The 144,179-nt window shown below is 38.6% G+C and overlaps 15 protein-coding genes across 15 annotated transcripts in view; 2 read left to right on the forward strand and 13 right to left on the reverse strand.

The window, feature by feature from the left end:
- Positions 1 to 9,059: 9,059 nt before the first annotated feature.
- LOC311182516 (olfactory receptor 52E4) lies at positions 9,060 to 10,107 on the reverse strand (the record flags this gene model as incomplete). The annotated part of the gene is made up of 1 exon (XM_084251354.1): positions 9,060 to 10,107. One exon carries the CDS (start codon positions 10,105 to 10,107, stop codon positions 9,169 to 9,171), a length of 939 nt encoding a protein of 312 aa, XP_084107480.1. The 3' UTR covers positions 9,060 to 9,168.
- Positions 10,108 to 20,951: 10,844 nt separating this feature from the next.
- Positions 20,952 to 21,970, forward strand: LOC311182548 (olfactory receptor 52E8; the record flags this gene model as incomplete). The annotated part of the gene is made up of 1 exon (XM_084251418.1): positions 20,952 to 21,970. Exon 1 carries the CDS (start codon positions 21,044 to 21,046, stop codon positions 21,968 to 21,970), a length of 927 nt encoding a protein of 308 aa, XP_084107544.1. The 5' UTR covers positions 20,952 to 21,043.
- Positions 21,971 to 27,772: 5,802 nt separating this feature from the next.
- Positions 27,773 to 28,739, reverse strand: LOC311182150 (olfactory receptor 52N2-like; the record flags this gene model as incomplete). The annotated part of the gene is given in 2 exon segments (XM_084250748.1): positions 27,773 to 27,880; positions 27,882 to 28,739. Coding segments are annotated over 2 exon segments (966 nt in total).
- Positions 28,740 to 37,055: 8,316 nt separating this feature from the next.
- LOC311182240 (olfactory receptor 52N2-like) lies at positions 37,056 to 38,011 on the reverse strand (the record flags this gene model as incomplete). Its single annotated transcript, XM_084250899.1, is given in 2 exon segments — positions 37,056 to 37,297; positions 37,300 to 38,011. Coding segments are annotated over 2 exon segments (954 nt in total).
- A 6,052-nt stretch (positions 38,012 to 44,063) lies between these two features.
- Positions 44,064 to 45,026, reverse strand: LOC311182170 (olfactory receptor 52N2-like; the record flags this gene model as incomplete). The annotated part of the gene is given in 2 exon segments (XM_084250770.1): positions 44,064 to 44,942; positions 44,946 to 45,026. Coding segments are annotated over 2 exon segments (960 nt in total).
- Positions 45,027 to 51,807: 6,781 nt separating this feature from the next.
- On the reverse strand, positions 51,808 to 52,767 carry LOC311178047 (olfactory receptor 56B2-like; the record flags this gene model as incomplete). The annotated part of the gene is made up of 1 exon (XM_084244397.1): positions 51,808 to 52,767. One exon carries the CDS (start codon positions 52,765 to 52,767, stop codon positions 51,808 to 51,810), a length of 960 nt encoding a protein of 319 aa, XP_084100523.1.
- Positions 52,768 to 57,861: 5,094 nt separating this feature from the next.
- Positions 57,862 to 58,995, reverse strand: LOC311182201 (olfactory receptor 52N4-like; the record flags this gene model as incomplete). Its single annotated transcript, XM_084250834.1, has 1 exon — positions 57,862 to 58,995. The coding sequence occupies exon 1, from the start codon at positions 58,819 to 58,821 to the stop codon at positions 57,862 to 57,864; it is 960 nt and encodes a 319-aa protein (XP_084106960.1). The 5' UTR covers positions 58,822 to 58,995.
- A 5,841-nt stretch (positions 58,996 to 64,836) lies between these two features.
- LOC311182208 (olfactory receptor 52N4) lies at positions 64,837 to 65,796 on the reverse strand (the record flags this gene model as incomplete). The annotated part of the gene is made up of 1 exon (XM_084250849.1): positions 64,837 to 65,796. One exon carries the CDS (start codon positions 65,794 to 65,796, stop codon positions 64,837 to 64,839), a length of 960 nt encoding a protein of 319 aa, XP_084106975.1.
- Positions 65,797 to 75,413: 9,617 nt separating this feature from the next.
- Positions 75,414 to 76,403, reverse strand: LOC311182116 (olfactory receptor 52P1; the record flags this gene model as incomplete). Its single annotated transcript, XM_084250716.1, has 1 exon — positions 75,414 to 76,403. The coding sequence occupies one exon, from the start codon at positions 76,401 to 76,403 to the stop codon at positions 75,414 to 75,416; it is 990 nt and encodes a 329-aa protein (XP_084106842.1).
- A 17,268-nt stretch (positions 76,404 to 93,671) lies between these two features.
- On the forward strand, positions 93,672 to 94,607 carry LOC311178133 (olfactory receptor 52P1-like; the record flags this gene model as incomplete). Its single annotated transcript, XM_084244510.1, has 1 exon — positions 93,672 to 94,607. The coding sequence occupies one exon, from the start codon at positions 93,672 to 93,674 to the stop codon at positions 94,605 to 94,607; it is 936 nt and encodes a 311-aa protein (XP_084100636.1).
- A 12,432-nt stretch (positions 94,608 to 107,039) lies between these two features.
- Positions 107,040 to 108,029, reverse strand: LOC311182325 (olfactory receptor 52N4-like; the record flags this gene model as incomplete). Its single annotated transcript, XM_084251038.1, has 1 exon — positions 107,040 to 108,029. The coding sequence occupies one exon, from the start codon at positions 108,027 to 108,029 to the stop codon at positions 107,079 to 107,081; it is 951 nt and encodes a 316-aa protein (XP_084107164.1). The 3' UTR covers positions 107,040 to 107,078.
- Positions 108,030 to 113,091: 5,062 nt separating this feature from the next.
- Positions 113,092 to 114,105, reverse strand: LOC311182095 (olfactory receptor 52D1-like; the record flags this gene model as incomplete). Its single annotated transcript, XM_084250686.1, has 1 exon — positions 113,092 to 114,105. One exon carries the CDS (start codon positions 114,103 to 114,105, stop codon positions 113,092 to 113,094), a length of 1,014 nt encoding a protein of 337 aa, XP_084106812.1.
- An 8,077-nt stretch (positions 114,106 to 122,182) lies between these two features.
- LOC311182099 (olfactory receptor 52H1-like) lies at positions 122,183 to 123,211 on the reverse strand (the record flags this gene model as incomplete). The annotated part of the gene is made up of 1 exon (XM_084250691.1): positions 122,183 to 123,211. The coding sequence occupies exon 1, from the start codon at positions 123,176 to 123,178 to the stop codon at positions 122,183 to 122,185; it is 996 nt and encodes a 331-aa protein (XP_084106817.1). The 5' UTR covers positions 123,179 to 123,211.
- Positions 123,212 to 130,461: 7,250 nt separating this feature from the next.
- LOC311182455 (olfactory receptor 52H1-like) lies at positions 130,462 to 131,403 on the reverse strand (the record flags this gene model as incomplete). Its single annotated transcript, XM_084251250.1, has 1 exon — positions 130,462 to 131,403. The coding sequence occupies one exon, from the start codon at positions 131,401 to 131,403 to the stop codon at positions 130,462 to 130,464; it is 942 nt and encodes a 313-aa protein (XP_084107376.1).
- Positions 131,404 to 141,016: 9,613 nt separating this feature from the next.
- Positions 141,017 to 144,179, reverse strand: part of LOC311178218 (tripartite motif-containing protein 5-like) — a gene marked incomplete at both ends in the record, with an annotated part of 10,460 nt that continues 7,297 nt past the window's right edge. Inside the window, 2 exons of the mRNA XM_084244623.1 lie at positions 141,017 to 141,612; positions 142,189 to 142,289. Of these exons, the coding sequence (XP_084100749.1) occupies positions 141,017 to 141,612; positions 142,189 to 142,289 (697 nt within the window). The remainder of the gene's footprint in view (positions 141,613 to 142,188; positions 142,290 to 144,179) is intronic.

Here is a 144,179-nt window from a genome sequence, read left to right on the forward strand (position 1 = left end):
AAAAATGAACAATAATGTAAGAAAAAAAATGAATAAATAAATTGAAATTTTCTGCAAATAGAATGGTAGTAAGATAACCCTATTCCTTAATTGCCTGGAACAATTCCCATGTATGACCTGTTTCTTTTACTAATTTCCCTACATGGCTGATTAATGATAAGGTCATCCTCCTTATAAGAAATTATACCATTATTGCTCCAATTTTACAGATGAGGTAACAAAGGCAAAGGTAACTAATATCATTTTGTTAAGTCCTCAGTGGTAATATATGACGTCTGCATCTAGAGCTAAGCTTTTAGCCACTACCCTTTCTGCCTCTAGAAACAAAAGCACACACGCAGTCCCAACTGCCTAGAGCAGAAGCCTCAAGTCCCACACAGATGCTTGCCCAGCCCTTCCTCCATGAGAGGGCATCATACGCAAGGGAGAAACCAGGTCTATAGCATCATCTAAAAATTTCCCAAGAGTTTATTAGAGTTATGATTATGATTAGGTGCAAGGAGATATCACCTTGAAGAGGCCTAAAAAAGAATATATATGTTCATAGAAGATATAAAAAAACTTCCTAATGTCTTGGGCAACCTGTTGGGATGAAAACAAGAAATTTTAGGAGTCAGAAATTTTGGTCCAGGAAGTGATATTCCAGGAATGAAGGACAGCAGCAACTGCTACCTTCATCAGACACCACACGTATCCCCCAAACCGAGACTGGCAGTGCAACATAATCAGGCACAAACAAATTTAAGACAATTATGCTATAACTTTTACATGGCCTTCATGCTCAGGTTTATATCAGAACACGGTTTAGTAATTGCCAGGAACACTGCTTGTATTTAATGCTATGAGGAAGCCCAATCTCAGTCAGTTTTTATCAACAGCAGTGACTGATGGACCTTCCTAGAAAATTTTCTTCTCTTTTCTGACGAGAGAGACTATTCCTCAAAGCTAAGAAGTATGCGTAAGTACTTAAAAAGAAGATTTGGAAGTCAAAAGAAGCAAATCTTCCCTTCAATTTTAAATAGTATGTCATCATTTCCATATAATCCACAGCAACATTTCCGATAGAAATATAATGCAAGTGACTATTTACAATAGGTAAGATATGGAAACAACCTAAATGCCCCCAAACAGATGACTGGGTCAAGAAGATGTGGTATGTATACATAATGGAATATTACTCAGCAATCAAAAAAGATAAACTCATGCCATTTGCAGCATCATGGATGGAGCTGGAAGGGATTATGCTCATTGAAATAAGTCAGAAAGAAAAAGAAAAATATTAGATGGTTTCACTTATAGGCGGAATATAAGGGAAACAAATAAGGGATCAGGAAAAAAAGTAATAAAAAACAAAACTAGCAGCAACTGTAAATCAGAGACATTTTGCAGGGAAGGGGAGGGAGGATTAAAATGGGGTGGGAAGAGCATAAGAGACTATGGTGATAGTGCAGGGGTGAATTAGTGGTGGGAATTTTATAGGGACTGTACCTGAGAGGAGAAAGAAAACTATATAAAAATGAACAATGATGTAAAATATATGCGTATGCATGTGTATAAAAATTATAACTTAGTCTATATGTAGGAACTCATTTCATTTCAGGGCCAGCTCAAAATTATATTTCTTAATTTTTTTCCAAGTTCCCTTAGAGATTCCTTAGTAAATTGATTTTTCAAGCTTCATAAAGAGAATATCACATTAAGGGCAGAGATAATCAAAACATCCTGAGCTTCCAACTTAGGTAACAGAGAATCATCTCCCAGAGACTAGGACCTTCCAACACTTTGACTCAGACTCAGACTACATTCACCACTTGTCCTCTCACTACCTTCAACCAATGAAATTATTTAGTTTTTATTTTTAATCAATGTCACTATTTAATAAAAATGAAGAAATGGCCAGATACCTTCAAATGTAGTCATATTACATATTCTCTGAAACACAATATACTTGGAGATTGGCTCTAGGTTTTGTTAACAAAAAGTGGTGAAGAAAGAGAGGTTCAAAAGGGGTGGTGTATGAGTTAGAAATAGCTATAGCTTTAGACATATATCCAGAGGAAATCTATTTATTGTTTGTCAGGTTATACACACTTACCTGTGGCCAGATTAAGTTACAGTTACCTTAAGAAATCTATTTCCATAAATTCATATACTCTGGTTGTTGTGCTTTTTATCTTGGATCAATGAAGCAACAATGAAGACTTGACTCTAGACACAGTGTGGAGCCTTCTGGAGAGCATGGTGGCTTGTGTAATGGGAAAACGACTGCGTTTCAGCCAGAGGAGCAGGAGAGAGCACTGAGCCAAGGCACAGTGAGGAAGGCAGACCAGAAGGGGTACTCCAGGCCACTGGGATACCTGATCCTGTCTCACCTGGTGCTTCTAGGGCAATCTTCTCTAGCGGGGGCTGACTTGCAGATGATAATTGAAATTCTGGTTTCTAGTTGCCATACAATGAAAGTACAAATATAATTTAAGAACCATCACCCTGAAAGTCTTGGTTTTTCTAGATGGGTCGCATAAAGTTTAAATTAACAAAACTTTGCCCCTCTGTGATGGCAGTGACGCAGCAGATGGGGGAAATGGAAAAATCTTAATCTGTAGCATCAGCCCTGACATAAGCCTACCACAGAAATTTCTTCTCCCTGTGTCTGTTGGAATCCTGAAGTCCTACATGTTGCACCATTCTCATCTTTCTGATTTTCCTGACTCCAAACCAGGCCTCCAAGCATGCTCTTTATAACAACTCACTGCACCATCAGCCTGGCCCCTCAGAGACCCCAGAGGTTGTTTTCATGGCCCTAAGCTCCACTCTTTCCTTCCCTCCCTAAAGACCATAAAGCTCAGGCCTCATTGGCAGAGAAATGGATGTCACAGGACGTAGGGAGGAAGGAGGGGGAGAAATAGGAGAGAGAGAAGAAGACTTTCAATATAAGAATAGTGGTGGACAGGGAGAGTCAAGGAAAACCAACGCGACTTGGTGGGAGGAGGGAGTCTAATAAAAAAAAAAATCCATATATATATATTTCTCAATTTAGGACAGAGAGAAACTCATTAAATGTGTATGTAGCAAATTTCTGTTTGAATGATTTTTTTAAATATTATTCTTAAACTAGGATCATATCATTATGGCCACTATACAAAATTGAATCATGAAGCATAACAAGTTATGGACATATTATTTCCCCTTATTATCCAAAGTAAAGAGGCTTAATTGTAAAGAAGGATGGACAGAGGAAATGTCATTATTATTTTTACATTTATCTCAAATGTCTTTATTTTCTCTTTATTTTATTTCTGCAGTGTTGACCATTGCAGTCAAACACAAATTGCTCAGTATTTCTAGGTATTCCCTACATGTGTGTTGTTGTCTGTTTTTAATCATTTGACCCTTTCCACATCAACATTCTTTTGCCAGTAGCATCATTTGCCAAATCACAGCTGTTCTACTAGAATTCAAACAGCACCTCCCTCAGAAGTCTCCTTCCATGATCCTCTCAACAAGAATTATAACACTTGCATGTTGAGCACTTACATGTCTTTCCATGATATTGTCAGAATAAGTGGATAGTATGTTTTATTCATCTTTTAAATTCTGTATGGGGCCTCCTGGTGGTCTAGGGGTTAAGTCTCAGCGCTACCACTGCTATGGCCTGAGTTCGATGCCAGCCAAGTTGCTAACCCACATGGCACAGGAGACCTCTCCTGTCTGGCCTGCTATTCCCCTCAGCAGTGTATTTCAGTGGATCCACCTGCTCTCCCCACTCTGTCTCTGGTGAATCCTCTCACCCTTCCCTCCTGCAACTCTGGGCCTGAACCCAAGTTCTATTACACAAAAATAAATAAAATTTTTTAAATATTAAAAAAAATCTGTATGATTGCTTTTCAGTTCCTGATGCAGAGAAGTTTGAATTAAAAGGATGTTGAACAAGAGGAAGCATGTATAAGTGGTTCTCTTTTCTCTCCCTCCTTTTGAAAGCATTGTGGACAATGATCAAATCACACAGTACTATGTGTTCTTTAGAACCTGACAAAGACCTTATTTTTATCACTCAGTTTCATGAGTCCTTTGGATAATTTCTTTGTATATTTATGAGTTCCTCGTATAGGAACCCCTTGTCAGATGGATGTTGGGCTAGTATCTCCTCTCATTTAGTAGGTTGTCTTTTCATTTTGATACAAGTTGATTTTTAGCTCCTAGAATAACTAAAGAAATCAGTTGTGTTATCCAGCTTCCATACTCCAGTGAGAATGACTTCTTATGTTATCAGTCTCACAACAGTTGTCCCTGGGCTCACCCTTATAAGAATAGTGGGGGACCTGATTTCCCTGAGTCCTCAAGCCCAGAGAGCTTTCTTAATTCTTTATACTCTACCTTGACCAAAAGATTCTCTGAACAAAGGCAGGGAGTCCCTGAAGAATCCCAAGCATTGTTATCTCTTATCAGTTATAGTGTACTCAATTTAGATTTTGTAAGCTACACCTCCATATGAGAGAAGAAACAGCCAGACTAGAAATATATTTATTTCCTAAATGTTTAATGTTTTACAAGATGCACATATTTTCACAATACTTTTTCCTTCTTTGAGTTCACAGTGCCCAATGAATACCGTTTATAACATTTTATTGGCAGGTCTATTGGAGCCCCACGAGCTCTCAGCATGGTTCTTGGGCATTCTCCACTCATAGCCAGAGCCTGCAATTAAATCTAGACCTTATGACTCCTGGATAACTTTCCTGACCCCTGCATTGCTTGGTTTTCACAAAGTCTCACATTATTTAGTCATAAACTTCAGGTCCTTACATGTGAATGAAAGAATCTTCGTGTGGGAGAATATTATTCCAGGCAATTGAAGGTCACAGCATTTTGCCAAACTTTTTGTACTTTTAGAAATTCTGCAGTTATCTGTAGGGTTCAAGTAGGAGTAATTTTTTGTGTGCATGCTTTTCTTGTGCAAAGTAGAGAAACTTTTGGGGGATCATTATAGTTTGCATTAGAGATCTAGTGTGTTGACCTGAAATACCTGATGATAGATGATGTTATGCTGAAATTGGCAGCAAACTTGTTTTCTGTAGCAGTGGAATCTTTGTGTGCCTTGAAATTGAATCTGGGCTGCAGCTAGCCCAGAGCCATGCATACAATCTGACATAATGGAATCCCTGGGGTGCTTGGTTGTGTGTAAAGGAGAGTGGGCCACCATTAGGAATTTTGCTGCCACTGCATGTGTCCTGTGGGCAGGCTCTGGGCATATTGGAAGAGCCACAGTAATTGGGCTTCTTGGATCCAGAGTGTCACATCCAGGGCAGCGCCAGGGGCTTTTTCGCTTGCATGCTCCTTTGAATACAGTGAGTTCTACTAGGGTAGAAAAAAAATAACCATCTGTAAGACATGACTTTATCACAGGTCCCGAACTGTTTGAGTGTTGTGGTATTGTCTCACTGGGGTTAGCATGAGCTCATTTTATATCTATTGTCTAAAAACAGCAGGCTGTAAGGTCCTTTCCAAAGACATGTTATGATCCTGTCGGATGAGTTAAGTACAGCAGTACTTGTTCATGCCAAGAGTTATATTTCTCCAGTCTGATCATATGCAAGTCAGTGTCAATAACTTTCACCACCAATGACACTTAATTAGATTCACAGTTCTTTTATTATTAAGAATTATAAAATTCAGTGCTTCTGCATTTTCAGGTGTACATGTGCTTTTTTGTTCAATGTGTTCACTGCTCCAGCATCCATACTGTCAGATAATCCTTTCCATTTTGCATTCTCATAGAATGGATAATTACTCAACTTGTGTTAGGAAAAATAAAACTATCAAATCTACTTTTCTTTCCCTCTGCAACTACTGAGTTAAGACTTCCAAAATCACTTATCTTCATTTTGTTACCTGATTGAATTGTTACATTATTTTTGCAATAAAAGATTAAACTCTTGCATAAAGATTCTAAAATCTTATAGATTATTGCATGTTCTTATAACTGCTTCCGACGACTTAAGTTTTCCACTTTCTGAATTTAGGATCATCTGCAAAGCTACCACTATTACCACCTCTGCCTTTATAGAAGTTCCTGGTTATTAATATTCTAATTCATTGGACAAGTGTTTATAGGGTGCTTACTGTCTGTCAGGCAGTACCCTGAATGCAGGCATGCAGCTGGGATTGAATCTCGTTTTCCAGCTTCTTAGAACAGCCTATGCTGTTCTCATAGGCTAAAATGATTGTCTATGTAGGTCATTGAGGGTGAAGGGATCAAGTGAAATTAGAACAGCAATGCGCAACAATAGATCTAAGCTGTTAATAAAATGGATATTATCTTTATTACTTATTTGAATAGATTTTTTTTTTTTTGGTGTTGAAGTTGAATAGAAAAATTACAGTTACTTTTGTGTTCATTAGGTTGCTCCTGTACAAGGCACTATTAAATTTGTTCAACCTATGTATTTAGTTTGGCCACTAGGTGTCAGTAATGTTCAGATGACAAGTGGAAATTTCTTGTTTCAACCACTTACTAAGCTCTGGTATGAGTAAGCCAACACTAGTTGCTCAACTATTACAAACTAAATCAGTAACAGTTTGCTTCTTATCGGATCCTTAAATGTGTGCAAACGTCAAATAAACTACGTTTCTGAAACAAATTACGGAAGTTTTTTTAAAAGTTATCAGGCTAATAAACTACCTGTATTTTTTCAATGTTTTATATATATACATATATTATTTATTGCAAATTTCCAAAATTAATATACATCTCTTCTTCCTTTTTTATTGAGGTATAATTGGCATATGACATTATATTAGTTTTGAGTGTGGAGCAAAATAATTAAATTTTTGTATATTTTGTGAAATGATCACAGTAGGTCTGATTAACATCTGTTCCTATACAAAGCAAAAATTGCTTTGTTATGATGAAAACATTTAAGATCTACTCTCAGCAACTTTGAAATATGAAATAGAGTATTATTAGCTACAATTACCATGCTGTACATTGCATTCCTGTGAGTTATTTGTTTTATAACTGGAAGTTTGTACATTTTGACCCCTTCACCCGTTCTCCTACCACCCCATCCCCACCTCTGGAAGCCACCAATCTGCCCTCTGTATCTATAAACTCGGTTTTCATTTGTCTGCTTCTAAAGATTCTGCCTGTAAATGAGATCATGCAGTATTTATCTTTCTCTGCCTGACTTCTTTTATTCAGTATCATGTCCTTAAGGATTATCCTTGTTGCCAGCGGCAGAATTTCATTCTATTTTGTGGAAGAATAATATTCATTGTATTACTAAATATTGTTACAATAGATTGTAAAGGATAAACATTAGTGATTTTTTCTTGGTGGTTTATAATTTTCCCTATAATTCTGGTTACACATTTTCATATCGAATTTTGACTCAAGAGAACAGGTTATCAGATCAGTTGAAGGCAAATTAGGACAAAGAATTGAAGTACCTGGTGGCATTGCAAGACAATAGTATCAAAGCCTTTGAAATAGACACAGCCACATTCTCACAGGTAAAACGGATCCTGTGGAGGAGATGGGATGGTCACTGAAGGTACCACTGCCTAAGGGGTTGGGGGAGAAGTAAGGTAAATAACGTATACTGTCTCCAGTACGCAGTGGGTATAGACAAGAGGCAGAACAAGAGTCTGATCACAGATGAGTGAGAGCCAGTGTTAGCCTCTGACACAGCTCAAACCACGATTCAATAGTTGACTTTTGGAAGACCAGACTTCTGAACTCATCCTATGTCTGACAAGAGCGTGATTCATATTCAATCATCATAGCAACACTTTTTTTTTTGGAAACTCCATCTCCATCTTACATGATTTCATGCAATAGTGACTACACTGTGCATAAAGCTTTATCTGCTTGCCAAGATACTCTTCTGAAACTGGGGCACAGGACAGGAGATCACAGGATAATCCCATAGACATAGGTCACAGAGCTCCTGAGGGCAAATGGCTGACTCCATAAACTGGTGAGGATTGAGAGCCACAGAGTTCTCTGCAGAGGAGAATGGGGGTGTTGGGTCCATGTGTGTTTAGTCCAGACTAAACACCCCACCCAATGGTCACCCCACCCAATGACATTGTGAATCCCCTGCAGTTCCCAAGCACCACAAGTGGGCGTAGAAAATTTTGAGGAAACTACTCCAGAGCAAAAGGGTTCCTGAGAAGGGAGCCTGGGGCAGGGATTCTGCTTAGCCAGCTCTGAGTGTGAATTATTTAGTTTGATTGTGAGTTATTTCAAGGCCAGCATTACTATGCACTTCAATACATGTTGTATGCACTATTGTGCTTATATTGACTTTCCTCAATCCCATATGTAGGTTTAATAAGAAAATTGCTTCATGCCATAGACTCCTTCACATAATTTACATCAGAAAAAACTTTGTCTGCAGCAAAGGAATTTGTCAGCAGACCCCAACTAGAATAAGAATCAGAACACACATACTCATATGTAAAATGATTTTGCTTCATGTTATAAAAGTGTAATGTATCCTTAATGTCCACGCTGTAATAACTCATACTTTTCAAGTCACAAAAACTTAGTTTATTGGAGAAATGTAAAGGGGGAGCAGAAAATGAGGAAGAAGAACAGGAGGATGAGGAGGAGGAATAAGAAAGGAGAAAGAAAAGCAACTGAATGATAGTGAGAACAAGACTGAGTAGGTGTTAAAGTAAAAATGAGTTACTATTCTAGAGAAGGAAGCAAACATTTGGGGAATTCTATAAAGACTATAAATGTAAGGAGCAAAATAGGTTCTAATTCAAATTACCACTAGACAGTGGTTTAACCTTTATTTTCTTTCATTATAAATTGAGGTCATTATATACGTGTTACATCAGGTTCCAAACTTACCTAAAGAGAAGATACAGAAGATATGGGAAAAGTTTTCACCTTTTCCCATCACTCATTCTAGTCCAAAACCATCGCTGTCTCCAGGAAAACTTCCTTTTCCAATTAGTTCTTCCCCTTTCTCCAGTCACAAGGGATGGGTGAGCAGAACGTGCTGCAAAGTCAGCTTTGCTTTACCCATGAGTCTTAAAACACTTCCAATAAAAACGAAAAATCTGGCTACTACTCTATCTAATCGATGCTTTAAAGAGAGCTCATACTATTAAAATTTGGGTAGCATATGGATATATTTTCCCAAATGTTACACAAAACTATTCTTTCTTTACAAATATTTTTACAACCCGCTCGCGGATCTGCTTGGTCCTGACTCCATAGATGACCGGGTTCAGGGCGGGTGGGACAACCACGTACAGATTTGCCAAGAGAATGTGGATGTACCGGGGGATGTTCCGACCAAAGCGATGCGTCATGAAGGAAAAAAACGCTGGCGTGTAAAAGCACAGCATGACACAGACGTGAGAACCGCAGGTATTAAGCGCCTTTAGGCGAGCCTCCTGGGAGGGGAGACGGAAAACAGCTTGAAGGATAAGCACGTAGGAACAGGCGATCAGAATCACATCCACAACAATATTAGAAATCACCATGAGCCCATAGATAATGTTGACCTTGATGGGCGCGCACGCTAACCGTGCAATGCCCATGTGCTCACAGTACGTGTGAGGGATGACATGATGCCCGCAGAAGGGCAGCCTCAGGATGAGAAACACAAATGGAGTCACGAGAATTAAATTTCTTCCAACAACAACAGAAACTAAGATGCTGATAGTTTTATTGGTGAGGATCATGGTGTACTGGAGAGGTTTGCAGATGGCAACAAAACGGTCATAAGCCATGGCCACCAGCAGAACAGTCTCCATGCCGGTGAACATGTGGATAAAGAACATCTGAACAAGGCACCCCCCAAAGCTGATCTCTCGGAGGTTGAACCAGAAGATCCCCAGCATTTTAGGGATGGTGGAGGTGGACAGACCCAGGTCAATCATAGACAACAGGGCCAGGAAGTAGAACATGGGCTGGTGGAGACTGTGTTCGGTCTTGATTACAGAGAGGATGGTGATGTTCCCCACAAGGGCAATCAGGTACACAACACAGAAGGGGAAAGCAATCCATACATGCACATTTTCCAGCCCTGGTATCCCTAGCAGGAGAAAGAAGGGAGGGTGGAACTGGGTGTCATTGGCAGAAGGCATTCTCCTAGCAAAGTGCCACTGAATTTCTGTTAAGGAGGCAATCTCACTTCTTAAAGAATTTTTGCTCATCAATATCCTGGAAAGATGAAAAGACCTCTAATTAGAATGCTGGAGGTAATGACAAAAGTAGTTAACTCACAAATACTGGAGATTCTTTTATTTCTAGAGAATGAGCAACTCTCTCAGCACATTTTACTGCTCTTCAAGATTCATCATAGGCAATATTGTACACAGCTTCATAATTTTCTAACATGATTTCTTTGAAGTAACTTGACAATAGTTCACCAAGTAGTATAAACATGCATAATGTTAGTGTTCCTTTCCATTCCTTTCCTTAGTAGTTTCTTGGTTACTTTTGGGAAGTTACTATACCCAGTGGTTCTCTAATTGGGGTTGGGTATTAAAAAATTTTAAGTCAAGTGAAACTGATTTTTTTTTTACCCTAAAGATATATCTATTTGTGCATACAAGAACCGGGGTACAGGCCAGATGCGTGGGAGGGTGAGAGGATTCACCAGAGACGGAGTGGGGAACAGAACAGGCAGACTGACAAATACACTGCTGAGGGGAGCAGCGGGTGAGACAGGAGAGGTCTGCTGTGCCATGTGGGTAGCTCCCTGGCCGGCAGGGGATCAAACTTGTGCTGCAGAGGCTGCGGACAGCTTCATAGCACTGCGCTCAACCCACTGCGCCACCAAGGGGAGGCATCGATACTGATTTCTTACCATTGTTTATACTTTGACATGATACCAATACAAGGATTTTCCTTATTTACAAAGTTCATTCACATCACCTAAGAAAGCTTAATCAGATGGTCTCTCTTAGAACTTTCCTCATTCTATTTTTACTATGAGACCATTGATATTTTTGATACTTTCTAAGTTTTTTTATATTTTCTTTTGTTATAATTGAAGAATCAGTGCATTACAATTTGATGTAAGTTTCAGGTGCACATCACTGAGAATCAGCATTTGAAAGCCTACATTGAGACACAGCTACAGCCAATCTGCCCTTCACTGTACCATTGTTGCCTTTGTCTCTATTTACTTATCTCTTTCTTCCCTTCTCTTCTACAATCACTGGTTTTATAGTCCAAGTTATTTTTTTTTTTTTAAAGAGGCATGCTTTATTTATTTGTTTGCTGGTTTGTTTGTTTGTTTTGTTTATACATGCACTGGATACAGTCAGAAGTGCGGGAGGGTGAGAGAATTCACCAGAGCCAGAGCGGGGAGCAGAGCAGGCAGAAGGACCGAAGCACACTGCTGAGGGGAGCAGCGGGCGGCAGGAGAGGTCTGCGCGCCATGTGGGACCCTCCTCCTGTGGCCGGGGAGCAGCCGGGGATCGAACCGGCGCCGCAGAGGCCGCGGGCAGCTTCGCAACCCAGCGCTCAACCGCTGCGCCACTGGGGAGGCCCAGTCCAAGTTATTTTTATCTTGTTTAGTTCATACATGTATTTGTTTCTCTATTTGCCACATATGAATAAAATCATACAGTGTTTGTCTCTTTCTTTTTAGCTTACTTCATTAATCTTATGGAAGATTAGTGCTTTCTAATCTTATGGAATGGCCTTGGTTTGCAGTCCTATATATCCAGACTACTATTTATCTTATGTTCCTTTGATCCTATTCCAATTAATTTTCTCTTGCTTACCAGACAAATCATGTTTATTTTCCTTATAACCTGTAACACTGATAATTAACTTGCCAAATCTTTTTCTTAGCATGTTGTATCTCTTGAACAATGTAAAACTCTGCCGTAACTAGCCTGATTTTATTCATGATTTGCATATTATTTAAGAGCATAAATGCTACTACTGTGAGCAAGGAACAGGGGATAATCAATTTAAGATTTCTTTTTTTAATTGTCATAAATTGCTTCTTTTTTTTTAATCTAAGATTTCTAATAGCATTATTAAAGGATATATGGTCCCCAGTTGTTCAGAATCTAACTGTTCAATAGAATCAGAATCAGAGTTTGTATATGTTTCTCTGTGTGTGTGCAGGTGAGAGAGAGAGAGAGAGAGAGAGAGAGATTCTGCATATTACTCATTGACATATCACTGTTCTTACCTACAGATGTTTGTTCCAATATGTGTGCTTTAGTGTGTGTGTGTGAGAGAGAGAGAGAGAGAGAGAAATGGTGTTTGGAGCCACTCCTTAGTAAAATGGAGGAAAAGATCTCATTTACCTTTTCTCCTCTCAGTAGCATCTCACCTCTCCTGTCCAAACATCTTGGTCTCTCTGATATTTCTTCTCCCAGTCCTCAATCACAGCATGACTTCAGTTCTTCAAAATGGTGATCAGAACCCCTTTTAGTCTCTGGGCTCCAAGCCTCTCCAGCTACTTGGAGAAAAACGTTATAGTGAGTGAGGGTGTTTTTAAGTCTAGTCATGTCCCGGAATCCCCAAGCTCGGTCTTCAGAGTCCTCTGGGCATAGATATGGGCTTGTGGATCATTAAGTCCATCTAATTCTTTGTTTCAGAAAACATCACTTCATGCAGAGAAAAAAAATCACTAAACCAGATATAGTTCCTTAGCTCAGGGGAGGGCGTGAGCTGATAAGAACAGAAATACCCTGAAGGGGGAGGAATCTTTATGGGGGATGATATTGATTCTGACTCTTTCAAAAGCTACAGAAGCAATAAGTTAACACCATTAAAGCTTCAAAATGTGACTGCTTAGGAAATAACTTAGCAACTTTTCTGCTTTTTTAAAGATAAGTCTGGGAATCCTGATTACAGTTGCAACTTCAAAAAAATATTTAAATAAACACATTAGACTCTGGAAGCAACTCAGGTTTTTATCTGTAATAATGGTATCAACTTTCTTCCAGCCCAGCAAGACTCCTTCCCCATCTATAACTAATTATAAACAGAATGAGAAAAAATAACCAGATAGAATATTGGATGTAGATTTTTCTTATAGTTTGCCATCCTGGAAGCTGATGCGTAGCACCTACCAGCTGTCATAGGTTAAGGTTTTCCTGAGTATATAGTATACAAACATTTTTTATTTTTGGACTTTGAGGTTCAGACATCTTGAGTTGCGAAGAAGGTAATGTGTATGATCCAAAATAGATCTTGCTAGATAAATATGTCCTCATTTCCCTTGCCCTCTTTTTGATGAATGAGAAACATACTCCTTAGTCCCTGGTCAGTCCCTCAGGGTGTCCATTCTTGTCACTGTACAAACATTCATCTTCCACTCCTCTTTTGCACACTACAACTTCCTATGATAAAGTATAAACATTGCTGTCTAAATCCTTCTATCAATCCCCATTCAAACTTTAATTCTATTTCCTGACTCTCCCAAACATTATGCCATGTTCAGTGATCAAAAGTCCTACTTAAGAAATTGCTGCTGCTCAATTCCACTTTCCTTCCAGTCTCCCTCAATTACCATGTCCTCTCAATGGACACAACACAAACATCCAGATATGATCTTTATGTCGCCTGGATTGTCTTATTGGTGTATAACACTGTTAACACATCCTCCCAACCCTTTTTACTTTGGTTTAGTGTTTCTTATCTTTATCAGTTATTTTTAATTTTATGTTGTGATGAAATACAGTTAACACAAAATGTACTCTTTTAAGCAGTTTTTAGTTTGGTGCTATAAAATAAGTGCACATTGTTTTGCAACCATAACCACCATCCATCTCCAGAAATTTTTCATTTTGTAAAAACTGAAACTGTACCCATTAAACATTAATTTACTTTATGTTTTTTTTTTTTTAAGTCTCTATTTCATATATTCCTGCTGTGATCTTTGTTACTTTCTTCCTCCTGATAATTTTAGGCTTTTTTTTTTTCTTTTTCTAGTTCCTCAAGGTGTAAAGTTAGGTTGTTTGGGGTCTTTCTTTTTCTTCTTTTTCTTTTTTTTTGTGGGAACCTCGCTGGTGGCAGGGAATCAAACTGGTGCTGCAGAGGCTACGGACAGCCTCGCAACCCAGCGCTCAACCGCTGCACCACCAGGGGAGGCCCTCTTTTTCTTCTTGATGTAGGCATTTATTGGTAAATTTCATAGACCTTCCTCTGCTGGTTTCCATTTGTTTTGATATTTTTTCCATTTTCTTTGTCTTTATATATATTTTTTTATTTTGATTTCTTCTTCTACCCATTGGTTGGAGGAGTGGGTAATTTAATTTCCTTATATTTTACAGTTTTTCTCCTGTTATTGTTATTTAGTTTCATACCACTGTGATCAGAAAATATGCTGAATGTGATTTCAATCTTTTAAAATTTGTGGATCTAGTTTTTGATGGCCTATTTATTTATATTATTACATTTGCCTACTTTTTGTAGCAACAGTCTATGCCTTAATTTGGGTAGCTTTATTCTATATTTCTCATTACATCTGGTAATGTAAGTCCTCAGCAATGTTCATCCTTTTTGCTGTTTCAATGGTATCTGTAGATTTCTGTGGCTTTTTGAATTCATATGTAGTAGAATGGAATAGAATTATATGAGGATCAGGTTGATAGCATACACACAGAACTTTCTGAGAATTTGGTGGAGGTTGTTTCAAATCCATTGATAAATCTGATATTTTTATAATATTGACACAGTTCATGAACATGTTAAATCTTTCTACATTTATTTTATTTTTTTTTAAAGATCTTAGTGATGTACTGTACTTTGTGCAGAGTTCTTGTATATTTTTACATTTTATTTTCAAATAACTGAATTTTTATGGTATTGCAAATTTAGTACTTTCAGACTTTTTTGTGATCTTTGCAGTTAGTACTGGTCTTTTATTTATTTATTTGTTTGTTTATTTATTTATTTTTAATTAAGGTAATATTTTTGTTCTGTATTTGTTGCTGGTATGTGAAAATACAATGAACTACTTTGCATATTGATCTTCATATAGAAATTTCTTTGTTCTAATAATTTATGGAAAATTTGAAAAATACATACTGAATTACCTCTACAGTGAAAAATAACAGCATTAACCTACATTTCAAATTTTTATATCTTGCACTTTCAACATTATTTCCTTTTGTCTTTTTTATGGTGTTCAGCGCCAGTGGGAATAGAAGTGATTTGGGGGCTATGGTTTGTCCTAAACTAAAAATATTAATACTAATTAAATGTGGTGACTCCTGCAGTTGTTTTAAGGACTCTGTATCACATCAATCAAGTTCTGTTTACTCCTTTTTTTTAATAGTTTGATATTGAATTTTATCAAATATTTTCTCTAAATATATTGAGATAACTCTGAAATTTTCCTTTATTATCTTATTTGCCAAATTGCTTTCAACGATTGTGAATATTATCTAAACTTGCATTCCTGGAGTAAAACTTTTTTTATAAAATATTATTTAATATTACTAGATTCAACTTGCTAACATTTTTATCAGAATTTTTGTATCTATACTCTTCAAAGTGACTTTCTTGTAATTTTCCTCTCCTTTAATATGCATTTCAAGTTTTGATATAAGTGTTGTACAGTTCTCATGGTTGTATTCTAGAAGCTTTTGTAGGGTTGATTTTAAATTTCTTCCCTTAATTTGTTTGGCAGAATGAGAAAGTGACTGTACATTGTTATGTATTTTTCTTTAGAAAATTTTTAAAATATAGCCAATTTTTTAAAATACCACAGTTACTATATGATTCACCTACTTTTTGTCTTTTTAGTGAGTCTTCTCTAGAAACTTTTTAATTTTATATTGAAATTATGTAAAATTATTGATAATAATCTTTTATCATTATAATACTTGATTTATCTAATTTTCTGTTTCTCCTTTTATAGCATTCTTTTTTTTAATAAATTTTATTTTTATATTCCCCATACAATTGCAACCCCCTTATTTTGACCCCAATCCCTCCCCTCCCCACACCCTACCCCCCATAGAGTGTCTCTGGTTCATAGTTGTTTGTTGATTTTGATTTTCACTTTCTTATAGTTATTCATTTTCCTGGTCCCTTATTTAAGTTTTCTAGATTCCTGCTATGAGTGAGACCATCCGGTATTTTTCTTTTTCTTTCTGGCTTATTTTGCTGAGCATGATCCCTTCCAGTGCCATCCATGCTGCTGCAAATTGCATGTGTTTATCTTTTTTGAATGCTGAGTAATATTCCATGGTATATAGGTACCACATCTTCTTGATCCAGTCATCTATTTTTGGGCAATTTGGGTTGTTTCCAAAGCTTAACTATTGTAAACAGTGCTGCTTTTTATAGCATTCTTATGGCTAAAAGTTTTTCAGTTTGGTGGTCTTTCAGAAGACCTCTTCTTTGTTGAAATTGTCTCTTTTATTTGTGTGCCACTTTGATATTTTCTACTTATTTCTTTGTTATTATTTCCCTTTGAATTTTTATTTTTTTGATTGATTAAAATGGCTAACTTATTTTCAGCATTTATTCTTTCCACATGTATACATTTAAAGATGTATTCTTTCCTTGGTGTAACTACATTTGCATCACACAAATTTTCTTTTTTTTTTTTTTTTTTTTTTAGTTTTATAAGTTTTATTAAAAGTTCTAAATAACATGTCCACCTATAATTCATATTTTATATTAACACTCTGGAGATAAGTAAAGCAAAATTCCAATATTTTTTAATGTCATGAATAGATTTGCATTTTTAAGGGGACAGTATATACTGTTGCTATTAAGTGTAGCTTCTTTTAAAATCATATTTTAAGTATTTGTAAATATATATCCCATGATTAAATTACTGGTATTTAAATTTAGAAATATTCTTTTTTCTGTATTTACTGCTTTAGAATTATAAAAAGAAACATCCCTTTTAAGTAGCATGATGGACCCCTTTTGTGAATTGTCTAAAGATTTACACGTAATACTCTCTACAGCAGAACAGTTTACAAGACCATGGACTACAGGAAAGTGAAGTAACAGCAGAAAATATCTTAACTGTAGCCAAGGATCCAAGATATGCCAGATATCTCAAAATGGTTCAAGTGGTAAGCTAATTTGGTCTGTCTTCTCTGTCTAGCAGCCTCACTTGAAATTCTTTTTTTTTTTTTTTTAAATAAATTTTATTGTTATATTCCCCATACAATTGCAGCCCCCCCATTCTGACCCCAATCCCTCCCCTCCCGCCCCCCTAAAAGTGTCTCTGGTTCATAGTTTTTTGTTGATTTTGATTTTCACTATCTTATAGTTATTCATTTTCCTGGTCCCTTATTTAAGTTTTCTAGATTCCTGCTATGAGTGAGACCATCCGGTATTTTTCTTTTTCTTTTTGGCTTATTTCGCTGAGCATGATCCCTTCCAGCGCCATCCATGTTGCTGCAAATTGCGTGTGTTTATCTTTTTTGAATGCTGAGTAATATTCCATGGTATATATGTACCACATCTTCTTGATCCAGTCATCTATTTTTGGGCATTTGGGTTGTTTCCAAAGCTTAGCTATTGTAAACAATGCTGCTATAAACATAGGGGTGCAGGTGTTCTTTGGAATTGATGTTTCTGTGTCCTTTGGGTAAATACCTAGGAGTGGAATTGCTGGATCATATGGAAGCTCTATGTTTAGTAGGTCCAGAAATCTCCACACAGCTTTCCACAGTGGTTGGACCAGTTTGCACTCCCACCAACAGTGCAGAAGAGTTCCTTTTTCTCCACACCCTCGCCAACATTTGTTGTTCCTAGTTTTTTTAATATGTGCCATTCTCACTGGTGTAAGATGGTATCTCATGGTAGTTTTGATTTGCATTTCCCTGATGACAAGTGATGTTGAACATTTTTTCATATGCCTGTTGGCCATTTGCATTTCCTCTTCAGAGAAGTTTCTTTTTAGCTCTTCTGCCCATTTTTTGACTGGATTATTTTCTTTGTTGTTGTTGAGTCTCATCAGCTCTTTGCAGATTTTTGTGATCAGTCCTTTATCATTAGTGTTGTGTGCAAAAATGTTCTCCCAGTTGGTGGGGTTTCTCTTTGTTTTTGTTATTGTCTCTTTTGCTGTGCAAAAGCTCTTTAATTTGTGCATCACACAAATTTTCAAGGAACAAACACTATCTGAATATTTTATGTGTCATTGGTGAAATAGATGGAGAAATATGACTCTACTGATATAGAGATAAAATGGAAATATAGTCACCTTGCCAAGAAGGGATGAGTGATTAATCTTGTGATATGCAAGATAAATGAAGAAAGTGAACAAAAAAGTTATTTGAAGGAACCATTTATATTGAGCTATAAGAGAAGATGACTCATTAGAAGTCACGTAGAAAAGATCAAAAGCTAAAATATGTACTCCAGTGGGTATAAGCACTCTCTTTTGAATTTCCCTTAATTAATTAGTTCATTTGAGTGGTATAATTAAACCACTACTTCATTTCTTTTTTTAAAAAAGACATTTATTTATGCATACAAGAGCTGGGGTACAGACCAGAGGCGTGGGGGATGAGAGGATTCACCAGAGTGGGGAACAGAACAGGCAGACTGACCAAAGTACACTGCTGAGGGGAGCAGTGGGCGAGACAGGAGAGGTCTGCTGCACCATGTGGGTTGCTCCCCGGCTGGCTGGGGATTGAACTCATGCTTCAGAGGCTGCAGACAGCTTCACTGGTCTTAACCCCTTGTGCCACCAGGGAGTCCCCACTACTTTATTTCAATACAGTTCTAGCACTAGGGATAAACTAATGAAAAAAATTTGTTATAGCATCTGCATTATAGAGCTAATATTTTTACAAGAATAAGAAAAAAATATCATTTTAGGGGAATATAAATACTATGAAGAAAATGACATGGGTTAATAGAAAGGACATAATTGGGAAAAATAATACTTTGGATAGTGTTCAGGGTATACCACTCTGAGGAGATGTTTGAACAGAGACTGAATGTAGAAGGCATTTGAGGGACTTAGAATAATGTGCCCCATTCATTCAAATCCATATCAAGGAATCTTTAAAATAAGAAATGGTATTTTTATAAATAGGGAAAATAATGGGGTGGGGGGAGAAAGAGAGCAAGAGAAGCTTAGAAGGACAGGGAGGAGAAAGAACTGCAGCAGATGGAATGAGCTAAGGACAAAGTCCCAGTTGTGCTTCAGGAATTTTATGTATGAATTATTAAATCACACATTGTGCAAGTGTTAAGAGGAATTAAATGTAATGAAATGTATGGGAATAATGTGAAATGTAAGGGATTAATAAAGTCTTGTCTGTTGTCTCCATATCAAAAGAAAAAGATTGAGGAAAGGTCTCTGGAGTCTATTAAGTCTTCATATTAGTATCCATCCCAGGGGAAGCAGAGTTGGAAGGGAAATACAAATACCTCCTAGTTGGCATAATAAACGATGTGCACCAAGAAGATGCCAACAGGTGTTTCTTCAATATTTAGAGATTGAGGTAAGTCACATAATGGCTAGGTTGTGAAAAGTAGCAAGAGGCACGAGCAGAGAGCTAGGACAAGAGAGTATGGAGATGGAGGAAAAATAAAAATGTGAAAACAGATGGAGAGAGAATGCACACCGACAGCCACAGACTCCTGGGTTGACACTTTTACCCACAAGTACAATACTATACTTGTACAAGATGTCACATGAAAAACTAACTAGGGTCAAGTCTAACGTGGCAGGAGTAGCACTTATCTACCCTGTATCAATTTAACGATTGTTTCTGACCTTATTATACAGATGAGAATGGCAAGTGGGTAAGGACCAACTTTATTTTTTTTAGAATATATCAGGTATAGTAAAAATGATCAATAAATGTTCTTGAGTTAATGAATTTGTGAATAAATGGATTAGGAAGCATGGCCATGAAGCATAGATCTTACGAAAACAAGACCCAGGACTAGAATGATGAAGCATCTGAGAAACAGAATAAGGTTGTGTGGTGGCAGGATGATCATGAAGCTGCAAGATTAGGCGAGAATGAGAAGGTGGACATTAACTCTTATCCTTATGAAGATCAGTTCTAGGAAATGGAGTGTGCTGTTTGGGGTGTGGTGGAGGTTAGTGGCTAATGGTACAGTAAGAAGATGCCACATTGAAGACAAAGCTGCTGCAGGGGTAGATAGAACCCCGCGTATCAAGTTAGAGAGTCAAATGAAAAACCAATAGAGTTATTTCTGAACCCAGTAGAAATTGTAAGATTCATGAATATAGGTTTATATAATAAGCAGTTACATTGAGTGCCGATTAGGTGATTAGGTGCTCTGAGCAATGTTTACATACTTGGAAATGATGTCTCAGATGTAAGATAATGTCAGTTTTCAAGCCTTCTTAAAAAATCCACAAAAATAAGAGGGTAAGTTAATTCTTTTGGATGCACTCATATTTTATGCTCTAAATTTCTCCTATGTGTATTCCCAAGAGTGACCAAAAAACCAAAAGATTAAGAGGATGGGCATTTTTATGTGCTAACAGGTCACCTTGTATGTTCTTTATGAGATATTGCAATATGATTACCACTACATGTTAGCTACCATTTTCATCTTATTATATAATAATCAGTTCTTTGTTGTAGTGAAAAAATTTAGAGGTCCTCCCTGGTGGCACAAGGGGTTAAGACACAACCTATGAAGCTATTGGCAGCATCTGCAGCACAAGTTCGATCCCCAGCCAGGGAGCTACACACATGGCCAGCAGACCTCTCCTGCCTCACCCTCTGATCCCCTCAGCAGTGTGTTTCAGTCAATCTGCCTGTTCTCTTCCCCACTCTGTCTCTGGGGAATCGTCTCACCCCCCACACCTCTGGCCTGTACCCCAGTTCTTGTATGCATAAATAAAAAAAATTTAAAAATCTTAAAAAAAATTAGAATTAGTCTCCTAGCAATTTTGAAGAACATAATATAATAACATGGGCTACAATCACTATTAAACTTCTGTGTTTAAATAAGACCAAGGAAGTTTAAAGCGTTAATGTGCATTTTACCAGGAATCTGAACAAAGAGAAATGGAGCAAGTGTCACTGATGGGAAGGCAGTAGTCACCGCTCCCCACAACAGCTGACTGTGGCAGAAAGAATGTCTTCACCTAACGAAACCCAGTTCCATCCTTCTTCATTCCTCCTCTTGGGTATCCCAGGCCTGGAAGGTATGCATGTCTGGATTGGATTCCCCTTTTTCTTTGTGTATGTTGTTGCACTCCTGGGCAATAGTCTTGTCTTGTTCGTCATCCAGACTGAACGTAGTCTCCACGAGCCCATGTACTACTTCCTGGCCATGTTGGACTCTATTGACTTGGGCTTATCCACAGCCACCATCCCCAAAATGCTGGGCATCTTCTGGTTCAACTTAAGGGATATTTGGTTTGAAAGCTGTCTTTCCCAGATGTTCTTCATCCATTTCTTAACTGCCATGGAGAGCATTGTGTTGGTGGCCATGGCCTTTGACCGTTACATTGCCATTTGTAAACCTCTTCGATACACGGTGATCCTCAGCAGCAAGATGATCAGTGTCATTGCAGGAGTGGCCATTCTGCGGAGCTTGTACATGGTGGTCCCACTGGTGTTTCTACTCCTGAGGCTGCCCTTCTGTGGGCATCATGTCATCCCTCATACCTACTGTGAGCACATGGGCATTGCCCGTCTGGCCTGTGCCAGCATCAGGATGAATATTCTGTTTGGCCTTGGTAACATTTCTCTCTTATTACTAGATGTGCTCCTTATTTTTCTTTCCTATGTCAGGATTCTCTACGCTGTCTTTTGCCTGCCCTCCTGGGAGGCCCGGTTCAAAGCCCTCAACACCTGTGGCTCCCACATTGGTGTGATCTTAGCCTTTTTTACACCAGCCTTTTTCTCTTTCTTGACACACCGTTTTGGACACAATGTTCCTCAGTACATACATATCCTCTTAGCTAATTTATACGTGGTTGTTCCACCAGCCCTCAATCCTGTAATCTATGGAGTCAGGACAAAACAGATTAGGGAGCGAGTTTTGAGGATTTTTTAAAAAAAAGATGGTTAACTGTTGGTAGTTTAGAAAGTCTTCCAGTTCTTATTTTCTTATATGCTCAATAGAAGGGGTGTATAATCTATAAATATTGAATGCATGGAGCAGAGGTGAATATTAACTAATGACATTTCTTTATATATAAAGTTCTGAATTTAAGGGTAATAATTTTATTGATGATGACATTATAATTTGTGAGGATTGATCATTTCTAAAAACTTTATATTTGTTTGTTAATATTTTTAAAATATTTAATATTGGGTTAATATTGGACTACATTTTCGTTTTCTTTAAAAAATCTTCCAGTTCTTATTTTCTCATATGCTCATTAGAAGGGGTGTATAATCTATAAGTATTGAATGCAGGGAGCAGAGGTGAATATTAGCAGTAATGACATTTCTTTCTATATAATCTTTTGAATTTAAAGGTAATTTTATTGATGATGATATCATTTGTAAAGATTGCATCATTTACAAAAACTTTATATTTGTTTTTTAATATTTTAAAAATATTTAATATTAGGTTAATATTGGGTTACATTGTTGTTTTCTTTATAGAAGTGTAGGATGACCCCTTCAGCAATGTTGCCACACTGCGCCCACCACCACAGAACCCATAGTCCAGCCCCATGGGCCCTTGCATTCTCCTGCTCTTTTTTCTCATCCCTCCCCTCCCCCTGCTCCCCTTCTCTGGTTGCCCGCATTGCATTCCGCAGTCAGTTTTCAAGGGTTAGTTCTTGCCAGGAGATTATATTTGTATTGTTTGATCAAGGTAGCTCCATAAAGTCACTATACTCCCAAGTTTTTAGATGAAGGTTTGAGTCTTAGGATGGTTAAATGATTCATCTGAAAATCCAGGTGTTAGTGGGAGGTAGATTATTAGGTCAGGGAGTTTTTGTACCAGTTTCTGAATCACCAGAGTAAATATGAAAGCAACAGAATGAAGTTTGTTTTTAAGAATAATACATAATTTTGGTGACAGGGTTCTTGAACTAATAATAATAACATGAACTCAACCTATACTATCTTAAATAATTTACTTACATTAACACGCCTACTTATTAAGTAAATTCTTTGATGTCATTACTCTTAACAATTGACTTTTGATGTAAGTAAACTGTGAATTAGGCAATTTTTTGTAACCAATTTTATATGTATTTTGGTTCTAGACACCTAGGGAAATTGGAGTAATGATTCTTGAAATTTGTCTTCCTTAATACAAAAAAAATTTCCCAAGTGTATCTTTGGTGTAAATTTGAGGAGAAAAACAATACACATTCTTTACAACCTCGGAATAAGGAAGGATTTTAAAATAACACTCAAGTACAAACGTATTCATGCAAACAATATTGGAAATTTATCAAACACTCACATTAAAATTATGAACTGTTTTCATCAAATATACCATTAACAGAGAGACTAGGTGGACCAAATGACTTGATTATGAATTAAAGAGAGGACTCCTGTAAATTGGTAAGAAAAAGGAACATCACCACATAGAAGGACTGGCTTACATAGGGATTTTGCAAAAGAAGTTTACATGGATTTCTAGTAAATTTCAAAAGGATGTTCTACTTCTAGTTATAAGGGAGATACATTTAAAATCACTAATAGAGAGTTGAGGAAAACTTTTTCCATCCCCTACAAAATTAAATTAAAATTTTAATTACAAAATTTAATTTCATTTCCTCCAAAATTTAATTGCAAAAATTAAAACAATTATGAGTCAGAAGTATACTGATTAACATAAAAAACATTCATAGTGTGTAATGAAATAAAATAAGGGCTATAAGGATTAACAGTTCAAATGTAAACATTAGTCAGATATGGATCTTTTTCACTCTTTGCTTAGTTGGCATTTATCTTTTTCCACTTTGAGGTGGCAATTTCTTTCTCACCTTGCTTAACTTGGGTTCCTGGTGATAGGTTTTCATTGCACCAACCAAGTGATAGACATTCATCTCAGAGTTTAACACACACCAGAAAAAAATCAGGTAAATATTTGTTCTATGACAGAGTGGGGAAGGAGCCCAGTGATGTATGGTAGTGACTGTGCATGCTCTGGTGGTGGGTGCACTATGGTAATAGCCTGGGAAGGGGGGTGGACCCTATAATTCCAAAATACAAACAACAATACAAACCAATGTTACTTTAATATAAAAAAATACTTTCCATAATTTAATGTATACAAATGTTAATTTTTAATAATGTATCCCTGAAACTGATATGATGTTGTAAGCCACTATCACCACTTTTTATACTCTTAAATACAATAGTAGAAACTTTCAATACATTAAAAAGCAATGGAACTGGAGGCAGAAGAAACCTAACATGCCTGGTTTTAAAACCACTAATACTGCTCTCTGGTTTGCTATTTCAATTCTCAAATTAAAATTTTCCATTAAAAAAAAGATTCGTTCTGTGCTCATAATGCTAAAATCCTAAAGTGTAAGGGTTGTGAAGGGCATTCAATAAGCAGTAAACATAATAAAGGTAAAATTTACTGTAAAATAGAAAGAAATACATGCTATAAAAATGAAAGCAGGACCATGAAAATTGAGAGTACTAGAATACATTTTAAAATATGGTGGATAGGGTGGACCTCAGATACAGTCACACTTGCACAAAGAATTGACATCACATCCATAGTAGAAGCAAATCCAGAAGATACAGTATGGACTGTTTGGCTGCTAAAATTTATCTTCAGGCTCTTGGTAATAGTCATCTGTTAGGATTAATTAGAAAAGTAATAAAGTTTGTCATGTAACTGTGAACTTGTGAAATAATGTGTGGTTCCTTTAAGAACTTGATGCTATGCTTGTGTATTTTTATAAGGAGTTTTGTTAAAAAAAATAATTTGAACTAGTGCAGCTCATCATCAGGGAAATCTTCACCATCCCAGTGATAAAGACTATGCTTCAAACTCTTGAGTTTTTAACCTTATAGAAAAGTAGTTCAAGGAGAAATAAAAGTAGTTTAAGGAGTACAAGATCAAAGACTAGGGAACCAGATAACCTAGGTTTAAATCAGCCTCTGTCATTTGCTGACTTTGTAACTTTTATTGAGTAATTAACGTCTCTGTGGTGAAGTATGTGGTTCAGTATACAAACCCAGCAGAAAATAGTATCATACTCACAGTCGTTTTTAAGATCCAGTGAATATACATGAGGAAGTAACTGGAAAGTGGACACTACTCCTGTTTGTTATTATTTTTGTGGTTGTTATTATTTTCTTGAAAACCATTTTCTGTGGGGGAAAAACTACCTTTTGAAAGAAAGCAACTATGGAGGAAGACATAAGGAATCTAGAGTAGATACCGAAGAAGTGAGTGAAAATTAAGAAAATGGGGTTTCTGTGAAAGAAAGAAGAAAAGGGAGGGAAAAGTTGGGGGAGATAGGACTTAAGAGACAGAGATTATGCTGGAGATGTGAGCAGTCTAAGAAAGCGACAGAGGGCCTGTTTTAGGGGCAATGGTAATTGGCACCATATGGCTCAAAAGCAAGAGCCATGCTGAATATTACTGGGGTCACACCAATGCTCCCAGCTCAGGACCTGGCCTCTAGTTGTCTTTCCAGCCACGTCCCTTGTTCTTCCCTTCTCTCTTACCCTCCAATTATCCAAAAACATTTGTAGGCGCAAACTTTCTTCTGTTTGCCTTAATATTTTATGGAATTGTTTCATTTTCACCAAATAATTCCCATTTGCTTTTCTCTTAATAATTCAAAAGTTGGGGCCTCTCTGGTGGCTCAGCGGTTAAAGACAGAGCTATCACGCTATTGGCAGCCACGGCCTGGGTTTGATCCCGGGCCAGGGAGCTACCATGGCTCAGTAGACCTCTACTGACTTGCCTGCTGCTCCCCTTAGCAGTTTATTTTAGTAGATCCACCTGTTCTGCTCCACACTCTGTCTCTGGTGAATCTTCTCAAGCCCCTGACATCTGGCCTATACCCCAGTTCTTATATGCATAAATAATCTTCAAAAAATAAATAAATCTTTAAAAAATTCAAGAGTTATATGCTACCTTTCTGTGAAATCTTTACTTCATACTTTGATAGCTATTGATAATGAATCGGTTATCATGAATTTTGCAATAATATTTTGTAAAATTACTTTGGTATCATTTTGTAACAATGAGTCCCTTGCATTTTATAACCTCTATTTAATTAGAAATTCATTCGTGTTTTTGCATTCATTTATATTTTTGAATGTATCAGAAGGAGTCAGTCACATAGAAGGTGTCTAGAAAAACTTGTTGACTGACATTGCTGGCATGTTTGTAGAACTCAATAAAATCTCATTTTAAACCTACTTTTTATTGTCTGTATGATTAAAAAGATTTCCCCTTAAACTATGATGTTCAGAATTAATCTAAGTTGAAGCTTAGAGGTCATGGCAATGATGTCAACTCCAACTTATTAAGTGGGTGCATATATCAGAACTGATGCTAAGTGCTTTCTTTACATTTAATCAGCCAAATAAATATTTGTGGTCAGTTTTCTTTCCCACCTTTGATGAAAAGGTATGAACGCTGAAGTTTAAAGAGATGAGTCTGCCAAAAACTAGTGGCTAGAAATTTAAAAGGCACAAAAACTTAAAGTCTGGAACTGAATTCAAAGCTCATGTCTCCCCAACTCTGTCTTATTTGTTTTTTTCCTCTCGCCATACTGCTTTATTTTTAAAATTACCTCCTTTTATATCCATTTATGTTTTCTCTTATGTTTCTCTGGCCAAGTTTATATTATAAGTTATCTGAGGACAGAGGCTATCACATTCAACCGTTGTTCATTAAACCCAAAGTATGACCAATAATATGACCTAAATCACTGTCTCAATAATAATGAGTGAATAAATGAGTGAATGAATTATGGAACATGTTAGCGATTTAGTCAATGCTTTTGCCCATTTAATTGATAATTTCACAATTACATTTTTAGTTTCAATTTAAATGGAGAATATAAATTGATGAAATGTATTAAATGAAATGTAGAATCTAATATTTAAAAAAAACCTATGTAGTCAGTAATTTAAATTGGGAGATTTCACAAAACATCTAAATCCAACTTGCCTTAAAAAATATTGGGAAATGGGCCTCCCCTGGTGGCGCAGCTGTTGAGCGCTGGGCTGCAAAGCTGCCCGCAGCCTCTGCAGCGCTGGTTCGATCCCTGACCACTGGGTGAGGGTCTCCATGGCCCGCAGACCTCTCCTGCCGCCCACTGCTCCCCTCAGCAGTGTATTTCAGCCCATCTGCCTGTTCTGTTCCCTGCTCTGGTGAATTCTCTCACCGTCCTGCACTTCTGACTGTACCCAGTGCTTGCATAAATAAATAAATCTTTAAAAAAAAAATTGGAAAATATTGTGACAGTGGGCCCACGGTTATTGTGACATAACCCCATGGTGACAATGTGCTTGATTTGAGTCGAATTTGCCATTTTTAGAGAAGATGTCTTGTGTTCTTGCTTCACATCATCACAATCTCTTCTTACACATCAGGCATCCATGGACAACAGGACCTCATTTTGTTCCTGTTTGCTCTTATTAGACATATGAGTATATAAGCCACTATGTAAAACATAAAATCTATAAGGAATGGGTATGTTACTTCTTTATTCTGCATTCTTTTCCTTGGCAGACTTTTACATGGAGAAAACATTTCATAATATATACACGCAATGGCCTCAGAACATCTACACATTAAAGGGAATCCTGTTTGCAACAACATTTTACTCGTATGTTTTGCAAATTTCTCTGCACTACTTTTAAAAAACTATTTCCTTCTCTCCAAGTGATATCTCCACTTTATGATCTATTTGTCTTGGGTAATGATAATCTTGTCTCCAAGTAAAAATCTGATCACACTTTCCCGAATCTGTTTGGTCTTGACACCATAAACAATTGGGTTCATTGTGGGGGGGTAGTAGCAGATACAGGTTGGCCACAATGATGTGTATGTGGTGGGGGATACTGTGCTCTCCAAATCGATGGGTGAAAAAAGTGAAAAAAGCTGGGATGTAAGTGATGACAATGGCACAGATATGAGATGTGCAGGTGCTGAAGGCTTTGTGACGGGCATCTGCCGATGACAGGCTCACCACAGCTCTCAAGATCATAGTGTAAGACACAGAAATGCAGAAGATGTCAAAGCCCCCAATCAGGAGGGCTGTCAAGAGACCATAGATGGCATTGGCCTTGAAATTGCCACAGGACACCTTGGCCACAGACATGTGGTCGCAGTAGGTGTGAGGAATGAAGTTGCCCCGGCAATAGGGCAGGCGCTTGGTGAGGAAGGTGAAGGGGATGATGAGCATCACACCCCTCAGGAAAGTGGCAAGACCAGCCTTGGTGATGACAGGGCTGGTCAGTATGGTGGAGTAGCGCAGAGGGTAGCAGATGGCCACGTAGCGGTCCAGGGCCATGAGCATGAGCACCCCAGACTCCATGCCTGTCAGAGTGTGGACAAAAAACATCTGGGCCAGGCAGGCATGAAAGTCAATCTCCTTGAGGTTGAACCAGAATATGCACAGCATGTTGGGGACAGTGGTGGTGCACAGGGTGATGTCAGTGAAGGAGAGCAGGGCCAGGAAGTAGTACATGGGCCGGTGCAGGGCCTCCTCATGGATGATGAGGTAGATGAGCCCACAGTTGCCCACAACAGCGATGATGTACATGAAGCAGAATGGCAGGGAGATCCAGACATGTGCGGCCTCCAGCCCAGGGATCCCATTCAAGATGAAGAATGTGGGTGTCAGGCTGGAGCTGTTGGCCCCAGACATGATGGCTGCCAGGCAGGGAGCATTTCACATTCTTTAGAAGTGATGGTTTTCTGAACAAGAGAATAATTCACATTTAAGTAGAGAATGTAATGCAAAAAAAATTGGAATGAGAAACGTTGATTAAGTTCCACTAGAATCACATTGTCTAGCAGCAGTTTCCATCCAGCTCTGGTTCTTATCTAGTATGTGATATTAACAAGATATTTAGCCAGTTTATGCCTCAGTTTTCTTACTATATAATGAAGACAATATTTGTGCCAACCTCAGAAAGTTGTCAGGAATATTCAATAAGGTGATTTACAAAACATACTAAAACTATGCATGGTAACTAATGCATGCCCTGTAAATGTCAGCAGTAATACTACTGTTGTTATTAGTATTGTTATGATTTCCTACCACAATATAAAGCATCCAATGAGATCCAATTTACCTTGATTAATGTAAAATCTAATGACACCTCTCAGTTATCCTGTAATTCAAATATCATCGTGTACTTTGGAATGGGAAAGGTTGTATGAGATTTTGAAAGTTTTATGTTGGGTGACTGAAAAGTGAAATTTAGAAAACAAATGTTAGCTACTCAGACCTCCAAGAGATTAAAACATATTCTTACATTTTAGACAGAAAATCTAAAATTTCAACCTCAAATGCAATGCAGAAATTTCTCATCAAACAAAATCCCTGATGTCTGCTTCCTTCTGCAGGAGCCAGATAGCACTAGAGTCACAAGACTGAAAAGAAAAGAATCAGATATTGGAATCTCATTAAAGGGAGACCATCTGCCTCTGGACATCTGAGTTTTAAACTAAAACTGATCACCCACCATAGAAATCTCAGGCTTTTCAGAATGCACATAATGTAATGAATAGATTCCTACATTTTAAATCATTAAACAGAGATATAAACTCAGTCAGTTATTTTCCTCCTCTTCAGTAAAGTAATTCTCTTTACACTCTTTCTACCGGATGAGTCTCAAAACTGCCCTTAAGCTTCGCTATTGAAAGAACTATTTTTAAACTAAGAATAGCTACAAAAGAAGGAAAACTAGACAATAGAGAGTGTCTGCTCTCTGAAAATATGAACAGTTTTATTGCATGCTCAGGTAAAAGACGTGAACACTTAAGACTTCACAAGTTGGCCATACTAACTGGCTATATGAACTTCAGCAAGTCTCAAACCTTTCTTTGGACAATTTTTATGAGCTTTTAAAATGGTATAATAATGGTACATATTGTATAGGTGCTTGAGTAATCAAGTAAGAATTAATCTTTCAAGTACTTCTTGGCATCTAGTAGGTAATCACATGTTATCTATTATAATGTCCAATAATTGTGAGAATATTTGCTATAACATAGGAAATTTGTGACAGACACCTATTGATTGTTTTCTGCATGCCTAGTATCACTCTAGTTTCTCGGGACGTGTTAGCGAATCAAACAGACAAAATCCTCTCCACTCATGGAGCTAATATTTCAATGGGAATTGATTCCTACATTCAAACTTATAATAATGCCATGCACTGTTATTATATCTATTTTATATGAGGACATTTATGTGCAGTGCAATTCAATAACATGTCTAAGTACACAAAAATTAAAAACTGGTAGAACCAAAATTCTAATCCGAGATTGACTTTGTAGTCATGTGTTTGATCAACCTGTATCTTTTGTCCTAACTCACTCATTCTAATAGTGAGGAATAATTGCACAAACTAGCATTGCTAGTTTAAACAAGTCATGCTGGTAAAGGGGAAGCTTATTTTTAATAGTATATTAAGGGAGCAAAAGAACATACAGTCATAGGTAAGCATAGACACACACACACACATAAACACACACACACACAAAGTCATTCTTCAGCTAAGGACCTCTTTACAGAGAGAAACTACTTGTGGCAGAAAACCCATCTGAGAGATAGACTCCTATTATTTGGTTTATTCACATAGACACAACATGACACAACATGACATCTAATAAGGACTGAAGTCTAATAAGGACATCTAATAAGGACTGAAGTCTGCACTTGAATTGTGAATTCCTTTCATACCTCCTACAATTCAAGTGCAGACTTCAGTTACTTTCCACTTATAACAAAGACCATTCTTAGTGGAAGTAATTAAGCGTACACATATCCATTAATTAAGGCAAAAACTTTCATTTTCCTCCCACTGAACTCTCTATTGTTAGACTTATCTTCAATGAATTACAGGGTAGTTCTGAATTTGTTACACAGTTAGGGGAGTGCTGTTTTCTCTTTTTAGTCTACAAATGGTCATCTATTCTACTTGGAATCAAAAATAAATACTGAGCTTCTAATCAACCACATCTTGTATTTCTTGTACTACAAACTTTGCATTTTAGGAAAGCATTAGTCCTTGGGAATAAGCCAGCCTCACCTCAGTGTTAGCAAAGACTAGATTCCTGGACATGACTGAGACTTTTGAGCGATAAAGATCTCTACAACAACCAGGTTACCCCTATATATAGTATCTCTGTACCCTCTGAGGAGTCTCCATAGTTGAGTATCTAAACCTGATTGGGTGTCCTCAATTGACATCTCAGAGGGCCTTAGTTAAAGATTCTTTGGACTTGAGATTAGTTCTATATTTATCAAGTTTTAAAGATAAAGCAAAACCACAAAACAATAAAAGTACTAAACTTAACTATCTTCCCCTAGGTGTGGATTCTGATCACATTTTAGATAGTCATAAGAATTGTTTTATTTATTTTAATTTATAAAATAATGATTTAATTATAACTATGTAGTCATAAAATTCCAGAAATGTGTTAAAACTTCCATGTTGTTAATCTTACCATCTCACCACCATGGATATATATTCAATCCATGTGTATATGTGTGTTTCATGGAACTATATATGCATAAATATGTTTTATGTAATAAATATTCATATATGTTCAAATATTCATATATGTTCAAATATTCATATATGTTCAAATATACTTATGCTGTGTAGCAAAAGTTAACCTAAAAATACCATGTGATCCAGAAATCACACTTGGGTATTACCAGAGAAATGTGCAGATATTTGTTCCAAAGACATATACAAAAATATCCATAGCAGCATTATTCATAGGAGGCCACCAAAAACATCCTTCAATATCATAATAAATAAATTATTGTATATTCATGAGTTGAAATATTATTTAGGAATGAAAGTAATAACACTAATGCTTCACACAAGGATATGGAGAATTTTAAATCATTGCCTTTTAAAAGGTGAAAACAAATTGCCCCACTCTTTTGAAATTTGGTTTTGCAACATATAAAACTACATTTTATATGTATGAATACCTTTTTTTTTTTTAAAGATTTATTTATTTACTTATACATACACTGGGTGCAGTCAGAAGTGTGGGAGGTGAGAGAATTCACCAAAGCCAGAGCAGGGAGCAGAACAGGCAGAGTGATGAGAAGTACACTGCTGAGGGGAGCAGTGGGAGGCAGGAGAGGTCTGTCTCGCCATGTAGGACCCTCGCCTGGCTGCCAGGGATTGAACCGCTGCTGCAGAGGCTGCGGGTAGCTTCGCAGCCCAGTGCTCAACCGCTGCACCACTGGGGAGGCCCTGTATTACTACCCTTTAATATGTACCTCTACCCTTCCCCTCCCCTCCCCCTACCTCCTCTCCATTCTTGTTTGTCTTTTACCATTCTCATTTCTCTTTTACTTTATTTAACATGTAATGTGCTGCTTCCTTTTGACATATGAACTAAATTTGGTTTTTGATCATTATTGAAGTTTAAATATTTTTGAAATGCCTAATATAACTAATACCTTGATATACTTTTTCTTTGTATGCACTTGTATATATGCATCAATACTAAATTTAGACCTAATTTTCTTTTTAAAAAAAAAAAGATTTTATTTGTTTATTTTTGTGTTGAATTGGGGTAAAGGCCAGAGTTGTGGGGGGAGGGGTGGGTGACAGGATTCACCAGAGACAAAGTGGGGAACAGAACAGGCAGACAGACTGAAATGCACTGCTGAGAGGAGCAGTGGGCGGGTCAGGAGAGGTCTGCTGCACCATGCGGGTAGCTCTCTGGCTGGGCATAGAACTCAGGCAGCTGCAGTGGTAGCACTGAGAGTTAACCCCTAAGCTACCAGGGAAGCTGTAGACATAATTTTCTTTATGACTCTGAATACTGTTTGTTGTCCAGTCATTATGAGCTGCTTTACTAACATCAAAGGAACTTACGTTGAATCTTCACTCTCTGTTCTTAATAATTTTCTCTCAACACTTTTACCTCATCTTTGTGCACTAGATTCTATAATGCTTTCTAAGCTTTGCTGATTACTAATTTATAATAATTATTAATTCAAAAGATAACATATTTACTTTTTAATTCTATATTTACATGTTTAACATGTTTGTACTCTCCTATTTAAACTATGTTTATTCATTTGTCATGTATAATCACATCCTGTTATCCCAGCTTCTCATTTTCTAATTTGGCCATGTCATTCATTTCTGTCCTTAGATTTTCTCCCCTCTTTTTGTAGATTGTAGGGGCAGAATGGCCACTGAGCAGGTTTTCTATGACACTAGAGGACCGGGTAAAGGAGAGTCCTGGAGCCCTAGGTGGCTTTCTCAGGCTTTTATTGAGCTTTACATGCATTGCAGAGCAGGGGTGCCCAGGGGCTAGGAAGCCAGTAGGCCTCCAAGCCCCAGGCAAGTCTTCACTCCCTGCTTCTCTGGCCTTCTTTCTCCCCTTCTCTCTCCTGCCAGTCTTCTGCTTCTGCTTTTCTTGATGACTATCTCAATACTCCTCCCATGGCCCACAGAGGTAAACAACACAGCTTACAACAATGTAACAACTGCAGGTGCCCCATCAGGCAGGGCAATCCTAATAGTGGGAGGGCAGAAAAGCGTGAAAACCATTTACCCTACACAGATTATATAAAAATATGCCCATTTTTCTAGATTCCTGCTATGAGTGAGACCACCCGGTATTTTTCTTTTTCTTTCTGGTTTATTTCGCTGAGCATGATTAAGGGACCAGGAAAAAGAATAACTATAAGAAAGTAAAAATCAAAATCAACAACTATGAACCAGAGACACTCTATGAGGGTGGGGGGCGGGGAGGGGAGGGATTGGGGTCAAAATAAGGGGGTTGCAATTGTATGGGGAATATAAAAATAAAATTTATTAAAAATATATATAAAAAATAAAAATAAAAAAATAAAAAGTGTAAAAAAATAAAATAAATATTTCAAGAAAGGAAAAAAAATGCCCATTTTTAAATACTTTAAATGGTCTTTTTAATCTAACAGTAAAAATTTTATACATCCAAGATGATTTTCTTCATTTTTCTGCATAGTATTTCTTCTTTCTCTTTATCACGATTTTATAGGCTTTGTGTCTTTGTTGTCCAAGGCATTTGGATTTCCCTCTTTATTCGTTTTCAAACAGATTTAGACTTGTCTTTTCTGGAAATTTTTCATCCAAGATGGCATTTAAATATCTTTTCTTTTGCTCTCATCCAACTCATGAAGGGAGAATTGTAGGTGTTCCTACACCAACTGTCAGTTTCTAGCAAAGTTTGACCAGCCTCTCTCCTTGTTTTACCATAACTGCTAGTGTCCAACATACAATTTCTAGGTGACTGCTTCAATTAAGGTGTGTTTTACCCATATTCCCACCTATAATAATCATTAGTAAAGAACTATGGACAATATTTATTAATATAGGTCCTGCATCTTTATCCTTCCCTTTCAATACTTATTCCCAATTCTTTGTGCACATTATATTTGCAATATGCCCCAATATGTTGAAGTGGGTGTGTAGGTTTGTCTGTGGGGAGCAGGGGATTAAGACATGAATAAAATGTCAGGATGTGCACTGAGTACTCTTACTACAACACAAAGAAAATAACTGAATATATATATATATATATATGAAGACTATTGCCAGAAAATGTCTGTTTCTTTTTGAATCTATCTATAGTTACATGTGTTGCATTGATATTTCTTCAAATTATCATAGTAAGACCATTATTTTGTGCCTCTGGGCTGATGGATGTAGTTATGTTGATTGCCATTCAGACTGTGTAATTATGCAAGTTTCTAGGCTGCATGCCTTGCAAGAGCTCTCACACAAACAATGCTTTTCATGCAAATCAAAACTACCATGAGATTCCATCTTATACCAGTGAGAATGGCACATATTAAAAAAACTAGCAACAACAAATGTTGGCGAGGTTGTGGAGAAAAAGGAACTCTCCTGCACTGCTGGTGGGAGTGCAAACTGGTCCAGCCACTATGGAGAGCTGTGTGGAGATTTCTTGACCTACTAAACATAGAGCTTCCATATGATCCAGAAATTCCACTCCTAGGTATTTACCCAAAGGACACAGAAACATCAACTCCAAAGAGCACCTGCACCCCTATGTTTATAGCATCACTGTTTACAATAGCTAAGCTATAGAAACAACCCAAATGCCCAAAAATAGATGACTGGATCAAGATGATGTAGTACATATACACCATGGAATATTACTCAGCATTTAAAAAAGATAAACACATGCAATTTGCAGCAACATGGATGGCGCCGGAAGGGATCATGCTCAGCGAAATAAGCCAGAAAGAAAAAGAAAAATACAAGATGGTCTCACTCATAGCAGGAATCTAGAAAACTTAAATAAGGGACCAGGAAAATGAATAACTATAAGAAAGTGAAAATCAAAATCAACAAAAACTATGAACCAGAACCAGAGACACTTTTTGGGGGGTGGGGGCGGGGAGGGGAGGGATTGGGGTCAAAATAAGGGGGTTGCAATTGTATGGGGAATATAAAAATAAAATTTATAAAAATTAAAAAAAAAACAATGTTTTTCAAACACTGAAGTTATTTGAATCAAGTTTTTGTAGACTGTGAGTTTACATCTGCTGCCATGACTTCCCTTTTATTTTTAAAATCTTGATATATTTTAAGTTTTACTATGGTTTTGTATAATTTCAGAAATGTATTTATTACAGTATTTTCACAATTCTGGAATGTTAGGAGATTTGTGCATTCCTGTTTACAGTCAAACTCCCACCTTAGGTGGAAACCCTTGAAGTGCCAATACAGTATGATCTGATAACACTAACAATATCAATATTTAGGCTGTAATATAACTTCAGAAACTCCATATTATACATCATAGTCTTCAACATTTCTAGCAGGAAATGGCATACTTTTCTAATTACTTTCAACGGTGCATTTAATACTTAAAACTGTGCATTTCACAACTACTAGCAGTGATATGAAGTTGCCCCAAACTAGATTTTCTTAGTGTTGAAGGAGATTTAGGGAATGGAAATCAGTACCTTCAGGTTTGCCAGGGCCCAGCAGTGACCCAGGTGAAGCTTTTTAATTCTCCATATTTTGCTGCATGGGATCAGAGCTTTGTTATGGGAGACAAGGCCAATGTTTGTGAATGATTTGGATGTTATGTAAACTTGTTTTGATCAACTTCTATTTGAATTTTAATTATAGGAGAAGATTTTTGGTTGTGTTGATTGAGCTTGGAAAAAAATTCTACAAAGTCAGTTAAACCCAAATATTTATAGATTATTCTGGTGAATTCATCTGTTTTCTATTACCTTTTCACAATGATTTCTAAAACTTATTTTGTGACTGCTTCAAAAAGTATCCTTAAGAAGTTATCCCTTAAGGAATTATCCTTAAGAAGTTTTCATAGTTCTATTTCCTTATTTCCCCATTTTATTTAGACAATCTCAATACAAATATATGAACATTATTATCCTTAGTAGTGGAAATCCAATATAGCTTAGATAGACATGAGATAATTTTCATAACTGAATCAAACTCTGCAAAATTAGACAGTGAATTGTATAATGGAAATAAATGAAGTCATTAAAACAAATGTTAAAGGACTTGTAAAACAGACTGAGACTTTTTTCCTTGAGATTACCCCCAAGAACAGGTGAACCTTCAATATATTGACATAATCAAGAAGGCTTCTGTTTTTCTTTTGTCTGGTGTGCATCCCATCTGAGATTTGTTCAACCCTTAAAGCACACTAGGATTCTGAGCAATGCAATTATTTCTAAACAACCTAAACAGATTACATTGGTGCAGAATTCCTTTTAAGAGCAAGTCCTTCACATTCAGGGGATGTATTTCATATTCATTTCTATCATTGAGCTTTACAAAAAATGACTCAGCTAATTTTATAGCAGGTTTAAACAAATATTGATTCCTGCAGTAAGACCAGTTGGTTTTAAATTTATACTCAAGACGGTCTGCTAAAACGTCCTTTGTCTTTCTTTATTTATGGACATTAATTCATGAATCTATTTCAGAGTGAAGATATCTTTCTCCTTAGAAAATAGCTTGACCACACCTTCCTGGATCTGCTTGGTCTTTGCTCCATAAACAATGGGGTTCAGGGTAGGAGGCAACATCAGATAGAGGTTGGCAATAATGATATGGATATGGTGAGGAATGTTCTTTTCTCCAAAACGGTGAGTGAAAATGGTGAATAAGGCTGGGACATATGTGATGACAATAGCACAGATGTGGGATGTGCAGGTGCTTTGTGACGGGCATCTGCCAATGACAGGCTCACCACAGCCCTCAAGATCATAGTGTAAGACACAGAAATGCAGAAGATGTCAAAGCCCCCAATCAGGAGGGCTGTCAAGAGACCATAGATGGCATTGGCCTTGAAATTGCCACAGGACACCTTGGCCACAGACATGTGGTCGCAGTAGGTGTGAGGAATGAAGTTGCCCCAGCAATAGGGCAGGCGCTTGGTGAGGAAGGTGAAGGGGATGATGAGCATCACACCCCTCAGGAAAGTGGCAAGACCAGCCTTGGCGATGATGGGGCTGGTCAGGATGGTGGAGTAGCGCAGAGGGTAGCAGATGGCCACGTAGCGGTCCAGGGCCATGAGCATGAGCACCCCAGACTCCATGCCTGTCAGAGTGTGGACAAAAAACATCTGGGCCAGGCAGGCATGAAAGTCAATCTCCTTGAGGTTGAACCAGAATATGCACAGCATGTTGGGGACAGTGGTGGTGCACAGGGTGACGTCAGTGAAGGAGAGCAGGGCCAGGTAGTAGTACATGGGCCGGTGCAGGACCTCCTCATGGATGATGAGGTAGATGAGCCCACAGTTGCCCACGACAGCGATGATGTACATGAAGCAGAATGGCTGGGAGATCCAGACATGTGCGGCCTCCAGCCCAGGGATCCCATTCAAGATGAAGAATGTGGGTGTCAGGCTGGAGCTGTTGGCCCCAGACATGATGGCTGCCAGGCAGGGAGCATTTCACATTCTTCATTAGCAATTGTTTCCTGTACAGAGGAGAGTTAGGGTTTAAGACCCTATAAGAGGGAGTTTTTTGACCCATAAATACCACAATCTTTCCTTTGTTAACCAGGATATTTTGTTTTCCAGCTCCAGTTTTTAGTATATGGTGTGTATAAATTAGAGTACAGCCTTACCCTCCCCACGTCCCACTGTAACTTCCCTCACGCTCCATACCACCCTACAACACCTCTGGCACTCCACATATTCCAATGATAATAATAAAAAAGGCTGTGAACTGGGCTACAGTTGTCTTCTTCCTTTCAAAAAACTTTTTTTCTATTTTCTTCCCTTCTCTCACTTTCTTCCCTGAGTCTTGTCACTAAAATCATGTGGCTATGTTACAGAATCACACGAATCTAACTAGACCTTACTGGTAGTTTCATTTTCCAGCTTTAAAGGCCAATCAAAAATTAGTCCTGCCTTGAAGATTATGAAGAAATCTAATATTCTACATAAAATTTGCCAAGAAATCTCTGTATAACTTGCTTAAGGTGATATAATTGTTTTTGAGAAAACAAAAGTATTTACGCTTCCATGCCGTTATTTTTATAGAAATTAAGTAATATTTTTATTATGGCTTGTTTCACTCAGATATAGCATCCCTTTCCTTTTGACTTTTTTGCCCTTCCTTTTTTCCCTGCTCTCTATTCTCAATGGACTCAGGAAGCCCTGGAAGTTCTAAGTATTATTGATTGTCTATACTGCTTTAATTTAAATATTTCCTTTGTTACCTATGAACAGGTAATTGTTACAAAATATACCATATTTCTGGGTTGTTATTTCTCATGCAAGCAGTAGAAATAATATGATGACGTTTCAGGGATATTTAAAGAAAATTAAACGTTCTAGGTGGTTAAAGTACTTCTTTTAAGCTTTGGAGTCGCTGAGTCTCCTTATGTACCCAAATCAATGTCCAACACTCCCACTATCCAGCAGAAATAAATAAACACTTGCAGTGTGATGGCGTGTATTACATGGCTAGGAAGACATATGGCATGAGATCTTGTCATGTAAACATTCTAAAAATCACTGTGGCAACCACTCCTACTGGCCCAGGTACGTAAATTAACTATGGAATAAACAAAATGCAATGCACTACACATTTCAGAGACACCTGGGCTCTGGTTGCTAAGCTGGCTGTATCTCATGTAAATGATCTCCTTTATAAGGAAGTTCAGAAAAGTCACTGCATGCAGAAACCATTATTTCATACCTCTACATTAGAGAAATTTCAAGATTAAAATATTCAGTGTCCACCATCTTAAATGTGTACAGTGTGATTAAATGAATGGAATATGTGGAAAATGAGACCAAAGCCTGTGAAAATCATGTAGGAAGAAAAGAGTCTTTACCTCTTAAGTGCTTCTTGTTAAATTGCCTTTTGTTAACAGTCCCCATATATCTCCCCATACCAATCTATTCCTGTCTTAGTCAATAATGTTTTCACTTTTCCTCAAATAGGTATTTTTGAAAATTTCCCAAACTCACCTCAAAGTTAGCCACAACCAAATCCCTATGCATAGTTGAGAATCCTTATGAGTTCTTTAAAATCTGGGATGGCACCTCTTACATAGGATTTTTAGTTTCCCTGGAGAACTACTGGCAAGACATCCCAGGTGGACTGATTCCCCAAATTAGATGTCTCAGAGGCCCTCTCTTTGAAGACAATGAACTTTGTAGCTGGTGGTAATATGTCTGTATTTAATTTTGGTAGAAGAAGAAACAACAAACACATTAAGATCTAATACCTTTTCTCCAGTGATGTGGAAAATAGCATCATTTAAAAAACATTTTTGTTATAAAATAAATATATCCTTAATATAGAAAATATGAAAAATTATGGGAACATATACTAAAAGTTGAAAAATTATCTGTAATTCTAGCACAGCAGATAGCTATTCTAAAAATGTTTTTGGTATTTTAATCAGTTTATAATCATTATGCTTAACATTTTGTTTATGGATGAATTTCATACCGTATAAAATGTTCATACATTTGCTTTTCATACCTAATATTATTTTTGAAGATTTTCTCATGTCATTCTTTTTGCCTTGAAGCTGAAACTTTCAGCAGTTAAACCTTCTTCCCACCCACTGATTATATAAAATTTCATTAAGCATTTCATTAATCTCGACTATTTGTTTCTAATTGCTTTCTTTAAAAATAATTATTCTATGGCTATCTTGACTACTCTATTTGCATTACTAATTTTCCTCTCTTCAGATGATAAGAAATAGAATTAAAGTTTGTGGAATCAAAAGGTATGTGCAGGTTTTCTTTTAAAGATTTATTTATTTATGCAAACAAGAACTGGGGTATAGGCCAGAGGTGGTGGGGGGGGGGTGAGAGGATTCACCAGAGAAAGTGGGCAACAGAACAGGCAGACTGACTGAAATACACTGCTGAGGGCAGAAGCGGGAGAGTCAGGAGAGGTCTGCTGCACCATGTGGGTTGCTCCCTGGCCAGCCAGGTATCAAACCGGCACTGCAGAAGCTGTGGACAGCTTCACAGCTTTGCACTCAACCGCCTGTGCCACCAGGGAGGCCCTGTTTATTTTTGCTTATGTTTTCTTTGCTGGTGGAATCTAACATCAAACCTCTTTTCAATCGATTGAAATGGCTTTGACTCCTTATCTCAAATATAAAAATATTCAGTTCAAATTCTTTTCTCTAATTATCCCAAACAATAGTTAAGCCATCCATGTAAAATTCTGTTAATTTTTTCAGTTTTTCTATTAAACTATTTTAAGGGTTTTTTGTTTGTTTGTCTTTAGGAAACATCAGCAAAATTATTTCTCACAGTTCTGAAATCTAGGAAGTCTAAGACCAACACACTGGTAGATTCCGCTCCACTTCCAGTTCATGTTCTGCACCATTTCATTGTGTTCTCACTAGTGGAGGGGGAACGGATCTCTTTGGGGGTCTCTGTTAAAACACACCTGTTACAGGGGTCATGTGCTTTGTGTTCTCCCTATCATTCTATTTCATTTTATGTTTCCATCTTCGGTATCTCTGTACCTTTACCCATATGATCAGTGGAAATGGTTAGGTAGATAATTCTGGAGGTTCAGCTGGAGTAAGATAATTTTCACTATCCATGCCATCACCTTGTCATATCCAGGATAGTTAGAGTTTCCAGATAGTGCAACACTCTTGAAAGCAGCCAACCTGTAAAGAAGGGGCAACAAGGCAGAAGTTGGCTAACTGCACAACTGGCCAGAGATAGTAGTAATGAAGGTGTCAGGGTCATCCTGCCATGGCTTGGTCCAATTATGCTGGACTGGCAGTCCATCGGGTGTCCCTATTCATGGAAGAAAACCATTTAGAAAACATGGGGCAAAGCCCCCTGATCCTACAGCTTCTTCTTTAGTGCCGCTACCCTGGTGGAGCCAGGGATGACCAGGTGAAAACCTCATACCAGTCGATTACTATAGGCCCCATAGAGCTACAGCCTGGAGAGGCTGTGTCTGTTCTTCCCTAGACCCCTCCTCTGCAGCTTCCAGCTCTCAGATACTGTGCTTCTCACAGTGGGCAGTGAGCCCCCCTGGCACCTGCAGAGGGCCATGTTCTTGGGCCCACGCTCAAGTCCCTCCCCATGTGACCTGACTCAATGGAAGCAATAGATTAGATTTTTTTTTTTTTTTAAGGAGAAGCTTTATCTATGGTAATTTTCATTTCAAGGAAATGGCTACTGAGTGACAGAGTTCAGGGAAAGAGTGAAAAAAATTTCATGCATAGTCTTAGCTTTATTTCACCAGTTCATAAAACATAAAACACACCTGTTACAGGGTGTGCTTTGTGTTCTCCCGATCATTCTATTTCATTTTATGTTTCCATCTTCTGTATCTCTGTACCTTTACCCATATGATCAGTGGAAATGGTTAGGTAGATAATTCTGGAGGTTCAGCTGGAGTAAGATAATTTTCACTATCCATGCCATCACCTTGTCATATCCTGATACCCGTTGTTTGAAAGGAACTGTAATAAGATTACATTGATATCTGGGTGTCCGTTCTTGGTACCTAAAGTCTTAGCTCTGGAGCTAAGCAAACTGTTTGAGGCTGATGTAGGGCAGCGGTGTCCATTTTAACAAGCCCACTGAGCTCTACTGTACAGCTTAGTCTCTAAGGGAAGAGATAGAATTTGAAATGAAGTCTTTTCCCCATTTTTTCTGGCTCATTTTATTTCCTTCTTGTTGTTTTCCTTTAATTCCCTCCCTTCTCTCTCTCCCTGCATAAATCCTGAGTAGATTTTCTTTCATTACCACCTTCCTTATAATTATTTTAAATTTTTTGGTGATTTCGGTCTGTTGGCTCTAAGTTCAATTGTGAGTTGGTTTCCAGAGCTTTTTTTTTTTCCCATGAAACCCAATTTTGAGTTTGTAAGGGGAAGATGTCATAAAGTTCATTGGAGATATTACTCAGGTGACTCAAATAAATGTTATTTAATGCAATTTGCTTCTCTGGATTTTTAAGTTTTTGTTCTGGATTGCTTTATTTGTTTTACATTTTAAAAGGACAGGGTTATTAGGAAAGCGAGAAAGAAAATGAGAGGCATCTGCACAGTCACAGGTGGGCAGGAGAGTTTTGTTCTGGTTTTAATTGCTGTTAGTGGTGTTGCCTCCCTACCCTCATACACAACTTCTTCCCAGGGTGTTTTTTTGCATTTGAATTTTAATATTAATGCCCTGCGACTTATCCAGTCTTGCTCTTTCATAAAATGAGGGCAACTAGAGCTACCCTATAGTTTTGAAGTATAAGGTCAATGAGAGGTGAATAGGAGGTGAATTTCAATACCTGACAAAAAGACAATTTAGGAAAAGTAATTTCTTGATCTGTTTGCTAGCGTTTTGGTATGTTTTAAATGGCATTACCTGATGAACAAAATTTACCAAATCCAAAAACATAATTCAAAGAGATAGCAACTTTACTGATTATAAGTTTATAATTTATATTACACACATTGTCATACTATTACTACTTTTATACTCATTTCGCTTCCAAATATGTGAAAACTATTTTGTAAAAATACATGCTGTGATTAGTATATTTCACAATCATTTGACTATATATAGATCAATATTCAAATATAGTCTTCATCGTAGCATATAATAAGAATATACTCTTAATCAGTTTTAAAATATCTCTATCTACTTATCAATTGTATCAATCTCCTGTTCTTATTCTACTACTCCAGTTTCCCCTTGGCTTATGCTCATATTCTGTCTTCCTTTTCATTCAGTCGTGCTATCTTTGATTACTCAAGAGTTTTTTTCCTTGTAATCAAACTCAGACATCCTTGATTGGCAAAGTGTGACTATTTTCTTCATGGTGCCTTTCCATTGCTTATAAAGCCTTTCCTCAAAAAGCTATCAGATAGTATCCACTCTGTCTTTCAAAATTCTGCTGGATGTGAATTCCAAGTAGTACTTCCCAGATTACAATGAACTCCAGCAATCATATTTGCCCCAGTTTCATGTACAGAAATACATTCATAAACATCCAAATAATCACATAGGCAGTGAAATTCCATAGATAAATTAATAGACAAGGATGTTCTAAAGATATACAAGTTTCACATAAATATGGAATAAAAAGGATAACAACCTCAAAATTCAGCAGTGACAGTCTATGGACTATTTTCTGGGCCTTACCCAGTCTTCTGAGGTCTCTCTCTCTATGTGATATTCTCTCTATTCCCGCATTATTTCTACATCAAATTGCATTAGTCATCAAAAATTTACTTGAAGTTAGATATCAACTATTCCACTCTGTGCATCCATCCAACAAGGTATAACAAAGTTAAAGCATTATTTTCTATTTTAATTTTCTTTCAAGTTAGAAGTCTCATTTTATGATAGGTTCACAAATTTTATAGTAGAATATTAAAAGGTATTTTCTCCTACTTGTGGTTATTGAATTTTGCATTTATTCTCTATAAATTTTTTCTTCATAGTTATACACATTGAAGAATTCTGTATTATAAATTTATCTCACACTCAAAATATCTTTCTCTCTATAAAACAATTTGATGACTCCTTCACGGATCTGCTTGGTCTTCACCCCATAGACTATTGGATTCAAGGTAGGAGGCAGCAACAGGTACAGGTTGGCTATAAAAATGTGGATATGGTGAGGTATGGTGTGCCCCCCAAAGCGGTGGGTGAAGAAGTTGAAGAAGGCTGGGACATAGGTGATGACAATAGCACATAAATGGGATGTACAGGTGCTGAAGGCTTTGTGACGTGCATCTGCAGATGACAGATGCACTACAGCACGGATAATCATGATGTAAGACATGGAGATAAAGATCATATCAAATCCCCCAATAAAAATGGCTGCTATCAGGCTGTAGATAGCATTAATCTTGATGTTGCCACAGGATAATTTGGCCACAGCCATATGGTCACAGTAGGTGTGGTGGATGAGGTTGCGCCTGCAATAGGGAAGACGCTTGATCAGGAAAGTGAATGGGATAATGAGTAACACACTGCGAGTGAAGGTGGCAAGCCCAGCCCTGGTGATTACAGTATTGGTGAGGATGGTAGAATAGCGGAGAGGATAGCAAATGGCCACATAGCGATCCAGAGCCATAAGCATGAGCACCCCAGATTCCATGCCCGTCAACATGTGGATGAAAAACATCTGTATAAGGCAGGCATTAAAATCAATCTCTTTAAGACTGAACCAAAAGATACATAACATATTGGGGACAAATGAAGTGCACCCGCTAACATCTGTAAGGGACAGCAAGGCCAGGAAGTAGTACATGGGCCGGTGCAGGGCCTCCTCATGGATGATGAGGTAGATGAGCCCACAATTGGCCACAACAGCGATGATGTACATGAAGCAGAATGGCAGGGAGATCTAGACGTGTGTGGCCTCTAGCCCAGGGATCCCATTAAGGATGAAGTATCTGGGAGTCAGACTGCAGCTGTTGGCTCCATGCATGATGGTGAATTGCAAAGCATGTTACTTTTTGTACCAATAAAGGTATTAGGAGAAAGTTTTAAGATTATTTTCAGCCAGAGACAATAGGTGAGCCAGTATTTTGCACAATATAAATAACAGATTTTGGAGTAAAGAATCTTTTTGTACCCAGAGCATTTTTTATTCCTACTGAATGGTACTGAGCAATTATTAAGCGAAGTAATGCAAACAGAGTAACAAGGCCCCAATCTGGCTTGGTTTTATACCTGGTTCTATATGTACCTGCTCATACCCCCAGGCCAGTCAGTAATGCTTGCCTTTGTTCCTAGGGCAACTTCCAAAGTATGGGCCCTCTTTAAATAACACTGATTCTCCTAACTTTTCACCGATTTTCCCTTCAAAAATTCCTATCAGATTTGTCTCCTGAGTTAATTCAATGACATGATCACCTACTTATCACACACATATAAAATTATATGGTTGAGCAACATCTATTCACAAGTATAAATATGGAAAGTCTAATTTTTCCAAGTCTAAGATTTTCATCTTTCTTCATTATTCTGGGACATGGATCTAGCATGAAAGATTTTTGATTAAAATCGTAAGATTGCATGATGTTTCTTATGAAAACTGTTCTTTATCTTATGTTTTTAAAAGTTCCTCTCTATTTTTTGGTTCAGATTATCAACTTCAGTTGTTCATTTTCCCACAGCATTGTATTGTATCTTACATTGTATTTTCAAACATTATTTCACATATTCTTCTGTTGCATGTTAATCTCTCCGACATAACTGTTTCCAAAGTTCTAATTTTGATTGCTTCTACTTTCTCTCCATTCTTTCAATGGTGTTAAGTATCTACTCAGTGCTAACCTCAAAATAACTTTATAAAAAAATTCTTAATTTAAAATTGCAATCCCTGCACCCCTACCAATCTTAGATAACATTTTCCTTTCCAGCTCTTCCTTACTCTCCAGTATTTAGTACTGTCTGTGGCCCCTCCCTAAAATCCACACACACAGGTATTCCTGTCTATTTTGTTCATGGCAGTATCTTTTATTTAAAATAGTGACTGGCGCTACAAATGAATTTCTAAACCTCCTTTTTTGTTAGTCTCCTTGCTTTCCGCAAATAACAAATTAGTAAGCAATTGAAAATAAAAGTATGCCTGAGGGATGGAAAACATGTTTCAAGATGTCAAGAATCTTAAAGATATACAAGAAATGAAAGGAGATATTTAAAATTGGGATAAGTACATAGAATACATGGAAGTATTTGTTGTTTGTGTTATCTTGCTTACCCTGAGAGCATACATAGAAAGAACAGGAAAAGTTATAGGGAAGATTTGGGGATGAGGAATGTGGTTCATTTATGCAGATAGAAATAATAGAAACCTCTAGTATGATAACATGATTACTATCATGAGATGTATTCAAGCAAAAGAAGAACAGCATGTGTCATGAATGCTGTGTCAGGAAGTTGGGCTATAGTGTCACTGGAATTTCTTCCTATATTTGCACTAATGCATTTTTACTGGAAGAGGTCAGTCTTAGCACTTCCTAAGGAAGATTCCTCCCTCTAGGAACAGCAAAGTTTCCTGTTACTGCACAGAATTGTGTTTCTTTTAGCATTAACATTTCTTTGGTCTTGTATCAGAATCACAAAATTTTTTTCCTTCAATGCCTAAGTTTTCCCCATATCTCCTCCCTCTTCAAAGACTTTGCAAATCTCTGTTTCATAGTCTAAAGAGCAAGATAATTCAGTCCTTATTCAATTACTCTATGCAAACCTCTCTTATTTGTTGAATATTTGCAAATTTTCTGTGCCTCTGGTACCTTTTTCTTCTACATCACTCATACTCACCTTGATGCCATGTGTTTTCAGACCTCCATTCATGACTGATATTGCTCAGAAAAGTTATACCACATTGGTCAGGAAGCATAGATAACAACGCTCAATGGTTTCTCTGGGGATTTTCTAAGCAAAAAGACATTCATTTGGGATTTCACTGATAGATATCGCAGTGGTCTCTGATGGGAAAGGAAGCCAATTCAACTTCATTGAAACTAGATCTATATTGGAATATATTTGAGCCAGAGGGGAAAAACCCCTCAATAATTACCCTTAAATTTTAACAACTTTTCTTTGATGGGACATGTGAATAGTATCCAGTATCCACTGAATTATAAACCTGGAATTATAGCTGAATTCCTAGTGTTTCAATTCTAGCTTCGTAACTTTTGTCACAGCTTTACCTATATGACATATATGGGCCTCCTGCCATGAATAAACAATTTTAGAAACTTCTGTGCCAGAAACTCATTAAAATATATGTCAAGCAAGAAGGCTGGCTTGTATGTTCATTGGAAACATTGTTCTGTTAATGTACTGTTTCTCTAGTCCTCTCCCCTCTACTTCAGTAAAAATACAATATTCTTTCTTATTGTAACTTCATTGCAGATGTTGATCAAATCAAAGGGAACTGAAGAGTTGATAGATTGAAATTCTCACAAGGTGAAGGGGAGAAAGCAGAGAACATAGTGACCACAATTGTTATTATCCCTTGGTTTTGTTGAAGTCTGTGCAGGGGTATTGGAAGGTGAAAACAGTGAGGAGGAATTTGCATGACTTTTAAAAGCCTGTTTTCTCTGAAGGTCATCATTATTAAGTTGGAAAAGAGACTCAGAGGTGATAATGGTTTCTGCTTGTCCCAGGCCCAAAATATCAGAATACACATTCTTTCAAGAGTATATGGATTTGTAAAATGTATCCATTTAAAAATAAAATTCTACTGATTTACCATTATTTACAAAGCTATGTAAATTTGGAGGGGTACATCATGACCTGTACGTGTGGATAAGCCTTACCTCACCCCCATCACAGTCCTAGTGCCATTCACACACAAGTTGATGTCCTCTGCCCTTTTTATCTACCACCTATCCCTCCCTTCATCATAACCACTGTATTTTTTCATAAAGTCAGAGAGTTATTTTTATTGTGTTTTTCAGTTCGTTTACTTTGGTTATTCCACATAAGAGAAAAAATCATTTCATAATTTTTTTAAATTTTTGACTATTTTTCTTTGCAAATCACCTCAAGTTCCATGTTTTGCAAAAGGTAAGATTTTATCTTTTTTTAACATCTGAGTAGTATTCCAATGTGCATGTATACAACAGCTTCTCTTTTCAAACATCCTCAATGGGCATTTAGGCTGTTTCCATATGCTTTATTTTATGGCTATTTTATCTTTCTATTCTTTCTTTTTTATGTGTTACTATTTGTTTTTTCATTTACACACATGATATCTATTAATCTACACCTATATTTATTCATAGCTATATATGTGTGTGTATATAAACAAATACATATACATCATAATTATTATTCACCTATACAAAAGGGGAAAAATTTCTGTCATGGAACAACACAGATGGATCTTGAAGGCATAATGCTAAGTGGAGAGAGACATATCCTGTATGACTCTAAGATTTCATACTAATATTAAAAAAAAAATAGAATTGCGGTTGCCAGGGGCTGAAGAGTAGAGAAAATGGGGAGATAATGGACATAGGATACAAACTTACAGTTATAAAATGAGTAAGTTCGGGGGATATAATATGGTGACTACAGTTAATACTGTATTGTGTACTTTAAAGTTGCTATCAGATTAAACAACAACAAAATGGTAATTGATTATGTGAGGTAAAACATGTGATAACTTAGTGATAGACATTCTGCAAAATATGCATGCATCAAATCATCATATCATGAACTTTAAGCTTTCGTGATGTTGCATGTCAATTTATCTCAATAAATTTGGAAAACCTGGGGCCTTCCTGGTGGTACAAATGGTTAAGCACAGCACTATGAAGCAATCTGCAGCCTCTGTAGCACAAGTTCAATATCCCGCCAGCCAGGGACTACCCACATGGCGCAGCAGACCTCTCCTGTCTTGCCCACTGCTCCCCTCAGCAGTGTATTTCAGTCAATTCACCTGTTCTATTCCCCACTGTCTCTGGCAAATCCTCTCATCCCCCAACACATACCTGGCCTGTACCCCAGTTCTAGTATACATTAATAAATAAATCTTTAAAAAAATAAATTTGGAAAATCCACCATGAAATATAACTTTATCCCTGTGAGAATGGCCCATATCAAAAAGAATGGAAACAAATATTGGGGACTATGTGGAGAAAAAGAAATCTCCTCCACTGTTGGTGGGAAAGCAAGTTAATACTGGTTCTATGGAAAAAGGTGTGCAGACATCTTACAAAAATAAAAATGCAAAACTTCCATATGACCCAACGGTATCTCTGCTTAGTAGTTATCCAAAGAATAAGAAAAATCTAATCTGAAAAGATTCATGCCCCCCTATGTTCACAGTGGCACTAAAAACAACAGAACCAAGCTAAGTGCCCATTGACAACGATTTTATAAAGAAATCGTGCAATATATATTTAATGGAATACTACTTAACTATTAAAAACAATGAAATAGTGTCCTTTGGACAAAATAGGTGGAACTTGAGGTCATTATGTTAAGTGAAATAAGTCAGAAAAATGAAAGACAGATATCAGGTGGTTTCACTTATCTGTGAATATAAATAATAAAAAACATACTGGCAAAAACAAACCTTAGATTTAGTAAAAAATTACTGGCTACCAGAGTGAACAGGGGCTGGGGGCGGGGGCAGGGAAGAGGAGTTGGGGGAAGGAACAGAACAAGGCATTGGCACGGGGGCTTTGGTGGAGAGTGGGTGAAACGTGCATCAATGAAGGAGTAAGAACCAACCTCAAAGTTATATAGACATCTGAACAACTGATAAATTCAATAGAAGGAAAAAGGGAAGTCAATCAGACTTTTTTTTAAATAATAGAGTCCTGCCTGTGTATTTTATTAATTAGAAGAGTAAATAATGAGAATGGAACACTTGAATTCTAACATTAAAATGTAACTTCTGATCTATTTCTTAATATTTGCTGTATCTGTTTTTGAAAGAAAGAATTCTTGGATAATAACATATGAAACAAATTCTGCCATTTTCTATTGATATATAACAAGCACATTTAAACAGGACTATTCAGTACTATTATGATGAAATAAAATTACTTCATATACATTTATAAATATTTTAGCATTTTTCCTAGTCTTAGAAATATGTGTTCTTTTGTTTTAAAGGCTATGACACAATAAAAATCGAGAAAACTTTTTGCACTCGTTTAGCACACTAATATTTTTTGCTGATGTGAAATTCACATGCCATAACATTGTCCATTTAAACCATCTAAAAATATGCCTGAATGACCTTTAGGATACCCACAATGATGTTCAATCATTAGCACTATGTAATTCCAGAAAATATCCATGTTCTCAAAAAGAAAATCTATTACCTATAATCAATCAATCCATATCGACCTGTCCCTACACCCCCAAGAAATAACTAATTTCTTTTCTGAAACAGTGGATTTACTTATTCTGAGCATTCCATACAAATGCAATCATACAACATGTACCTTTTGGGTCTGATATTTTTCATTCAGCAGAACCGTTCTTAAGTGCAGCCATATAACGCACATATCAGTACTTCATCCCTTCCGTGTATGAATGATAATTGCTTGTATGGATATGTCTCAATTAGTTATTCATTCAGCAACTCATTTTAGTATTTTTCCTAGTCTTAGAAATATATGTTCTTTTGTTTTAAAGGATATGCTACAATAAACATCGAGAACAATAAACATCATCTGGGTTCGTTCCCTTTTTTTGGCTGATAATACTATTATGAACATTTGTGTACAAGTCTTTTTTTGTAATATCTTTTTTCAATTATTTGAGGAATATATATGCAGAAGTTGAATTGCTGGTCACATGGCAACTAGTTTAAACATTTCTGGTACTAGCCAAGCAGTACTCCTATAATATTTTAAATGTATAATATATACCAGCAATCGACAAGGAATCCAGTACATGCAAAATAGGGTCTTTTATTGTGGTTTTGATTTTAATTTCTGCAATGATGTTTAGCATTTCTTCATGTGCCTGCTTGCCATTGTACTCTCCTTTAAAGAAATGCTTACTCAAGGTCTTTATTTTAAAAAGACATGACACATTAGAAAGCAAAAGGCAAATGAAGCAAGTCCTGTACTATCAGTAATTACATCAATGTACATGGATTAACTCTCTAATTAAAAAGAAGAGACTGGCAGGCCTCCCTGGAGGCGCAACCTATGAAGCTGTCTGCAGCCACCGCAGCACGAGTCCGATCCCCGGCCAGCCAGAGAGCAACCCACATGGCGCAGCAGACCTCTCCTAACTCTCCTGCTACTCCCCTCAGCAGTGTATTTCAGTCAATCTGCTTATTCTGTCTCTGGTGACTCCTCTCACTCCCCACATCTCTGGCCTGTACCCCAGTTCTTGTATGCATAAATAAATCCTAAAAGAAAAAAAAGAGACTGGCAGATATACACCCTAATAATCTCTGTTCACCATTGTCTGGAAGGTTCAGCAAATGTGAATTAGATAGAAATGATAAGAGTTTTCCATTTGTCCTTCCTCTGATTCCTTGAGACAAGAGGCATCACTGTATTTTCTTTTCGATGATGATCTTTCTTATCAACGATGATTACAAACAGTAATTTCATCACTTTTCTGAAGTTTCCTTTTTTCTTTGGCCACAGATTCTTACACTCTTTGAAAAGCTGCCCCTGTGTCCATGTTCCTTAGTTCTTCTGCCATTTGCAATCATTAAGGAGTATACTGGATAAATATGTGAGGATATTACAAAAGTGAACAGCTTCACTATGTTAGTCGCCCTTGGTGTTTAGCTTCAGAATTTTATACAAACCCTGCCTGAGCTCCTTGTTTTTGAGTGCGTACACCATGGGGTTAAGGGCAGGAGGAATGACATTGTGTAGCACATTGAGGAGAACTGGGACCAGGGGCACTGTCATTGATGTGCTATGAGTGATGGAAATGACAACAAGGACAGTGTAAAAGAAAAAGATTAGGATGAGGTGGGATGTACAGGTACTAAGGGCCTTGGATGCTGCTTCTGTTGACTTCAGCTTCAGCACAGAGTGAAGTATCAAAGCATATGATAAAATAATCAAACCGAGGTCACTTCCCATGATTGTCCAGGCCAGAAGTATCTGGTAGATGCTGTTGATTTTCCTGTCATCACAAGATAGGCTAGTGACTCCAAGATTAGAGCATAGACAGTGCTCAATTTGGTTCTGGAAGCAGTAATGTCTCTGAGCAGCCAACACAGGCACCGGAATGGTAAACAAACTGTTCCTGATTGTCATGAGCGTGGCTGCTTTGACCACGAAAGATACGGTTATTATAGATGGATAGTGTAGTGGTCTACAAATGGCTACATATCTATCTATAGCCATGCAGACAAAGATACCTGACTCCATGCCCACAAAACAATGTATGACATATATCTGAGCAAAGCACTCCGGCAGACTGATGGCCTTAGCATTGAACCATAAAATGGCCAAGATCTTGGGCATGATGGTGGTAGCCAGGCCCATGTCTACCACGGCCAGGATGGCTAGGAAATGGTACATAGGCTGGTGCAGTGCTGCTTCTTGACTGATGATAATCAGGATAAGGATGTTGGCACTGAGAGCTAAGAGGTAGAGAAGAGCCAGGGGCAGGGAGAGCCAGTGCTGCCAGCTGTGAATGCCTGGAAATCCCATCAGAATGAATTCAGAAAACTGGAAATTAGAGCTGTTGGAATCTCTGAGATCCTGGAACATCCTTTAATAAAAAGAAAAATATTCAAGTGTATAATTCTTGACAATCTCTCTGACATAGTTTAAAAATATGTGAACCTGGTCCATGTTTAAAGAGGGAGATTCTTCATTAGTTTCATCTCTCCACTAACATTAATCAGATATTTCTTTTTTTTTTTTTTTTTTAATAGAGGCATGCTTTATTTATTTTGTTTTGCTGGTTTGTTTTTGTTTATACATGCACTGGGTACAGTCAGAAGCGCTGGAGGGTGAGAGAATTCACCAGAACCAGAGCAGGGAGCAGAGCAGGCAGAAGGACCGAAGTACACTGCTGAGGGGAGCAGCGGGCGGCAGGAGAGGTCTGCGCGCCATGTGGGACCCTCCTCCGGTGGCCGGGGAGCAGCCGGGGATCGAACCGGCGCCGCAGAGGTCGCGGGCAGCTTCGCAACCCAGCGCTCAACCGCTGCGCCACCGGGTAGGCCCTAATCAGATATTTCTAAGGAAGCTTGAACTGTGGGGGCACATACTATGTGTTAACTCAGTTCATCCTCACGAAAACTCTATAAGGCAAGTCAAATTCTCTATTTTATTTTGTGCCTTCCCATACTTGCTTCAATTAGCAACTTCTTCAGGAACAATCCAATTCTTGTTAGAGAGGATAAAGAGCCTTACTTGAAATTTTCTTAATATGGTGTAATTGGAAAAGTGACAATCTTTGTTGGTAAAGATGGGCCTTTTTTCAATATAGCATCATGTTATAAAAACCTATTTATATTATCGAATAAAGCATATCTTAACCAATTATTTAATATTTGGGTTTATTTATACATGTATTTGCAGTATATAGGAAGACATCATCCATTTATTAGCTATTAATAGATGTTACTGAGTGAATGAACTCAGTATGAAATTAATGAAAAAGTGAATCAGTTTAATAATAGGTTTCAAGGATTGTTCCATTATATTCCAAATATCATTTTTTGTAAAGCATAAAGGAACCACCAGAAGAAACAAAACTATACCTATTTCATAAATCAAAATAAAACTTAAGTTTCTATAAGAAAAAACATCTTTTATCATAAAATAGAAAAATTTAGCTCACTCCAATTTAGCTTACTACTAATACTAACAATGAAAACCCTGTCGCTAGTCCCACTTTTTATATCTTTAATACCTTAGTTTCTTGATACAAAACAGTGAACTGCATATAATGGGGTCCAGGTATTCTGGATTTTGGTCCAAAAAATCACAAGTCGACTATATGAAACATACACTTATACATACACTTACATAGCGTCCAGTCTCTAAATCCGTCGATATTTGTACTACTGAAGAGATCTTTAATAAAAAGTGTGCCTTATGTATCCCAAGGGAATATTGCACAACATTGCAGACACAGATGTGGGTGTGTAATCAACTTAGTCCCTATGGAGGAGGAAAATGAGTGAGAGCTCATTCTTACCACCTGTAAAGACATATTTAAGAGAATCATTTCATATAAATGTATCTATGTCTGCATCTTTGCATGCAAGCAAGTATATACAGAGACAAGAGTAAGCACCACAATATTTAATAAATATTAGCAGTTAGGACTCATTATGGAAGAGTTTGGTTTCTTTCTGTCAGTTTCTTGAAGAGACAAGTTAAAAGTACTTATAAAGACTCAATGTTTCAATCACTCTCAAAAATATTCATCTATATGTTCCTTTATTTGGTTATTTAGTTTTTCATGTGAGAATGATGAATATACTGACATTGTAGAATTTCAAGTTTATTTTGTATATATATTGAGTTAGGAATATCTGGGACCCCAAATTTTGAGCTAATTATAGTGGTGATAATAACAATAGTAATAGTAAAAAACAAGCACAATTAGTGAGTTTAGTTTTATATTCCTTTATTATATAATAAACATGATGTCTACATATTTTTAGTAATTTAAAAATAAAAATGAGCTTTGAAAATGATAAATTGAACCTTTAAATAAAAAAGGGTTAAACAACTACATATACTTCACATATATTTTCTATGTTTTTGAAAAGTTTGGACAATACCATATTAAAACATAAATTCTGCAATTCTCAACTGACATTATACAATAAGTACATTTAAATCATATGATTAGTGATATCATTTTCAACCACATCAAAAAGAATGAAACACCTAGGAAGAAACTTAAATACACGGCACAAAATAAAACATGAAACTGATCATAAGCATAGCCAGGAATGTTCATAACCAGCAGTGTCAACCCAGTGAAACAGCCAAATTTAGTATATTAACTAAACCTGTTGCTAAAGCAATATTAGACAAAATTCAGGCACAGGCCAAATGGTTCGATGCAAGGCCCACTTAGACTCCATAGTTCTCTGATCTATGCTTTAGTTCTCTGATTTAACTATATCCCTTTAGTTCACAGATCTCTGACAACATGAGAATAAAAAAACAAATTAAGAAAATTAAATCCAAAAATTATTTGGTGTTTTCCAGGGATGGGGATAGGAAGCAAAGGGAAGGCTTTCAGTGGATCTAGAGTGTCAGTTGCAAGATGAAAAGTTCTAAAACTGTTCCACACCAGTGTGAATATAATTAACTATTATACTGCATACTTAAAAAGTTAATATGTGGCCTCCTGGGTGGCGCAGCGGTTGAGCGCTAGGTTGCGAAGCTGCCCAAAGCGTCTGCGGCGCTGGTTCGATCCCCAGCTGCTCCCCAGGAGGGTCCCACATGGCGCGCAGACCTCTCCTGCCGCCCGCTGCTCCCCTCAGCAGTGTACTTCGGTCCTTCTGCCTGCTCTGCTCCCCGCTCTGGCTCTGGTGAATTCTCTCACCCTCCCGCCCTTCTGACTATACCCAGCGCTTGTATAAATAAATAAATAAATCTTTTTTAAAAAGTAGTTAATATGGTAATTTTTATGTTATTCTTTTTTTTAATGCTTAATAGACTTTTCCAATGAAACTACCTTACTGTGAAGAGTGCATTTTTAAGTAAAAATTCCCTTTTAAGACTATTCAGATTATATCTCTCCCTTGAGTAATTTGTGGTAGTTTTTATTTTCTGAGGAATTGGTTCACTGCATCTTAGTTATCAAATGTTTTTGGTTCGAGTTTTCCATAGTATTCTTTTATTATTTTTTCATGTCTTCAGAGTCCAACATGACATTCCATTTCATTCCCAGTATCATTAATTTGTTTTTACTCTTTTTTCCTTGTTGCTATTGCTAGATGTTCTAATAATTTTTTGAAATAACACGCTCTATGCTTTAAGGTTTTCTCTTTAGTTTTCCATTCTCAATTTCATTGATTTCTGCCCTATTCTTTATTTTGTCCTTCTTTTACTAGCTTTGTGTTTATTTTCTCATTTTTCCCAAGATTTCTTAGGTAGGAGTTTAGATTATTGCTTGGAGACTTTCTTTCTTTTCTAATATATGTAGTCAATTCTCTAAAGTACTCTTTCAACAATACTTTAGTGTGTTCCAGAATTTTTCATGTATTTATTTTTATTCAGTCAGTGTATCTTTTATTTCCTTTAAGACTTGCTCTTTGATTCATTTTGATCTATTTATAGTGTTTTTACAGTGTATTTCTTTGCACAGATTCTTCAAGAGTTGTGCTATATCTCATTTTTATATCCATAACTTATTGAGGTCTCCTGAAATCATTAATTTTCCAGTGCGAGTGATGTATGAAAACTGTATCCTCTGATATATCTTTTCACTCTATCTCATTTGCAGTTCTCTTAAATCTTTCAACATACATTGGAGCCATATCAGCAGTTATACTTATGCTCCTTCAATAGTAAAACATGACTTAGAAAATTGAAAGTGAGAAGAAAACTTCCTTGTCTTTATCCACTTCTTATTGCTTACTATTTTTCTTCTTTCTAGATCCCAACTTTTCTTCTTTTTTTTTAAGATTTATTTATTTATTAATACAAGAACTGGGGTACAGGCCAGATTCGTGGGAGGGTGAGAGGACTCACCAGAGACAGAGCGGAGAACAGAACAGGCAGACTGACAAAATACACTGCCGAGGGGAGCAGTGGGCAAGACAGGAGAGGTCTGCCGTGCCATGTGGGATCCTCGCCCGCCAGCCAGGATCAAACCCGCGCTGCAGAGGCTGCAGACAGCTTCACAGCGCTGTGCTCAACCACCTGCACCAGCAGGGGAGGCCCACCAAGTTTTCTTCTTTTATCCATTGACGGTTTATACAATTTCCCTTGACCATGTAAGCAGTTCTCTAAAGGAAACATGGCCAGATGACTAATCTATATGCAAATTACAATCCTGAGACTGAAACCTAATTAGATTAATGACCTTATGGGGTATTCACTAGCTTTTCCACAAAGAAAATGATACTGAGAAATTAGAGAAATTTTGGTAATATAGCCATATTTTGCAGAGAAAAGTAACAATTGTCTTTCAGACTGAAAATTTCAATCACTATTTGGAATAAAAAAACAAACAAGTGAACATGTGACAACAGATAATTTCTTTCTGGTTTGTTCTTTTTTTTATGATTTACTCAGTTTCTGATTATTATTATTTATTCTGGAAACTTGCATTAATGATGAGACTTAGTCCACGGGGATGAGGAGGATAGAAGAAAATTCACAGAGAGATTTGGGGCAGGGGCATGTCCATGATTTGGGGAAACTGAAGACACTGAATGCCCCGTTCAACACCTTCCATTGTGCTGAGCAAAATGAGTCTCCTTGAAAAGGCATCACTACTTGGCTATTATGAATAATGTGCTATGAACTTAGGAGTACATAAATCTTTTCATATTAGTATTTTTTATTCTGTAGGTAGTAAATACCTAACAGTAGTATTGCTGGATCATATGGTATTTCAATTTTTTTTTTTTTTTTGAGGAATCTTCATGACACTTTCTATAGTGGCTCCACCAAATTACATTCCAAGCAAAAATTGGTGGGTGAGCAAGCCATGTACACATAAGGAGCTGTGCAGTGGTCCTCCCAACATTGCATGGTTATGGAGACTAGTGGCAAATCATTAAAACTTTAAAAAAAAAAAAAAAGGCATCCTTAGACTCTTACAAGATAGGCAATAGAAATATTACCTTTTCTTTTCCATTTCTTCCCTGGAAATTATTCTTGTCATGTACTACGTGATTTTATATCCTTAGAACCAGAAAGCATTCTTATGATACAATCACGTATCTGCTTGGTTTTAACTCCATAGACAATAGGATTCATAGTGGGAGGCAAGAGAAGATAAATATTGGCCACGATGATGTGGCAAGATGGAGGGATTGTGTGGCCTCCGAAGCGGTTAAAAAAGAAACAGAACAAAGCGGGGCTATAGGAGAAAACAATGGCACAGATGTGGGCAGTGCAGGTGCTGAAGGCCTTCTGCCGAGCATCTGCTGAGGAGAGGCTGATCACTGCCCGCAGGATCATGGTGTAGGAGACTGTGATACACAGGATGTCAAAGCCCCCAATCAGGAGGACAACCGTTAAGCCATAGATAATGTTGGCCTTGATATTTCCACAAGATAACTTGGCTACAGAGAGCTGGTCACAGTAGGTATGGTGTATTATATTACCTCGGCAGTAGGGCAGTCTTCTGGTGATGAAAATCAAGGGGATGACAAGCAAAACTGCTCTCAGGAAAGTGGCAAGGCTAACCTTGGCAATGACTGGGTTGGTGAGGATAGTGGAATAGCGCAGAGGGTAACAGATGGCCACGTAGCGGTCCAGGGCCATGAGCATGAGCACCCCGGACTCCATGCCTGTGAAGCTGTGGATGAAGAACATCTGGACCAGGCATTCTTCAAAGCTGATTTCCTTGAGATGAAACCAGAAGATGCAAAGAGTTTTAGGTATTGAACAAGAGCACATGACGAGGTCAGTTAGGGAAAGCATGGCCAAGAAGTAGTACATGGACCTGTGCAGGGAGTCCTCATAGAAGATAAGGTAGAGGAGCCCACAGTTCCCTACCATAGCCACCACATACATGGAGCAAAATGGGAAGGAAATCCAAAGATGAATATCTTCCAGTCCTGGGATCCCATTAAGAATGAATGAGTCTGGGGTCACATCTGTTTGGTTCCGCATTCTCACCACTAGGCAGGTAAAATCATTAAAAAGCTTGTAGAGTTTTAGTTGTGTTTCTGTTAGTTTTTGACTCTCCTAGATTTGAAAAAATAGAAAAAAAGTATCTCAGCTAGATTCTCTTTGTGTCTCTTTTTCTCGCTGTCCCTCATATCTGCTAAATATTTCATCTGATTATTGAAGCACCAAAATGTTAAATGCCAGGAAATGTTTACTTAAGCATTGTTTAAGCAAGTATGGATTTTTTAATTCATTAATTTATCAATCTATTCAATAACTACACATTTTGCACCTATTATGTTCCAGATTCTATCACTGATATTTTGCTACATCATTTTAAAGCAAAAAGACATAGATAATTTTTTTGATTTATAACCAATTGTAATTACCCTATGACCTTTCTGACTAATTTTTGTTATAATATCTTGTTTAAAAATAAATTACTGTGCACCTCACCTTTGGGTGGTTTCTTATGGGAAATCTCATTGATAACCACTCCAGTGATACAATCATTAAGTTTAATATGCATTTATTAATGTTCTTCTTCATTAACACATAATATTTGTTTAATATATATACCAGTTACAGTTTAAGCATTTTATAATATTAACTCATTTAATCTCACTACAAGCCCAGGAAGTATTCTTATTAACCTGTACTTTACAATTAAGTAAATGGAGGATATATATAGATGAGGTTTCTTCATATCTGAATTCCAGAGGCACTTCAATTTCCTAACTGTGGGTGGATACAAGAAGGGGACCATTCTGAAGATAGAGTGCCAATCTCTAAAGTCTCATAATAAAATTTGCAAATTTCTAAGCTTATAAAGAATAAGTTATTGATAAAATCAATTTCTTTCACTATTTTAACATCATGGTATGGAAATATTATGTTATTGAATTATCCACATTTAATGAACCATTACTACTTAGGACAGATTGTATTTTAAACTTGTAGTATATAGAAGACACTTCGTATATGTTAGATGTAAATAAGTATTTTTGGATGAATGAATCATGTCTTATTCTTGCCTGTACTGTGGTCTAAATATCATTACTTGGAAAGCACAGAGGAACCATAAGAAGAAATAAATCTATAGTGTCTACTTCATGAATCATCAGAATTATAAATTGAAGAAAACCATCATGAAAAATGTACTACGGATATACAACATAAGAGTTCTGTTTCCATTGACATCAAAAATGCCACCACGGTTCTTTCTATAGGTGTTTAAATGTATTCACTATATTGAAAACAGTATTTTATTGTTCAGATTAATTTCATAGATATTATTAAAAGAGATAAAAATCATAATATGTATATATGTTCCTAAGCCTATATGTATAAAATTATTGAAGTAAATCAACATTTAAAATAATTTTTGATAAATGTTTGGCCATAATACACTAGATTATCATAAGTTATTTAAAATATGGTATTGCTACTCATTTCTCCTTCATACATTTGAACTAAACATGACTTTTTTGTTACATAATACATTTAGATCCTATCTTTATTACATATGTGAGCATGATTAAATATCCATGTTTATAACAATGCAATGTAGTTTTAACCACAAAATAATAAGACATTTTCTTAAAAAAAAATTAAATGACTTCAATGCATCATAATTCAAATTTTCTTGCATGGAAATTGAGGTTGTGAGTAATGACAAGTGGATAGGAAAGGGAACATAGCACATGAATATCATCATTTAAAAGGCACAACTTTGATATACTCTGTTACATGTTTCCATTTTCAAAACCCATATATAGGGCCTCCCCATTGGAGCAGTGGTTGAGCGCTGGGTTGCGAAGCTGCCCAAAGCCTCTGCAGCCCTGGTTCGATCCCTGGCTGCTCCCCGGCCATCGGAGGAGGGTCCCACATGGCGCGCAGACCTCTCCTGCCGCCCGCTGCTCCCCTCAGCAGTGTACTTCGGTCCTTCTGCCTGCTCTGCTCCCCGCTCTGGCTCTGGTGAATTCTCTCACCCTCCCGCACTTCTGACTGTACCCAGTGCTTGTATAAATAAATAAATAAATCTTTAAAAAAAAAAACCAAACTCATATATATATATATATAGTAAGTTTGTTTCTTACCTCCTAGTCTTCAATTTTTAACCCCCATCATCTTTTCACATGACAGAGAGTTTTTCCAGGTAAATGTTATCTAAAATCGATGAAATGCAGTCATCACTAAGTCTCTCTGGAAATAAACCAGAATCATTGGATTCTCATTTTGAGCAACAAGTAGAGGGCAAATAAGGAGGAAGAAGTGTTCTGGCAACAATCAAGAATTACTTTTTCATTATCCCTCTGTTTCTTCTTGTTATGGAGGTGATTGGTATTTTATTTCCACTAATGATCCTCATTTGGTTACAGAAATAGCATACACATTCACAATCATCATGGAAAGTAAATTAGAATTATAATTTGATAATTGAGGGAATAAACATCTTCCAGTCTCCAATCTCCCACATTTCAATGGCCTGAAATCTGTATTTCTAAGAATATAATGTCTTCATTAAGATATCAAAACCTCTCTCCACCTTCCCTCAATTCTTAATAAAAAATCCTGTTGCTAGTCCCAACTTTTATGCCCTGTAATACCTTAGTTTGTGGAGAATAAAGCATTCAGTTGAAATAAATCTGGTTCACTTGATCAGAATTTGGTACTAAAACATCACAATTCTACAGTGTATATATATATATATATATATATATATATACAGTATATATATATATATATATATATATATATATATATGCACAGTCCTCAGCTTCTAAAGCCCTTAACATCTGTACTACTGAACTGGGAATTGAAGAAAAACAAGTGTGTTTCATATCTCAGGGGGATATTTCAGAATGTTACTGGCACAGGAGCTATAGTAGTGATCAAGTTAACTTCAATGGGTGGAAAAACATGGAAGCCTTCCATTCTTACTCCTGCATGAAGATTTTTTTTTTTTTTTTTATAGAGGCATGTTTTTTTCTTTATTTATTTGTTTGCTTGTTTGTTTTGTTTATACATGCACTGGGTACAGTCAGAAGCGTGGGAGGGTGAGAGAATTCACCAGAGCCAGAGCGAGGGGCAGAGCAGGCAGAAGGACCGAAGTACACTGCTGAGGGGAGCAGCGGGCGGCAGGAGAGGTCTGCGCGCCATGTGGGACCCTCCTCCGGTGGCCGGGGAGCAGCCGGGGATCGAACCGGCACCGCAGAGGCCTCGGGCAGCTTCGCAACCCAGCGCTCTACCGCTGCGCCACCGGGGAGGCCTGCATGAAGATATTTAAGTGAGTTATTTTATATGTATGTATCTACATGCTGTGTTTCTGCATGAGCATGTATTTAATGGAGATGAATTAAAATAAACACAAGTTGATTTTAATGAAAATGAGTGATTTTGTATTTATTACATAGTAATTCTTTCTATGTAAAGGCTTTGTGGGACACATGTTAAGTACAGGATGATTCAGTCATTCACACCTCTTTCATTTTTCCTTTCATTCATTTATCTTTTCATGTCCCTAAGTAACATCATTGAGTATCTTGGACTCCCCAAATTATTGTTGGAACTATACAAAGATGATCAGATGACATGGAGCCTGGTTTTCAAGAAGCATACTTTAAACTGAATTAGAAGATGAATATTATGGTATTCTAGAAAATCATTGAAAGTTCATACTTGTCATATATATTAGGTTAGGAATAGTTAGCTATCTAAACCATGCTATGATGATAATGATGATGATGATAGTAGCAGTAATAAAACATAACCAATTTCAATTTTATATTTCTTTAATTAGATAATAAAAATAATACCTACATATTTTGATTAATTTGTAACAATAAACATTTCTAACAATAAAATAAAATTAATATGAAGATAACATGTTTTTGTTATCTATGTATCTGTCATCTATCTAGTAATCAATCTTTTAATATATAGTAGTCATATATGTTCTTGAAAAAAGCCTGGATGAAAACATATATACTATTATTTTTTGGAGCATTTATGTTTCTTTCATTTTACATGAAATGATATGACAAATATACACACTGGAAAACTTTAGCACAATTGTTTAACCGTTATTTTTTTATTGAGACTCATAAAATTAATAATTTTGATAATGGGAGAGTGTACAATTCAGTGAATTTTACTATATTCACAACTTTTGTAATCATTGCTTCTACCTAATTCTGAAATACTTCCATTATATTATCAGGATTCAATAGGAATCACTTTGATTGCCTCATCCCATGCCCGCCACTTGGCAAACATTAACTTGCATTCTCTTGGAATCTTAAATATGTATCTTTTTGTGTCTGACTTTTCTCATTTAGAATGTCTCAAAGTTCATCCATGTTGTTGCAGGTATGGATCCTTGATAGCTTTTTGCTAACTAATAATGATCCATTTGATGGGTATGTTTCATTGTGATGTTTAATATTATGTGTCAACTTGAGTGCCATGGGGTACCCAGATTAAATACTATTTCTGGGTGAGTCTCTGAGGGTATCTTGAAGGTTTAAGCTACTTCATGGTATTGCTGCTTCTGAATTCATTTTTTGGTCTATGGAGACCTGAAACCACCACTAGACCCCTAATGCAACTGTCCTAGATAACAACAAATTTAAGTTGTTAATAATGACTTTTCCAGTAGTCCTTCCTTGTGGTTAACAGCCTCTGCCATTACCCAAAACCTCATCCTTGTGCTTTTCTTAGAAAAGACCCCTGTGTAGCTAGCCAAAACCTCACTCCTTTTGGTTGAAATTGCACCCACGGACCATAGTAGAGGCATGTGCCCCAGTATTGCTTTTCTCTCTGCCTACAGCATCTTGACTTCCCCAAGTGGCCCCTCAAAATGTGCTGTGTACTTCCTTCAGGACTGGTGAGCCCTAATTTCCTGTTTTACTTTCCTTGTCATTTTTTGTTAAACAGTGACTCACCATCTAGCACCACAGGGTTTTTCTTACAAATGGTAGTTTAACTACATTATAACGAAATATTTTCAGAGGTTAGCTTTTGAATTGGTGGACTCAATTATATAGAATTTCCTCTCCACTGTGTATTATCCAATACATCAAGGATCTGAGTCCTTGATCTCAGACTTGCATTTGCATCAGTGGCTGCCACTGGTTTTCAAGCTTCACACTTGATTGAAGCACAACACTGATTTCCCTGTTTCTTTAGCTTATCAGCAGATTGTGGGACTTTTCATCCTCTATAATCATATGACACTCATTTGGTTTATCCACTTGGTAGTTAACAGTCATTTAAAGTTTTCCACTTTTTGGCTATTAACGCTACCCTGAACATCTGTACACAAATTTTGCTGGAAAAGTCACCTTTAATGTTTTTTATATAGTCCTAGGGTTGGAATTGTTGGGTCATAGGGTGGTTCTGTTTTAACTTTTTGCCACACTGTCTTCCATGATGTATGTACCCATTTATACTTCTACCTGCAATGTGCAATGATACCAATGTATTCAGCTCATTATAAACACTTGTCATTCTCTGCTATTTAATGTATATTTAGTCATTACAGTGGGTGTGAACTGATCTCTCATTGTGATTTTGATTTGAATTCTTTAATGGCTAATGATGTCAAATATAGTTTCTTGAGCTTGTTGTGAGTAAAAATATGTGTACATATATATTCCAGGAGTGAGCAACAATGGACTTTCAATCTGAAATTATAATTACTACTTGGAAACAGGATGAACTCCATTTCTTTTTTTCATGAAAATAAGCAAATACATTTATTTATCCTACTAAGTTATTTAGGCTGGTACGTTTGTTTTAGGCTAATCCTTCACAGCAGTTAAAAGGAAAAATTTCATAGAAAAATTGGCAGTAATGCCAATGATATTGAAATTCTCAAAACATGTACCTAGAAGTAGACCATTCAACAAACTCCAATTTCTGAGGCCAGAATAGTAGTGCCAGAATGATTGGCTTCTGTTTAACAGCTACCTAGAAGCATCATTCCTCATCTCTTCTCTCCTGGAAAATCTCTACTCATATGCTATGGGATTTGGAATCCTTAGAACCTGAAAGGATCCTGATGACACAGTCTCGTATCTGCTTGGTTTTCACTCCATAGACAATAGGATTCATAGTGGGAGGCAAGAGAAGATAAATATTGGCCACGATGATGTGGCAAGATGGAGGGATTGTGTGGCCTCCGAAGCGATGGGAGAAAAAGGAAAAGAAAGCAGGGCTATAGGAGAAAACGATGGCACAGATGTGGGCAGTGCAGGTGCTGAAGGCCTTCTGCCGAGCATCTGCTGAGGAGAGGCTGACCACTGCCCGCAGGATCATGGTATAGGAGACCGTGATACACAGGATGTCAAAGCCCCCAATCAGGAGAGCAACCATTAGACCATAAATCGCATTGACCTTGATATTTCCACAAGATAACTTGGCTACAGACATGTGGTCACAGTAGGTGTGAGGTATCATATTACCTCTGCAGTAGGGCAGACGTTTGGTGAGGAAAGTGAAGGGGATGACGAGCAACACTCCTCTCAGGAAAGTGGCAAGGCCAACCTTGACAATGACTGGGTTGGTGAGGATAGTGGAGTAGCGCAGAGGGTAACAGATGGCCACGTAGCGGTCCAGGGCCATGAGCATGAGCACCCCGGACTCCATGCCTGTGAAGCTGTGGATGAAGAACATCTGGACCAGGCATTCTTCAAAGCTGATTTCCTTGAGATGAAACCAGAAGATGCAAAGACCTTTAGGTATTGAACTAGAGCACATAACGAGGTCAGTTAGGGAAAGCATGGCCAAGAAGTAGTACATTGGCTTGTGCAAGGAATCCTCATAACGAATGAGGCAGAGGAGTCCACAGTTCCCTACCATAGCCACCACATACATGGAGCAAAATGGGAAGGAAATCCACACCTGTATGTCTTCCAATCCTGGTACTCCATTCAGAATAAATGAAGTTGGAGTAACGTCTGTTTTGTTCAGCATTCTGATCATCAGTTAGGCTGAAATTTTATGTGGATTTTCCTAGAATTAAAAAAAAAAAAGAGAAAATATGGTGCTATCTGCCACTAATCACCATATTTAATGCATTTTAGTGATGAAGCAATCACATTTTCAGAGAGTTGGGGAGTAACATATTTGTTCATTTGTTGTTTATCTATTCATTGATTCATTTAACAAATTCTAATTCGGCAATCTAAGTCCTTATCACAGATGCCGACTGCACATTACATTTTAAAAAGGCAAGTTCCTATCGTCATGTATTTATCATCAAATATAATTGTGTAGACTTCTAAAGGGACTTTTATCAGGATACCTTAACTGACAGTAATTTTATGCATCTGAGACAACATTAAGCCTTCTAATTTATGTTAAAGAAACACTGTAGACTATGGAGAAAAAAATTTTTAATAAATATTTCTGGATTAGTGAGATCTATATAACGTAAAAAGAAACACATCTTATTCCCTAAATCATAACATACAAAAGGCCAATTTTAGAATATTGTTACAGCTAATTATGAAATGCAAGTATGCGTTCCCTTTGATATTTTGAGGAGATCAAGATTATTTAAAAACGGGAAACACACCCATTAAAAAATGACAGATTGAATCATTTAAATCAATTAAATTAAATGTATGAATGAAAAGATATAAAACATAAGAAAATATAAGCTGCAGACTGGAAGATACAATGTATATCTCCAACAAAAATGTATATCAAAAGTGGATAAAATGCTACAATATTAAAAAGAAAAAGGGGGGCCTCCCTGGTGGTGCAGGGTGTTAAGATGCAACCTTATGAAGCTATCCGCAGCCAGGGAGCTACCCACATGGCGCAGCAGACCTCTCCTGACTCGCCCGGTGCTCCCCTCAGCAGTGTATTTCAGTCAGTCTGCCTGTTCTGTCCCCCACTCTGTCTCTGGTGACCCCTCACACACACACCCCACACCTCTGGCCTGTACCCTGTTTCTTCTATGCATAAATAAATAAATCTTAAAAAAAAAAAAAGAAAAGGGAATAGAAAGGGATGGATTATTTAAACCTATATTATACAAAAGAGGAATAAAGTTCCAATAAATGCATAGTCACAGACTTTCATAGTCATCAAGAAAATAAACACAAGGGCCTCCCCGGTGGCGCAGCGGTTGAGCGCTGGGTTGCAAAGCTGCCCGCAGCCTCTGCAGCGCCGGTTTGATCCCCGGCTGCTCCCCGGCCACCGGAGGAGGGTCCCACATGGCGCGCAGACCTCTCCTGCCGCCCGCTGCTCCCCTCAGCAGTGTACTTCTGTCCTTCTGCCTGCTCTGCTCCCCGCTCTGGCTCTGGTGAATCCTCTCACTCTCCCACGCTTCTGACTGTACCCAGTGCTTGTATAAATAAATAAATAAATAAATCTTTAAAAAAAAAGAAAAAAAACACAAGAGGAAAAATAAAAGAAAATAAACACAAATTAAATCTTCACAACATAGCACTACACACCAAATTAACAGCTAAAATTTAAAAAATGGCAAGTATTGATGATGATATGGAACAATTGTAATTTTCATTTGCTGCTGGTAAGACCATAGAGTTGAACGATTCTTGGCATAACTTGTAATGATCAACATGTATAACTGTCAGTTTCATGGGTAAAAAAAATAATAACATTACAAAACACAACACAACAAAATAAAAACAGAAAATTATAAGCCAGAGACATCCTGCAGGGGAGGAGGAGGGAGAGGGATAAGAAGGAGGGAGGGAGGAGCATAGGGGACTGAGGTGATGGTGCACAGGTGTATTGGTGTAGGAAATTCTACAGGGACCACATATGGGGGGGAAGCAAACATTTAAAAATGAACAATGATGTAAAATATATATAAATAAATCAAAATATATTTTTAAAAAAAGTTTAGAGCAATATGATCTATAGTATTTTAGTAATTTAATACTAGAAATTACTTAAATGTCCATCCATTCATGTCAGTTGAGTAAATTTTTATTCCTTCCCACAAGTAAATTCCACATAACAATGAGCATAAACAATTTACAACTACATCCATTTTATGGATAAATCTCACAAACTTAATTTTTTAAACTATATGCAAAATAGTAGTTAACTCTTGATGCTGTTTATATACAAAACATGAACCAAATTAATTAAACATTTAGGAGAGTGTTTTTCCTAAGTAAGAGACTGAAAATTGGAAGGAAGCCTGAGATAAAGAGGTCTTGTGAGATATTGGGGCTATTCACTTTCTTAATCAAGTTCTGAAGATTATGGCCTTCTTAGTTTTCTTAGTAGGGACCACCCATATTTAGTGATTCTGTTTTTTTTGTTTTTCAAATCTTTCTTTGTCTTTTTAGATATTTTGTGGAATCAAGTGGATGCATTTGTTTTCCTCATATCCGTCTCAGTCTTGCTTGATTCAGATTTTATTAATTAACAACAAGTAGATTTTTTTAATGCAGAATTATCAGAAAGTAAATTTTATAGCTTCATCATTCCAAGTTATTATCAATAGATGCCCATTAATGTTTTATATAGTCTTCAAAAAAAATTGATATCACAGACTTAATTTAAAGATTTACAGGAATAAATCATGTAGCAAAGAATAAAAAGAACAAGTTTTCTCTGAGCTACTTTGTATGGACTTCTAAGGAAGTCACACAAGAGTAACTCTAAAGGAAGTTAAGTGATCATGAATAAATCTGTCAATGAAGGAGTCATATACTGGAGACAACTGTAGCCAATTATTTTTCACTTGAGTCTTAGAGAACTTGAAAGATATATAGGGTCCAACCACTATGGAGAGCTGTGTGGAGATTTCTGGACCTACTAAATATAGAGCTTCCATATGATCCAGAAATTCCACTCCTAGGTATTTACCCAAAGGACACAGAAACATCAATTCCAAAGAACACCTGCACCCCTATGTTTATAGCAGCACTGTTTACAATAGCTAAGCTTTGGAAACAACCCTAATGCCCAAAAATAGATGACTGGATCAAGAAGATGTGGTACATATACACCATGGAATATTACTCAGCATTCAAAAAAGATAAACACATGCAATTTGCAGCAACATGGATGGTGCTGGAAGGGATCATGCTCAGCAAAATAAGCCAGAAAGAAAAAGAAAAATACCGGATGGTCTCACTCATAGCAGGAATCTAGAAAACTTAAATAAGGGACCAGGAAAATGAATAACTATAAGAAAGTGAAAATCAAAATCAACAAAAAACTATGAACCAGAGACACTCTATGGGGGGTAGAGGGCAGGAGGGGATGGATTGTGGTCAAAATAAGGAGGTTGCAATTGTATGGGGAATATAAAAATAAAATTTATTATAAAAAAAGATATATAGGGTAGGGCTAGAAGATGCTTTTGATTTTAGTTAATAAACAAAAGTTACTTGTTTCTTATATTGAAGAAACTGCCATTGTATATTTATGTTTAAATCTAGACTCATAATCTCTTCTACAACTAGATTGTTTTTCAAGTATTTTTTTTATTTGGATAGAGATCCAATCAGTCAAACCAGAAACTAATAAACCAGACTCCACAGCCACAGGCATTTGTTCCTTGTTGTGCTGATTTCTTGCCATTACTCATTCAAATGGCCCCCCTCTCCTTCCTGCTATTGCCTAGTCTTGTGACCTAGTCTGTCTATCTCCCCAAGTACTTTCTTTTTGCCAGTAATCAGATCTTCTTAAAATTGTCATTTCTTTGCTTAAAATAACCCATCTCCTCACACTTTCTTTGTAATAAAGTTCAAATTCCTTCCGTTAGAGAACAAAAAACACTCTTAGAGATGAACAAATCCATTCAGTATCACTGCTTGGTTTTAACTTCCTTGTATCCTGCATTACAAATACACAGAGTATTTGTAGTTTTTGAGGTGTCTAAAGTCAATATTTTTGTCATGGTAGAAGCTATTGTAGATTTATAAACAAGAAAAAATACACTGAAAATTATGTTTTAAAACACAAAGCATGAAAATTTTAAATGGAGAATTTTAAAGTAGAATTATTAAGAATTTAATTATATTGGAGGGATTTATTATTACTATAACTACTTATAAATAAATAAAAAAATTTATGGAAGAAATTAAAGCTCTACTGTGGCATCAACAACAAAAGATTGATATTAACAACTAGAAGCATATTTTTGCTGCCTCAATGTCTGAATAAACATATACTGCCTAATAATCATCCTTTTTAAATGGTGTATATAATTTGATAAATAGTAAAATCATCTAAATTTATTCATAGAAAACTTTATTAAATCAAAAATACAAAGAGTTAGAAATGAAGCTAGATTAACAATGAACTTTTAGATGAGTGTTTTAGAGGATCTCAGTACAATAACTCCATTTCAAGAACTTCAAAGTATGTAATCTATTTGACCGCACAAGGCCTGGTATTTCTGCCAAACACTTACTTATTACTATGCATCCTTATATCAAATAGATAGCCTTGTATCTTTGATATTCCCTCCCCCCCTTTTTAAACTGCCTTTTCTTGATTGATATTTGTGGTAAGAGAATAGGCAGGTTTGAGCTTATGGAAAGAAAAGAATCTTATTAAAACTTTTACATAATTAGAAGTTAGCAGTATTGAAAATGTGAGTCTAGGATGTAAAAGAGTTAAGATATTAATCCTGAAGAATCTGGTAGTTATTTATAGATGAGGTAACTTCTAGAGCATCTTAAGAAACTTATATTTTCTAATTCTAACCCTAATCCCATTGAAAAGTCTCTCCAAGCTTCCATGCCCTGCTAGGGCAGAGGAGAAGGCCAGTCTCTTATGCAGAATGTTGCCAAAACAATATAATAAAGGGTTAAGGAAGAACGATTGGATGCTTAAGGATTTAGCCAATAGAACCACTTCAAGGTTTTATTACTTACTGTGGTTATGAGCAGACACTCACATCCAGGGCTAGTGATGGCAGAGGTTTCTACTGAACAAAGACACAACTTTTTGAGAAATGATCTTTCACATGAGATGAAGATGAGTCCTCAGCTGATTCACAATATAGAAACTATGAGCTTCTGGAATGTATGGAGAGTAATAAGCAGTTCAGTGATCTAAGGAAAATAAACCTCCTTTGGAGATATGAAGAGAGAAAGGCCCACAGAGAAAGCCGAATTCCTAGGATGTTAAATCCCAAAAGACAGGGAAGGAGATTAACTCTGAGACATCTTTCCAATTGTGTAAGCTGAGAACTTACACAAACAGAAAAATATGCTCATTTATGAAACCAAGATGGACCAAAAAAAGCCAGGCTGTTTTATTAGGGTGTTTGTATTATTACTGAGTCCAAAAGCTTAGAGAATTCTAAATTCTCTGGTTAGAGGCTGTTTTTTAAAAAAACACACTCTCCGAAAGGTGAAAGTATTCACTCATTCCAAAAAAACATATTTAGTTCCTATGTGGAACACATAAAATGATCAAAAAAACTGTAGTGGTGCTTGTCTTCATGGAAATTGAGGTCTAGATGGGGTATGGAGATAAAATACTAAATAAACAAACATGTCATTATAGCAGGATAAATGCCTTGAAGCAAAACTACCAAAAGATATGACAGCGTAAAATGGGAAAGTCTGTACAGTCTTGCTGTCCGAGGAGGATATCTTGAAAAAACAGCAGCTTGTGGTTAGGCCAAATGTTTGAGTAAGAGTTAACTAAGGTGTGTATTTGGTGGAGGAAAAGGGGAAGAAATGCAAGCGATCATGTCATATTTGATGTAATAAAAGAGAATCTGGCTTAAGTCCTAAAGTGTGGTGGAAAATGACATATGACAGAAAATAGAGCTGTTGCAGAAACAAGTTCATTGGAATCCAGCTCACCTCCAGAATGCCCAGACACTGATAACTACCTAAACGTGTGTGTGTGTGTACGCATGTGTGCACGTGTGAATGCATGTGTGCACGAATATATTGATCAAAATGCGTGTACGTGTATGCAGAAAGACAGCTGGATATAGATCAGAAAAGAGTTATTTTAATGGAAACTAATACCACTTTAGAGCTTAGTTCATTTCCCAATAAAGTTTTGCGAAGTTCCTGGGGCAACAAGTTGAATATATTTATTTAAATAATGTGAATGATTTATTCACACAGTCATTCATTAAGTTACTATTTTAAAATTAATTTTCATAATACATTTTTTTGTTTTTCCTTGCAGTAGTATTTATCAGTGTATCTTTAAAATTCATTAACATGAATATATGTCCAGGTAAATACATTAATAGTAATAAGATGATATGTCATTAGTCACAAATTACACAATTAATAATAGACAACTAGCACATTGAATGTTCTTCCAAAGAGAATTTATAAGACCACATAAGTGTTTATTAAATAGATGGAGATTTTATATATTTTTTTCTAATTTTGATGACCAGATTATTTTTTTATAATAAATATGTAACAATAAATGTACTTTTTGTGAAAAAGTGGATATGATATTTTACTGGATAAAAAACTAGCCAACCCTTTCCTCAGGAGAGACACATAATATTTTTCAAGTTTGTTCCCTTCACAAAGATTTTTGAGAAGGTCTTATATAAAGCAAATTCCTTATAATGTATAGAGTTTCCATTCTGTTTTAAATATAAAATTGCTTAGAGCAATTTTAACTGGAGAAGTCTATACCAATTTTATTAGATATTTATATATCATTAACATTTGTAATTGTTTATTATCTAGAGTGACTATGTTTTTATTGCTAACTTTATTGCACTTAATTTTGGAAAATTGGTTTTATTATTTCTTCCTCGTGGACTTCAATAAAGCTTTGTTTTTGATCTAATAAAATTTCTTTGAGTACAAGAAGGAAAATACAGACATAGAAGGAGAGCTGGGATTGTGTAATACCACAGAAACTGCAGCCAATATAATTTGGAGTAGATATGTCTTGCTATTATGCAGTGCGTTGTAAGGTAGTCCAAATGAAAAAGATTCCAGGTGACTTTGATAACAGATATTTGACTTTGACAATGGTCAATTCCCAATCCCAATCCCAATTTATGATTTAAGTCAGATTATAATGAAGACAAGGAGTAGAAATCAAAACAGAAATAATTGGCTCCAAAAATAATTTCAGGAAACTGAATAAGGAAAAGTCCTTAAGGTCAAGGAAAATCTTGCCATTGGCTAAACGTGCCAATAAAATCAAATAAGCTGTGACAAAAGAAATAGAAGTAAATGATGGTCTGAGCACCAATGAATATGATTTGAAAAGCGCTTCATCAGAAATAAGGAATTTGTAATAGATGAATGCAGTGAGTCTTCACTTAATGCCATCAGTAGCTTTTTGAAAACTGCAACTTTAAGTGAAATGACTAATAACAAAAAATCCGATTGATTCCACTTCAGTTGGAATTTGCTGTTGTAAGAAATGATGTTATCCAAAGGCCTGCTATACAGGAAAGGAGGAAATAATGGCTGCATATGTCACAAGGACATGTGAGGAGTAGAAATGAGAGTGTTTACTTCCAATAAATTAATTTTCCTTCATGGAATGGAAATTAGGGCAATCTGGAAACCATGATGCACAGGAGATCTATAAGTATACCAATTTATTTTTTTTAAATAATAAATTTTATTTTTATATTCCCCCATACAATTGCAACCCCCCCATTCTGACCCCAATCCCTCCCCTCCCGCCCCCCACCCCCCCAAAAAAGTGTCTCTGGTTCATAGTTTTTTGTTGATTTTGATTTTCACTTTCTTATAGTTATTCATTTTCCTGGTCCCTTACTTAAGTTTTCTAGATTCCTGCTATGAGTGAGACCATCCGGTATTTTTCTTTTTCTTTCTGGCTTATTTTGCTGAGCATGATCCCTTCCAGCACCATCCATGTTGCTGCAAATTGCATGTGTTTATCTTTTTTGAATGCTGAGTAATATCCATGGTGTATATGTACCACATCTTCTTGATCCAGGCATTTATTTTTGGGCATTTGGGCTGTTGCCAAAGCTTAGCTATTGTATTGTAAACAGTGATGCTATAAACATAGGGGTGCAGTTGCTCTTTGGAATTGATGTCTCTGTGTCCTTTGGGTAAATACCTAGGAGTGGAATTGCTGGATCATATGGAAGATCTATGTTTAGTAGGTCCAGAAATCTCCGCACAGCTCTCCACAATGGTTGGACCAGTGATTGCAAACCGTGAAGAAAGTAAAACCACAGCCCTTTAACAATGAACTCTAGTTAAAATGAGAAATTATGAACAAATGGTTTTCCAAATTATTCCACACTTTAAGGATGACACGGAACACAGAATTGATCCAGACTTGGGGACAGCTGAACTATGATATTTAGAACTTTATAAAACTATTTAAAATCTGCTAAGAATAATTCATTTTGAGATTAGAATGAAAACCAGCGCTGGCAATTTTTCTATAGAACAGTGGAATGCTTGTTTTTATTTTGAAAATTAGACAATGTTCATCATTTCTGAATGAATTCTAATATTTTCAAACTATTCCCCCATGTGAATTATCAGAATCAAAATATTTATATTTCTGAGAATAGAAGCTTTGAAAGCTGGCACTCAGTGTTCTGTCCTGAGAATTAATATTCTCCAAGCGTGACAGGTCTGAATTTCCAGCAGTGGGTTCTGTGTCTCCTCCACCTAACAACATGGATGGCATGGTGAGTGGAGGACAAGCAGATAATGTATGTGTCAATATGTTCAAAATTAAAACACTAAAATTGCTAATGAAATGTATTAGGGTCATTGTCCAAAACTTTTCTTTTTGGAAAACAGAAGACTCAGAACATAGAGCAACAAATTTCCAATCCCAGTTTCACAAACACAGTCAACAACTTTGCATTACAACGTGTTAGCTAGAATTAAGAAACTAAGATCAATTTGGTCCTCTTATAAATAAATTGTAAAATCAATGAGACCTCCTACTCTGAATGGTTTGAGAAAGTGACTGTCTTTTATAGGTTCAGAGATAAGAGTCAAATGACTTTTAAAAGGTACTTCCAGTTGTATGTACACTGCTTGTCAGGGACTGATAGGATTATATTTGTGGGATGAATATACAAAATTTAGAAGCAGAGTTATTCTTGACCTCTCCCATGCCCTTACCTGTTGAAGTCTTATTCTTCTGAACCACAGGATATTAGATTTCAAGCCCTTGCACTGCTATTTGTTAATATTGTGGGTATTGGTGAATCCCTTCCTCTTTTTGGTTTCAGGTTTTGATAGAGAAATACAGGACTTATGCGAAAGCATGTAAATGCCTTACAATTTCATTTCCTTTAACTGTGACTGTATGAGCCCATCTTCTGATCTTTGTAGAGGTAACACAGCAGCTCTAGCCTAAAGCATGAGGTTAGAAATCCATGCCTGGAGTTTTGAGAGGGCCAAGAAATGAGGAAATCCCCTAGGATTATTCAGAGACACTTTTAACCTAGATTGCAACTTAAACATGCTGAAATATCTTGACATCTTCCGTGATTTATTATTCTTGGAAATGACCTAGGACATTCTATGGAGGACATAATCCCCCAATTGAAATCTCTTTCCAGTCTCAAATACTGAAGATTATACAATTTGGAAAGCTTCTATACTGTTGCACTAAGTTCCTTTTATCTTCCTGAATCATTCAAATGCCTTGACCCCAGCTCCCTGCCCTCTTTGAAACACCCTGACAACCTTTTCCCGAATCTCTTTGGTCTTAACTCCATACACTACAGGGTTCAGAGCAGGTGGGAAGAGCAGATAGACATTGGCCAAAAGAATATGAATATGGAGTGGAACATGGTGGCCAAAGCGATGGGTGAAAAAGGAGAAGAGGGCTGGTGTATAAGAGATTAGGATGACACAGACATGGGAGCCACAGGTTCCGAGGGCCTTAGACCGAGCTTCATGGGATGAGAGGCGAAGGACTGCTCGCGCAATGAGGACATAGGACAAACCAATGCAGAACAAGTCCACGCCAATGACCAACAGGGCTGCTGTCAGCCCGTACACACGGTTAGGTCTGGTGTCTCCACAAGCTAGCTTCACCACGGCCATGTGCTCACAGTATGTGTGTGGGATCACGTGACTCTGGCAGAAGTTCAAACGCCTTATGAGGAAAGGACAGGGAAGCATGAGCATGGAACCCCGCATCATCGCTACCACACCAATGCGTGCAATGATGGTGTCAGTGAGGATTGTGGCATATCGGAGTGGGTGGCAAATGGCCACATAGCGATCAAATGCCATGGCAAGCAGCACAGTGGACTCCATCATGCAGAAGGCATGAATGAAGAACATCTGTGCCAGGCAGGCAGAGGCTGAGATGTGTCCGGCTCCACACCAGAGGATGGCCAGAAGCTTGGGGACGGTAGAGAAGGAGGCAGCCAAGTCAATAGTGGAAAGCATGCACAGGAACAGGTACACAGGCTTGTGCAGGGCTGGCTCAGTAGCAACAACAATCAGGATGGTTATGTTGCCCACAATTGTGGCTGTGCCCAGGCAGCACACGGGGAGTGAGAGCCACAGGTGGAACCGTTCCAGACCTGGGATGCCCAGGAGGAAGAAAACAGAAGGATCCAGGTTAGTGTGATTGGGAGACTCCATGACGTGGCCAAGGGTTTTGAGCATCTTCTTTGTCGGAAGCCCCCACACAGTATCACAGAGAACTGGGATGTGAATGAGAGTAGAGAGATGTTCAGTAGTTATGTAATAATAAGCCATCCATGTCATCTGTAAAATAAGGGTGATAATAATACTATCCTGTAGAGTTATTAAGAGGATTGTAAATGATTAGTATTTGTAAAGAGCTTGGAATAGTGCCTGACACATAATACTAGCAAAATAAAGTAAATGAATGTGACAAAGGGCTCAAATAAGCACTTAAATAAGTTAGGATTGTCTTCTACCTGAGATCTGGCCAACATCTAAGATTGACAAAGAAAGAGATAGCCCCTGTTCATTCTCAGAAATATACTTCCTCCACATATGCACCCCCCCCCCACACACACACACACACAGACTTTTACAGAGTATGAGAAGATATTAGGTGGAAACCTCAGTACTGCCAACAGAGTTCACTAGGTGAAGTTGGAATTCTTGTTTATCAAATTAGAGTGTCTTCTGGTTTGGGAACTAGTGCTTGGTAATTATTTCTGATATTATTACCATCATCATTTCCACCCCTATTACTAACCAAGAGACATTTTCCCATATCTCCAATGAACTAATCTGAAATTTCATGAGATACTTCATTTACTACTTCAGGTGGATTTAAGAGAAGAAAGAAAGCCATTTTCCATTACCCCAAAATGTTGGCATCAACCCTCTTTAGACTCCATTCTATTTCTGAAATAGAAATTTATAACTTTTTACAGTCCATCGCTGGGTTAATACATCCATTGTTATATCTGTGTCTGTTAACAGTTTCAAAGAAAAGCATCCTTTCCCAATGTCAAGAAGTGATTTTATAAGATGACTGACTCCTGGCTGGTTAATGATGACTCATCTCTCCTTGTGGAAAGATCTTAGATTCCTCTCTCCCCTGTGCCATCTTTTCCATACCTCCACTTTCTAACATGACACAAACTGCCAACAAGGATTACTTAAGCTAAAAAGAATTATGCAGAACATGTGAAATTATGATGGTAATTAAACAAAAGTTTAATCATTAAGATTAAAACCGAGAAATCACTGTAGCTGGAAGTATTCAAGTGAGAAGGAGAACATTACTACTGTAAGTTCATGTCTATCACTTCAAACACAAATATTCACAGTGAACTGCTTCTATAACAAGCCCTATTCTAGAAGCCAGATAACAATTACTATAAAAACAAGTATGAAAAGACACTGATTCCAGGAAATTGAGTTATAAAATAGTAATCAAATGGGAATCAACTCTTTATTTTTTTTATTTATTTTTTTTAATAATAAATTTTATTGTTATATTCCCCATACAATTGCAGCCCCCCCATTCTGACCCCAATCCCTCCCCTCCCGCCCCCGCCCCCCTAAAAGTGTCTCTGGTTCATAGTTTTTTGTTGGGAATCAACTCTTTACCACAACTCTTTCTTTATTCTAGGTGTGTGTATGTCAGCTAAGAAGAGAGGAAAACTCTCCTTTTCCTTCACAGACCAAATACTGTGTGCACATAGTCGCTTGGGAAAAAAAATAAGAGAAACTTCATTTTGGGATAGCACAGTCCTTCCTTATTGAGTAGGTGGATTTAAGAAATGAAACAAAGCCAAGATAGTTCAAATGTGTTGGTAAACAAGATTAACTTGACATAGTGACCTACAGGAGGAGAGGTTTGTGACAAGTGAAGTGCTATTCTTTTTTTTTTAAAGAGTTATTTATTTATTTGCTTGTTTATTTATTTATTTATACAAGAACAGGGGTACAGGCCAGATTCATGGGAGGGTGAGAGGATTCACCAGAGACAGAGTGGGGAACAGAACCAGCAGACTGAGGAAATACACTGCTGAGGGGAGCAGCAGGTGAGACAGGAGAGGTCTGCTACGCCATGTGGGTAGCTCCCTGGCCAGGGATAGAATCCGCACTGCAGAGGCTGCGGACAGCTTCACAGCGCTGCGCTCAACCACCTGCACCACCAAGGGAGGCCCACAAGTACTATTCTAACACAGCTGAAGACCAATAAACCACATAATTGCCACAGAAATGAGAGAAATGTGGCAATACCACTACATACAGATGAAGAGTCTTATGAATACACTGTTCTGTGAGCTTATATCTGGAAAGGCAGAGGTCTTAGGCTCTGATAAATTTGAGCCAGCATCATACTTCTCCTATGGAGAAGAATATCAAAGTGGAAGTTTAGACTTGTCTGAAAACGAGACCATTGCTCATGTGATTTGAGCACTCTAGACTTTCACCTCATATTCAGACAAGTGTGTGCTCCAGATTTCATGTTTGCCTTCACATAATCTTTGAAGAAGCAAGATATTTTAGAGCTGCAGAATTTGGAATTTTTAAAAGTGGAAAGGTATGTTGGTAAAATATAGACACTGGAAGTTATCAAACTGGGAACAAGTTTTAGATGTATTTGCATCTTACTGGCAATATTGCCTTTGATAAGTCAATTTTCCTAAGATTTAAAAGTTTATGGATTTGTAACATGGTGATAATAATGTTTTGTTTGTTGAAATTTAAAGAGAAGTACCTAGTATAGTGTGTATCCCAGAGAAGGGCCTCAATAAACACTACTTACTTTTATTATTGTCTTCATTTTAATAGGAAAGTGATCTGTCCAATACACAGTTCCCTGAACCAATTAGAATTTAGTCTTAGCTTGAACTTTTCTGTAATGAAGACTGTCATTGTGGAGCAAATTTGCTTATAAAATAAATGTCCTTTACAATTTTTTCCTATATTTTCTCCCGGGTCATGTGCCAATCATGCAGAGATTTGGAGAATAGCTTCCCTGGTTGTTCTCAGTCAAAGTAGATGTACTCAGCTGTATTTCATGACAAAGGTTTGCTCAATGAGATAATATGGTTGTTTGGTAAACTGAGTCAACACAGATCATGAAGCTAGAGTAAGAGATGGAAGCAGCCAAAGCCTGCTCTCTACCCCACCCAGACATTTATTTTCCTTTAGACATTCTCAGTTTCCCTTCATCTCACAAATTTACTCACCCATAGCCAGGGGGGTTAACTTGATTCTTCACTGAGGTTTCTTCCTGATCTTTAGATATCTGACTCTATACTTTATGACTTTTTTCCTGTAGAAGCTGGACTAAGCAGAGATGACCACATATCACTCGGCAAAATTGACTTTAATTTTTTTTGCTGTAAGTGAATATTATTTATAGTCCCTATAGTTTCATTCTAAGGCAATTCCAAACCCTTTAAACACCCCCAACCCCTTCATAAAACTATGTCCTCTTATGCTTTCACTCCCTTCACCATTCCATGCAGTCACTAGGAATAAGTGCAGTGTCAAACCATCCCTTACAGAAAATATTTTATGATATTGATGAATATTTGTGCCCATTTTTTACTTACAACTCAGCCTGAAACTGTCCCTCTGACTTTATCTCTAATCCAAACTTTTTTGTGCCATTAAATGTAGTACTTTCAGTATGCTGAAAATTCCAGCATCATAGTTTGAGGGAAAGACTAAGGTGGATAAAACTTTCTGTGTCTGAAACTGCAGTAAAAACTAAAGGCTGTATCCTCTCTGCACAAGAGCATAGCTAAACTTGGGTTATCTGCACCCATTTTGAGAACAACATACCATAAAAAAGCTTAAATTAGTCTTTTAGAACCCTGGATCATGAAAAAGCTCAAGGTAATCATTAAGGTTCCGTTGATTCTCCCTGCCAAGTTTCTTGCTGTTGATCTCTACAGCGTCTCTCTAGCTCATAGGCACGCACAGTGCTCTTGATACTCTGTGGATAATTATTTCTTGTTAGTAACTTCAGGAAGATCATAGTACATGTTTTGAGCTTTCCTCGCAATGCCTCCCACTGGTCTGGCTAACATATCATTTATTTCTTCCTTTGCTGTCAGCTCCTCACTCTGCTCCTCTTTCCAACCATTGAATCTAATGTCAAATTAAAACTCCTGTTGTTGGAACTAACTAAAACTCTAAATCAGACTACATGGATGTGTTATTTCACAAAATCCCCTTTATTGGCCTCTACAACTCATTGTTCCTGCCTTTTAGTGAACTTCCCACCCTCAATAGCACAGATTGATTTATCTTAAGGACTAAGAAAAGTCTTTCCCAGGCTCTTTCTTTAATCCAAACTCACATGACCCCAGGACAGCAGACATAAGAAGGCACAGTGATCTTGAAGCATCCTCAGAAGATCAAAAGAGCATTTCTGAATACTGGGCCAAGACGCTGTTATACTAGTGAGACCTATCTTATAGCCCCACCTGGGAGTTAGGTGGGTGCCACTGGGCTGTGGCTAGTGTCATCTAGGGAGTTTCTACGTTCCCTAGGAAATTGGGCAACCAAAATTTTTCTCGTCTAGTTGACCAAATGAGACTATGGAGATGAAGATGAGGGCTTTTGTTAAAGAAAAAGAAAAGAAATTCATAGTCTACCCCCCGAAATACTTTATTTTCTTTTTTGGTATAAAATCTGCACATGTTGGTGCTAGCACTATTTATCAAAGGGCACCTAACATTTTGAGGACCACTGAGGATCTGGATTCCTCTGTTCCAAATGCAGCTCCATCCCCAAGGATCTCAGGACAGTTTCCCCTCCCGTTTCCTTCTGTGGTCATCTCTGGCTTCTTCTGCTATGTTTATTCCTTCTTGTGACTTTAATTATTTTTTTCAGATTTATTTTTATTTATTTATTTATACATACAAGAACTGGGTGTTGGGCAGAGGTGCAGGGGGTGAGAGGATTCACCAGAGACAGAGTAAAAAGCACAACAGGCACATCTAATGAAATAGATTGCCCAGGAGAGCAAGGGGTGAGACAGGAGAGGTCTGCTGTGCCATGTTAGGTCAGCTGGCTGGTCGGGGATCACATTCAGCAGCTGGTTAGCAATCGCTTGATAGAGCTGAAACTTTAACACTTGCACCACCAGGGAGGCCCTCTTGGGACTGTATTATAGAGTTTGCTGCTTATGTTCCAGAGCAGCCATTGTTGCATAGCTGCAGAGTGACTGGTTTTGTGAGAGGCATCATTTTTTAATTAACTGTGTAAAAGGTGGCAAGATGGTAATGGAACTCAATATGAGATTATACCTGTATCTAGATGTGCTTGAATTCCTGCTTGGCCCTGAGGACTGTGCCTTGCCCCACCCTCTCCCCAACAGCCTCCTCATCACAGGGTGTGACCTCCAGTGAGATAGTCAAGAGCAGGGTGGCTGCTCCCTGAAGGCCTGGAGGGTATGGGGACAGTTGCTATAGCAGCCCTGGGGAGATCACCCACCTCTGGTTCCCACCATTGTGAAGTTATCACTGACTTGCTAATGGAAGCTGCTTTCAGGATCTGCGAAAGGGGACGTCCCTGGGTGTGGGTGTGGGTGTGGGCAGCCAGGACAAGTTTGACCCTGGGGTGGGGGTGTGGGGGACACAGAAATCGAACTAAATAAAATGAAGTTAGAATTGGGAAAAAAAGGATGCACATCAGATACAACAAATATGAAACAACATAATGTTACTATAAAAATCCAACAAAAATAGGGCCTCCCCTGGTGGCACAGGCGGTTGAGCGCAGCGATGTGAAGCTGTACACAGCCTCTACAGCGTCGGCTTGATCCAGGCGAGTGTCCCACATGGTGCAGCAGACCTCTCCTGTTGTGCCTGCTGCACCCCTCAGCAGTGTATTTCGTCAGTCTGCCGGTTCTGTTCCCACTCTGTCTCTGGTGAATCCTCTCACCCTCCCGCGCATCTGGCGGGTACCCCAGTTCTTGTATAAGCAAATAAATCTTTAAAAAAAAAAAATCTAACAAAAGAACCTCCCCAGTGGCGCAGCGGTTGAGCGCCGGGTTGCGAAGCTGCCTTCAGCCTCTGCAGCGCTGGTTCGATCCCCGGCTGCTCCCCGGCCACCAGAGGAGGGTTCCACATGGAGCGCAGACCTCTCCTACCGACCGCTGCTCCCCTCAGCAGTGTGCTTCAGTCCTTCTGCCTGCTCTGCTCCCCGCTCTGGCTCTGGTGAATTCTCTCATCCTCCCGCACTTCTGACTGTACCCAGTGCTTGTATAAATAATAAATAAATAAATCTTTAATAAATAAATAAATAAATAAATATATCTTTAAAAAAAATCTAACAAAAATTGGTATGAAGTCCTAGACCTGCTGTATACATCAAGAAAATATAACAGGGCCTACCCGGTGGCGCAGCGGTTGAGCTCTGGGTTGCAAAGCTGCTCGCAGCCTCTGCAGCCCCAGTTCGATCCCCGGCCACCCGGGTGAGGGTCCCACATGGCGCGCAGACCTCTCCTGCCACCCGCTGCTCCCCTGAGCAGTGTACTTCGTTGGTCTGCCTGTTCTGCTCCCCGCTCTGGCTCTGGTGAATTCTCTCATCCTCCCTCACTTCTGACTGTACCCAGTGCTTATATAAATAAATAAATAAATCTTTAAAAAAAAGAAAATATAACAGAAGCAAGTGGCATCAGATATTGCAAGTCAAAAATTAGAAAAGTGTAATAAACTGTGAAAAAATTTCAAAGCAACTTCTAAAACAAAAACAAAAGGGAGTCCACTATAACCCCAATCTTTCCATGTGGACCATCGTACAAGAAGTCACAATCATGCAAAAAGAAAGAATGATAAAAGAATTGGGAAATATAACGATATTAATATCTGTGTACAAAACATTAAGAGAACCTGCAGAGAACTGGTTAGACTACTAAGAGCTTCAATGAGATTAACAAATATAAAATCAAAATAGTAAAAAGAAATAGAAAGATAAAATTCATGAAATTCTTATCTTAAACCTAAGATATCTAAGCATCTAAGACATTCTTATATTAAAGAGAATGCTGCTACATTATCTTAAATGGAAGACTTGATACCTAAAATACTATTTTTTTTTCAAAAGAATCTATAAATTGTAACTTCAAATAACCTGAGAGGAATTCTGCAGATATTGTTAAGCAGTGGCATTTATATGCAAAATAGAAATCTAAGAATAGCCAAGGAAACTTGGCTAGTGAGGAGACTTGCTCTAGGAGAGCTTAAGACATTATTATTAAAAAAAAAGATGTTTGTATAAAATTGTTATTATAACAGCAGATGAAAATAACAAAAAACCCAGAAATAGACCCAAATAACTAACATATATACTATGAATAATCACAACGGATAGGACACTTCTCCAAAGAAGACATTCAGATAGCCAACAGAAAAACAAATAAATGAGAATAAGGACTGTGCCCTTCTGGTATTTAACGGGAAAGAGACAGATGATGGAATTCACTTTATTTTCTTTCATAGATATTCATGTGTGTAGAAAATAGTTTGAAATGTCTTTTGTCACATAATAGTGATACCGGAATTGTCAGGTCTAGTCTCCCAGCCGGGATCGGATTTCAGGCTGCAGGACAGCGCTGAGCCCCAGCCACTAGACCCCCCACGGGTTGGTGTCTCACGAAGCCGAAGGCGCAGCAGGAACTTCGCAGACGCTCAGGCAAGCAAGCGAGAAGAGGCAGGTTTGTTTAGAAGAAAAAGTTTATTGAGGAGAAAAAGAGCAGAAATAAAGTGGGACTCCCAGGCCAGGGAACCAGGCCTGGGAGGGGCAAGGAAGCCAAAGTGGAGTCGTGTCCCAGGGAATATATACCTTCTTTCCCTCATTATTCTAAAGCTCCACCAGTCTCTTTGTGATTGGTTAGTTCTCGGCTGTCTCACTTAATTTGTTACTGAGTGCGGGATCTTCACATTCCTTATCTAACAGCTTTCTCTTTTCCCATTTGTTGCATCTTTAAATTTATGGTCCAGTCCTCTGGATGGGCATCCCTGCATTGAAGTTAAACAGCTGCCCTTCTAATGTGACCATAAATTAAACCACTCTCCATTTCTCCAATCTCCGCCTCCCTTTACCACCTGAAGGAAACCAGGACCAGCATTAACAAAGTTGTCCTTGGTCCTGGCATGTTTGTTTTTCCTAATGGAATGGGTTACTTTCCCTTGCTTGTCCTTATCTCTGAAGCCTCCCTAAATTTTTCAGAGGTCCCCTCCTGCACTATCCCTAAAACTGCCTAATAACCCTAGCTTGCCCTGTCTCAATAGGATTCATTATGTTTTGCTATGTTATGTTCCTCCGGTTATACTTTACATAATAAAGCAGCCCAAAACTCCATGGTTTACATGATAGGCAAAAAAAAAATGATCCTCTTCCCCTTCCTCAAAGACTTCTAAGTGCTAATCCCTGGAATGTGGTAGTTATATGGCAATGGGCAATGAAGGTTAAAGGTAGAATTAAAGTTGGCTAGGGGGGGGCCTCCCTGGTGGCGCAGCGGTTGAGCGCTAGGTTGCGAAGCTGCCTGCAGCCTCTGCAGCGCTGGTTCGATCCCCGGCTGCTCCCTGGCCACCGGAGGAGGGTCCCGCATGGCGCGCAGACCTCTCCTGCCGCCCGCTGCTCCCCTCAGCAGTGTACTTCGGTCCTTCTGCCTGTTCTGCTCTCCGCTCTGGCTCTGGTGAATTCTCTCACCCTCCCATGCTTCGACTGTGCCCAGTGTTTGTATAAATAAATAAAAATAAATCTTTAAAAAAAAAAAAAAAAAAAAGTTGGCTAGGGGCCTCTGGTGGCGCAGGCCATTGAGTGCAGTGCTGTGAAGCTGTCTGCAGCTGCTGAAGTGCTGGTTCGATCCCCGCCGGCCTCAGAGCAACCCACATGGCCAGCAGACCTCTCCTGTCTCGCCCGCTGCTCCCCTCAGCAGTGATTTTCATCTGTCTGCCTGTTCTGTTCCCTGCTCTGTCTCTGGTGAATCTTCTCACCCTCCCGCGCATCTAGCCTGTACCCCTGCTCTTGTATAAATTTAAAAAATAAATCTTTAACGTTGGCTAACAGCTGAGTTGAGGTGAAGAGTATTCTGAATTATCCAGGTGAACCCAATGTAATCCACAGGGTCTTCATAAGTGAAAGAGATGTAACAGGCCAGAGAGAACTAGAGAGATGGCAGGATGAGAAGGACCTGACTGGCTCCTGCTAGTGTTTTGTGTTTTGTTTTTTTTTTGTTTTTTTTTTGTTCTTGTTTTTGTTTTTGTGGGACCCTCACCGGTGGCCAGGGATCAAACTGGCGCTGCTGAGGCTGCAGGCAACCTCGCAACCCAGTGCTCAAAAGCTGCGCCACCAGGGGAGGCCCTGGTTCCTGCTAGTTTTATTAACAGGAAAGAGGACCAAAAGATGAGAAGTGAGAGTGCCTTTGCAGTCTGGAAAGATGAAGAAAACATATCTCCCCTAGACTCTTTCAGAAGGATCTTGATTTTTATTTTCATCCAGTGAAACTCATTTTGGACTTCAGATCTCCAGAACTGTAAGGTAATAAATGGGTGTTTTAGCCACCTGGTTGGTGATAATTTGTTATAGTAGCAATAGGAAGCTTATGCATCTTGTTTCAGTTCTACTTTAGTTAGGCTGATTCAAAATTAGGCTCAGGGCCTCCCCGGTGGCGCAGCGGTTGAGCGCTGGGTTGCGAAGCTGCCCGCAGCCTTTGCGGCTCCGGTTCGATCCCCGGCCGCTCCCCGGCCACCAGAGGAGGGTCCCACATGGCGCGCAGACCTCTCCTGCCGCCCTCTGCTCCCCTCAGCAGTGTACTTCGGGCCTTCTGCCTGCTCTGCTCCCCGCTCTGGCTCTGGTGAATTCTCTCACCCTCCCGCGCTTCTGACTGTACCCCGGGCTTGTATAAATAAATAAATAAATCTTTAAAAAAAAAAAAAAATTGGGCCCAGCTGGATGGCTCTATAGACGAGGTAATGTGACTGAGCTGGGCTCCAGGACTTGAATTTATGTAAGCTCCAACTAACTGTTCACTCTAGAGCCCAGGCTAGGGATTCAGGGTTATCTGGGTCCTGCTCTTCTCAGAACAGGCCCTTAGCTCACAAAGAATCAAACCCAACAATAAAACACATTTAGGGCCTCTGCTTGTGTGATGCCTACCAACACAGCAATGTTCAAAGCAAGCCATGGTCAAGTCCCACATAAGTGGGATGGAAAAGTACATTCTACCCAGCAAGAAAGAGGAGTCCAGTTTGCTGGATAACAAGCCTCACTATCACTCATATTTTTAATATTCACTAAAATATCTATTAATTTATTCAGAACTTTATCAAGAAATGCCTAGTCACTAATAGTAGTACAGCATGTTTTGTTTGAGTCCCCTACACCACTCACCTCTGTCTGTGTTTACAACTGTCCTATTTACAGAGACTAATTTCAGTTTCGTTATTTTCTTTTTCTTGTCATGCCTAAATATTGCAAATTGAAGAACACGTTGGTTGTTTTTAAGACAACATGTGTTGTCTTTTTTGTAAATGTGCATTGTGTACATTCATATGCATAATATACATGTCACATTTACATTAGACATACAGGCACTGTACTACAGTTATTACATCAATTGCAGATACTTTTTATTTTTCTATTGGCAATTAGGATATTACAGAGATTTTATATCTACTGAGTCAATTATGCATACCATTTCATAATTAATCCTTATTTAAAGGTAACATTAGGCTTGATGGGAATAGAACTTCTGCCCTAAAGCACACATTAACACAAAAGAGCAAAATTTGCTCATTAATACTCAGATATCCACAGAATTGTAACCTTTCCCCACCATCTCAAAATGAAGGATATTACTTAATGTCTTCATCAAGAGGAAGAGAATTTAATTGCAAATTCTAGAATTCTCTAAGGAGTCACTGACCTTAATAGGGTAAATGTGCTCCCAGAGACTAGTCCTTGTTTTGGCAGATATAGGAAGAAACACAACGACACAAACATGAAGACATATCTTTTAGACATGGGGTCTTAAGAATTCGCCTTATTATCTCCAATCAGCTGCAACTATGAATGTGTTTGTGTTATCAGAAAAAACTTGTAAATAGGCCCCATTTGCAGTGCTCAGAACACACCTGGTCATGTCCTTACCCAGTTCTTCTCAAGGTAGGGCTCAGACAGGGGACCCTACCCCAGACCCACTGAATATGCAATCAGTGATTTCAAAGCCTTCTATTATTTTTGAGAATAATTGCTACAGTCTTTTTTTCAACATTAGTAACACAGACAAATTCATTTTGGATCAATTGTGATACAAAATAATTTTCTCTGTATCTTCTAAAATTAGTGTCAGTTTAGAGAACTCTACTCTCATTTGATAGGAAATTACCATTTGCTGAATCTGTGTTTTGTGTTCCTCTTAAAATGGCAAAGATCTCTGAGGTTTTTCACAAGCAGCAATTCTACCTTTGCATCAGGACTGTAGTTTATTATCTACCGAAGCATGACCTTATTCAAAAGGCCTGATTAAAGGGTTAAAGCTACATCTACAGGTATCCACCAAAGAGAGAGAAGTCATATAATACCATCATTACATGAAAGCTGGGAATGGTCAAAATTATCCTTTTCCTCTGAGAATTGCCTTTCAGTTTATGTTGCTCTTTGAAATAGAGCCCCAGTGGGCTCCCCTAACGAACTCCTTCTTACACCCTCCCTCTTTCCTTGACCTCTGGAGAGTCATAGCTATGCCAGAGTTTTTGGACTATGAAGTCACAGAGTTCAACATTTCCCTTATATAGTGTGAGAGTCTTGGTCCTCTCAACAAGGAAGATTATGTGTTGTATATCAGGAAAAGACACAAGAGGAGAGGCAAGATGAGCTGGGAACCCATTCAGGGTCTCAGATCTGCTCAGCAAAAATGAAAATTAGTGTTCCATGATCTATGAGGTAGGCAGTTTCAAGTATGACTCCCAAAGGACAATACGAGAGACAGAGAGAGACTGGTAGAAAAACACATCAATAGTAAAACATTTCCAGGTAAGTTCTGATTTAGGTAATTAAAAGTATCCCTTCTTTCAATCAGATTGTTTCCCCTAAGTGCTTTTTCTTAGTGTTTTCTATTTGCAGCCCCCCTCATTCTATTTAATTGGCATTTATTTGCTAGCCACTCAGCAACTTCTACCCTCAGACACTTTCAGATATCTGCCTCACTTCTGGAAATTGAGTAAGTTAACAGAGACTCTCTCTCTCTGTGTGTGTGTGTGTGTGTGTGTGTGTGTGTTGGTAGTGGGGTAGGGGAGGATGAGGGTATAAAAGATTTAAAATGTATGTGCTTTTGAAATAATGTTGAAATATCAGCTATGACAAAGTACAGTGAATTTATGAATCCTGACTCATAATAAGCACTTGCTAAATATTGGTTAAATGAGAGGAAGTGCTTTAAGAGAGCAAGTTTAGCTTAAATGCAATGCGCTAGAGCACAGTCTTGGACAGAGTCATGAGGGGACAGGCGCAGAGAAGTGAGGTTAAGATTGAGTTTGTCAAGAAAACAAAGAAAGAATGTGAAATATGTCAGGCATGGGTTCCCTTCTGATCTTGTCCCAAACCATGCATTTGATAACAAGATCACACTGAATGTTTCGCTATAACCTGAACATGGCTACATTTTCTGTCTTCACCTGTTGTTTCTTCTATTCAGAATGGCTTCATCTCAATCTGTACTTTATTAAAATTTTCCTTGACTCCTGAACAAGGACAAGTCCCTTCATCCTCTATTTACTGTCTTCTAAGTTAAAGGAGGACAAAATGACCAAGAATAAAGTGTGCAAATGGGAAGTTGGTAGAAAGTAAATTGAAGAGGTGAGCTGAAGCTAGATGGTATCATGTATACCATTAGTTAGGATTATTCATGATCAGAATGTCTTCTGAATTATGGTTAAGGCTTTTGATTTTATTCCTTATTAAAAAAAAACAAAATGGGAAGTTATTATTGATTGTGATATATTACTTTTATTTTTAAAGATAATATGGACACTCTTTGGGCAAGAAGCAGTATGGAGGCAAAAGAGTAGAAAGAACAGTGAGGAGGTTATTTATTTCTCCAAATGAAAGCTATTTCTCTAGGTTATTGGCTGGAATGGTGGTGGTGCAAGCGGGAACAGAAGGAAGTGTCTATAACAGATAAAAAATCACTTTGGCAGGAGAGAGCAATATAATTGGCAGAACAAGTTTTTGTATGAAAAAAAAAAAGGAGATGTGATTCAGACCCGAAAGAGTCGAGAAGCTGTAAATAGACACAAGGCAGGTCATCCAGCCCAATAGAAACATGCAGTACTTGGGTTCCAATGGAGACGTTGCTATTTTGGTGGTGGGGAGGTAAGGAAAGCATGATTTAGTTTCTACTGCTTTCTTACGAAAAAGAAAGATCATCTGGTTTTGAGAAGGGAAGTGGGTGTGTTGGGATATTAAGAAACATAAAATAACTAGTGGGATAAAAGTGTGAATACAAATATGTTATTGTTTGTGCCGGAAGCTCACCTAAGGCAGTGGATAAGAATCAGTGATTGTGTTGTCTTTCATAGAAGTCATGTTCAGCTGCTCACATGTAAAGCAGATAAAATTGGATTTAAAAAGGATTAGGTCTTTACTATTAGGTAAATAAAGGAAAGAGGAACAGAGAAGTGGAATTAAACACAGCCGATTATAACAATGCAACACATTTTCTAACCTGATGAGGGGATAGATGGTAATAGGAAAAGACGGTAGCTTTGATGGATTAGAAAATCTTATGATGTCAAAGAATTGTTGAAGTGCAATGTATTAGGAAGGGCAAATGGATCCTTAAGACAAGATTTTAAGAAGGGAACAGTTATTCTAGTGTATCACTTATGATGTTGTGAGTAGCTAAAGTGGGATGAATACTGGAAGTAAGGAGGTCAAGAAATAAAATATTGAGCTTTTATGATATTTTTTATGTGTGCAAACTACAAGCAATAATTATGACAGTGGTGATAGAAGGAAAGGTAGTAAGAAAGGTATAAAAATTTAACAATGGGGAAAGGTGACAGAAAGCAGCGCTGCATAGGGAACAGGGGAGAGGGTCGTGTTGTCTGAAACCAAAGGGACGTCAGTTTCTCAGATGGAAAGTGCAACAAAGATCTAGAAAGTCCAAGGAGCAAGAGGACCTAACTGGTAGCTCATTTCTAGACTCTGCAGCATGTGAACCATGTTACTTTATAAACAGCTTCTACTTGACATTCCCGGACAGAATGCTGGATACTCAGAGTACACGCTTCTTTCCTGTTAGAGGGCAAAAATAAAGTGAATTTTCAACAAAAAGTAATTTTTGGACAACAGCCTACAAATTTTGAAAAAGCACAATGTAAATATTTTGGGGGTGAGGGGTAGGTAGGGAGTTAACTGTATTTAGGAGATTCTAAAACTGGTGATAAAAACACTGATTACAGCACTGCCTAGGAAGACGAGATTTTCTTAGGAGGACAGTTGTAGAGACGGATGTGAGATGTGTTTCGTTTGTTCTGAATGTGTCTGAGGGGGAGAGAGGTGCTCAGATTCACCCTAAATTCTGTTTTCAGATCTAATATAAATTCCTTTGTGGTGTCCTTCTACAGTCTGTGTTGGCAAACAGGACAGGTGGATTGATGGCGGAATGTGATGGGGGTGCGTGTTGTTTTGGCCAAAACACATGTAGGTCTTGGGTCTCCTCTAATTCCTGTCACAGACTGGACAGGTTCTCTCTTTACAGGAGAACCCTTCAGTCTGATTGTTGCCTAAATGCTCCAGAGGCCAGTGTCAATACTCTGGACTAGGATTACTTAGCCTAAAGACAAGAGGACAGACATCTTGATGTTGGGGAGGAAAAAAGACAGGCTGTCAAGGGGGGGGAGAATTAGAATAATAGAAAATATTAGGGTGCATGAGATGTGATGACAGTTGGAATGGAAAATTTTAAGGAACTATGAAGTCAGCTCATCACTATAAATATTTCATTTATCCAACAGGATGATAGGGAAGAGGGTAGAGAAGAAATATATGACCCTGCAATTTTTCTATTACTTTGATGCTACCCCACCCCATCTTTCTATCTTTATTTTCCATACTCATTCTTCTTCTAAGTCTTGTTAGCTCCAGAATCAATATAGAAATTAGTTAGTGGCCCATTGGTTGTTTTCTTCCTTGATTATTTATCCCAAACCTAGTTTAGTTTGAGCATATAAATATACCTCGCTATTTAAATTCTGTATAATCTTTTATAGCAACTTTAACAAGTAAATCAATTTTTTTTAAAGATTTATTTATTTATTTATACAAGCACTGGGTACAGTCAGAGGCGTGGGAGGGTGAGAGAATTCACCAGAGCCAGAGCGGAGAGCAGAGCAGGCAGACTGACGAAGTACACTGCTGAGGGGAGCAGCAGGCGGCAGGAGAGGTCTGCACTCCATGTGGGACCCTTGCCCGGTGGTCGGGAATCGAACTGGTGCTGAAGAGGCTGTGGGCAGCTTCGCAACCCAGCGCTCAACCGCTGCGCCATCGGGGAGGCCCAAGTAAATCAATTTTGTGAGTAACACATTTTAATGAATTTAGGTATGTTTAAGAGTATAAGAAATGAAAAGGGAATCTTTAAATAGAGAATGTATATAAACAGGAAGAGTAACAACCATGGGTGAATGTGAATTCCTAGTTTGAGAACTGGAATGAGGCACACTTTTATACTGTAAGACACAAGTGATATTCAGAAAATACATATTGAGAGCAAACAATGTTTATGTCACAACACATGAGGCAAATCTTGAAGGATCCTGGTGTGTAGTATGGAGTTTAAGTGCAGAATTCATTTTAATAGCACTACAGACAAAATAAAGATGCATTTCTAGAATCATTATGTTCTACAGGAATACATTAAATATTCAGGTATTGTCCCCCAAATTGTATGGTGGGAACAATATCCTGTGGAAGAATTCTCAGGATAAATTCCTTGCAAATGTTATGTGTGTTTCTTACATAATTAGGAAACTCCTATCACATGATTACACAAATGTCTGCTTTCATTTTAAACTCTTCTCCTCCATGTTAAACTCATCTTAAATTCTATTTCCTATAGATATTCTTCAGCAGCACATCCTGGAATGCTGCTTACTTGTGACAGTTAACATTTCTCAGTGTCTGTGTGGGCATGGTACAAAGTTCTGTCTAAGGTGCATCCTGTATCACTATTTTCCAAAGAGGATTGTTCCCTCTGTAAGTTCTACGAAGAGCTGTTACAGAATTAACTTTATTCACATAAAAGATTCTTTTCTGTATGTTGGTCCAGGTTCCCTCTCTCTCTCTCTCATAAAGATTAACTTCCTGTTAGAAGTCTAATAGGTTTCCCTCATTTTGCAGACATATGCACACTGACTTTTAGCAGGAATCATTAATCATCCCCATGACCACAGTAACTCAGAGGAATTTTAAAATATAATTTTGCATCATAATTTTAAATTCCCTAACATAGGATCGTGAGTGGAAGCGACATGCATAAATTGAATGTATATGACCAAAAAAAAAAAAAGAAAAAAAGGATAACATGGGAGATGGAAGAAGATAAGACCATACAGACAGGCATGAGGAGCAAGGCTCTTGATTGAATTACTTCTTAGAGTGCCTGAAAATCTCTGGAAAGAGAGAGAAATTCTGCTAATTCATGATAGAACCAAAGAATCAATGAGTACAGAAGAAAAAGTGAATGCACTTCAGTAGGCCAGCTGACTAATCTGAAGTGAATGTGTCATGATTAAAGACAATTAAATCTGCATAAGAGGCCAGTTGTAGTGATAGAGAAACTTGTGTCATGTAAAAAAAACAAACTCAAATAACTGCCCATTAAGTACATAAAATGCATAGCTTGAGTGGGAGGCAGCCACCTAATGGTGTCCTAAATATCTTTCATATTTTGTCCAAAATGTAGAGAATCCCAGAGGGGAGAAACAGATCCACCATCAGTGAGTGGATCCCTCAAAGATGGACAACACATAAAGGTGAAGTAACACAAAAGATTTTCCCCAGTTTTGTCCCCAGTCTCGTAAAATTATGATAAAGATGTGGTTCATCCTTTAACCAAGGTTTTTCATCCTTTAATGAAGGACAAAAATATCTTCTCACCTATTCTTACTCAAAAAAAAAAAAAAATACTTTGAAGTTCAGAGTCTACACTGGGAGGGGAGAGAGATCCACTATATCATCCCTTATACAGAAAAGAAGCCCAAGTCTCGTCGAAAAATAAATGTGAAAGCAACAGCGGTGCCTACTCATAGGTCTGAATTCAGATCATGGACTCCATGATCCCAAGGAGGTATTCTTCCATCATTTTCTGAGTCCCATCTAAGCAAGTCATTAAAAGTCACCAGTAAAAACAACCCACAAGCCACCTCTCATTGTCAGGCATTTAAATATTAAAAATCAACAGTTTCTATGATGCTAATCTTCAACCATTCCAGTTTCGTGACCTTCACTCTGTTGGGCATACCTGGCTTAGAGTCACAACACTTGTGGCTATCTCTGCCTTTTTCTTCCATCTTTTTGGTTATTATCATCGGCAATTGTGCTATCCTCTTCCTGGTGGCCACAGAACAAACTCTTCACACACCAATGTACCTGCTTCTGGCCCTGTTGATGGTGGCTGACCTCATGTCCACTTTGAGTTTGTTGCCGAAGCTCCTCTCGTTCTTCTGGTTCAATGATCGGAATATATCTGCCAATGCCTGCTTCACCCAGATGTTTTTCATCCATGGAGCATCTGTGGTACGATCAGCCCTGCTTGTTACAATGGCCTTCGACCGCTTTGTGGCTGTGTGTGAGCCATTACGTTACAATATAATTCTGAACCATTCTTTAGTTGCACGCCTGGGACTGTTGGCTCTAGCTAAGGGTGTGATTCTTGTTCTGCCCATGCCTCTTCTACTTCAAAGGTTGACCTTCTGCCACTCAGTCATTGCTCACACCTACTGTGACCACATGGCTGTGGTGAAAATGGCCTGTGGCCACACCAGACCCAATCGTATCTATGGGCTCTTTGTGATTCTGCTTGTGGTGGGACTTGATCTGCTGCTCATTGGTTTCTCTTATGGGCTTATCCTGAAGGCTGTGATACATCTCAATTCTCGAGATGCTACTTTCAAAGCCCTCAACACCTGCTCAGCCCACCTCTTTGTCATCCTCATCACCTACGGACCTGCACTCTTTTCTTCTCTTGCCCACCGCATTGGCCACAATATCCCACCTCATGTCCATATTCTTCTTGCCAATCTCTATCTTCTCCTGCCCTCAATGCTCAATCCCATCATCTATGGAATAAAGATGAAGGAAATACGAGACAAGGTGGTCAAATGCCTGTACAGAGGAACTGCATAGGTTGTGGGTCACAACAATATTAACTGTGAGTAATGAACAGTGAGAACAACTGACAATGACTTCACCCAACCGTGGAAGACTCAGTTGCATCCCCAGATGATCTGTGCATAAAATAGACAACAGAGGAGTTTTCTTTTGTTTTGGCACAAAGGACAAATATATCAGTACTTTATTGAACTTTGAACAAAAACGGGAGCGCCTAAGATGTCTGTTTCTGTCTTACAGAAACACCCTTATGACATAAATCTGAAGACTCTGACATCTATGTTCATGTTTTTTTAACTGCATATAATTTCTCTGTAAATAACCCAATAATCATCTTTCCTTGTCTTGTTGGAAACTTTATATTGGCATCGTTTCTCTATTTCTCCAATTCTCAGTCTCTTTCCAAATAATATCTTATTGCTGAAAGGCACTTGACATACTTGCTGGTTTTGGAGACCACTTCAACATATAATAATTCCTCTGGCAACTAGTCTTTTCTTCTAGAATTTTTTAATGCAATGGCAAAGGAGCATGTTTCCAATGCCAACTGAATGATTGTGGTAATATGGATGACAAAAATGAAGGAACTTGAAGATGACAGATATAGACTTAGAAATCAGGGGCTATAGAAAAAAACAGTGCAGAAGGTTTCTTTGCAAGAGAAAACGTGTCCAGATGACTAATTTAAAAGAGTGCTGTGTCTAAGAACTCTATCTTAAAAAAGCATATGTTAGCAGAAAGCCACCTATCTCTGAAAGTGATACTCCAATTCCAATGTGACTCAGATTATGTACAAAGACTAATTTATATGGTAGAAACTTGTTTTGTTTAAATATTTTAAATCATTGTAATATTTTAAATCAAAACTTTCTGTCTAATCATTTAAATACATAGGTATCAACAGATCAATAAATTGCACAATGTGGGCCTCCCTGGTGGCGCAGCGGTTGAGCGCTGGGTTGCGAAGCTGCCTGCAGACTCTGCAGCACCGGTTCGATCCCCGGCTGCTCCCCGGCCACCAGAGAAGGGTCCCACATGGCGCACAGACCTCTCCTGCCACCCGCTGCTCCTCTCAGCAGTGTACTTCGGTCCTTCTGCCTGCTCTGCTCCCCACTCTGGCTCTGGTGAATTCTCTCACCCTCCCGTGCTTCTGTTTGTACCCAGTGCTTGTATAAATAAATAAATAAATAAATAAATAAATAAATAAACCTTTAATTAGAAAAATTAATAAATAAATGAATAATAATAAATAATAAATAAATTGCACAATATAACAAGACAGATAAAAGTTTGGTAGGTAGGCAGAAATGACCTCAATTCTAACAAAAGTCAACCAATATTAAACCATGGAGTATAAGAACTATTGAAAAGTAGAAGAGTTGATTTTAACAAAGTTTAAATAACTTTTAAAATTTAAATATGTTGATTTAGTTTTAAAATTTTCCAGCTATTTATAACTGACAAAATTCTAAGGTATTTAAAGTATATATGATTTGATATTCATTGAAAATCACAATTCTTTATCATTGCATTCAAAACACAGCCCCTTCTTTCTTGTTCAAGTGTGATTATTGAAAAATAGGAAGTAAGAATCTTAAAATTCTAAATTTTCCTTAAATCTCTGTCACTATCTTAAGATTCTTAAAAGGACAATAATATTAAAGACAAGAATGTGTATATACTCTCTATCCTGAGCCAGATAAATCTTGACCTCCTCTGTACTCCACAAAAGTATCTTTAATTCCTGTATCCTAGAGCAGAGAGGTCTTCTTTACTAAATTCAGGGTTTCATTTGGTCCCTCACAATAAGTTTACCACTACATAACAGGAAAAAAAGATCACATTATTTATATAAGAGAAAAGAAATCATTCTCCCTAGCCTGTTCTGCTGTTAGTAAAGAAATGTCCTTATTTACTCTTAGCTTGGAAAATGTTGGAGGAAGTTTGGCCTAGGAGTGAGGAAATAGGTCAGAGTCAGACAATCTTTGGGAACCTCTTTGTTACTTTTTGCTCTTCATAAGCTAAATTTCCATTGAAAGTCATTGCCTGGAGAGAGGTCTATGCCTAACACTGTCAAACACCATCATGATCAGCAAGCCAGAACTTAAAGAGATACTAAGAAGATTAAGCACTGAATATTCTACTAGAGTCAAAATAATCTCACTGGTGGAGAATTGTAGCATTCAAATCTTGGATAAGCAGGTGAGGTGACTGGGCAACAAGATACAATAAAAGTCCCCGCAATAGCTAAGGTTGGGGTAATTCTGTCCTAAAAAAGGAGTGAACTAAAGAAATATTTCACAGGAAATATCATCTGTTGAGGTGACTCACTGCTAGTTATTTTAGAAATTCTTATATATAATAGCACATGGAATCATTTCAACTTCAACTCAAGTTACATATTAATATCCACTTTGTAAAAGTGGATATTAAAAACAAATCTCAGTTTCTTTGTAACTTTCCCATCATCAGACAGGTAGTGAGTAGTTACAACCAACTTCAAATCTCAATCTACCTGATCATAAAATATTTTCCCATGTTGTTTCTCCAAAGACAATCTAGAATGAAGAAGTTTTGCAGGAAGATTATGTGGAGTATTTAGCAGAAATGGCTTTAATCATTTTTTCAAAAAGGCAATTAATCCCATCTTACTCAAAGTACTTTTTAAAATAAAAATAGGTAAAATATCTAGACAATGAGACCCACAAGACATTATTAAAGAACTAAGTGATGTAAAGAGATGGAATAATATTCCATTCTCATGGATGGGAAGAAACAATATAATCAAAATAACTTCTATATGAAATGATACATTTAATGCAATCCCCATCAAAATACAAGCAATATTTTCCAAAGAAATTGAATAAAAATATTGAAATTTATATGGAACCACAAAAGGACTTGAACTGTAAATGCAATCCTGAATAATAAAGAGAGAAATAAATGGAACTATCCTATTGCTTGACTTCAAACTCTACTATACAGCAACAGTGATAGAAACAATAGGGTATTGTCACAAAAATGATACATGAATGGGCCTTCCCAGTGGCACAGTGGTTGAGCGCTGGGCTGCGAAGCTTCCTGCAGCCTCTACAGTGCCAGTTTGATCCCCGGCCACCCGGTGAGGGTCCCACATGGCACGACAGACCTCTCGTGCCGCACCCACTGCTCCCCTCAGCAGTGTACTTCGGTCCTTCTGCCTGTTCAGCTCCCCACTCTGGCTCTGGTGAATTCTCTCACCCTCCCGCACTTCTGACTGTACCCAGTGTTTGTATGAATAAATAAATAAATCTTTAAAATAAAATGATACATGAATCAAAGTGTTAGGGGGAAAAGGATGTCCCAAAGCAAATTCCATATAGGCTTTGTGGACTCCACCCCCACCCCAGGTCAAAGCCAAAGACACTGGGAACTCCAAATCCCATCACCACCAAAGGGAAGGTGGCTGGGACCTGAGGGTGGGGTCAAGCAGCCAGGTGGATACAAAAGGCAGACACGTGGGCTTTGGTGGCTCTCTCCATTTTTGGGCTCTCGGCCAGCTCGCAGCGTCCGGTCAGCTCTGAGAGTGACTTTGGGTTTCCAGGTCGTCGGATCGGGTAGGACGCATTAAAGACTTTATTTCCCTATTTTCTCCCTGAGTTGTATATTTTCCTTATTTCTTTTTCTCTTGTAAATAAACCTTTTATTAACCCTTTTGCGTGTGTCTGTAGTAGAGTATTCATAAGTCCCTTTAAAGCGCGCGGGTGAGGACCCACAGCCAGGAACCCGTTTAATATCGGGGTTGCTCTATAACAAAAGGACTAAAATCAAAAACCCAGAAATAAATTCCGTACCCAGTTTATGCTAACGGAGTACTGCCCATACAATGGGGAAAGGAGACTTTTTAACTATGGGGAAATAGAAAAACCACACATAAAAGAATGAAGTTGGGTCACTCTCTAACTCCATACACAAAAACTCCAAATGAATTGAAGTTAGACATAATGTCTACAACAATTATATGTATAATATATATCAAGTTTTTATCACACACTTTATATTGTAATAGTTACATCTTGTGCAACGTATTTTGGTGTTTAAGCCAAAAGGACCACAAAAAGAAAAAAAATGTATATCCATTCCTTCCGATTCCATTTTTACATATTTATACTTCAGTAACACTTGCCACAGGCAGAATAAAAAGTCAATATAACTAAACAACAAAAGCCTTACTCTAAACAACAAAAGTGTGCAAACAAACATTTGTCCATCAGTAAGTGACTTCTCAAATACTGACAAACACTCAAAGGAATAAACATTCTCCTTGAATGAGAATAATACAGGTCAATTTGTGATAATACATGTAGTTGCTAAGAGATGCCATTAGACAAATGAATACATATCTCTATGTGTGTGTATTTTCATTTCTGTGAATTGTAAACCACAATGCTTTTTGCCCCCAGAAGTTATTTCTTGCTTAACTTTCACTATTTTTCTTGTTCCATAGAAGATATGCAAAAATACCTACCTTAAGGATGCATTTTCCTTAAGATCACTTAGTAATTAGTGCCAGGGACCAGCCTTGGCAAACTGTCGTGCCATGGATAAATCTGAGGGATTAGGGGGAGGGGAAGTGAGGAGAGGCAAACACTTGATCAGGGTGCAGACATTGTAACAGGGTGGTCCCCAGGAAAGGGGGAGGTTCCAGGTTCCCTGCCCCACCCAAGGGAGGGTGGAGCTGAGCAGGAAGAGGAGAAGCTGCAGAAGAAACTGAGGAAGGAAGAAAACAGGATGGAAATCCTGGAGGAGACTTGGAGGAGGCACATGGGGCCTAGAGACACATGAAGAAACTGCGCTTGACTTTTGGTCGTGGACTGGGTGACACAGATTTGGGTGAGAGACCCATGGGGAGGTGACAATGGCAGCTTTTATCTTGATTTTGATTTTGCTCTTTTCCTTCCAGACTTGTCTGGTTGTTTCTGACCCTTTTCTGTGGGTCCCCATTGGAAGATGCTTTAGACCTGTGGCAGGCTTTGGGGCCTTGCTCTGGGCCAATCCCATTTGGATGGAGTTTTACCCACGAGGGGACGGGTAACTTTGGGTGCTTGATTTAGAAACTAAATTCTTTGCCTTTCCTGTATTGTTTCCTAGTTGTATTAAAGTTCCTTCCCATTAAAGTCTCCTATGTTTTGTGTTGATGCGGTGGATGTCAGAACCTATTTAGAGCAGGCAGGTTTGCGGGGTCTGGGCTGCCCCTCTCCCTGCCCTGTAACAGTATGAATTGCCTATTTTGATTCTTTGTCATATTTTCTAATTTTTCCTTATTCATTTATATCAACTTTTAGTATATATTGGTATTAACTTTTGTCTACTACATATTTTGTAAATTTTTTCTCTCACCAATTTTTATTTACTCTCAGCTGTGTTTTGCATAATTGAGTAACACCAAGTTTGCAGGGTTTGGGCTGCCCCTCTCCCTGCCCTGTAAGACATCATCCTGCTGAGGGACTCAGCAGCCCTTTATTTATACATTTCAAGCAAACCATGAGTGCATAAGCATATGCATTAAGGCAGGAAGATAACAATCATCACATCTTTCTCAAGAGCAGCCAAGGGTCTATTTGCCCTCCTGCAGAGGTTGTGTTATAGGGCAATCCCGGACATCCTTTTCCCCCAACAGTCATGACATTTATTATTCTTTGTTTTAAAGAAGGCACAGTTGCTAAACAAAAGTGTTCTTAGAATAGTCATTTACCATAAACAGTCATTTTATTACTAGCAAAAAACTTATGTGACTGAAATTAACATTTCTATGTTTGCCATGGTGAACGATTAACTAAGGGCTAGGGGAAACAAAGCACAGGAAGTTACCTGGGGGATGGAAGATGCATTGACTCTTCCCTAGCCCCAAGCTCTCAATTAAGGGAGGAATTTTCTTAATCTAACAAAAGAGTTTTTCTACCTATTACTCCTATACTTATCTCGTACACCTAGTTTGTAAGCCTAGTTTCCGTATCTAACTTTAAGATCAAGGGAAAATTTCTTTCTCTGTAAGATTGCTGATTGTTGTTTTAAGAAACTACAAACATTTCATCGGAGGCAGGGCCGGAGATGGTTATAGCTTTTGGTTCCCAGAATGGTTAATACGTGATGTATCAGTAGTTGTAACGTTGACTATTTCCAAGTGCATTATTTGTGCTCCCGTGGTTATTAGCTCAACCCGTCACAAAATTGCTATTGACTTATTCTTGAATGCACACTCTAACAGCTACCATACCAATTGTCACCTCCAGGGGAATCAGCCCTAAACAAACAAGAAGAATTGAGCAGGAACCGGCTATGGCTCCTCCTGGTTTATTCGGAATTTTCTTACACTTGGAGCATGGCTTGCATCTGCCACCCAACTGCTATCTTTAACTTTAAAGTAAGAGAATTTCCTTCTCCATTTAACCCTTGCCTCAAAAGACCACATCTCCATATTAAAGACTTGGCCAAGGGATGTTTATAGCCTTTTGTTCCCAGAAGTTTTTTCACTTGTTAATAATGTAAGGCCAAATGTTGAATTGCTGCCTTTTGGCAGAGAGTTACTAACTTTATAAAAAATGTAATGTTTGTATCATGCAGTGCCATTTGCCATCAAATTGGTTATTCATTAATTGATCAAAAAGCATTTGCAGTTTTACTTTTAAATGCGTATTTTAACAATGGTAGAAACTAGCCATAAACAAATGAGGAGAATCTAGCAGGAGTCAGCTAACGAGATTCCTGACTTTTCAGGAACCTGCCCCATGCCCGGACCCTTGTCAGACGACATGAGTAGCATGGCTCCCAGCAAATTAGCTAAAAGTGAGCAACTCGACCACTAGCTATATAGTGGTTCCAAGCAATAGCATCCATCCATATGTTAATGTCCCAACCCTACTTTTCAGGATTTCAGGCTAACAGACATCATTTTTTTTTTTTGGCATTGAGCTTTATAAATTTAAATAAATAAATCTGTCAAAATCAGAACTACTGACCCCCTGAATGATAGGTGCTTAGTTGGTTACACTTATTAAAAGTACCAGACCCTGAGATTTAGATTTAAGTACATATTTCTAATAGCAGACATCAGTACCATAGAATCAAACATTGAACTACAGTTGCTTGCGTGTTAGACTCTAAGACCAAAGAACATGATATTTCAAAATAAAGAGGCAAAATGCACTAAGAAATACTTAGCTATGTAATTGCCTTTTGTCTGCTAATGTTAACTACAGTGAAACTGAGAGGTTGTGAATATGATAGCATATGCTCAGATGTATTGGCCTATTAAAATGGTCACAGAGATTATTTGAAAAAGAAACTTCAAAGAAGTATTTAAATAGAGGCAGCAAAACAAAACAAAAAACACCTAAATCGAAATCAACTCCAAAGGTTGGTACATTTGGGGAAAGAACATTGAGTTTCATAACATGCAGTTTTATGTCACACAGGCAGAAATAAACTAGTATTCAAAAGTATAAACTAAAGAAAGTAACTCAGGAAGATGCCATTGTCACACAGGACATGGAGAATGTAAGCAAAATTCTGGAGGGTGGGGCAGGGAACCTCCCCCTTTCCTGGGGACCACCCTGTTACAATTCTAACAGAGAAGTCAGTTTTCCTGTACAAAACAGGGGACTCTCCGTAGAGGGGTGTGTAGGGAATTTTTGATCAAAATGCTGTGGAGGGGAGGAAATCGGTTAAGACACTGTGCACAATATGGTAAGAAATCTGCACACACACATTGTTTATGGCCTGTCTGCTGGCAGTGAATTTTCCAGCCCAAGGACATATCTGAAGGACACTCCAGGGACTGGACATCACACCTCCTGGCAGCAGTGAAGTTCCTGCTTACTTTGTTCAACTCACTATAAAAAGCCAACTGGAAACAAAATGATAAGTGGGGGTTTCCTTAGGGTGTTAACCCCCATCTTCTTTCTTCCAGCTCTCTGATTAAAGAGCACCTTGAAGATTCAATTCCTGTCTCTATTGGCATTCGGTGGTGACAGGAGGCACAGCTCTGGTCTTCTGGTTACGGAAGGACAATGCAAGAAACACTTTAGGTAAAGGCGTCCTGCAGTGGGAGAGGAAACACTGCTTCTTTCAGGACTGAGGACAGTGACTGGGGACTTGGTGATTTAAAGGGAAGGCAAACAAAGCTTCATGCGACTTTATTTTTCACTTCACTTGGGACTGTTTTTGCCTTCTTTGTGGTGGAATGGGAAGTAACACCTCTTGAGGGAGGTGTTACTTACCAATGAGTCAGTCCAAGACTGAGTGAATTAAGTCAAAACAAAGAAAAATACCCCTTGGCAATGTCAAGGACAGAAAAGGGAATTCACAACCAGCAACAAGGGAGAATGACAATATCTGAAAATTGAGGATTAAAGCTAAATGAATGTCTAGGAATATGGTCAGTGCAGTCATCTCTGTGAAATAAATGGAAATATTTATAGATACATATATGCACACATTTATATTTTAGATCTGTAAAGTCATTAGGAGAATATACATAAAACCTATTTAAAAGGTTTACTTCTAGGGACGGGGATCATATAGAAGTGGAAAACCTTTATATTTCATGATTGCATTATACCACAATTGATTTCTTCCCCATGTATATATATTATTTTAACAACAAAATAAATATGTAATTTTCTCATGTAAAAAAGAAGACTCAGAAATGAAGGATTGGGAGAGCTATTCATATCTAAGAAAGCTCTTTTCACTCTAGAAGCCCTTTTGAATATTTTTAAAATAATATAGTCTAAATTCCCTGAGTTAGTTATGATTGTGGGCGGGGTGGGGGGGATCTCTATAAGAATAGATGATGAAACTGAAGTTAAATGGTTAAATTGCTCTCAGGCCTCAGCGCATAAAAGAAAGAAAAAAGTGTCTAACTTTCCTTTTGAGTCTTACCTACAAATTAGGTCCTTAGCTAGCACAGAATCAACTAAACTTGAGCCTAGTCCCAGGGTGTTCAAAGCCTTTGAGAAGCCAGGGGTAGAAGGGGTAAAGATGGGGCACACTGGTCTGTTGGGGGGAGGGAGATTGGGGGAGTCTGCCAACATGGAAGATCTGGTTATTTGGGAAAAAAAACCTCTCAATGTGGAGCAATTTATAAATAACCCAATGAACGTCAATCAGATCCTCATTTCTTTGGCCCTGCTTGTTAACTAATAAAATTTCCCCATTTTTTTCAACCCCACTCCCCCAACTCAATATAATCTTGTCCCCTTTGCTGGATGGGGACGCAGGTTTAAGATTTCCTCCTGTTTTCTTGCCAATTGACGTTCAATAAAACTTTTCTCAAAGCCTGATGTAGTAATTGGCTATGGTAGCAGCCCCCTTGCTACGTAACAATGATTTGAGTACTAAAAGTTGAAAAAATATTTTTTTGATAGAACCAAAGTATAAACTTCCTACTAATCTCAAAGACCACAGCCTCCTGTAGGGCCTTGGTCACACTGATTGTTAAAACTGATGCCACTTCACAGTCCCCTGCGTCACACATTTCATTCAGCCACTGCTGCTGTGACCAGTTCCATGTTGGTGTAATTAGTCAATCTCAGGTCACAACTAGTACCTGTATCTTCTCACCATGCAGCTCCCCAGATCCCAGAATGGGACACTCCTAAAAATCAGCTCTGCCCTTATGCACACACCATGCAGTTGCGGGAAGCTGACACCAATTGGGTAGACTATGATCCCTGTGTGAACCGTTGGGTTTAATTCTTTCATGCCCATAGAAAACGATTCTGAAATGTATTTCAAAGATTCTTGGGATAGTCCAGGCAGTTGAATATCAGCATCTAATAGCAGGGTACAACTAGGTGAATAAAACCCCTTTATTGCCTTTTCTTCTTCCCTTTTTATTCCACATGTTTCACTCCCGGTGATGACATAGGCAAGTTTTTGTCTTAGGTTCTGTTTTCTGAGGACCCAGGTATAGTCTCTCAATGTTGAAAAATCTTTTACCTCCAAAGCTAGTCTATTGTCAGAAGGGTTGCCTCCCTGATAAGTTATTAGAAATCAGTTATTTATAAAACTGATTACATTACTATCTGTATGGTTATTTATAATTTATTATTTGGGGACTGGAAACCATTTCCTGTTCTCCAAGTTTAAAAGAGTGAATAAAAGGTGGTCCCTGCATTAATGCAACCTCCAAAAAAGTAACAAACCAAGAGAAAGTGATTTAAACTTGACCAAAACATCAAACATTTGAGCATACTTCTAGCTTCTGCGTAACTACAAATAATTTTCTAGAGATGAAAAGAAAAAGTAAATATTTTCATCTGTCACATTTTCAGCCAGCACACAGATATCCAGTTCATCCTGGAGTTACAACAGTCACAGATTAATAACACTTTTGGGAAAGAAAAAGTGCAAAAAGACAAGACAGAAACGGTCAGGATTCCTTGTCATGTTTTCTCTGATTTTTTTCCCCAGTTCCCTCAGTTTTCCCAGTATCAGCAGTACTACCAGCTTTCCTGGAACGATTTTCCATGTATGTACAATGTTCAGGTATCAAGTAAATCTTTTATCAATAATTTCAGTAAAAATAGACATTTTTTTTTAAATATCTCACCAAAAATTAAAAGGAAAATAAAATAAGTGAGAGGTAGATGATATTTTCTAGCATTTGGATTTTGTTCTGGATCTGAAATCCCATTTGAATCAGATGGAAAATAATCACTCTCAGATCTCACAATAAAAGTAAGCTGTGTGCTACCACCCCTTGGCATATCTTGGACCCACTCACAATCTGCTAATATTTTGTCAAATGATAAATGACAAAACTTTTTGCGAGAGTTGTTTGCTTGTGTTGTGTTTGTGGTGAGTTAAATATCTATTCTTGGTATTCATTTCAGGGAGGCAGTACTCAGTTCTTTACCTGTTACTGCTTCTGCAATTTTTCTCCATTTAAGGAAAAGGTATTTCCTAGTCAAACCTCCTTTTTTTATAATTTTCTCAAATTTGTGCATTTTATTTCAAATTCTGAATTAGCCCACCTTCCTCAGCCTTGTTATTAAATTGTTTGGTGTGATGGATGTCTTCACTATTGTTTTTTATACCTGGTGTCACACTATGTAGAAGTTTCATTCATTTCCCTAAAGTTGAAATATTTTAAGTCTTTTAAATCATGATCATTTGGCCCCTAGATTAGTTATCTTTTCATCTAAATTCTGCCTTTGCAAATTAGTTCTCCAATATGTTGAAAAACTTAGGATTTTTCTGGCTTCAAAAAGCCAGAAAAAAAAAAAAATTCATGCATCTTAAGGGTCTCCCTGGTGGCACAGGCGATTGAGTGCAGCACTGTGAAGTTGTCCCGGCCAGCTGGGGAGATAGCCACGTGGCGTAGCAGACCTCTCCTTTCTCGCCTGCTGCTCTCCGAGCAATGTATTTCAGTCAGTCTGCCTGTTCTGTTCCCCACTCTGTCTCTGGTGAATGCTCTCATCCTCCCGCACATCTGGCCTGTACCCTGGTTCTTGTATCCATAAATAAATCTTTTTAAAAAAAATTCATGCATCTCAAAATATTGTCACTGTGTCTTAAATTATTATCAAGCAGGGATAAATAATATCTTCTGAACTTGAGTTTCTATAGCTGGGCACAGGACCTGAGCTCCATAAGCTGCCCCAAACACTTGCTCATATCTCCTTCCCAAGCTCCCAGAGAAATTACCTGGTAAAGGTGTGTAGCCAAGCATTATCAGTAGAAAACTGTCTTCTATGGCCACAACCATTAACAGAATTTCTCAAAATTGCTTCTTTGTAAAAGATCCTGTTAGATGCTGGGATTAGTTGAGACAAAAGAGAGTTGACTCTAGAAATTTTTACAAGTTTAAAATTGGTTACTATGCCTATCAACCTTTAAAATTTAAGAGTTTCCCATTTTCATGAAATTTCTCTAGGAATAGGAGGTTATGTTTTCTGCCCATATCCCCTAGACCTACAAAGAAGCAACAATTTCTGTTCCCCAGCTGTAAGACTTCTGTAGCAAGGATAATAAAATAATGACCCTAAATACAATTATCTACTTTCATTTCTCTCTCCCCCCAAATTCCACTTACATTTCTCCTTCAACACACAAATACAGATATACATCCTCACCTACACATACTTAGGTCTTGCCATGGCAAAGTGGCAAAAAGCAAGTTATTATTTGCTCTTATGTTCTCTCCATTTGAAAACATTCCACCAATTTTACATGCATTCAGTACAGTTGTTCAAGTGCTTTCAATATATTTTCACATATCATTTACCCAATTACAATGTAAGATATAGAGAAAAGATATCATAGTTCTCATTTCATGCTTTCCTTTGGAGTTAGACGAAGGAAGTTCTGTGTCTTACCCTCTCATTCCAAGGATTTTGGCTGTCAATCTGCAATGTGACATTTTTCTATTACTAGTCACTTTCCCCAGGATCTGTATCCTCTCCACATTTATTCTTCATCCCACCACTGCTGGATGGATGATCAGACAGGTTTCTGACCCCAGCACACATATTTGGTCAATTTGTCCCGAAACTCCTTGGTTTTCACTGCATAAATAATAGGATTGAGCATTGGTGGGACAAGGAAGTAGAGGTTACCAAGAATGGTGTGGACGTGGGGTGGAATCCCCTTGCCAAAGCGGTGAGTGAGAAAGGAGAAAAGTGAGGGCGTATAAGAGATGAGCATAACACAGATATGCGTGGTGCAAGTGTTCATGGCTTTGTGGTGGGCTTCTTTAGAGGACAGCCGCATGACAGCACGGATGATTAGCACATAAGATGAGGCAATTGCTGAGAGATCTAGCCCAACAACAAATAGCGCCACCACCAGGCCATATATCCTATTGATTGTGGTATCCATACACACCATCTTCACCACTGCCATGTGCTCACAGTAGTTAGTGGGGATGACACGATTGACCCGGAAGGGCATCTGCTGGAGGAGGAGAGGCATGGGGAGAATGAACAGGATGGCTCTCACTAAACTCACGAGGCCAATGAACCCAATGCGGCTGTTGGAGAGGATGGTGGCGTAGCGCAGGGGCTCGCAGATGGCCACGTAGCGGTCCAAGGCCATGGACATCAGGATGGCAGACTGCAGAGCAGAGATGGAGTGGATGAAGAACAGCTGGACCAGGCAGCCCTCAAAGCTGATCTCACTCTGGTCAAACCAGAAGATGCACAGCACCTTGGGGATGGTGGTGGTGGACATGCCCAGGTCTGTGAGGGCCAGCATGCCCAGCAGCAGAAACATAGGCTTGTGCAGGGAGTGCTCTGTGCAGATGGTGAAGAGGATGGTGCAGTTCCCGAGCACCGTGACGAAGTACATGGAGGAGAAGGGGATGGAGAGCCATCTGTGGATATCCTCCATCCCAGGGATGCCTTGCAGAATGAAGTAAGAAGGGTGGCCCTGGGTGGCATTGCAGACAGTCATGGTAGCACACTAGCCAAGTACCTGAGAGATGAATGAAGAAACCATGTGAATTTCAATTCTAAAATTAATCAAGATTTTCAAAGTATAAAATAAAAGAGACTGATAAGATGCAAAAGTGATTCTGGAATCATGCTAATACATACCATATAGTAAGAGTAGTATGCTGTGATATTGCAGTAGTAATAATGTGGCATAACAGTAGTAACAACTGAGAGATATGTCTTATTAAAAAAGTTTTATTAAGGACACACTGATTCATTATACCTAAACGAAACTGTAATTAAATAAGATTATATTGTGTATAATTTTGCATATGCCTCCATTTAAAGAAAATAATATGAAATGGGTGAAACAAAAGTTGATATAAAAACAGAGAAATTGACAAAATAGAGCATACCTCTTTCAAAAACCAAAATGTCAACTAGGTCGAAAACAAAAAAAAAACTTTTTTAATAAGATAACTTAAGAACTTATAATAGAATCCTTCCAGAAATTGAACACACATTTAAGGACCTGTGGGGGACTTTTTGATAAGAACGTGCAATGATGGCCACGAATGAAGCAGGCAGTGCAAGCTGGGCAACTGAAACTCAGTTACAAGACTACCAGAATGTGAACTTAACGCCCCCCTCACATAGAACAACTTACCTGCATGTGAGGTAATGAGAAAGAGGGAGACTGGCCCCAGGCACCTTCTTCAAACATGCATGTGTGAGTATGTGCAGATGTGTGTGGGTGTATCTTAGTAAACCCCCATGTGACTCTTGGAGAACACGCTCATGGCCCTGCATCTCCCCGCTCCTCCCTTTCAGACACCCAGAATCCATGGTGGTGTCCTTTAAGTAACCTAAGTAAAGGACCCCAGGGTGGCCAGAATTAGCTCTTGCTATTCCCTCCTCCCCAAACTCATACACACAGTTTCACTGCTATTAAGTTTAAAATTCACCCTGGAGGTTTCCCTGAGCTCCTAAGAGATAAGGCGAAGGGACTATAGGGATTCCAGGAAGGTTCCAGTCTTTTTCAGTGCTGCGGAAGCCTGAGTGAAGAGGGGTAAAGTTAAAACTGAGTCTGGGACTACTTAGAGCTTGGCAGTTTGGGTACCAAAGACCCTCTTTCTGGAGAACGCGTTTGAGTGCGGGCTGGGGAGGAACTTACTGCTAAGTAATCATGCTCGTGACAGCAACAGAGGCACATCCCCTGTTATTCAGAATCCTGTAAAATGGTTGGTCACCTCAAATTTTGTTGCTCCCTCTCCTCTTCCAGATTTTCTTGCTCTAACTCTTTCATGGCCATTGCTTTACCTCACACATCCCCCAGAGCATATTCTGCAACACCCCTTACCTCCTTTAGACCCCATGTCCACTCATGCCCCAGCATCCTTTCAACTCTGGGTTCAGATGTGGACATATTCTATTCTCATCAGTTCAGAGGAAGCAAGTTATTAAAGTCTAACCAAATATATCTTCCTAAGTCCACTTCAAAATGCACAGTTCAAAATGGAAGTATAAAATTGTGCAAGGAGTAGGGCCTCCCCGGTGGTGCAGCAGTTGAGCGCTGGGTTGTGAAGCTGCCCGCAGCCTTTGCAGTACTGGTTCGATCCCCGGCTGCTCCCCGGCCACAGGAGGAGGGTCCCACATGGCGCGCAGACCTCTCCTGCCGCCCGCTGCTCCCCTCAGTAGTGTACTTCGGTCCTTCTGCCTGCTCTGCTCCCCGCTCTGGCTCTGGTGAATTCTCTCACCCTCGCGCTTCTGACTGTACCCAGCCTTGTATAAATAAATAAATAAATCTTTAAAAAAAATTGTGCAAGGACTAGACAGACATGGGACTCAGAAAGACAGATTCTAAATTTTGGTAGTGCAAGTTCTACCAACAAATGGGCTCTTTTGGGAGACTTTGTTCAGAGTCAGGTGTCAGTTAACGGGAAGCAGTGGCAGAGGAAATTGAATAAACGGTCTGAGATAACCAGAATAAATGGTCTGAGATAACCAACACATCAACAGGAAGAATACACACAGTCTGCTTCTGCAGAGAGCTGTGTGCAAACAGCAGGAATGCTAAGCTCAGTTCTCCTTTCCTCTGTCCCAACATGGTTCTGATGGGTGGTGACAGGTAGTAACAAAACAGAATTCTTTTATCCTGGCCCTGCTCTCCCATTTTTACATCTATGACCTTATCAAACACTTGAATATATCCTAAGAAGCTTTCCTTGTCTTCTACTATGGCCCAGAGGACTTTCATCTCTCAATCATCATTTTTGTTTTTTGTTTCTTTTAAAGATGTATTTATTTATTTATTTATACAAGCACTGGGTAGTCAGAAGCTCAGGAGGGTGAGAGAATTCACCAGAGCCAGAGGGGAGAACAGAGCAGGCAGACTGAAGAAGTACACTGCTGAGGGGAGCAGCGGGCAGCAGGAGAGGTCTGCACGCCATGTGGGACCCTCACCCAGTGGCCGGGGATCGAACCGGTGCTGCAGAGGCTGTGAGCAACTTCGCAACCCAGTGCTTAACCGCTGCGCTACCGGGGAGGCCCACTCAACCATCATTTTAATTTCTCCCTTTGGATAATCATACTACTTTGGGATAATAGCCCTGGTCAGATTTCTCCCCTAATCCTGTATCCCTACCACTAGTATTATGGTTGGCACATGGTGGAATCTAATAAGTGTTGAATAAATTAGCAAATGAATAAGTAAATAAGACAAATAAGTTCATATAAATATGAAGTAAATATATATCTTTGTAAATCTAACTTTTGATGATAGATATGTTCTCAGTGGTGATAGATTGGTGAGTTTTAATAATTTCCATCAGGGAAGTTAGGTATAGTTATTTAATTCTCACTTCCCCAAAATGTAGGAAGCTCCATATAACAATTAATTTCGATTGTATGTTTCCATGAAATGGCTCAGTTATTCAACCTGGGAACCATAGGAAGACTACAATACACTCCAGTCATGGACAGGTTGTTCTTCTTTGCCACCACCCAATGGCAAGAAGGCTTAGAATCAGGATGAATCATTAATTAAATATGACTTCACTGTAAGAAAAAATACAATTAATGATTGTCATAAGAAAAGAAAAGAATTATCTTAACACGTAGATATTTTCCTCTTTATTCTAATAGAATCTTTTATACCTGCCACTGCAAATACCATATTCTGTTGTAATAACTTCACTTCTCTCACAAGATTGATTTTCCTGAAGCCAGGTATTGTGTCTTATTCAACAGTGAAATTCGATGCCTACTATGAAGTATAGTAGTGCATCTTTAATACATAGTTCTGAGTGGATGTTCAATAATAAAAATAAATAAATGAGTAATATTTCTGAAATTCTTACAAAAGGCTGGTTCTCTTTAGAAAGTAGATTCAATTTACAATGACTGGGAAATGATAGAAACAATGAGATGTTGCTTGATGGTTACTGAGTTTCTATTTGTGGTGATGAAATTTTGGGGAATGAACAACGCTGATGGTTGCACAATAAAATGAATTGAAATTGCAAATGTTTTTTATGAATATTTTACCAAAACACAATAAGGTTCTTTTTAATCTCTTTATGTATCCATATTCTTCAAACATCACACGACAAACTAAGTCACCTATGCATAGGCTGAATCTCAGACCTTAGAAACAGAAAGATTGGTATAAGAAGGAAAAACCGGGCCTCCCCGGTGGTTCAGCGGTTGAGCACTGGGTTGCGAAGCTGCCCGCAGCCTCTGCAGCACCAGTTCGATCCCTGGCCTCCGGGAGAGGGTTCCGCATGGCACGCAGACCTCTCCTGCTGCCCGCTGCTCCCCTCAGCAGTGTTCTGTCTGCTCTGCTCCCCGCACTGGCTCTGGTGAATTCCCTCACCCTCCTGAGCTTCTGACTGTACCCAATGCTTGCATAAATAAATAAATCTTTATTAAAAAAAAAAAAAGCTAAAAAAAAAAAGAAGGAAAAACGGATACTGAAGTTGAAAAGTGGCAGGAATGCTTAGAAGCTTGAAAGTGTCCAATAATAGATAATCTATAATAAAAATTTTACCCTGTGGAATATTGATATAAGGTTAATGTAGGCAAATTGTGTAAGAGGGTAGACAGGTTACTTCCTTTAATCTCTTCCAATATACCCAAACACAAGCAAGGAGACTCCTCATCTCTTATGGAAGGTAAAATTGTGCTAAGACAAAAGAAGTTGTATGGAGACAGATATTTGTCAACCCTGGCCATCCTGGATTATCCTGCTTAGCTTTAGCAGAAAACTCAGTGTCCTAGGAATTCTTATACACCTAAAAGTCTCTTTATTACATGAGGTAAACACTGTCAGAATGAATCTGCAGTGACCTGCAAGGTATTTGTATATAAAGATCATCGCTCTGAGAATATCAGGAAAAATGTAGATTTTCAGGCATGAGGTTCATATAGTAGCTACAAAGTATCATCTTTGTAGTGATTTATTGAGGAACCGGTGTTATGAATTTCCTGTTGATATATGTTATCCACACCCTCAAAATAAGTCACCGAGAAGTCATTTTCATTGATTTCAAACCTATTTCAAAGTCCAGAGGATCCTGAACTCTCACAGCCATCTCAGCCCTGGGGCTGACATGCTTAATAAAAATACTATTGGTATAAGAAAGTGCTAGCAAGCAAGCAATGAGCGCGAGTGTGTTTGTGTGTGTGTGTGCATGCGCCCACGCACTCATGCTCACTCTCTTGAAGTTACAACTAAATATTTCTATGACCACTTTCCCACTACTGCCAGCATACAGGATTTCTGCACTCAGAGAGACTAAATTCTCCTAGCCACTGCTTCCTGACCTTTTCCTAGTAAAAATAAAGAACCACACGCTCATTAACAGTGTGTGCTAGCTTTCCAGGAAAATGGAATTCTGCACATTTAGCAGGTATAAGTGATTTGTACTAAATACTTCAAAAACTCTCAGATAATACATGATGCTGGTTTGCTAGGTTTGCAGAAACATGAACCTCTACTCCAAAGGTAAGAGGTGCTAGAAAAGGTGGGAGATGAATTATAATTTCTCCCATTGGACTTCAAGGGTATATTGAGGACATAGCTACCTCCTCCCCATGAAAAAGCCAAGTATCCTTTGGCGGATCTGTTTGGTGTTAATACCATAAACCAGGGGATTAAGAACAGGGGGCACGAGGAGATAGAGATTTGCAAGAACTATGTGAATATGAGGAGGTACTTTGTGACCAAAGCGGTGGGTGAAAAAGGAAAAGAAGGCAGGTACATAGAACACAAGAATCACACAAATGTGGGCACCGCATGTGCTAAATGCTCGAAACTGGGCATCCTTGGAGGGCAGGCGCAGCACAGTCTGCAGGATGAAGCCGTAAGAGGCAGTGATGAGGACCACATCCATGCCTGTGACAGAAAGTGCCACCGTGAGACCATAAATGGTGTTGGGCTTGATGCTGGCACAGGCCAGCTTGGCAATGCCCATGTGCTCACAGTAGGTGTGGGGGATAATGTGGCGGCCACAAAAAGGCAAGCGTTCAATGAGAATGATAAAGGGGAAAACAAAGATTATGCCACGGACCACACAGGCCAGACCTATCTTGCCAATCACCGCAGCATTGAGGATGGATGTATAATGAAGAGGGCGGCAGATCGCTACGAAGCGGTCAAAAGCCATGGCCAGCAGGACAGCTGACTCTGTGGCGAACACTGCGTGAACAAAAAACATCTGGGTGAGGCAGCCATAGTAGGAAATCAGGTGGGCCCTGAGCCAGAAGATTGTTAGCATTTTGGGCAGTGTGGTCGAGCACAGAACCAGGTCGGTGAGCGAAAGCAGGCACAGGAAGAGGTACATGGGCTCGTGCAGAGTCCTGTCCGTCGTGATGATGTACAGGATGGTGCCGTTCCCCACGAGAGCGAGGATGTACATGCAGCAGAAGGGGATGGCAACCCACACGTGCTGGTCTTGCATCCCCGGGACACCAAGCAGAAAAAATGTCGACGGATGAAAGGCAGTGTGGTTGGGAACTGCTGCAGAAAACATGGTGATGCAGGGAACGGAAGGCTCTGTCTTCCTGAAAGTGGACAGAAAATGAAATGCAGTCATCCTAGATGCCATTTATTCTTCCAGCATATATCCATGCCATTCCTGCCTTTCTTTCATTCCCACCAATTCTGCTCCAATTCACAATCTTCTCATTTCTTGTTTAGGTTATCAAAATACCTGTGTAGGGCCTCCCTGGTGAGACAAGGGGTTAGGATGCAACCTACAAAGCTATCTGCAGCCACTGCAACATGAGTTTGATCCCCAGCCCACCAGGGGGATACCCACATGGCGCAGCAGACCTCTCCTGTCTCACCTGCTGCTCCCCTCAGCAGTGTATATCAGTAGATCTGCCTCTTCTGCTCCCCAGTCTGTCTCTGGTGAATCCTCTCACCCCCTCACACCTCTGTCTTATACCCCATAATTAAATAAATCTTAAAAAATAAAAAATAACTTTGTAACTAATAGCCTCACTTCTAGTTTCCATCTACCAGGGACACCTCCAATTACTGTCTAAATATTCTAATGTGAAAATATTCAACTATACTTCAATCTTTCTACGTATACTGTGCAGAGTATTTTTCACTATCCTCTTTCATTTTACCTTCTTCCACTTTCCATTTTGTCCTGTTATCTGGGACACTGGATTACATCAACAGACTCCCCATCCCCTTCGCTTCTGCTTGGATTTGGAATAAGAAACACCAAGAGACTGGAAGCTTGCCAGGGCTTTATTCCTTCAGCTCCTTTCCTACAAGGTTGTTGCAAGCTGGCGGCATCTTTCAGGAAATATCCTTTCTTGGCTCTGGATACCTTTCATAATCATAACATCTCTCTTCCCTTCAATCAAAGGACTATGACAATGACATTTGTCACTAATACAGGAACTTCACAAGCACTTTGGTTTTCCTACACTTAACCCATATCTTTAAACATGATTTCTGTATTATATGCTCCTGAAATCCCCAAATTTGGTTGTGCATCTGTTTTTTTTTTTATACAACTGTTTTTCGCTAAGGATCTTGAAATGATGACTAGCAAAGCTCTTGTTGATCTTGTTCTTGCTCTTACCCACCTTTCTCCATGATTTATTCCAATCTCAACCACATCCTTCATGTCCAGACCATATTTAAGAGTTTTTGAAATGTATAAAAGTGTGTTTTATCACACCTGCATGCCTTTTATATGGTTTTTTAACATTGTTTTATCTTTTTTTTAAATCACAGTATCATTGATTTACAACATTGTATATAATTCAGAGGTATACATTTTTTCAGGTGCAGACCTCTTCTGTCTCACCCGCTGCTCCCCTCAGCAGTACTTTCGGTCTGTCTGCCTGTTCTGCTCCCCACTCTGTCTCTGGTGAATCCTCTCACCCTCCTGCGCCTCTGGCTTGTACCCCAGCTCTTGTATAAATAAAAACAAATCTTTAAAAAAAATCTTAGCTTTCCACAAATGCTTTAAATATCTCTGGTAGCAGTTTATTCTCAGCATTACCCACTTTTTATGTGGTCCACTCTGGAATATAAGAAATAAGTCACTATATTCAGGCAGACTGAGCTCAAAATGTGACTTGAATATACTTTTTTGCTGCCTGTATCAACTTAAACAATTATATTCCTCCCCTCTGTTCTCAGTTTCCTAATATAAAGTTCAGATAATAATACTCGCTTCATTGAGTTTTTGGACAAGTAGATGAGAAAATCATGTGTAGCATATATTACAGTCTCTGTATTTTAGTAAATATTCTTTATAATACTCATTGCTACTTCTCATGTTTATGGAAATCTCTGAGTCCATTGTTCTACTCATGCATTTACCTCTCAAGAGGAACCTTTATTAAGTTATTCAATTTGAAATACTTATTAGTACTTCTTGAACTTGTATTATCATTCAAGGGTCAAGGTACTGTGGTTTCACCCTCTTAAATCAAGAGCTACTTCAGAGATAACCAGACTGGTCCTCACTTAACTCGGTTAAGTTGATTCTTACAAGATGCAAGAAAGAATGACTCCTATTGATGCAATTTCATCAAGATGCCAATGTCTTTGTGAGCTTCTCATTAATTTCTCGTGGGACCATAAATTATCATGATATTTGGGGTCCTTCAATAAAAAAGGAACAAGCATGTTCTGCACTGTCACTTAGAGAGAGTGAAAGTGAAGAGATATGAATCTTATTTCTGTTAATGGGAGAAATTCTATTGGCCTGAACAGTAAGACATTCATCTGATTTTGCCCTGGAAATAACAAACCTTGCTTGGTGGACTTCTAAGTGTTCTGCATGTGAAATTACAGGATGAATTAGAGATTCTAATTCTAGATTATTCCAACTGTACTCACTCACACCCTGGTAAGGTTGGAAATCAGATTAGGTTGCTGATCAACTAGAGTAGGGGATGCTGTGAAAGTCCTAGTACTCTAGAAATTAAATATATGATGCTTGGTTGACCTAATCACTATGAATGCGTGTAATTATTGTCAGGAAATTCAAACTTCATTACTGCTTTCTGAAAGGCTACTCCTGAAGATCTGACAATCTGGCTTGTCTTGAACAAGAAAAGCTGAAAGACACAAAATTTCTAACTTCAATAAAAGGGATTCAGGTGCAAAGAAAGTTTTTACTTATGATTAATTTGGGTATGCAATAAGGCTACCCCAAATACCTGAGGGAGTCAATAAACGATACTTCCTATAGTGCAGTCTGGGGACAAAATGAAATGACCTCTTAAGTAGCCACGGACATCAGGATATTTGTATGATTCATCCCTCCATATTTTCCCCTATGTCTGCTCCTGACATTACAGAACTATCCTCAATTTTATTTTCTGTCATCTAATCCATTCAACACTCACCCCAGTCTCTGTGTTCAGCTGTGCAGGAGAGATTTTGATCCAGCACAAGTAACATAGTTCCTGGAGCTAAGATGTGGTCCCATTTATCTCCACCTCTGAAGACTGTTTTGATCCAGAGAGACTGTGGGATGGCTCAGAGCACCAACGGTCCCAGCTATTAAAAGTACAGGGGAATCTGCAAATAAGTCTCGGGGGAGATCATCATTTTATATTGGATTTGCCTCTATAACTGGATAATTTTAAAACCCCAGTAGGTTAGTATCTACCCATTCATTGGACAAAAAAAAAAAAAATTGTGCTAAGCTGTTTAGGAGGAAAATTCAGGGAGAAAGTAAGTGAAAATGGTATGAGGATAGACCGGGAAAAATTACATCTCACATTAGAATTTGCATGGCTTCCTTTGGTTTCCAAATCCAGCATCACATATCACCTGTTTTCAAGAACATGATCCTGTGTTTGTTTTGAACTTCTTTGTTTGATCTAAAGCTGGAGTCTAGGGCCTCATCTTGTGGCGCAGCGGTTGAGCGCTGGGCTGCGAAGCTGCCTGCAGCCTCTGCAGCGCTGGTCGATCCCCGGCCGCCAGCGATGGTCCCACATGGCGCGCAGACCTCTCCTGCTGCGCCCACTGCTCCCCTCAGCAGTGTACTTCATCAGTCTGCCTGTTCTGCTCTCCGCTCTGTCTCTGGTGAATTCTCTCACTCTCTCGCACTTCTGACTGTACCCAGTGCTTGTATAAATAAATAAATATATCTTTAAAAAATTAAAAAAATAAAAAATAAAAAGAACAATGATATAAAATATATACAAATAAATATTTTAAAAATAAAGCTGGAGTCTATATTTTACTTTAACATTTTGTGTATTCATTAGAGTAATTCTTTTTCTTTTCTCCATCTAATCATACCAGATGATAAACTACTTACTGAACTAGCTATAGTCCAATGTGAATGCATATAATTCTCATATAATGCACTGATGGAATTACACATGGACTCTTTGAAATATTTTTCAGTATTCTCTATCAAACTCTCACTCAAGCCAAGTATCTAGACATCCAGCAATGGAGATACCAAATTATATTTTGGATTAATAAGGACAGAAGAAGGTCTCCCTGGTGGCACAAGGGTTAAAGTCTCAGCACTATCAAGTCATCCCCAGCCATCGTGGCATGAGTTCGATCCCCTGCCAGGGAGCTAATCACGTGGTGCAGCAGACCTCTCCTGTCTCATCTCCTACTCCCCTCAGCAGTGTATTTCAGTAGATGTGCTCCCCACTCTGTCTCTGGTGAATCCTCTCACCTCTGGCCTACACCTCTGTTCTTGTATGCATAAATAAATAAAAATAAATCTTTTAAAAAAAATAAGGACAGAAAAGACTCCAATAACTAAGGCCACATTGTAAGTGTGTATGGGGGAAAAGTGTGAGAGGGGAAAATGGCATTTCCTCTAGGAACTGGATGGTTATCTAGAGTTATCTAAGAGGAGGGTATATTGAGCCATGGGAAGACAGCTTTCCAGTAAACAGGGATTCACAAAGTGGATTCAGATTCTTTTTCAGTGATACCACCACCATGTAGAACTCACACAACTGTAAACATCTCAGTTGTCCTGTTACTGCTCTTCCCCTTCCTTATTCCTCTGCTCCCTAAGTGTCTGACTCACTGGTATTAAACTTAAACACATATTCAGTGAATGACAATAGTTAGAATTAGTCTGTAATTTTTTGCAAGTTGGTGTGTAAATTGGTTAAGATTTTTTTAAGGAGATTTGCAAATAAATATATGAAAACTTAAAAGGTGATTTGCCATAATTGCTGATTTTATAGAAGAAATAAAGCTAATGGAATGAGACAGATATAGATTTGAGTGCCACTTCTGACAATTACTGCCTGAGAAATATTCCTAAAATAGGGCTTATTCATTTCACTTAAACCTGTGACTCAAAACCTTACTGTACACTGAAACATCCTGGGGCTTTTTAAAAACTGCTGCTGTCTCAGTCCTGCCTACAACCATGCTGACTTAAATGATATGGCATGAAACCCGGGCACTGACAAGATTCAAGAAGGCAAGTATGGGGCCTCCACTGGTGGCGCAGCGGTTGAGCGCTGGGCTGCAAGGCTGCCTGCAATCTCTGCAGCGCTGGTTCGATCCCCGGCCACCGGCGAGGGTCCCACATGACGTGCTGACCTCTCCTGCTGCCCGCTGCTCCCCTCAGCAGTGTACTTCAGTCCTTCTGCCTGTTCTACTCCCCGCTCTGGCTCTGGTGAATTCTCTCACCCTCCCACGCTTCTGACTGTACCCAATGCTTGTATAAATAAATAAATAAAACTTTAAAAAAAAAAAAAAGAAGGCAAGTATGGCAAAAACAAGTAGATCAGGGAAACCAAGTAGTAGAAGAGGTCAGAGATGCAGAAAAAAAATCAAGGTTTTGTTAGATTCTGTAATACAGATTTTTTTTCTTTTCATTATCTATCTATCTATCTATCTATCTATCTATCTATCTATCTATCTATCTATATTTATATATACATGCCCATATAGATAATTATAGCCAATAAGTTTAGAAATGACAAATGTCTTCGCAGGCTAAGCCATTCAAGAACAAGTGTGAACACTCTTTTCTCTTCAAGCCCTGCAGGGACAAGGGAGGCTGTGTGCTCTAAGGGCTGAACTGTAAGTTAAAAGTCTCTGGGGTCTTATTTCGCTGAGCATGATCTCTTCCAGCTCCATCCATGTTGCTGCAAATTGCATGAGTTTATCTTTTTTGATTGCTGAGTAATATTCCATTGTGTATATGTACCACATCTTCTTGATCCAGTCATCTATTTTTGGGCATTTGGGTTATTTCCATAGCTTAGCTATTGTAAACAGTGCTGCTATAAACATGGGGGAGGAGGGAAGGGAGGGAATGGTATCAAAACAAGGGGGTGGGAATTGTATGGGGACTATAACCAAGATGAAAATGCACACATTGTGCAAAAATGAAAAATGATGTAAAACATGTATAAAATAAAAACAAAGCATCTGGGGTCTCTGAGTTACTACATGGAGAAAAGTTACCCTAGAGGCTTCTCAACTGCTGTAAAACACCAGGTACCTAAGAATAATACCACTTGATTTGCCTTTCTGACTTCTCTTCTATTACTTTGACTTGCCTTTCTGAATTTTCTCCTATCTCTCCAAGTTTCATAATTATAGTTATTCTGAACTCTCCATCTGATAGGAAGAATTTGACTTCCATCTTTTGGGGTTTTGATTCTGGACAATTGTTGTTGTCTTGTGATTTTATGTTCACTTGAGGTCTCAAACTTTCATGTGTTATATTTCTTTGTCCTTTTTGCTAGCTGAAGTCTCCTTATTTTATTATTATCTTCATTATCTTTTGCAGTAGCTTAAGCAATTAGCTATTTTACTTTCCCTAAAAGTGGTGCTGTGGATTTTTAAAATTTTATATTGGCCTTTGTTGGCTTCAGTATGTACTGAGATCTGTTTTACAGTTAGTTGGCAGGGTGTACCTAAAGGCTTGGAAGGATCCAGACATTAGTATGGATGAGTGGGATGGGCTGTATCTTATTTGAGTCAGTAGGTTTCTTGAGGCAGCACTTCACCTTTTGGTGAAGCAATCGGGGTACCATCTGGAATCACAAGACCTTATCACAAGGCCAGTTCAGATAAAATGGGAGTGGAATTAGACTGTGTTTACTGGAGGAAGGCACGATCACATTGCAGAAAACCATGTGGGGTACAAAATACTGTTTTGGTCATTTTTGGGGAAAAAGTCTGCAGAGTATATCCACTGGTCACAATAATGTATACCTCCTGCTACATACAAAATACATTCTCTTTTTCACTAAAATCCTCAAAATTTCATTCCTATTATAGAATTAGTCCAAAATCTAGGATCTCATTTTCCAAATCAAGGTATAAATAGGGTTCATTGGGTTCAGTTCATTTGTACATATTCTTGAATACAGTCTTAATTTAAAGACCTGTTGACTTAAGATATCGAAAGAAAATCAGCTGCTTACACAGTGAACATACCATGGTGATACTGAGATGGGAAAACTGTATCCCAACTGAAGAGTCATATTTCAGTCACTAGCCAATTACAGTACCTACAGTCTAGTCAGAGATTAATATCAACAGTTTCTCAATAAGGACCCAATCCTGTTCATCCAGAATGATTCTCCATGGCTCTTTGGTAACATTTGAGTATTGTCTCTCAAGTTATCTTTATTTCTCAATGGAAAATGAGCTGTGTTTACCTTTGAATACTTTTTTCAATTAGCTTTCTGCTTAATGAGGTTGGAGACCCAAAGACCTCCTTTCATTTTGTACTAATTCTGTCCCTTTCAATTAATCCAAGTTGATGTTGCTTACATCTGTACATTACTGTTGAAATTGTAGTTACTTATGAGTCTTACAGGATTTACTGCATTAGATATGTAAATATCTTACAGTTTGGTTCCTGTCTTTGCTGAGAGTTATGGTTCTATAGGAAAATATCCAAGATTTCTTAGATATCAGAATCACCTGTGGAATCATCAGAGATCACAGATGTGCACTGAAATAGCATAGAATCTGGGAAATTGCATTTTTACCAGTTTCCCCAGGTGATTATGATACTGACCAATGTCTGAGAGTCACATATTTACATGATTAATTTTCATGGATGATTCTTAAAGAGGGTAATAATTTTCTATTAGCTTGATCAATTCTTATCTGGAAACTGTCCTAAAAGATAGCCCTAAATCTCAAAATAAGAGAGAAATTTCATTTTAATCTGTCATTTTATTTTTTGTTTTTATTTTATTTTATACATTTTTCACATCATTTTTCATTTTGCACAATGTATGCATTTTCATCTTGGTTATAGTCCCCATACAATTCCCACCCCTCCTTTGTTTTGATCCCACTCCTTCCCCTCCCCAACCCACCCCCAGTAGTGTGTCTCTGGTTTATAGTTGCTTGTTGATTTTGATTTTTCCTTTATTATAATTAGTCTTTTTCCTGGTCCCTTATTTAGGTTTTCTAAATTCCTGCTATGAGTGAGACCATCTGGTATGATCTGTCATTTTAGGTAGACATATCACCTTAACTTTTTTCTTTCATCTCTTCACATCTCCATCCATATCTTTCCTGATTGATTTATATGACTCAAAGTGGATTTCTGAAATTTCATATATCCTTAAGTAATCATTGTAGATATCCTAGCTTTAAAAAATGAAATGTACTCCAAAATCAACATGGTTACCTGTTTCATTTCCCATCATCTCAGTCCCACATTATTGGGTCCTTTTAAAGAAGAAGAGTATGATGATTTTATCCCTAATCTGCTTGGTCTTCACTCCATAGATGATTGGATTGAGTGCAGGAGGTATGGCTACATAGAGGTTAGCAACCAGTATATGGAAGGAGAGAGGAATATTGTGACCAAAACGGTGGGAGAGGACAGAGAAGAAGCATGGTATATAGAATATCAAAATAACACAAATGTGGGAACCACATGTGTTGAGAGCTTTCTGGCGGGCATCCTGGGATGGAAGTCTAAAGACAGCACGAAGAATCAGAGTGTAGGAGACTCCAATGAGGATCACATCTGAAATAACAACCATCAATGGCACCGCAAAGCCATACCAGATGTTGATGGAGATATCTGCACATGATAACCGGGCAACACCTATGTGCTCACAGTATGTGTGGGGAATAATGTGGGTCCTACAGAAAGGCAGTCGCTTTAATAGAAACACAACTGGAAACATGATACAAAAGCTCCTGGTGACAATACCCACTACCATCTTAGTAATCCTCTGATGGGTAAGAACCGTGGAATATCTTAGGGGGAGGCAAATAGCAACATAACGATCAAATGCCATTGCCAGCAGCGTGGCAGAATCCACAGCAAAGCTGAAGTGGAGAAAAAACATCTGAGTGAGGCATACTGGAAATGTGATTTCCTGAGGTCCTAGCCAGAAGATCCTGAGGGTTTTGGGTACACATGTATTAGACAGGATGAGATCTGTAGCAGCCAGGACGGAGAGGAAAAAGAACATGGGTTCATGCAGGCTGCGCTCTGTGAAAATTAGGTACAGAAGGACACCGTTGCCTGCCATGGCTACCATATAGATAATAAAGAAGGGAATGCCGATCCAGATATGGAACTGCTCCATCCCTGGGATTCCCAGAAGGACGAATGTGCCTGGATTGAAGCTACTGAAGTTGAATGTAGCCATCATGGTTTCGGACTGGATGTGTCTCATATACTGAAAAAAGGAAATCATGGCAGATTGTTACAATGACCTGCAAATGTTCTGCTTTGAGGCTACTCCATAACTCCCCTTTACATAACTCCATAACTTCCCATTACAAATGTTCTTTCTCTATCTTGTCTCTATATTGTTTCTATATTACATTCACTCGTTGTTATTCATGTATTGCCATGCATGGACTCTCCTACATCCCATTATCTCCTGTTAAGGCCTCTGCATAAATCTCTATATCAAATTACTTATGATATATGTCATTATTTTCTCACAAAATTTGATTCCCCAATCAGTGTAACGGATCATAAAAGTTAATCAATTTTGAGCTATACAGTGCTCTTTGGGCAAATTTATTCTTGAGCAAGCAACATACTATGCATTTATTTATGTTTAATTTAAACAGTAAATTATTTATTATATATAATTTATTAATTTAGCAAATCTATTGAAGCTAATCATACTGTTTTGTTTTATTTTATTTTAATTCATTGATGTCATGGTTCCTCCTTTATTTTACTTAGAATATTTTTCTTATGAATTTCTTGGCTTTTAAATATTCTGAAATTATGTGAACAATTATATATAATTCCTAGGTGGATTTTTCTTTAAATTTGAAATTATTTGTTGTTTTTTTTTTACAAAATGTAGCTAGGTCCATAATTCACTTTAAGGAAAATAAAGCTGAGGCTTCCCTGGTAGCACAGGGGTTAAAATATCAGCACTATCAAGTTATCTCCAGCCACTGTGGCCTGAGTTCAATTCAATTCCAGGCCAGGGAGCTAACCCACATGGCACTGCAGACCTCTCCTATCTTGCCCACTGTTCCCCTCAGCAGTGTATCTCAGTCAATCTGCCTGTTCTGCGCCCCACTCTGTCTCTGGGAATCCCCACAACCCCCACTCCATACCTCTGGCCTACACCCTGGTTCTGCATGCATAAATAAATAAAATAAATCTTTTTAAAAAGTAAAATAAAATTCTTCATCAATTAAAAAGATATATGTAAATCAAACCACATTAAAACTTACGATGCAGGGCCTCCCCGGTGGCGCAGCGGTTGAGCGCTGGGTTGCGAGGCTGCCCACAGCCTCTGCAGCGCCGGTTTGAGCCCCAGCTGCTCCCCGGCCACTGGAGGAGGGTCCCACATGGCGCGCAGACCTCTCCTGCCACCCGCTGCTCTCCTCAGCAGTGTACTTCAGTCCTTCTGCCTGCTCTGCTCCCCACTCTGGCTCTGGTGAATTCTCTCACCCTCCCACGCTTCTGACTGTACCCAGTGCTTGTATAAATAAATAAATAAATCTTTAAAAAAAAAAAAAAAACTTACGATGCATTTAAAAGCACATCTACCTGGAAACTATATGAGAATTGTTTTAAGAAATACAATTAAGTGAACAAATAAGGAACAAATATTAAGCAGGTTATAAGATAAATGGAGCGTAAAAATGCTCTGGATCTCACCAAATGGAAAAACTTCAAAAAGCAATAGAATATTTAATATGAAAAAAATTTAAATTTTAAGCACATTATCAAATCAAATCAAAATTGAGGATGAGGACGATATACGTGACTGTGGGTGTGAGATCTGTGATAGTTGGTGATTGTCAACTGAACTTGGGGCTACTGGACAAGAATTGCTGGATCCCAAATAGGAGGGGAAGGCTAAATTATTAACTCAGGTGTGCTTTGAGACAAAAGATGGTTTTCTCTACTGCTAGTGTTATGCAAAACACCAGCTCACCCCCTCCCAGGGTCAAAGCGTAGGTGTGAGTTATACTCTGTGCATGCTGCCATTAACCAGAATGGGGGCAACAGGGGAAAGCATCTCAGGGCAAGGCCCTCACATTAGATCTCACATTTTTTATGTGGGGAGTGAAAAAAGAAGTGTATTTAGAAGTATAAACACAAAGTAGCTTTCGATTCTTAAAAAACGAAGTAGTATTAATACACAGGAAAATGTAAATTCCCCTGGTTCTCAGATTGATTCCTGGACATTTTTACCCTCTCTCCTAAGGGTAGAAATATTGCAATACACGTCCTCAGTCTCTTTGTGTTCAGTCTCCCCCAATATTAACCTGAACAAAGACAGGTTCTTCAGTGATATCTTGATCATGAATTATTGTAATCCATGTCGTATCCTTATATCTTTTTTTAATGTTGAGTCTGTCAATGTGAAGATTTCCCTTCTGCCCCCTTTAAAGAGATGGAATATCCATGCTTAATCTATGGGCAACAGAAAGACTGTGATGACCTATTTTAGACAACAACTGTTCAATCCATTACATATCTGTACTTCTCCATGGTATGTGCAACGGATGATGAAGTGTTTGCCTTCATCATTGCAAAAGTTCAAAAGGACACTCATTCATAAATGCATTCACAAATACAAACCCACTTTTGCACTAATAGATGACCTGAACGTCTCTGAGGCAGCAGAGCAAATTTCAATCTCCATGTGACTGGTATTGGTCTGGTATGGTTATTACTAAATTTATAATGATCATTTATTCCTTTATTTTTTTCATGCATTAGAAATTTTGACCTTAATAAAATCCTTGAGACATTTAGAGGAGAGCAATGAGAAGGACTCAGAATGAAGCTTCTAATAGATACTACTTTTTCACACTATAATAAATGTCAGTTTTGGAAGTTATAGTCAGTGTTTTCCTGGAGCTCTCTCTCTGCACCTCCTTCTTTCCTTCCCACCAACTCCACTTTTCAATACTACTCTTTTCCAGGCTTATCCACAAGTTATATGTTGCTCACCACCGGCTTATACCTTGGAGGCCTCGGTCCTGGGACTGTTCTGCAAAGCAGCATAAAGACCCAAAATTGCAGAAACTCAGCAGATAAAAACACAACCAAAAAAATGAAAAAATCTTTCGCAGAGTCAGTCAGAGATGGAGAAATAACAGACAGACAGAGGATCATGTTCCCAGTGTGAAGAACAAATAGAGTGTGGAGTGGTGGAGTGCAAATAAATGTGCTTCCCTTGTTTCTCCAGGGATTCAGACAAGTTAGAACAGAGAACATCTGAGCCAAGGGAACTCATGGATCTTAGGTCTCAAGGCCCTGAGTCAGTTTAAGATAAGAGCAAGCGTTCAACCCAATTAATGCTTTTCTAGCCTCGGAACACATATTGGTGGTGGCTTAGGAATTTTGAAATCCAGGATGCCAGCATCTCAGAAGAGTCTTGATCTAACATTCAATAATTTTAAAATCTGGCAATAGGGCCTCCCCTGGTGGCACAGCGGTTGAGCGCTGGGCTGCAAGACAGCCTGCAGCCTCTACAGCACCAGTTCGTTCCCGGGCTGCTGGCGAGGGTCCCACAAAAAAAAAAAAAATAAAAATAAAAATAAAATAAAATAAAATAAAATCTGGCAATAATAACACCATAGAGGCCCTGTCTATAGCTCCTAAATGCAGGGCCAGCTTAATGGTTTCTTCTAGCTCTGTGACAGAGCTTATTTCACAGTGAATAATCAATGAATATTGGTCTGATTGAACTCATCTGTCTCTATCCATAGACAGCAAAACCCTAGGGATATTTTTCAGTGAGGTTGCCATCTCTCCAGCGGTGAAGAGACCTCTTTTCTTGACTTACTTCAATGTTCAGTTTTGCTTGACAGTTTTTGTGTCCTCCCTCAGTAAAGAATTCAGTCTATTCTCTAGAGTACAGGCAGGTAGTTTATTTGTGGGGGACAATTCTCTAACACAGAGTTCATGTGGATCTGAAAGTCACAGATAGCCAGCCTGTGTACAGCCCCATTCTTTCAACAGGAAAAACTTCTATCCCAACATGGAAGCATTCAGTCCCCTGTGACCAGAAAGAAATTTGGAATTTATCTCTTGTTCTACTCATCCATTCTTTTGTGTTATAACAAAATACTTGAATATTCTGGAAATCATTTTTTATAGCTATGAAAAGGTAATAATAACACGGAAATGCTCTATTTAAAGAACAACTCTGAGGAATAAGTAAGGATAGAAATATTATGTACTTTGGAGAAAACCAGTTTTTCTCAATGACTCTCCATAATTTCCTCTCTAATTATGTTGTTACAAATCCAGTTTGATTCCCACCATGCAAATAAGGATTTCATTTATTACTTCTACTTCAAGCTTATTTGTTTCAACTCTTTTATTTAGCAAATATTAGTTGCAAGCTTATTATGAAGTAAAAGTTTTGCAAACAAGAGAATGCAATGGTAAACAAGTTGAAACTAACCTGGTCCTTAATGACATAATAGGGGGTAGATATTAAAAATTATGTATACCAAAAATTACCTTATTAATGTTTTGATAATTCCTAAAATTCAAAATACATTATAATTTATAATGTGTATGAGACACTTATCTAATATGCAAGATTTAAAAAGGAATATGTGAAGAAAGATTTTTAATTTCAGCCTAAATGGAAACTGCCAAGTAAAGAATAAAGAAAAGGCACTAGTAGAAGAGGCAAGGAGACATTTGATACATTTGAGAAGCTGAAATTAGACAAGTCCACTGGGGCACTTGATTCATTAACTAACAATTGTGTTGGTCTGCCCTGTATGACCACGTTCTCCAACTTTCCATAATACAAGGTTAACTTTATTTAGATTCCTGGAATATTTTTTCAACTGTATATGTACAAAATATATTTGACCTTAGTAAAAGTTAAGTTTAGAATAAGCCAGACCAAGATTTAAATAATTTACTATGTACCTTAAACTTGATAGAGACAAGGAAAGGAAAAGTTAGAGATAATGGTGTGAAGGAAGGGGTTTCTGATGAAGTGGGAGAGTATGAAACTATTATTGAGAACACATGGTTTCTGAGGTCTTTTCATAAAACATGTTATAAGAAAATGTTTAAGGGTATAAATTTCATGATATACTGTGAGTTGACAAATACACAAGGAAGCAACAAGAAATCTTAATAGTTCCAGGAAGAAAGCAGCTCCTACTTATGTCTTTTCTGAACTGCTAACAGGCATTACAATACAGCAAAGAAAATGCCAGCACACACACAGAAGGTTTGAAATCAAAATACCATTTTATCTTTCCTTCCTACTCCCAAGTAGTCTACTGTGGTCATCTTGATTAAATGTATGCCTTCAAATAGGTGGTGTTGTTTTTTTTATCCTAAGAGAGATTAAGATGAGTATAAATTGCTTCTAACTTATTCTACCCAACACTCACCTTCCCATATCATTTTATTTTTGTAACATATCAGACACTGAGTATGACAGCACAAATGAAAAACATTAACTACATCAAGGTATCTGGAAAGTACAAATGAAATGAAAATAAATATAATGTAAATAGATATAAATAATTGCAAGGTTCAGAGTTTCATTTTGTTATTTTCATAGAGATCTTCTTTCCCTGCAGTGATTCTAAGGACAATTCCTGTACATGATCTTGAAGACAATAGAATTATTGAAGTTTCAAGATGCAAACTGACACAATCACTTGTGAATTGTAAAATAATATTTTGGTTTTTAGAAAAAGAATGTTTTGGATGGAACTTTAAAAAGAAGACTTGAAATACTTTGAGAGAGACAGTTAATAGATGAGGACCTAGGGCCTCCCTGGTGGCACAATGGGCTGAGCGCAGCACTGTGAAGCTGTCCGCAGCCTCTGCAGTGTGGGTTCAATTCCTGACTGGCCAGGGAGATTCCCACATGGCGTGGCAGACCTCTCCTGTCGCCCACTGCTCCCCTCAGCAGTGTATTTCTGCTCCCTGCTCTGTCTCTGGTGAATCCTCTCACCATCCTGCACTTCTGGCCTGTACCCCAGCTCTTGTATAAAAATAAATAAATCTTTAAAAAAAAAAAATAGATGAGGACCTAAATAAGCTCAATGGTCAAGTTAAAGTTCAGATTGTGATGTATCGGTATATACTCACTAGAATGATTTATAAACACTTCAAACTCAAATATTCACCTCAAATATTGAGTTCATTTTCTTGGAAAGTGATATAGGATAAATAAAGGAAAAACCACAGTTTTCTGGCTTTGTAATTCACATTTGTATTGTTATAATTTGCAACAGGAATGGGAAAAAACAGAAAGGACACTTTTATTTTTTAAAGATTTATCTTATTTATTTATGCATACAAGAACTGGGGTGCAGGTCAAAGAGGATTCACCAGAGACAGTGTGGAGAGCAGAGCAGGCAGATGTACTGAAATACACTGCTGAGGGGAGTAGCAGGTGAGACAGGAGAGGTCTGCTGTGCCATGTGGGTCAGCTCCCTGGCTGGGGATTGAACTCTTGCTGCAGTGGCCGCCCATAGTTTCATAATGCTGGGACTTAACCCCTTGCACCACCAGGGAGGCCCAGAAAGGACAATTTTATGGAGGAAATTAGTGAGTTTCCAGGTGAGAGTTTGAGAAATTTAATATAAGGAATCTGTAAGCCACTCAAATGAATAGATATCCAAGAAGAAATTAGATAAAGAATCTAAAATCAGACAGATATAAGTTTGGATCCTAAATTTACTAATTAACTTTGCATATTCTTTATAAATTTCTGTATCATTACCAGCGAGATGAATTAACTACTATTACCCACTCAAAAATTTTAAATTAAATATGTTGATACTTATAAAATATGGATCAAGATTAGTGAAAATATTCTTGGTGCATGCCATTGAAGAAAATGGATACAAAAGAGAATCAAAACTATGTAATCTGGGGTGGGTATTGGAAAAGTAAAACAAGACACAAGAGATTAGTAATGTATAGCAACAGGATTGAAGCGTGAAATAGTAAGTTTGGTATAGAAGTGCCCTTCTGTACCCATCATAGGCTTCTTCAGGTAAGTGAAACCTAAACCAAAAAAACCCTGTATTATCTAGAAGTCTAGAAGATTTATTTCCTTCCCTCCCTCTTCTGCCTAAACTTTGCACATGGAGAGAAATCTAAGATTTCAAGTTAATATTACCTACAGCTTTATTTTATTTTTTTTAAAGATTTATTTATTTATTTATACAAGCACTTGGTATAGTCAGAAGCGCGCGAGGGCGAGAGAATTCACCAGAGCCAGAGCGGGAAGCAGAGCAGGCAGAAGGACCGAAGTACACTGCTGAGGGGAGCAGCGGGCGGCAGGAGAGGTCTGCGCACCATGGGGGACCCTCCTCTGGTGGTCTGGGAGCAGCCGGGGATTGAACCGGCGCTGCAGAGGCTGCGGGCAGCTTCTCAACCCAGCGCTCAACAGCTGCGCCACCAGGGAGGCCCATACAGCTTTATTTTTATGTCTTTCTGTGCTACATAAAGTTCTACCCAATCAATTTTATCCCCACTTCTTCTCCCCATTCACTGTGTCTTCTTCAAAGTGAAGAGGAGAATAAATTTGTCCTGAATCTGCTTGGTCTTGACTCCATAAACAATCGGGTTTAAAGCAGGAGGGATGGCCACATAAAGGTTGGCAAACAGGATGAGTACATTTCGAGGGACACTGTGCCCAAAGCGATGAGCAAGAATAGAGAAGAAGGCAGGGGTGTAAAACATGAGGATGACACAGACATGGGAGCCACAGGTGCTGAGGGCCTTTTGGCGGGCGCCCTGGGATGAGAGATGAAAAACAGCACGGAGGATGAAGGAGTAGGAAACAGCAATAAAAATCACATCTGAGATGACAGTCATGAGGGGCACAGAAAATCCATACCAGATGTTAATAGAGATGTCAGCAGAGGAAAGTCGAGCAACCCCTATGTGCTCACAGTACGTGTGTGGGATGATTCGAGTCCCGCAGAAGGGCAACCGTTTCAGCAGAAAAACATCAGGCAAGATGACAGAGAAGCTCCTCACGATAATCCCGACCACGATCTTGATGATCATCTGCGGAGTAAGGATGGTGGTGTATCTTAAAGGGAAGCAGATGGCCACATAGCGATCAAAAGCCATGGCCAACAGGATGGCCGAGTCCACTACAAAGCTGAAATGGAGGAAGAACATCTGGGTGAGGCAACCGGAGAAGGTTATTTCCTGGAGGCCAAGCCAGAGGTTGCTGAGTAGCTTGGGCACTGCCGCAGTGGACAGGATGAGGTCTGTGGTGGCCAGCAGAGAGAGCAAGAAGAACATGGGCTCATGGAGGCTGTGTTCAACCGCGATGAGGTACAGGAGGATGCAGTTGCCTACCATGCCCACCGCATAGATGACACAAAAAGGAATCCCAATCCAGATGTGGAACTTCTCCAGGCCAGGTATTCCAACAAGAATAAAGGAATCCGGGTTGTAACAACTCAAATTATACATGGTCTCCTCAGTCTGCTCAGGCTGAGATCCACTGGTTTTTGATCCCTGTGGATAAATCAGCTGTCAAAATGGACTTCGAGATATAACAATTCCATTCTGGTGTGAGCAGGTTTGGGGATTGCAACTGTCACATTTAGGGGTCCCACATGGTGTTCTGGCCCAGTAGAATTGATTTGCTCTTGCCCATTTTCCTTGCACTGGCCCCACTTCATTTTTAATAAGCGTACTAATAAACCGCATGAAATGGTTATTTTCTAGGTTAGTGGTGTCTATGATTAAGCCTTAATAACGGTTCCTTTTTCCATGTAAATTACTTAGGTTCAAATGGAAGAACAGAACAAAGAAAACATACTAGTATGAGAAGGAGGTGTGCGTACATGAGGAAGGAAGGGAGGGAGAGGGAGTAAAATTAAGGGAAGGAGGTTAATGCTATTAAGTGGAATGAATTGTGGGGAAAGGGGAATAATTGACTCTTAAAGAGCAAATACTATGTTACAGACAATGGGTTCAATAAGATAAACTGAAGTTTCATTAAGTACTGCAAATATTTCTGAAGGAGAAGCAAAAACAAAAATCAGATTTCAGTGCTTTGGATGGCATGGGGGCTTTGGTTGCCCAGGGACTGAAATATGGTTCAGATTAGGAAGCAGCTATTTGGAATACAAATATAAGAGAATGAGTCTACCAGAAAATGCAGAGGGAGTAGTAGTGTTCCCTTGACTCAGAGAACAGTGAGCTCAGAAGACGATTCATAGCTTCAGCGAAAATGCCTTAAACCTTGGAAGGTCTCTCCTCCCTAAAATTGCTAAAGGGAAACAGCTTAGCCATCTGTGAGACTGGTAATGCCTCCATGACAAACACCTGCCAGGGTGATAGGGTCTTGTTAAAGTCAAGCTGATTCTCACCTCCCACAGAAAGTAAAGCGTAAGGAAAAAGACAGTACTTGGAACTCATCTTTGGGAATCTCTAGCATTGCACCAAATGGATAGCGCCTTTGGAGGTGCTTTTTGCATTGAGTGTATCCTCTGAGTTTTAACTCCCTTGGATGATCTATTTCATAAAGTACTTCTGAACAGGGAATCAGCAATGGTAACACTAGGCAGAGGAGCTTGAGAGGCTCCAGGCTTGTGGCATCCTTCGATCTGTGTTGGGAGGTTTAGTCCTCACTCTTCCCAACAAATTTAGAAAGTTGTAAGGGGCAGGACTGGACACAGTGCAGGTTTTCTGATCCCATGCAGACCGGGTAAAGGAGGAGTCAGAGTCCTTAGTGGTTTTGCAGGTCTTTTATTTGGGGTTCACCAGGCATATGGCAGGCAGGGGTGCTGGCTGGGGGGCTGGGAGGCTGGCAGGCCTCCCAGCCCCCAGCAAGTCTTTACTCTATCTGGGCTCTCTGGCGTTCTCTGCTTCTGCTTCGGCTTCTCCTTCAGGTTCTGCTGCTGCTGGCTGGGGCTGCTCCTGCTGCTGCTGCTGCTGCTGCTGCTGCTGCTGCTGCTGCTGCTGCTGCTGCTGCTGCTGCTGCTGCTGCTGCTGGCGTCCCCCCGTGACGCCGCCCTTAAAAGCACAGTCTTAGCTCAGCTGAATCCCATCTACCTATGCCCACACCCTATTCCAGGTGCCCGCCATCAGGCATGCATTCAGGACAAGGATCCATCATCTATCCTGATGGCGGAAGGGCAGAAAAGCCTGACATTTTCTTTACCCTACAAAAGTCATTCAAAATTCTTTTAAGGAAAGAAAGTGGACTCTGTGGACAGATCATAACAGCTCTCTATTATTGTGGTTGGCAGGAAATTTTAACTTTGAACACAAGGAAGAAAAACATGCAGAAATGTGTGATGTCTCTGCCATAAACCCAGTTACACAGTGAGCTTCTCTCACTTAGGGGACAGTCTTGCCAACAGCAGAGTCCTTCACTAGCCAAAGTGAATAAAGGATGTACTGGGAGGAATGTAACTGGTTCTCATTGTCCAAAGGCAGATCCCCTTCACCCTCCACCTGCACCCATAGAAATGTATATATTAAAGTATGCTTTCAGGGGTGATGAAGACTAATCTCCTAAGACATGAAGCTTATGAGAATAAGAATAGCAATAGTGTCTTTGTGAAATCCACGCTGAGGGGATGGCAACATTATTTTTCTCACAGGAAGGTAAAGCGAGTAGATTGAGACAGACTGAGAAAGTCCCCGGGGCCTCTGCAGTGTAGGCTGGATGGCAAGTCAGTCTCTTGGCAGATAGCTTCCTGCTTCCTAATAAGCACATTACCACAGAGTCACCGTTTAAAGGGGAGAAAAACAGACCGCTAGTCATAAAAACTACAACAGAGGGCGAAAAGAAAACATACAAACTCAGGTTAACCTCTTCAGTCAAAGCCTGTTCTGACGTCAGTCCCTTAACTCTGAGTTCTTCCCTTGTGCATTTCCTGGTCACATTAGTTGATCTTTGCTTGAAACCGGGAGCTTTCTGCCAAGATCTGTCTCTTTATTATGTGATCACTGGTGTCAAATGAACTCCTTTTCAGAATCATGTTGTCCAAGGCACAGATTCTGCCTGGACACTGAGTAAATGTGAGGCTGCTTTTTTTGGATAAAACCACGTAGCCAGGTTAGGATTTTACTCATTTCTAAAGATTGTAGTTTTCTACTCACCAGACTGTCTTCTGTCTCTTGTTTCACGGGAGTATAGGAAGTACCTATTTAAAAGGAACAAGTGAATTTCTAGGCTGGGAAAGCTTGTGGAAGAGATGAGATGAAAACATTTATGCATTTCCTTATAGTCTCAGGAGACAGAATTCAGGTTCTAGGGGCCCTTCCACTTCCTACTCCCAGAGAAGAGATGAATCAACCATTTTAACTCCTGTCTCTTGAGATGAAATGTAGCCTGGTGGTTGTAGTAAACTAAATATTGGATCCCTGGAAAAGTCAATCTAGACAATGAAGTCACATTCATTTGAGACCAAATTCTCACAGGCCCAAGGACTCCCTTGTAATTGCTTTGTAATTAGTTTACATGTATGAACTAAACCAATAATGTACAAATATAATGAGAAATTTCTAGTCTTGACATTGTAATGTAAGAGGCTCCAATGTTTTCTTCAAAAATTTTAGCCATTCTCTGCACTTTGCACTGCCATGAAAGTTATAAAACAGTTTCTCTATTTACAAAAACACACACGCATACATGTAGAGTTTTAGTTTGATTGCATAGAATTTATGTCTCAATATGGAAATAGTTGATCTGCTTATAATACAGTATACTCCTACTACAACAACATAATTGTACATTGGTGGAAGAATGACTAAAGACAATGCACACACACGTGCATGCACACACACACAGAGTGGAATATTATTTAGTCATGTAAGAAGAATTGAATTTTACCAGTTGTGACAAAATGGCTACATGTAGGGGGGAATTTTTCAAAGTGAAATAGATCAGGCAAAGAAAGACATACACGATATGGTCTCACTCACTCTTTAAAAAAAGGAAAGTTAATAGATGCAAAGAACATATTGGTGGTTGTCAGAGGTAGGGGATGGGTATGGATGAAATGGGTGAAAGGCACCAGGAGGTATAAGCTTCCAGTTATATAAAATGAATTCACCATGCATGTGATATAATGTACATCACTATGACTATTATTAATAACTGCATTGTGTACTTGAAGGTTACTAAGAGAGTAGATATGGGGAAGATGATCCATTATAAGTTTGTAAATTTAAGCTGATGATGTATTAGTGATGCCATTGTGAATGTTAAAATAACATTTTAAAAAATATTCTTCAGTGTGAGTCTACTGAGAAAAAATTTTCCACAACTTCAAATGGTGCATCATTAATTATCAGTTTCTCTTGCAAATTCAGGCAGACAGAAGAGGAAGATTTTCAGAAAAAAGTTGTCACAGTGTGCCAAAGTCAGATTACATGATGGGTGACAGAATACGGAGGTTAATAAATGGTGCTTCTATGAAGCTACTGGAAGCCACTGCAGGATGGGTTCAATCCCCAGCCAGGAAGCTGACCCATATGGTGCAGAAGACCTCTTCTGTCTCACCTGCTGCTCCCCTCAGCCATACATTTCAGTAGATCCACTTGTTGTGCTCCCCACTCTATCTCTGGTGAATCCTCTCACACCCCACACACACCTCTGGCCTACACCCCAGCTTTTGTATGCATAAATGAATAAAATAAATCTTTCAAAAAATAAAGTGATGCTTTTCCAGAACCTTCTTTCTTTGAGTCACATTGACAAACCCTTCATTTTTCTACTTTCCCCACATCCTTTGGGTAAAATTCAATCCTTTTTTATACTGTCATTCAAATACAAAACTGAAAAATCTGACATTTCCTACACATTCTTTCCTGCCATTCATTTTGTCTGTCTTGTTCATGCTCTGACTACATGTTCTAGCTGGTGGAAGCTAGATGGTGGAAGCTTCCATCACAGGGTCCATGGTGCCAGGAATGCAGAGCTTGGCAATCTTCACACATCCAGTGATATGAGACTTGTTGAGCAGCTGACAAGTTGATTTCTAGTTAAATCACAGATATTTCTGTATTGTTTGCACCCACAAAAGAGTAAGCTCTTTTAGCTCAGAAACTTTTCTACTCCCTTCTATCTATGAGTCAGAAAATGAAAATCACTTAAGAATAACCACTGAGCACATTCACAGTTTTAGTTTCTCAATATGAATGAAGTTTGTTCTGAAAACAAATGAACTTGGGATGCCTTTCAAGTATAATGGCATCATCTAAATTTTGCATGAATTGCATTCTGGGAGCTGGCATTTTATTCCTCTTTCTTTTGGTGTCACATAATAATCCTGTGGAGTATCCCTTCTCAAGCAGTCTTCACCCAGCAATGGTATGTTTTATGAAGGAATCTTTTCTATGTTGCTTTTTCTTATTTTAGATCAATGATCAAAGGTATGATGTAAGGAGTGACATAGGCACTCCACATGTGCCATGTATAGCTATGCATCCACAGAGCTAGACATGTTGTTTTAATTACACTGAATATACCAAGGATAACCATGGTTCTATGCTATTGAAGCAGTCAACGTAATTGCTGTAGCACATAATGCAATTCTGGTATATTAACATTTATGTAAATGCCTTTGAAAAATTTTAGCCAACAGTGTTTCATAGCTTTGTTCCTAGGGTTAACTCAGAACTTACTCAATGCCTGTGGCTGTGGTGATTAATATTATGTCTATTGGCTAGGCAACGTTATCTAGATATTTGACCAAACACTGTTCTCATTCTTTCTGTAATGGCATTTTCTAGATGAGAGGAACATTATCCCAGTAGACTAAATGAAGAAGATTACTCCCCTTATCGGTCGTGAGCTGAATTCAATCAACTGAAGGCCTTCAAGGAAAAGACAGCGAACCCTCAAAAAATTGGGTAATCTGCCTATAGTTAGCCTAGACTTTTCTAAAGTTCTAGCTATGCCATTTTATCTTATGAAGGATTAACGTAGTAACATAGGATTGTAAAGTCAAAAAGCAAAATTGGGCCTCCCCGGTGGCACAGCGGTTGAGCGCTGGGTTGCGAAGCTGCCCGCAGCCTCTGCAGCGCCAGTTCGATCCCCGGCTGCTCCCCGGCCCCGGAGGAGGGTCCCACATGGCGCGCAGACCTCTCCTGCTGCCCGCTGCTCCCCTCAGCAGTGTACTTTGGTCCTTCTGCCTGCTCTGCTCCCCCCTCTGGCTCTGGTGAATTCTCTCACCCTCCCGCGCTTCTGACTGTACCCAGTGCTTGTATAAATAAATAAATAAATCTTAAAAAAAAAAAAAAGGCAAAAATTGTGTTCACGGCTTGTTTTGCAGAGAGCCTATACAGAGATTTTAGGGGAGGTTTGCAGAAAGAATTGATTATAAAGAACTGTATGACAGGCAGACAGGTAGACACAAAAGAAGGTATAGATGTTAGTGACCTACCTACCCTGATGGATTCAATACACTGTCAATATTGGGCCCTGGTCTTCTCCTACACCCATTCTCTTGTATTGCCACCACCCCACCCTCTAGTGACTCAGCCTTCCAGTGTGCTCATTGCCTTCCTGACTCTGAGTGAAACTACACTGTTCACACACTATTCGTCTTCATACAAGTTACCTATTTATCATATTACTGTTGCTATTGCTGTGTTGTTTTAGGTTTTATTGTTTTCCATGATGTGGTAAGGTATTGTTAGGTCTGGGAATACTCAAAACATATTCTGTATTTATAAATTATATGACTATTTTGCTTTACCACTTTGGCTTACTAAAGTTTTCATAGGAAATTCTCTACTTTCAGATGCCAGGAAATATGTATAGTTTTAGTGATGGAGAAACACTAAGGGGAAAGCAATCATCCTATTTCCCACCATAGGGAGACAAATAAGAGTTCAGCTAGTACACAGTGCCTAGTATAGTAGTGTGGAATATGGAGGGGCTGCTGGGATTAAAAACTGACCTGTCTGCACATCATGAAAGAAAAGCAGTCAGGATGAAGTGCTGCACGGAAATGCCCTCAAGCTAAATAGCACGCCACTGAAATGCCATTTTTAGTGAGTGCATATTTTTTTTCCAATGAAGATCTCAAATTCCTATATGAAAAAACTATTTGCTTTTATAACTGTTTGGTTCGGGCAGTAACTTTAGGCAACGATGCCTCCACATTGTTCATGGATGATCTTGCAGGGAGATTTCTTGTGTATTGATATTAGCCTGAGTGCAGCCAAACTTTCCCATGTAAATACTTTATCTGCTCATGAAGGTCCCAGAACAGTCCTGGCCCAGAAATAGAAGATGGTGTGACCATTGCTGGGGGTTTCTGAGGTGATGGGGAGAGGACAGTCCTACAATTGATTTGTAGACAGCAAATCCACAATTGGCACACTTCAGGTTGTCTGACCCCAGGACTCACAGGGTTTTCTGAACTTTTCCTGAGAAGAGTGTAATTGGAAGCAAATTAGAAGTCTCATATTCTTTTCAGCAGAAGGCTGTCTGAGGCCAGGAGATTCTGTTAAAAAGTAGAAGCCTTCTGGGCCTCCCCAGTGGCACAGCGGGTTGAGTGCCACCTGGTGAAGCTGTCCACAGCCTTGGCAGTGTGGGTTCGATCCAGGACGGCCAGCAATGATCCCACATGGCACAGCAGACCTCTTCTGTCTGGCCCGCTGCTCCCCTCAACGGTGTATTTCAGTCAGTCTGCCTGTTCTGTTCCCCACTCTGTCTCTGGTGAGTCCTCTCACCCCCCACACCTCTGGCCTGTACCCATCTCTTGTATAAAAATAAAGAAAAAATAAAGAAAAACAAAAGACAAAACAAAAAAGTAAAACCTTCCAATATATAGCTCTTTTCTGTTGCATATAGAAATTCACGTTTTTATTTCCCTGTAACTAAGTACTTCATTCTGAACTGGAGGAGTGGGCATTCCAGGAAATAGTCATTTGTTAATAATTCCAGAGTACAGATTTGCTTTCTAGTGAGGCATAGACTTCATAGTCAGAGCAATGGAGTGATAGAAAGGTAAAAGCAAAGGGAAAACTTTGATCAATTTTGCCTGTGTCCACAAATGCATACCAAAATATAGGTACAAACACATAAACACACAGAAACACTTTCCACCTTGGAACCTGTGTCATTGAAAGTCATTCAAAAGTGGTGAGGGGGGGAATCCGAGGGGTAAGCAGGATCGCAGCAGTTACTATCTGACCAACAATGCACTTTTATTTCTAGTTGAACTCTGTTGTAATGAGCTGAAGAAAAAAAAAATACCCAAAGACACCAGGATTCCAGCAAGCCCTAAATCATCATCTATCTGAGAAACAGTTCCCCTCCTATCACAGGAAGCACAGGCACGTGGCCTGAAGCTCTGGAATACTGTCCATAACTGCAAAAGTTAGGCTGACCAGGACAAACACTTATTCACACCATTGTTAAATCCCAAAAGTGTACTTCTGCCTCTTGTAATGAAGCAGCATTTGGGTAAACAAAGCTCAAATTCAGAATTTCCATGAAATAGAATTACTGCAGGTAAATGAAAAACTTAAGACCAGCGGGCTATACAGAACCATTTATTTCATAATTAGCTAAAGTTCAAAGACCATGTAATATTTAATCAAGTGCTATTTCTTAAAACAAAGCTAGAGTAACCCTGTTGAAAGAAAAATAATACATATTCTTAGCGTGAAAGAATAGGATACTGTGCATAGGAAGATGAAAGGGTTAACAGTTTTCCAATAAAACACCCCAAGTTATTCATCTCCTCGGAGGTAAGTGTCCAGTCAAACAGGATTGGCCCAAAGCAGGCCACTGAAGCCCAAAGCTTGCCACCAGTCTAAGGCACCTTCTGGCAAGGAACCACAGAAAATAGGCATCAGGTGGCAAGCAAGTCTGGAAGAAAAATTGCAAAATAAAGTACAAATCAAGGTTATGGCTGTCATTGTCAGCCTCCACCCACCATCCCTCTCCCATGTGTCTCTACATGTCTCGGATTTAACGGGTGCTTCCGTGTCCCCCAAGTCCACGGTGCAAGTCCAAAGCTGAGAAGCAAGCAGGCTCTCCTCCCAGTTGTCTTCAGTTTCTCCTCCCCACCACCTCTGCCCTTCAGTAGGCAAGGCAGGGGACACAGAAACACCATTTTTACGAAGATTACACTCTAACAATTACGTTTCTCACAAGGTGGGGCAGTTGTGGTTTTTTTGACCAACATTAGTTTAAGAAAACCTAGAAGCAACTATAAACCAGAGACACACTGGGGAGGGTGGGAAGAGGAGGAAGTAGGATCAAAACAAGGGAGGTGGGAGCTGTATGGGGACTATAACCAAGATGAAAATGCACACATTGTGCAAAAATGACAAATGATGTAAAAAATGTATATAATGAAAAAAAATAAAAATGAAGAAAATTTACACAGCTTTTAAGTATTTATTCCAGTTTAAACTGCTGGTATGTGGAGTGACAAGACTTGAATTTAAACACTCTGGGGGCCTCGCTGGTGGCAAGGCGGTTGAGCGCCATACTGTGAAGCTGTCCGCATCCTCTGCAGCGCTGGTTCAATCCCGGCCCGCCGGTGAGAATCCCACATGGCACAGCAGACCTCTCCTGTCTCACCTGCTGCTCCCCTCAGCAGTGTACTTCAGTCACTCTGTCTGTTCTGTTCCCCACTCTGTCTCAGGTGAATCCTCTGACCCTCCCATGCATCTGGCCTGCACCCCGGTTCATGTATAAATAAATAAATCTTTAAAAAAAATTTTCAAAAAAAAACACTCTGGACACAACTTCCTCTTTTAGTACCTATCATTTATGATATTGACTACTTAACGCCTTCATTTTCTCAGTCAGTGGCAGAGAAAATGAGATCCCAAATATTTGACAGAGGGCAGGAGGCCTCATTTTTCTCGGGAGAACAGAAATTGATAAATTAAGAGTTTTTCCTAACGTGCATGATATTTAGGAAAAATCTGACACAGGGCAAGTGATACAACCTATTGATAAATAAAGGATGTCAAATGCAAAAGAAAGGAGGCAGCAAGGAAAAGGTGGCAGAATGCTGGAAATAAGCTCAGTGTCTTAGATGCCCCCAAGGCAAATGGCACTCCAGGGAAGTGCAAGAGGCCTCAAGAAGGCTCAAGGGCCTGGTTCACAAATAGTCATGGGGAATGTGCAATTCAGAGGATTCAAATATGGAACAATACTCTTAGGAAAGCAACACTTGGAGTATTCATAGATGTGTGACCCATGGTTTGTGACGTTGTAAAAGGAGACAGTGCCCGCCTCATAGTCTAGAAAAACCCCAATACGACTGGGAGGGACAGTCACGGAAAGAAACAACATCTTGGGTTTACGGGAGTGAGTTTCCTCATCATAAACACAATACCTTGATCCATTCAATAACCCTATAGCCCACATGGAATTTGTAGGCTGTAATCCAGCATTAAAATCTTCTGCAAAAATGAGTTTATCAACTCTCGCGGCAAACAGCCCTGCACGTGAATGATAATGGGTTTCCCCACACACCCCCAGGATCCAGGAACGTTTTTTGGATACATCTACCTCCCAGTAATGTTTCCCACTTGTGATAAGTGGTGATCCCACGACAGAATAATCATAATAGCAATTCCCATTTCTAACTGGATAGCAGCCACCCAAATATCTCACTTCTCTCTTATTTGCAGAAATTGCAACACTGTGTCCATTGCTGGTCTGATTCACGGTGACATCAACTGCAGAAAAATTAAAGGTTTGGGTGAGGGACAGGAAGTGTCCTTATACATGACATTGTGAGAAGAATCATGAGAATAACTTAGCAGGAAATGGAAAGAATTTTGGTTTTAGGGAGAAATAAAACACTGCAGACTCAGTCTGTGTGTTAGAATGAGAAACAGTAGTTTTAAAATATTAGCGCTACTAGAAATCAAAAACTTCAGAAAGATGAAGTGAACAGAGTAGAGAAGTTTGATGACACGAAGATTTATCCTTACCCCAGTAGCATCGCACACTCGCCAGGTCTGAAATGATTAAAAAAAAAATCTAAACTGTTAAATATTAAACGAAGGACACAGCACTGCACTATCTCCTCTCCAGATTAAGGGAAGTTCCTGGAACTATGGCAGGGAGTAAACTAGTAAATAAGGGTAGTGCTCACTTCTGGCCAATCCCCACTCAACAGGACATTTCCTCAGCCACGGTCTCCAGTGCCCCCAGCATCACTGTCCACACCTAAAAGCTGCGTTTCTTCCTCACTTGGTCCCTGCCATTGCAACACCCCCCAGTCGCCCAGCCGGCTGACCAGGCCTCACCAGCAAGCCCTCGCAGTATCCCTTTCAGATCCGGAGCTTGGTACACAAGTCTTGGTTGTTCCGGAAAAGTTTTTGGCTCCCTCAGCGTGAAATCCCAACACCTAGAATGAGAAACATAGATCCCCACACCTCTAATATTGTCCTGTTGAAACTACTGACTTCTTATCTCTTCACTCCAAGCAATGCACTTCAACTCTTACCTGGAAACTATGAGAAAAAAAAGAGTAAATGTTGACCTCAGAGTCAGAAAAAAAGGGGCTCTGTCTACCTCTCTGTGACTCTGGGAATGTCTTGACTTCTCAAGAGCAGATTCTTCCTTACAAAGTTAAATCATTAATATCTATCCCTCTACTTGCTAGAAACCATATAATTATGTGTAATAACAGACTTGACAAAATAAAACTTTATTACCTTAAAAAAGGAATGTGTGGAAAAGTCACCATATGCATTTGGGATCCAGAGAGAAAAACAGAAAGGAAGTCTCCAGAACCTGGCTCCTGGGTGTCTGAGCTACATCAAGTTTGGGAACACTCCCTGGAGACAACCAAGATTTCAAACTCTACTCCCCACTAGGGAGGCCCTCAGAATAACATTTAAGACTCAGGCTCCCTGAGAATAATTGCAAACATTTGGAAAAGAATTCATGATGATCTCCAGCCGAACAGTGGTCTGGATTTTATGTGTTCAGAAAGAGGTCGATGCTGCCAGTAGGTATGAATTTAAAGTAAGATGCTGCCTCTTGACACTTGAGGCCAGAGTATGTGAGGAGATGAATCAGTTTCTTACAGCAGGGCCCAAATATCCCACGAGATAGTCTATGAAAAATAGATATAAAGGTATTGTTGCTAATTCTGGGTGCTTGGCAGAAAAAGATCTGGGTTTCCCCCTAAAAAAGTCAAGCACCTATGACATGCAAGAACCCTACATACAAGCACACAGAGTGAATAAAATTTATGAGGTTACAGAGGTCTGATAACTCAAAGGCTTGATTTTTTTTGTTATTAATTTTTCTTATATCATTGTAGTTTCCATGGTTCTCCCACCCCATATCACTTCTGAACCATCACCATATTCCCTTGTACTCTTACCTCCCCTGTTTTGCTATATGCCTCAGATCTATGGTCAGCTTGCTAGTTTTGACTTTTTCTCCACCTTTCATTTGGTTTCTCTACATTCCACGTATAAGAGAGACCATTGGTATTTATCTTTTTCCTTCTGACTGATTTTGGCTAGCATAATCCTTTTCCAGCTCCATCTATATTGCTGTAAATAGTAGTATGTTTGTCTGTTTTGATCATTGAATAATAGTCCATTGTATACATATACCACAACTTTTTGATCCATTCATCTATTTTGGGGTATTTGGGTTGTTTCCATATCCTGGCTATGGTAAACAGTGCTGCGATAAACATAGGAGCGCAATTTTCCTTTCAAATTAGTGTTTTTGTGTTCTTTGGGTAGATTCCTAGGAGTGGGATCACTGGATCAGATGAAGATAAGGTTTTAGTGTTCTAAGGAAGCTCCACACAGCTTTCCATAGTGGCTGCACCAGTTTACCATTCCCCGAGCATTGTAATATTGTTCCTTTATATCCACATCCTTTCCAGCATGTGTTGATTCCTTTTTTTTTTTTTTTTTTTGGTGCGGGCATTCACACTAGAGTGAGGTGGAATCTCATTGCAGTTTTGATTTGGATTTCCCTGGTAACTAGTGATGCTGAACATTTTTTCATATGCTTATTAGCCATTTGTGAAATGGTTTATCTTTAAAGCTACTACTGACCCAAACTTGTCAGCTTCCTACCATCCCCATTCCTTTCCATAGTATCTGGTCCATTCGCAACTCATTTTTTATAAACAGAAATTTAAGACAAATGTATACCCATATTTCCCTGCCCACAATGATGCTTCATTGTTAGTGAACACCAGAGTACTCTAAAAAGCATTAAACATCTCTCCACAGCACAAAAAGACCATCGCTGGCCTCCCACA

The sequence above is a fragment of the Talpa europaea genome (assembly GCF_964194135.1).
Source record: "Talpa europaea genome assembly, chromosome: 1".
NCBI classification, from domain to species: domain Eukaryota; kingdom Metazoa; phylum Chordata; class Mammalia; order Eulipotyphla; family Talpidae; genus Talpa; species Talpa europaea.